At 42.5% G+C, this 126307-nt stretch overlaps 3 protein-coding genes across 5 annotated transcripts; all 3 read left to right on the forward strand.

The window, feature by feature from the left end:
* Positions 1-405: 405 nt before the first annotated feature.
* On the forward strand, positions 406-70869 carry LOC111217118 (protocadherin-16-like). The gene is made up of 28 exons (XM_022738842.1): positions 406-1227; positions 1351-1548; positions 1953-2726; positions 49063-49251; positions 50553-50784; positions 51544-51780; positions 52659-53720; positions 53951-54138; positions 54420-54516; positions 54645-54802; positions 57084-57524; positions 57638-57933; positions 58068-58183; positions 60300-60539; positions 61171-61296; positions 61445-61654; positions 62115-62371; positions 62465-62671; positions 62807-63203; positions 63299-63412; positions 63531-63742; positions 63851-64002; positions 64485-64615; positions 64766-65052; positions 65705-65846; positions 65987-66158; positions 66245-66654; positions 66771-70869. The coding sequence occupies exons 1-28, from the start codon at positions 406-408 to the stop codon at positions 68816-68818; spliced, it is 9915 nt and encodes a 3304-aa protein (XP_022594563.1). The 3' UTR covers positions 68819-70869.
* Positions 70870-103510: 32641 nt separating this feature from the next.
* LOC111217009 (serine/threonine-protein kinase pim-1-like) lies at positions 103511-105906 on the forward strand. Its single transcript, XM_022738694.1, has 8 exons — positions 103511-103763; positions 104184-104369; positions 104531-104625; positions 104723-104770; positions 104907-105125; positions 105231-105411; positions 105524-105697; positions 105815-105906. The coding sequence occupies exons 1-8, from the start codon at positions 103511-103513 to the stop codon at positions 105904-105906; spliced, it is 1248 nt and encodes a 415-aa protein (XP_022594415.1).
* Positions 105907-108416: 2510 nt separating this feature from the next.
* Positions 108417-123901, forward strand: LOC111217226 (arfaptin-2-like). Of its 3 annotated transcripts, XM_022739001.1 has the most exons (10): positions 108417-108682; positions 111222-111332; positions 114380-114436; positions 116358-116466; positions 117663-117719; positions 119302-119417; positions 119620-119841; positions 119957-120114; positions 120891-121065; positions 121192-123901. In XM_022739001.1, the coding sequence occupies exons 2-10, from the start codon at positions 111234-111236 to the stop codon at positions 121345-121347; spliced, it is 1149 nt and encodes a 382-aa protein (XP_022594722.1). In that variant the 5' UTR covers positions 108417-108682; positions 111222-111233; the 3' UTR covers positions 121348-123901. The 3 variants fall into 3 exon arrangements, with proteins under 3 accessions (XP_022594722.1, XP_022594723.1, XP_022594724.1); XM_022739002.1 differs by lacking the exon at positions 117663-117719; XM_022739003.1 differs by lacking the exon at positions 114380-114436.
* The last annotated feature ends 2406 nt before the right edge of the window (positions 123902-126307 follow it).

A 126307-nucleotide genomic window follows, 5' to 3' on the forward strand; every position in this document is an offset into this window, starting at 1 on the left:
TCTGTCTTCAGTGTGGTTCAAGCCAATGTGGATCCTGGACAGACTTAGGCTTCCATTTTTATGTATTTTTTCAGATCTTCCTGATCCAACTGAGGGGTTCTTTCCAAATGTTATGTATAGACATTTTATGGGAAAAAAAAGCTGAAATTCATCAGTCAGTGTCTTTAATACAGGTTCTGGATTGTAAAAGTGTTAGCACATTGTCATGCGAGGATTTAAGATACAGGCTCCACAAAAGAACAGTTTGTTTTCATTTTGTGCTAACAGAGGAACTGAATTTTCAAGATGTTTTCAGGGAGAGAATGAAAAAAAGTGGTTCAATTGCCTGATTCACATCATAAAATAGATCTCTTGTCTTTTCTCTCTCTCCCATTTTCTTTCTCCCAGGTGTAGCACAACCCAGCCATGCCGATAACAAGTAAAGGGTCAAGACGGAGGGCTTGGGTCAGCGGACCCCGTGTGTGTCTCTGGCGGCGGAAGCCACTCTTTCATTTCTGCATCCTCCTTGTCCTTCTTCAGTCTACATCTGTCCTCGGAGCGCTGGAACTGCAGCTGGATGAAGAGCAGCCTGCGGGGACCATCGTTGGGGATATCAGCGCTGGGTTACCGCCCGGTGAAACTGCGAGTCTTTACTTCATCTCAGACCATGAAGGCACGGGCGTTGGCAGTGACCTCAACATCGACGAAACCACGGGCATCATTACCACCGCGCGCCGTCTGGACCGCGAGCAGAGGGACCACTACAGCTTCATCGCTGTGACAATGACGGGAGTCACTATCGAGGTGTCCATCACTGTCAACGACATCAACGACCACGTGCCCGTGTTCCCCAAGAAGAAAGCTGCTCTCAAGATCCCCGAGCACACGGCAGTGGGGACGAGGTTTTCCCTGGAGCCCGCAACCGATGCGGACAAAGACCAGCTGACAATCCAAGGCTACGCTATTAGAGAGGGCAATGTAGGCCAGGCTTTCAGACTGGAGACCAAGAGAGCTGCTAACAAGGTGCTGTATCTGGACCTGGTGGTCAATGGTCTGCTGGACAGGGAGAAACGCTCATCGTACTCCCTCGTCCTGGAGGCCTTTGACGGGGGCTCACCAAGAAGGATGGGATCCATGAGCCTGGAGGTGACGGTGACTGACATCAACGATCACGCGCCGGTCTTCAACCAGAGCAGATACCACGCCATCATCTCTGAAAGTCTTCCACAGGGAAGCAGCATCCTACAGGTTAGCCAAGCGTTGTCAGTATTTGTGCAGTTTCTCATTACTCCACTAATAGTTCTTGCCTCTGTGAATCCAGACTCACCGGGGTCACTTTAATTTCAGCGTTTGACTCTCTTGTCTCTGTAGGTGTTCGCAACAGACGAGGACGAGGGCGATAACGGTCTGGTGCTTTATGAAATCAACCGGCGTCAGAGTGACCCTGACCGCTATTTTGTTATGGATATTAAGTCGGGGGTCATCACTCTGAATAGACCCCTGGACTATGAGCTAAAGAGGGTCCATGAACTGGTGGTGCAGGCCAGGGATAACGCCAGCCACCCGGAGGTAATTCCATTACGGCTCCATTATTACAGTGCATTAAGCACAATGTGCAGTGCGTTTTCAAAGTGTGTTACTTAAGGGTCATTGTTTTCTTCATTTTTTGTTCATTTAATTTTATTCTATTCACAGATTTTGACACAATAAGAGCAGACTGGTTCAAATAGGTTTTCACCTGTATTTTATGTTTCCATAAACCCCAAAATGATGTTTCCTGCTGCAGGAGGACGCTGATCACTGAAGCTCACAGTAAACATGGTCGTCTTGCAGCACTTACAGCTAGAGAGAAATGAAACTAAAACAAAATAGACACATAAATTAAACAGAAAATAACAGTCCTCCACTATGAAGTGACACAATTTGATTTGAGTACAAAATAACACAAATAATGCACCATTATCTTTTCCCAGGTGACCAATGCGTTCGTGACCATCCATGTCCGTGACTACAATGACAACCAGCCCACCATGACCATCATCTTCCTCAGTGAGGACGGCTCTCCAAGAATCTCCGAAGGAGCCCAACCAGGCCAGTATGTAGCCCGGATATCTGTCACAGACCCAGACTACGGAGAGTACGCCAACGTGAATGTGTCCCTCGAGGGGGGTGATGGGAAGTTTGCTCTTACAACCAAGGACAGCATCATTTACCTGATATATGTAGACCAAGTCTTGGATAGAGAGGAGCGGGATTCATATGACCTCAGGGTGATGGCCACAGACTCCGGCACGCCGCCCCTCAGGGCGGAGTCATCTTTCACCATCCAGGTGATGGATGTTAATGACAACCCCCCTCTGTTCGACCAGCAGGCCTACAGACAAACTATTCCTGAGGTTGTGTATCCTGGATCCTTTGTTCTTCAGGTCACTGCCAGGGACAAGGACCAGGGCCCCAATGGGGACGTCCGATATAGCCTCCTCAAAGGCAAAAACTCTCACTCTGATTGGTTTTCCATAGACCCGGTCACGGGGATCATTACCACCGCGGCTGCTCTGGATTTCGAATCAGAGCCAGCTCCTAGTGTGACTGTTGTTGCGACGGATAACGGCCGCCCGCCGCTGTCATCCACGGCAAAGGTGGACATTGTGCTGCAGGATGTTAACGATAACACACCTACGTTCTCCAGCAGCTCCTACAATGCCTCCATCAAGGAGAACACCCCAGCTGGGACCTGCTTTTTAGAGGTAAGAGAAACCCCCAAAAAACTTTACTCTGTCCTCATTTATCTTCATCTTTTTCTCCGCCTCCACTGTACTCGTCTTTATTTTGTAAGGGAACTGCCGTCTTTAATTCTCAGGGTGTTCAATCTTGCTGCGCGTTGGCCACAGCACTACTGTCCTACTTACACAGCCAAAACCAAGTATTCACTGTCTCTCATGTCCTCTCATCTCTTTATTCACTCTCTCTTTTCACTCACACCCTCCCCTTAAGCCCTCTCTGATTACTCCCCTGGCAAAAGCCTGATTTATACGTCGATATAAATGAGTCTGGAAATCAAAGTCATGTCTGAAGTGAAAAGCGGTCTCAAAGTCCTACTTCAGAAAAGGATGGTGCACTTGGAGGCACTGAGGCGTCGTGATGTGATTCATAAAAACTGGGCCAGAAGAAGAGGAAGGGAGGAGAAAAAAGAAACAGATAGAGAGGGGCAGGGAGTGAGACTTCACCTGCATTCCTGAAGCTACTGTGAGGAGATTTACTCTGGTGCTGGTATGTCCTCTCTCTCACCTCATAAGGGTTGCCATGGTAACCCAGCCAGCAGCGTAGGGTGAGCCCTCGGTATCGGTGCACTATCTCACGGCAGCTTGACTGGTCTCGCTTTTATCTTAATACTAGCAACTCTTATATAGTATATATACGGAGGACCTCTCCTGAAAAATGAAAAAAGGATGAGTGGCTGTTTGTCTTCCAGCGAGGTCTTAACTCGACACCACGCACCGTTTAGACGTTCTGTTTTTACAGGTTGGTTTTACACCTCTGCTGTGGAGCAGATGAGCAGAAAGAGCCACGTTTCAGTTTCTCAGCATTTCTACAGGAAAGCTGCTGCCTAAACTTAAAAGCACAGCTTTCCTAATAAAAGGGTTTGGAGCTCAGATCATGCCAACCGAAGTGGAATTAGATAAATAGTTGAATTTCACATTCTTGCAGGTTCATTTAACATGTATTTGGAAAGGATGGCTGGTTGGTATTCAGTGGAAACTGGCATATGGGCCTGCTCCTGAGGGAAGATGAGAGACGAGAGAAGTGAGGGAATATAATGAGGAGTAGTGATATGAGACGAGAATGAAATAAAAAGGAGAGCTTGAGAGCTGTGGAAGGAGTGAGAGAGGAAAAAGTAGGAAGGCCTTAACATGATTTATTGTTTCTTTTCTATAGATACAGCCTGTCCGTTGCTGAATTCTTGAACCCTGTAATTTGCTCCCAATTAAACTGCTCTGTTAAATTATTATATCCCTCCACCAACTAAATGACCCCCTTGGACCTCGATTCCAGTTGTTGCAGCAGTTGTAATCAAATGTTAGCCGTTTTTTTTTTTTTCTCTAATCCTAGCCAGCAGTTATTCTGGCACTAGGTGCAGGCGTAATCCCATGCCAGACATCATGGGTGGTTTTCCAGTTTGCCAGAGCGGAGTGAATAAGCCTTGATTTGCTCACTCCGGCACGTTCCTCAAGGCTCGCTCGGAAACCAGTCAGGATTCTCCGGGCAGGGGCTGTGATTTGCAGGATAATGGTAGTTGGGAGTAAACTTTTTTTTTTTTTTTTTTGTCTGGGGCAATGACATACGTGTGGCTTCTCAGAGAGGACACACACACACACACACACACACACACACGCAGATATTATGTTAGACCATAGCCTAATGGATGTCGTTCAAGATTTGCTCTGTATTTTCTCCACTTGCCTGCCAACCCACTGTCCAGATTGTGGAACAGTTTGGTATTTTACTCTGTCAAGATAGTGACAAAGTGAAGAATTGGGTCAGCTGGTCCAGTGAGCCCAGTTTACATTTTTGTGTGATGTTATTTGGCACCGAGGACAAGGTGGTGAGAATATGTCACGTTCCTAACAGAGTCGAGACGAAGAATGTTCTCAGAATTGTGCTAATATTTACAAAAGATAACAATCGCATTCGCCTTTTGCAGTTATTATACTCGCCTGGTTTGCTGATTGAGATTTTGGACACTTTGTGTAAAAATGGAGGCAAATCAGCGAATGTTTAATATCTAAACAAGGAAACGTGTTATCAGGAGAAGTGTATGAAGGAATGGGACATATACGCACATAAGGTAAGGGGTAGTTAGCCTCTCTTTTCAGTCTTGTTTTTCATCCATTTCTGTTTCTCTTTCTTTGTATCTCTCTCATCATGTCTCTTTTGCTTTCTCTCTCCCTCTCCACTCATGCATACACACACACACACACACACACACACATATATATGTACATGCAGTGATAGTGTGTAGGAAGCCTCTTATCAGTTTGGGCCACTATAGTAATCTGTAATGTGCTGCACTGTTTATGTAGCCGCGACACAAAGGAGTTATTTATTTCTTGGTTTCCCCCGTTTTCCTCTTCCCCTACTTCCTTAAAGTATTTCCCAGGCAGGAGAGGTTGTGGTGCCTCCGTGTGTGTGTGTGTGTGTGTGTGTGTGTGTGTGTGTGAGTGTGAGTGTGCACATTCTTCTAATTCAGGTTCATATCCTGAGAAGGTAGAGGTCATGAGAACAGCGTGAATTATGGCCGGTGATGAAAAGTGACGGGCATATTTAGAGTGGATCATGTTATTTGCTTTAAAAAACGAAACAAAACCTTTTTAGCACATGAAGGTCGCTGAAGTCTTCTCATCTGCGTGGGGCCCATCTGAATGAGCGCTAAAGCCGCTGAGCTTTTATGACGCGCTTTAAGATCCCTTGCTCTTTTTCTTGGGTATAATCTGTATGTTTCAGAGTATTTTCCTGTGTGGGTTGTGCCTCGCAGAGTTTCTGTCAAATCCAATGACATGCTCACTTCCAGCATGACCTGACCGCTGGGAAGCCACTGCTGATCTCACATGCAGCGACATCCTTGCCAACGCTGAAACGGCAGCACCAGCAGACGAGCTGCGAGACAGGAAAAGATGAATTTGGATAAAATATATTACAGATAAAATAAAGGGAAACGAAATAGTTGAGATAGTTGAAGACAAGGCAGCAAAACAGAAGGCAAAAGTTTGCATGTGTGCGTGTACGTGCATGTGCATGCCTGTATGTCATACATCTGTGTATGTGTGTACTTGTGTACACTGTAGAAGCCAAGAGCTTACTTTGAGCAGGTGATGCATCTCCCCTGTGATGTTCAGCATGTGGTTTCCTGGTCAAGCCTGTTAAACAGCACTCAATCATCTCGACAGACACACACAGATGTGCTCAGCTGGGAGATACACAAAGAGGCGGAGAATGGCTCGCTGGCATTGTATAATGGTAATACAATGTCTGTCGTTAGAGTACAGTTTCATGCTGTGCTTTAAAAATGAATAATTTAAGTAAGTTGAAACATGAGTAAAACCTGGATCATAAAGGCTTCAAATTTGATGATACTGATGATTTTGCTCGGAATATATCCTTGCAAACATTGGGGATAAGATTTCCTTATCGTGAGGCTGGTACTAGCCGAAAGGAGCCCTTAAACTTGCAGGTTTTTCCTTGAACATGAATGTGCCACAGACTGTGCTGCAAATAAAGTTAACATTCTGAGCTGAGACTTGTGGAAGAGTTGTCCAGGAGTATCCAAAACAGAAATGGTTCATCCTCCGGGGAGCCCTGTGGTCGAACCATGCAGAGTTTAACATTGTGATGCTGATTGCTACTGAAAATATTCCAGCAGAATGACATGGAGAAACTGAGTAGTAAATGTAATAAGAAATCTGCCCATTAAATTAAAGCTCCCCATTTGGAGACTACGACTCTCCACAGGCAATTTCATGGAAATTTGGGTTTTCTTTCTTTTTTTGAGTTTCTTGGTTATGCAGCAAACTGCTGGTCAAGGGGAAATTTTGACCTGATGATGGTGATTTCAGTCCAGTCTCAACAGGCAAATGTGGTGAAATCTTGATTTTACCTACAGGCAAAAAAAAAAAGATAACAAGACAAGAAAGTCAAACATGAGCATGTGAGTGTGGTGTGAAGGCGACTGAAATAGAGCAAAAACATATAGAGATAGGTTTCTTTAGACAGGTGGAGTTAGTCCTCATGAACTTCCCGCAAAACCACTTGGATAAACATAGAACGTCTGTCTGTCAGAGCAATCAGCCCTTTTGGTGTGAAGTCCAAAGTTGGGGACCCCGTGGCTAAAGTCTATACGGCTCTATAAGGAAAGACTAATCATATTTAAAACATACACACACACGCATGCACACTGAGACTAATCACATTTGATAAACCAATAGAGCCAGAGACATATGGTGGCACACTCAACGCAGGAAGGTGTTCAGTTCAAGCTTCCTGTAACTGCGGACCGGTCTCCTGCTGGTGTTGCGCAGAATACGACCCCTGTGGAAACCAGAGCCAGACCAAACCACAGCTTCCACTTGGAGCTCGCACGCTCCCCTCCAGCCCAGACTCACAACACACACACTCTAGTTTTTATTAAGCTTGAAAATGTGTGGGGAAGATGAAATTTATTGTCCGCTTGATGTCTTCCCTCCTATGGTGGCAGCTGCGCGTTAACACAGCCCTGCTCTGTCGAAACTTCATCTCGTGTGTTTTAATTAATCTGTCGGTGCGTTTTAATTCGCCAGGATCGATGGCAGGGTGAGGAGAGGCTGCAGGTCGGAGCGGTCCCTGTCACCACGTGCCTCAGTTACGTCTTAACAGGTGATCAGCAATGAAGAATGGTTGGGGTTCACACACAAACAGACGACACCAGCGAGATCGAAAATTCGGCGAATCGTTTCATGCTGCTAACAGCTGGCCCCCGTTCTGACACGCTCACTCTCATTTCTTTCTCCCGCTCTCTCACCGACTCACACGTCTCTCAGCTGCCAGCGTTGTTGACAGAATATGTGTGACGAGGGATCGGGATGGTTTGTCTGCTATGCGAACTATTCTCATAGCATCCATCAACGCTCTCTGTGAATTCATCACCTGTTTGCTACTGGAGGCTCCGGTGCCGTCAACGAAATCCATCTTGGATTTTGACGCTCAAGCCTTAAACTTCTTAGAGAATGAGACGGGCTTTCTTTGTTAACATCAAAGAAAACCAAACCTTTTGGGGGTGTTTTTAGAGATGTAAAGGGTACAGTCCTTCAGATTTTTACTATATGAACCCCCATTCTTTGCCATGCTGGCAGCGTTGCTTGTATCTGTCGGTCCAATGCTTTGATCCAAACCGAAATATCTCAACAGGTATCGGATGGATTGCATGAAATCCTCTACAGACGTGCTTTATGTCTAGATGATAAATCCTACTGACTCTGGAGATCCTCTGACTTTTACTTTTTTTTCCCCCCACCATGATGTTAACCATTTTTTGAGTTTTGAGTGCATGTCCCGAGATGAAGGATGCATTATAATAACTCTGGTGATATCACGACCTTTCATATAGCCGCATTTGTCAAGTCTTCTTGATGACCCAATACCTGCAAACAAGTTGTTCTTCTTCTGTTGAATATCTGACAGAGTAGCTTCTCAAGGCGTGCTGGCTGCCCCCAGAGGTAGGGGACATTATTATTATTATTAAAACACACCATACATCTATATACTGTATCACATTAGTGCAAACCTTTTTCATTTTTTCGATGGAGGCAGCAGTTCAGAGCCCAGATTCTCTGCTGATATTGACCGTATCTCTTTCTGCTGGAATATTTTCAGTCGCAATCAAAATGCTTCAAAGCTTCAAAATGTTAACCTCTTATCGGACAGATTTCTCTTTGCATTTTTCAGCTCTTTGGTGGCTGCTGGGTTGTGCCCCCGGGTTGGGTAAATCAATCTTGTTTCTTTCCCTTTTCCCTCAGAAGCAGTAGTTTGGTTCCATATCACTAGCTGTTGGCATATGCTGTGTTTTAAACCTATCAGAGTGTTCACTCATGTGTGATCTGACTGGCCGATGCCTCTGTGGAGAGGATGGCCTCACGCCTCATTAGGCCCAATACTCTGTACCATATGGCAGTGAGGGGTTTTCTTCTCTTACTCGCTTTTTGTCCCTGTCCAGTTTGACCAGTTTCTGTTCCATTTCTTCATATCATCTGTTAGTGAGTATCTTTCTCTCCATTCTTTTTTTTTTTTTTTTTCTTCTTTTTCTGCTCATGTCTCGGGGATTTTACCATTATGGCTGCCCTTGCATGGTCTTGGCAACTTTATCTTTCTCAAGGAATTAATCTCCCATCAGTGACTGAGACTATCAAGTATGGAAAGTATTTCCTTCTTTGCACTTTGCTGTATGTTGTTGTTACTCAGTTCTGAGCACAACAGCTCTCTAAAACACCAAAGCATGCAGAATTTTAATAATAAGAATGATCATAGTACATTTTATTTATAGCGTGATACTAAAAGACACAGTCCAATACAAGATCAAAAGATCCTAAACACTCTAAAAGCAGGAGGTAGCACAGGACATTAAAGGAGCTATTTGTGAGTTTTGCTATTGCTACATAGCTAGCATTAGCATTAGCAGCTGTTTACTTACCAGTCTAGAAGAAATGTTGTAATTTCAACATCAATCTTCATTCCTCTACTTACCAAGAGCTGTCTCCAGCGGTGGAAAGCAACACCAATGTTGATTCTTGTCCTTATAACATCCTCTCTTCTACTGAAGTTAGCACACTAACCAGCTAACCCCAGACTGTCTCGTCACTTTCCGATAGTGACTCATTTTAGCCACAATCTGCCCTGAAGAAGTTGCTTAGAAGGACGTAGCCTATTATAACCTCTTGTATTGTAAATGCAGCAATTGTTGAAGCTCTTGGCAACACTGGTAAGTAAACAGCTGTTAATACTAACGTTGGATATGTAGCAATAGCAAATATTTACAAATAGCTCCTTTTAAATTGAATGTTTTGTGGGACAGGGAGCCAGTGGAGGGCTGATGTAGCCATGGGAACGGGGGTGAGTGAGGTAGCAGGGAGCAGGGTTCTGGATATACTGGAGTTTATTAAGGACTTTGGATGATGTGTTATAGAGAATGCTGCTGTGGTACTCGAGTCTGGATGTGATGAAAGCAGGGATCAATGTTTCAGCAGCAGAGAAGGAGAGTTATGGGTAGAGACCAGTTATGTTTATTAGATGGAAAAAGGCACTTCTGGTAATTTGATTAACATGGTGTCCAAAAGAACTTCATCTGAGCCTGGAGTAGCTGAATATCAGCAGATTTATCTTCTCAACAATGGATTAATGTGTGTAGAAAAAGACACGGGTCGATTCCAAAGCTTGTGTTTAGTTCATATGGTTTCTCTCCACAGCTTTTAGCTGACAAGGTGGACACATTCAACTTTAGCACGAACATAGTTAAGGTATCTCCTTTAGTCTCTGGAAAACACGGATATGAAACACCTGCAGGCAGATCCTCCACAGACAACAGCACAGACAACACACATCTATCTGTCTCTTCCCTCCCGCCTATCTCTCTGTTCCAGCTCTCCTGGGCTGCTTTTCGCATCGTGTCTCTTTTCAAACGTATCTGCCGTCCGCACCAGACATCCGTCGTCTCTATCTCTGTATGGGCTTCCATTTTGTCACTGTCTCGTCTTATTTCTCAAATCCTCCTTCTCATTCACTACAAAGGACCAAACCCACAGGCATATATATATACACACAGACACACACACAAAAAGTGCACATACACACCACTGAACACGAGCGGCAGGTGATCCTGGGGCTCTCAACAGTTCATTAGGTCACACTAATCTAATTTCATGACACACTGAGTTAAGTTGGTGTAAATTAGTATGCTTCCCGTGTTTCTCCGGGTTGTATTTGCTTTGGGAGGGGTTCTCCAGTTTGGAACAGCAGGTGGTCAATAAGTTTGGGGTTGGAGGGTGGTACAAGAGCTTGTTTCCCAGTATATCGGATTCTGCAATTTTGGCTTTACAGAGAGTTGGGTGTCAGGTTTGAAGTCACAGTTGGATGCGACCAAGACAGACAGAGATATGAATGATTTAAGTTGTTTGATTCGTTTTTCTTTGTTGTGTTTTTTTTCACAACTCCAGGCCATGACTTTCAGTTGTTGTTTGTGTGTGTGTGTGTGTGTGTGTGTGTGTGTGTGAGGAACAGCAGCCTCGGAGCTGTTATCTGGCTGACTCCGCTCCTCTGGTGTTGTGTCTGTGTCCCAGCTCGCTACACACTATTTATTTTCCTCTCAGGGGTCAAAGACAGTGCAGCTACAGATATTTGTGTTCTCAAATGAATCATCCATTTAATCATCTCACTTGTCCTCTTCTTTTTCCTTCTCACCTCTGGAGCTCAGACGTGGAGAGAGATGCTGAGAGAGAGGCAGAGACACAGAGGCAGGGAGGGGTGGGGGTGGGGGGACATACATCACTATTCCAGATCTAGTGTTGCATCTATCGTGCCAAAAGACACAATATTAAACAATACTGCTGATCTCGCCTGGTCTATATGAGATCACAGAAATGGCACTGACCAAGTAAAAAGCATTTTATATTCAATATGGTCCACATCACGTCTCTCACTTTCTTTACATCTCCCACATGCATTTCTGTCATGCGTGCACCTCATATTGTCTTTTCTTTGGACTTCAGCTTTTATAAGGATAGTTCTCACCATGAGATGTCTATTAAAGGTTAGAGCAACATCAGAAAGAGGGAAAGAAAGTTTCCATTCCCCTATAGTGGAATCTTTTACGAGAGAATCTCTTACTACTTCCCACCTGCCCACACTAACCTCCGCTTCCTTTCCTCCCTCCTGTTTGATTACCATCCGGTGTCGCTGAGTGGTACTGTGGGGCATCGTGCCGCACATATATATACTGTCTATATATGCACAGTTGCTGTTAGATGACTCTAAATGTTCAGTTGATATTTAAATTCAAATAAATGCAAGCACAGAGGAGAAAAGAAGCACAGGATGAAACCATGGAGCATGGGCTTTTGGGATGGAAACCACAGAGAAGTCGGAGACTTATTTTCACTGTGGGCCTCGGTGCATGTGAGCGTGCGTGTGTGTTTGTGGTTGCTGGCTGTGGTCTGTCAGACAGGGCTTGGAAGGACTACAGGAGTGGAAATAACTTTACTGTTTGCATGGGCAACTGCTGTGATTTGTTTCGATGAACTGTACAAATCTTGAACCGCGAGGGGCGGCAGGACGGGGGGGAAAAGATTGAAAGAGCGATGACAACGAATGCAGAGGTGATCAGACAGTGGATGAAAAAAAAAAAACACAAAACATTTGGATCAGAAAATCAATCGACACAAGAAAAATTGATTCATAGAGCTCGATTATTAACTTTTCTTTTTCCCCCAACACAAGCAGTTCCATCCTCAGACTTGCTGTGGAGATTCCTCTGCGCTGGACTCAGTGACCCTGTACATGCAGAACAAGCAGAATATTAATTTAATAAGCAGCTTTCAGATGCAGAATAAACCTCAGTGTATTTTTTCCTTTAAACTCAAAACCAGCTATCACTGTGTTTATTCCAGTCTCGTATATTCTTTCTCTAAATTTATACCTATTGGGCCAAGGTCTAATTTATCAATCATTTTAGCACAAACAGCTATTATATCCTTTTGAATGAGCACTCGCTGTAATATTTGTAACGCTCCACTGACATTTACACTAATAATAGACCTATACATTTTGCCATTCATCAATAATGGCTTTGATTATTTCTCTAAGCTCTTGAATTTTAACATTCTTGACAAGCCGGACTGGTTTCACAGTCAAAATTTTCTGTCAGCCGCTTCAGGGTGGTCTTTCCTTTTCTGACCAACCACACTGTAACTTGTTATTAGGGAAAAGAGATTCTTCATCTTTCCTGTCACTGTGACTTATAGTATTCCCACACTGCAATTTGAACAAAGCTCTTGTAAGGACTACGACAGAGAAAGATTTTTTTTTTTTTTTTTTAATAGGGGCATGTCTTGCAGTCAGATCACGTATAAGCTGTTTGTGTTGGAGTCATGTAAGGACTCGGAGACGAATATGTCTGACATGAAACAGTAGTCGTTACGTGTTGTTTTAACCTCACACTGAGTACATTCACAGGCATTTGGCCTGGGTGATAGGTGTTTGGCGGACGTTAGGTAAATTAAGACAGATTTGGTCTGTCTCGCTGTTGTAAGTGATTTAACTTTTAGAGTAAGGATGAGTCAGATTTAATGTCAATTTAGGAGAACCAACATTTGTGGTGTGCGTGGCCCAAATTCAGCGCTGTGGTTTTGGACCAAATTTACTGCGGCCTAACACACCCTGGTGTGCAGTTTAGGAAGTTCTTTGTACTGCTTGGAATAAATCTCTTGGTTTTGAAATAACACGTCCATCTCGCAGAATTTAGCAGTAAAAGTGCTACTAGATGATGTTCTCACGCCAAAGTGCACAGACGGGGGAGACAGAAAAGCAGGTGTACATTACTGCAAACAGAGGAGCGCTCTGCTCAGATTTGCGACACAGAGACACATTATTGCCATCAAAAGCTCTACAAGCTGCCATTGCCTTGAAGACGTCGCTCTGTTCCTACCGAAGGGATCAAAGGAACTGACAACAGGAAAAGTAGCGGGGAGTTGCACGAGCAGTCGTTAAATGTCAACATCTGGAGTCCTAGCTGCTGTCACTCACAGCGGCTTAATGTTTTCACATCATGGCTCAGCAGAGCGGGACTGTTGTGGCAAGCCGGAGCAGTCGGTTGGTCGGAAGATGAAAAGAGAGGCGCTTTTTTTTTTTTTTATTGAATCTGATATCCTACTCATTCATTTTCCAAAAGAGAACCATGTAATAAAGGAGGCACAAGGAGGGGATTTGCTTTAGTCATTCCCCTCGTCAGCTAATAAACCTCATGTCTCTAAGGATATAGATATTAGTACTAGTGATACTTATAATTTCTAAAAATAAAGCTGTATATACATACAATGCAATGAATACATATCGTAACGCACATATCGTATCACAGTTGAAGTTCTTGATTTTGGTCCACAGGTGATCTAAATGTTGCATCTCGTGAATGAAGACTGGAAGACCCGGCTGTTCTGTTGGTGATGCACATAGTATCTACATCCGTCTGTATCTTTAGTAGAGGCAGACATTGGTTTCTTGGCTTGCCTCCTACTCCCTGTAGGAGAATAACAAATTAGAAAGTCGGAAGTGTTTTTTCTAAATTTCTTTCTACACACATACTGTATATGTTCAGTGTATTCAAACACACACATTTATGCATACTCATGCATGGACAAACCCACAGACATTGGTATATCCACGGCACTGGCGGGCTGATTGAGAGTATTTCGTGTCCTGCTCCAGGGGATGATTATAGAGGAGCTGCTTGATTGCACGACTCTTGGAGTGCCGGATCTGCTGCTCTAATACCGGATACAAGGGCTAATGTGAATCCATCGAAGGATATTTTCTCCTCTCAAAAGCCTTTGTTTCTTATCTAAATAATGGTTCTTTCAAGCCATGCAGATGGAGAAAGTGAGATCACAGTAAGTGCCGAACAGATGATACTGTTTACTCTGAACGACGTGTAACGCAATGTACACTATATACTGTGTGTGGTATTGAAGCGTGCAGTGATGGTAAATTAATTGCAGAAGTTTGATGCTGACTGATCAAAATCATGGCTGTTTGGTGCCTTATTTGTAATAATTGCATTTAATTTTAAGGGGATCATTGTGCATATGGGAGATTAGAGAAACACATTTAGTTAGTGAATAGTAAACCTATATATGTACATAAGATTTACATATTTTCACCAAATGTATGCAGCTTTTATATTCTCTTGATCCATTTCATGCTTTTCAAAATCCTAACTTCCACTTCACATGTTTTTTTCTTTTATGTTATGCATTCATTTTCCTGTTAGGTGCAGCAATCCAATCAAAACGCTTGTTAACATCACATATACATAGCATGTGAGAATGCTCTATATATAACACCATTGTGGGCGTAATTGCCTCATTGCATTGCATAATTTGCAGTGTGATACCGTTAATTACGGGAGTAAAAGGAGCAACAGTTCATATTTAAATCGCACCTCACTCACTGAGCACTGACACGGCAGACAGAGGATGTGAGGTCAGTGTGCCAACAAGGTGCTATTATGGACCATTAAGTGAAAAACAGCTTGTCTGTAGGTTTCCTGAAGGGTTAGACCGAACGTGCGTAATCGTATTCAGCAGAAACTACAGGAGACTTGCAGAGCTAATGTAGCCTTTATATAGTATATATGCGAGGAATGTAATGCTCTTGCTTGAACGCTTTAATATTTCATACTGAAGAGTTGAAGGTGCTGAATATATGTAGTAAAGAAATGGAAGAGCTCCGGAAAGAACAGGACTCAGCACATTTTCAACAGAGAGCGAGGTTAAAAAAAAAAAATAAAAAAAAAAAGAAGAAAAGGAGAGGGAGTGATGAAAAGGCTGGCTGCTCGTGGTGTGAAAGCATGAAAGCATGAATGCAGGATGCAGCGGAGGCACTGATGGTTGCCATGACGACGGGAGAGACAGTCGAGGGAGGATGGAGGGGGTGTGGCCGGACCAATTCATCACCACTTACTCTTGTGTGTGCGCGAGTGTGTGTGTGTGTGTGTGTGTGTGTGCATGACTTCACCTCTATCTGTCTGAGTACGCCCTTGAAACAGGCTATTTCTCTCCCGCACACCTTTGCTCGCCAGCGCATTTACACACACACATTTATTAAAAGAAGTAGAGCAGTACAGCGGAGACTGGGCTGGGGAGCAGACTGGTAGTGGGCAGACCAGCTGTGCAGCTCGTCTAACACAGAATTTTCCATTGAGAGAGAGAGAGAGAGAGATATTTCTTTTCGGTCTTGCCTTTAAGCAGCCTGTCATTCTCTCTATTGTTTACAAGACATTATCTTCGACAACACGCAGGCTGAGAGTGGTATCACAAAATGCCACAAGGCTGCACTAGAAATTCTTTTGATTAGATGATAATGGCTGCAATGAGGGGATGCTATCTGTCTTTGCAAATTAGAGCAACCAAATGGGTGCAGATTAGACTGTTAGTGTGTGTGTGTGTGTGTGTCTTGTGTGTCTCAGAGGGAGGAATCTTCCTTCCAAAGGTATTTTTCATTGCTGTCAGGGGGAGAGTGGGGTCATGTTATTGTAACTGGGCACGGAGAGGAGCAGGCAGACAGTCTTCATATGAACACTCACCCACGTGAAGGATGGCGGCCATTACTTCATACCGATAGCATGTACATGCGCGTGTGTGTGTGTGGTGGGGCGAAGCGTGATGGGTTTTCGAAAGGGTTGGAGCCATCGTTCAGTGGTAACCATGGTAACAGGACTCTCAGGACCACAGGGAGCGAAAAAGAGAAGAGGAGGGGTGGGGGTGGGGGGGGGGAGGGAATTATGGGGAGTGGTGCTGGCGTCTGTATCTTATGATAAGCGATGATGGAAAAATTTTGTCCCTCACCGATCCAAAATGGAAAGTAGTTTGCTTTTTTTTTCTGACAAATCAAAGCAAAATTTAAAGCATTTAAAATCAAAATGAAAGGAGACTTTACAAAAACATGGTTCAGAATGAGAGAAATTACAGAATGAGTGTGAAATTACAGAGAAAACTGCAGTATAAGCTCTGAGTTGATGCTGGTTGGGTCATATGTAAACACACATAGAGACTTAAAGCTGCAGATAGAATTACATGCAATTTTTTCAGAAATAGCTTAATATCTTTTTAACAGTTCCCATAGTTCCCTTTAAGTGGGCGACAGGAGTTGATTCTTTATGCCAAAAAAAAACAATAAACTTGTTTGTTTACCTCAGAGGAAGCAGGCCTTCATCCTGCCCGGCTCTCCACATGTAGGAAACGTGCTTTGTTTCGTGTGCGACTTGCATACGTAGTATAATTTCATGCACATTTGCGAGACAGATATTGTGCGTGCGTGTGTGTGTGTGTGTCATGTGTATGTGTGTGTGTATGTGCGGGAGCGCTCCGCTTGCTTTCCCAACACCCAAAGTGTGACTTAATGTGAGGTTAACGATCCTCAGCCGGCTAAAAAAGAAACACCATGTGTGCGTTTTATTTGCATCACCTTTAAGTCCCTGTGGTCTGCCGCTGCTTTGAGGTAAACTGAGGTAATGCTTAAGCTGGCTTTTTAACCCCGCTTTCCACAACTGTAAACGCTCGGTGCATGAGCCAGAGCGACTGGCACAGCAGTAGGTTAGGGCCCAGTGGTTTGAATTAGCAGAGAAGTAAATTCCCGTTTAAGGTTTACTCTGCTCTTGCCTGCTTTTACTCACGGCTTCTTTTCTTTTCTCGCTTATCTAAACTGACGCTTCAGGTTTGCTCCGGCTCTTTAGGCTTCTGCATCCACAACACTTCCCCTTCTGTCTCTCCCAATTCGGCAGAGACTCTTGACAAGCACGCACACTTACACAATATACACAGCCTCCAACTGTGGCTCTAAATGGACTTCTTTGTTTTCTTAATTGTCAAATTAAACATGTCACTCTATTTGAATGGGACACACATATGCCAGCTGCCAGCTTCACCCAATGGAGAAATGGGGGGTTTAGCTCGTATTCATTAAAGACACGAGCCCCCCTCCCCCCCTCAAAAAAAAAACTACTTGAGCATGCTTGTAAAATCTCTCTCTCACTCTTACATACACATATGTGCACGCACACATGCACACACACACACACACACACTCACACAATGAGGATGAAGAAAAGTCGGTGCAGTCTTTTGTCTGTCACAGAGTGCGGCTGGATGAACGACCCCCCTCATCTGGTAACAATCACCTCACAGGCTGCCTCAGTGTGTGTGTGTGTGTGTGCGTGTGTGCGTGTGTGTGTGTGTGTGTGTGTGTGCGTGTGTGTGTGTGTGTGTGTGTGTGCGTGTGTGTGTGTGTGTGTGTGTGTGTGTGTAAGCATGTGTAGCACTTGCGAGCGTGTAGATGTTCGGACAAGCGCGCGCGTGTGTGTGTTTACTTGTGTGTTTCTTATTCCCAAGTGCTACTAGAAACCCCATCCATCGCAGACCTGTCTGTGAAATATGAAGGAAGAGGAGGGAGAGACTTGCTTCCAAAATGGAAAACTACAACATGGAATCGGCACTCTCTTTCTTTCTTTCTTTCTTTCTTTCTTTTTTTTTCCCGGATGGTGATTATTCTTTTATATTTATTTGCTCAGCAGACGTCTTGTTCTCGGTCCAATCACACATCCTCCATTTTGCACATTAGTCTGGCCTTTCCTCCAGCTGCCCCTCTCTCTCTCTCTCTCTCTCTCTCTCTTTCACAGTGGAGTGGATGTGAACCCTGTCGCGTTGTCCAGACTGCCCACGGCTCCATACAACTCACACCTATATTTCACGCTGCAGGAGCAATTCTCCCGCTTGTTCCGTGATGAATGCCGCGAGACGTTTTGTAGAGGAAGGATCATTTAGCTTAATTAATGTCCTCCTGCTGCAACGGCCCCGAAGACCCATAATTAAGTCTCCGAATTCAGGGCCGTCTTTATTGGTTTAAGATTCAAAAGAGTGAGGACTTGAACCTCGGCTTGAGGTCCAATCAGTGGCTCATTTTCTGAAGCAGGTGGAGCTTTTGCCGGGACTTAAAAAAAAGTCCTGAATTAAAAAAAAAAAAAAAAAAAAAAAAAAAAAAAAAAAAAAAAAAAAAAAAGGACAAATAAATCATAGAGTCTGGCAAATGTGATTTGTCAATGAGCAACTGAGTTTAAGCCATATCCTTCAGTTAGATTTACATTTATTCTAAAAACAAAACAGGTTTCTATTTTCCCAACCGCACTTTTTCACATCATCTCTTTTGGGTTTCAGTCACGGCTCCAATACCACTCAGCCTGTGCAATGTGTAATAAAGTGATTTGGCTGCTTCTTCCTCCTGCCATTGCATTCCCAGTGATTTAGAGGACTCTAGTCAGGTCCATACATTTTCACAAGGTTAGGTTTGATGAATAAGACTTCTTCTGGCACAGCTCTCCAAAGCGTCTGAGTGCATGTGTGTGTGTGTGTGTGTGAGCTTTGCCTCTTTCTCTCTCTCTCTCTCTCTCTTTTCTTTCGACTTACATCAGCGAGGCATGATATACACCAGAGAATATCTGGCTGAAATCCTTAATGAGGTACACTGAATCACCAGGGTAACAGATAAATGCCTGAGTCTCCTCAGGGCCGAGCGTGAAAAAAAAAAAAAAAAAACGATGCTGGATAAAAAAGCTAAAGTAGAAAAAGTAACTTTTGAGGTTTTAAAATATTCAACCCGGGATGAAAAGCCTGCGCTTTGCACCCAAAAGAAAGAGAAGAGGATTGAAAGGGGAAAATGAGATGGACAGGCGTGCAGGTGGACGGACAAACAGGCTCATATACACACAATTTCACGGTCTTTCTGTCTCAGTATCTTTGTGTACGAGGTTAATGCAACGCTGGTGGTCTGCATGGACTTAGAGTGCTGAGTGTTCCATTAATCCTGCTATGTTGCACGTTGCCCACTTCAGCACAAACACACACATACGTGCACGCACACACACACACACACACACACACACACACACACACACAAACTGAACATCCAACAGAGATCTGCAGCCAAGATAGAGGAGAGCTGTGGCAATTATACACCTAATAAATCAGTCATTCACTCATTTTTGTATGTATGCGCTCACTGTGCACCCCCCTCCCCCCCACCTCAACACTGCTGACCTTTACACACACATTCATACACTCACAGACACACATATGCAGTCTCGCAAATATAGAGGCTTGTATAATCATGTTCATTCAGAGGTCACCTTGGCTAGAGTGCATGCACACATTGACAAAAAAGAAAACACACACACATTATTTCATGGCTGACAGCTGGCTTATGAAGTGACTTAGCTGTGGTACCAAAAACGCCACAGTCCAGACTCCGTCCACTGTCGGGGGGGTTGTCCCCAGGCCGGGGCAGACTCCTTTTGGATTCCAATATTGGGTGGAGCAATGGTGGATTGGGTATCGGAGACCTGGATCAGGGGCATAAACATACGTTCTAGTTTAGCCATCTAGTCTCTCCCACGTTTGGAAGCCTACAGTAGAGGAGGGGTGGGGTTCTCGTGTCCTAAACTAAGCCAGGGGTTGGGCTCAGCTGGGCAAAAACAGGATGACTGTGTCAGATGTACTCCGGTTTCTCAGGTGCAAGAGACAAAGGTACATTTACATCCCGACAGGTTTGAGAGAATTGCAGCTGACAGCTCCATCCCCGAGGCTTAGCCACAGCTTCCACCGAATTCATATTCATGGCGAACAAACATGTGTCGTACTCCAGTGCACGTGAAAAGAATGGAGAGCAAAGTTTTGACTGACAAGCGGGAGACGCCAGGTTTAATGTCAACCAAATTTTAACACAAAATTTCAAGAGTAAATGCTGATATCAGATAGTTCAGAAGTTCAAGTTCTGAAGTGTGGAAAAGTGAAGCAAGCAAGCTAAGTACAAGAGATCCAGTAAACAGAGGGAATCCATTGAGAATCACTTCTATATAGTAATTATCCCACTTAAACATGCATGGGAATGGTTTCACTCTTGGCTGAGTAGTTGATAGTAAATTTTGCATTTGGTTTCCAATTTTTTTTCTTGGTCCTCAGCTTGGTCCTCATACTGTATATGTTTTCATTAATCACAGTGAAAGTGGTTTACTGAGGCCCAGATGCGCCCAGTAAACCACTTTTAAATTTTATAAGACCCGATTGCTCAAATTTTGATGGTACAAAAAGAGTAATTTCTTTTCTTTTTTTTTCATTGTTTTACAGCTGTTTCTTTTGTAATTGCTATGTTTGGGAAAGAGTGTTTTCGGCACAAGTGCATCAAATTGCCTGTAATTCCCACCGCAGCAATTACTTTCACCAAAGGCTGGAAATCAGGTGGAGAGGTTATAGTACAGAGACCACCACAAAAACAACATGTAGTTTTTTCTTATATATTGTGACTGTTCTGACCAGGGACTGTTACATCAGTGACTAACTGTTCTTCATCTTATTATGGGCCCCTTAGCGACCCCTCCAGCTACCCTTGTGGAGTGTGGACCCTGGTTTGGGAGCCCCTGATCTAGGCTTACTGCTACCTTGAAGCGACATAGGAGTGAGGAGTCAGGTTTGGTTAGCCGGCAGACCACAGAGCCAGGACAGAGGTAATGTGAGATGCAGACTATAGCAGACCTATGGAAACAGGGAGACGTTCGTTTATAGTCCAGGTATAGAGATTTAATCTGCACTATTAAGCTGGCCGGCGGCGTCCCTCTGCTGCTCCTCTCTTATGGGAATTTTTTAAAGCAAACTATTACTGTGATTTACTGTGGACAGGTCTCAAATAGTCCACACTCTTCGCCTGCGTCTCTGCGTCTGTTCTTTTTCCTCTTGTTGCTCCTCTCCCTCACTTTGTCTTATCGTACCTGTGCGCTGAGCCAGACACACACACACACATGCCTGAGTGCAACACTGAAGCCATCATATATGGTACAGTATGTGGTGTGTTCATACATGCGGTAATCCTCAGAGTCTCTGTGTTCACACATGGGTCTGTGTAGTATTTCCCTGCAGGGTCTCTGAGGTTAGGGTCAGAATCCTCAAAATTGTAAACCCACCACTCCCTGTTTTTAACTTCAGCCCCCCCCCCCCCCCCCCCCTTGACCTCACTCCTAGTGTCCTGATCAATTACAGCTACTATAATCACATGAGGGGCCCCCCCTCCCCCCAACTCCTTCCTCAGCCCCCCCTCTGACCTTACCTCCTCACTCCATCTCCTCAGACCATTTTGGTCATGGTAAAGTTGGCAGTGTAGCACAGTTGCTCGCCTAATTTCTCTGTGATGAAGGATCTGGGGATCAGGAGTGTAGCTGAATGTTGGCTGCCTATCAGCTGACCGTGCTGCATATCTGCAGTGCCACTGGTTTTGCAATATCGGTATTTAACTGTTCTCCTAATTATTTCCACACATGACGTTCATTTTTCCACTCGTCATGATCTGAATTAGTCATTTTCTGTGCATCGCTGGTTTATTTTTCTATGAGAAGACATTCCTTTTAAGTCAAAAACTAATTTGTGATAAGTAGCTGAATATGCTGGCCATCTTTGCGCCATTCTCTCTTTCACTTTTTGACTCGCACACTTGGAAGCAATCACACACACAGCCGCACTAACACTCCCACATGTTCCATCGCTCGGCGTTACTGTTCGTTTGTTGAACGGTGGGAAAAAGTGAATTATCAACAATGATCTCAGCTCAGTGTAGCACTGTATTCTCCATCTGGCATACAGTTTAATACTGACCGCCTCCGGGGTGAGTCAGCTGTGAGGAAATTAAGTCTAATTATTGGTCTGAATTTGCCGCAACTAACTGCTGCAGCGACCCGGAGGACAGAAGAGGGGACAAGGACTCGAGGAGGAGAGGACTTTGAGCAGGTTTAGGGATGGTAGAAACCTTGAGTGAGACAATCCTTACAAATTTTGTCATTTCTTTTGGTCTTCGTTCATGTCAATCTATTTGTCTGTGTGTCTCATCGTCTCAATCCTCTCTCTTCTAAGGGATAGATTTAGTAGACGTATGTAAATATCCACATATGTGTGTCTGTTTTATCCATCTCTCTGATTGGGTTAAGGCCTGGGCCCGGGGCAGAGTCTGGGGGTGAGATCGGGGTCTGAGGCCTGCTGCTCACGTGAGGTGGTGAGTTGGGACCCTAAGCCATCTGTCAGCCCTGTCTCTCTCACATTATGTACACACACAGATGCAAAAAGGAAAGTGAAGGCGACTCAAACCTTGAGACAAAGCGTTTGTTACATAATGCTACCATTTACTGGGAAAAAAAAAAAAAAAAAGGTCTCAGTCTTGAGTTTGGTCTTTTTCTTGGATTGAAATGTTACGAGCTGATTATGTTTCATGGCCATGATGCCTGTGTAAACTCATTTCGTAGAGGATGTCATGCATTGGCATCAGTGACATTTTTACTCCCTCGGGTCCTAGATGCTGGCTTTCGTCTGTCATCAGCGTTGCGATGAACAGGCAGTACACTGAAGGCTTTCTCTGGTGAGAGGAAGAACAACACTAAATGGTAAAAAAAAAAAAAAAAAAGCTGAAAGGTAAAGGAAATTTACAACTAGAACAGAGCTTTTGACACTTTGGATGAAGTGTCTCTTGTGCTTTGAGGGGATGAACATGTGCTCGTGTTTCTGTGTCCCTGCTGGAGGCCGTCACAGTGTCACGCAGGTTAAGAGGGTTGCAGCAAAGTTCATAGATTGGGAAATAAAGAATGTGAGCTTGGATGTAAGCGGTTGCACATGCTCACTTGTCTGCTCATTCACTCACTTCCTTTAAAAATCTCCTGGTTAAAGGTCCCATGTTGTATATGAAAGGAAATTTCCATGTGTTCTTTGATTATAAAGCCAGTCTAGGTTCTATATTAATACTGTGAAAGTATCAAAGCGCTCAGTCCACAGAGAAATACACGCAGCCTGTATTTAGATATGAGCCTTAAAATGAGCCGTCAGGACTTCTGTAACTTTGTGATGTCACAACAAAGCAGTCACCCAATCAGAGGATTGTTTGACCTCTTGTTAGTAGAGCTCCAGAGAGAAGCCTGAGAGAGGAGATGTAAAACTATGTTGAGATGGTTTTTGGTTCTTAAAACTATATATCTGGTTATGGATCAACACTTCAAATAAAACACCAGAAAAGTGTAAAACTTTGATATTATTTTCATAGTTGTATTGTTTACAGTCATTTTCTTTCAAAAATAAGTTCAGTAAACCCGGTTGATCGAAATAGTCCATTTTTAATCTTCTCATCTCCCTCTGTCCAGCTTCCTGCTAAGCTGATATCAGTTTCCTTTGTCATAAACGCAGCCTATCATGTTGCCCCTGTCGTAAAGGTAGCCTCACATTGAAGCCCAACTTCCACTCACTCACCCCAGTTGTCATTTAACACCCACAGTAACCTGAGGTCAGCTCTGCTTCCTCACACTTGCTTTGCATTTGTGTTTACTTGAAGTACATTATGTGTGTGTGCGCAGTGAATACAGTAAGTGTATGACTGGGCCTGTTTGGGTTTGGCTTCCTTTTGTGTGTGTGTGTGTATATATATATATATATATCAAGTAAATCATGTGGAGCCTGGGCTGAGTGGAGTGTTTGTAAGTGTGTGGAAGGGAGGGGACAGGAGTGGTTGAAGGTGATTGCTCATGTCTGCGGTTGTTGAATGGGAAGCCAGGGTCTGAGCTGTGTAATGGTTTATAAGTAAACAAATTATACATAATCTCGTTGAGTATGTTTCTGTGTGTTTCTGTGTATAGTCATGTGAGGACAGACAGCCTGACCTGATTGCCTGTGAATGAAATACGGTTCATCTTCTTATCAATCACTTGCCAAGTCAAAGATCAATGTAAACTGGTGGAGAAACAGTTTTAGAGCTAAATTGCTCTGACATTTACAATCCCTCCTCCCTGTCTCCTTTTCTCTCTTCATACAAACACTGGTGTAGAGTGACTGATAGGCTGGTTTATAATGCTGACTGGCTCTCTAGTGTTACCCCCTCCCCTCCACACAAACCCGCACAATCCCTCCTTCATCCCCGCGAGGTTGTGTTTCACTCTGTTGCTTCAATATTTTATGCCCCTTGTAGCGCCAGCGCCTAAAACATTTACTGGCCTATTGATCATGTGTATGAAAGGGGCAGTTTAGAAGGACCACCCTCCCAAAACCAGACACAGCGCATCAAAGCTCTGACCCTGGATGTTTATACTATGTCTCTTCTTGCTGTAGCATCTGTCTGTGCTCTTCAGAGTGCACGTACATCACAGTGAACAGCTCAGACCTTGGCAGTCAAGTTCCAGGATTATTCCGCATCCCTCTGAAGTTAACCACTCTGGAAATCATTACCTGGAACTGCCCTTGCTTCAGAGATTTCACTTGCTCCAAAAGTGTGATGATAAGTCGGCCTGTTTAATTTCTCCCCGGCTCTGTGTGTGTTGCCTGAGCTGATAGGACGAGGTAGACGAAAAGATAGTTTTCTGTCAAGAAAGTTGAGCGTCTTCGTTGTGCCCAGAGAGATTTATGGCACAGAAACAAACAGAGTTCAGTCTGTACCTGAGCAGGATTGTTTGTTCCAAGATTCAAAATCATGCGATGAAATCAAAGTTGGGTTACATTTCTGTTTCATGTCTGATTCTGTCGTTTGTAAGCCGCATGCTGGGGGAGGCGCTTTGATTTGTGAGTTTCAAAACTGCGGAGGATCAGTCCTCAAACACCCTTGTAGTTCCTTTAAATAAATGAAGATGTCAGAGAATATCACATGTAGAGAGAAGCTGTTGTATAACAATCAAATCATTTTCCTAAAGGGGATATGGGGCTCATAGAGAGGCAGGGATTCAAACCAATATCCTTGGTTTATATTATCTACTACAGTGCCTCTGCAGTTTCCTTACATAATAAGCCCTAGAGAGCAAAAGGGAAAGAGGAAAAACAGCTTTGATATGGAGAGAGATTCATTCACATACTGTGAAGGGGGTCTTGCATGGAGCCTTTATGTCTGGATAATAATGTTGAAATATGTGTTTGTTTGAGTACAAAATTCACATTTATCACATCAATGCTATTTAGATTGCATCAGATGCATTTTCAATTGCAGAAACATATCTTTAAGTGAATCATACACCCAAATTATCATTTAAAAGGTGCTTTGTAAGTTCTCTCTGTTGCCAAACGTGGCTTCTTGCCGAGAGCGGTTGGTGGTTGTGATTGTCACTTGACAAGAGCTTCAGTCATTGTTCTTTATAATACAAGCACCTCTGAGCAGTGCTATGGCTTCAGGGCAGATTGGAGGCTACAGTGAGTCGGTATCGGAAAGTGACGAGACGGGCTGATACTGCCAAGGGTTAGCTCCTTAGCGTGCTAACTTCAGTAGACGGAAAGAAGTGACAGAAACAAGACCGCTGGAGACAGCTCTTGGCAAGTAAAGGAGTGAAGTTTGATGCTGAACCCACAATGTTTCTCTAAGTAAACAGCTGTCAATGCTAATGTTGGCTATGTGTCAATAGCAGAACTTACAAATAGCCTAGCCCCTTTAAACCCCAGTGGTAAGGGAGGTAAAACAAACAACCAAGGGAAATGAAATTTATTTGCTATTAGTATCTGACCCAGTTCTCTCCCATGGCTAATTTCTCTGTGTGAATATCATGTTGCCATAGTAACACATAGGGAAACGGCCCCATCAGGGGATCTTCTCTACCATCTCTAAGTTGACTATCACTATTGATTTTTACACAATTAGTCATTAGTCACAGTTAGTTACAGTATGAAACTGTAACTGTAACAAGATGCATGAGCAAGCGCACACACACAACCACTCACAGTGACACATATTAACTTGGTAGTCTCTTCTGAAACCAGTCGTACTCGCAGCCAGCTGTTTGATTAAGGCTGTATGAGTAATCCAGATGTGTTCTCCTGTGACTCGGCTCCCATAATGAACCAATGAAAAGCCCATTTCGTCTCAGCCTCTGTCTGCAAAGCTTTTCTTCTTTATTATTTCACAGGGCTTTGGTCACGGCTGGTCGAGATTGGTTTTTGTACCTAATCCCTGACGCCTCTTACAGTCTAGCTGTCACTGCTGGGCACTCATGTGTATGCATGCACATTTATACGTTTGCACACATGTGTGCACACGTTCTCACACACACACGCAGTTTGTCTGTCCCTCTGGGCAGCATGTAAAAATCCCACGTAATTATGATTTGATTGACAAGGAACCTTTTCGTCCTTGTTCGTAATGAGGTTTGCCTGGTGAATTGAAATGGCAGATCTGTTAGAAGTAGAGTAAAAGTGGAGCTAAAGAGAAAGACGCACAAAAAGAGCATCCTCAACGCAGATAAACATTGGCTTGCTCGAAGCCATTTCATGGCTCCATGATGCATATGCCCGTTGTCTCTTTTACGTGTCTGTCTCTCTGTCTGTGTGAAAGAATTTGGGATGTTGATAAGGAGTTTAAGCATAGCTTAGATGTGTAAATCAATGCCGTGCTGCACAGAGACTTGGACGTAGGAGAAAAAAACATTTCTGTCACCAGTCCTTTTATGTGTGTAGCAGGGGGGATGTGCGTGTTGCTCCTGGGGCGATACTGTAAAAAGGTTTAATTGAATCTGTCAAGGAGAGGTGTGAAATGCGTGTCAGCAAACTGTAGTGATTGTTGAGTCAGACCAGAATAACCGCCCAGCTTGTCACCCTGAATCTGTAGCTTTTAAAAAGCAAACAAAGACACAACTGTTTGTCTGCATGTGTACTTCTAAAAATGATTGTATGGTGTATGAAAATCCAATTGAGAAGTTAAATTTATTAGTTGACTTGCTCATCACCGGGTTTCCTAACTTATTAAAAAAGATACAATTATCTCTTAGGTCAACAGAACAGCCACAGCAACAGTTTGCTTCACAATCACCGTTCAATGATGTTTATTCCCCAGACACAGATCATTAAAAAAACTAACTGAACAAATCATTTCTTATAGCTGTGTAATACATAAATGTGTTATTCTTTAGCTAGAATTCATATGCATATATGTTCATATGCATACACATACATATGAATCTATATACTGTATGTATTATTTGTTGTACCTTTTTTGTGATTCAGAGCTTCATAGTCCTTTAACTTGCTTTAAAATTGTTGTCATTTTTTATAGGTATGTTAACTTATGACCTCAGTGTTTCCACTTGGTTACATTACAAAGCCTGAGGAATGCCAATCGCTCTGTCATAGGTGTGGCAGCCATTTTTTTTTCTTTTTTTTTGTTTCTTTTTATTTCTTCATCAGTTAAATTAATCTAAAAGCAACTACAGACTTAGTAGATGTGTATTCAAATGAAAAATATGAAGTTTGTAGAAGTCAATTAGAGGATATAAGGTTGACAAAGACTGTGTGAAGGCATGTGTGTGTTTTTTCTCCCTGTGCTTTTCTTGTGTGATTTCTGCCTGGAGGTCCAGCTCCTGAGCATATCGTCCTGAGCAGAACTTCCGTTTTTTGGTCCTAACAATAGTGGCAACTTCCTGGTTTATCGCATCATTTCCTGTCTTGGTTCTAATACCGTCTCACACCGCTTGTGTCTTGGTCCAAGAGACTGGAAGTCCACCATAACCGTGCAAGTATAATCAAAGACAGGGCACAAATTGAAGGACATGGCAAAGCTAATTTAATCAAATTGGTGATTTTATACTCCGTAAATCACTTGTTCTGTTTCCTCAATAAACTGTAGGAAAACATGAACTCATGTCCTTGTTCCCATTAAACTCTAGGAACATATCTGGTCATCTTCAGGGTGTCAGCTCCCCATAAAATTTAAATGTTATAGTGATTCTGCAACAATTTCCCCTGTATTTTGCATTTAAACAGCACGCACCACTGTCGAATTGGGTTGTAATTCGTTGATTTAGGTCAGCTATATCTGGCAAACGAATAAATAGGGAAAAGATAACGACCTTCTTTTCTTTTTTAAAGCCAAATTTAGGTGTAACAAGGGTTCTATGGTGTTTTATTTGATATGTGACTTCACGGGAGATTAGCATTTCCTACATTAAAATGAAAAACACATTCTAATATGAAAATGTCCAATACTTATCATACAAAACCACCCACTGCAAGCCGTAAAATACATGCCTGAATACCTGAAAGTGCACATTTGGACTCGTCTGCACACACACGACACAAGAGTGACTGATTTAATATTCTCACTCCACTCATGTCCCCTATTCACTGTATCAGTTATCCCTGAGGTGAAATGACCAGATAAGGTTTCTCTGACGCGTGTTCTGCCTGCTTACGTACGTGCATGTGTGTGTGTGTGTGTGTGTGTGTGTGTGTGGAGGAGGGATCTTAAAAAAAACACAGGGATTATCAGCCATCTTCTTGTTCTTGTGGAACAAAGGCCACAGCTCGGGTGGTCTGGTCTCAGTGTGTCCAGGAGAACGCGTCAGTCTTCCAGTCCAACTCTTAACAGCTTTTGCTTCTCTTCCCTCATCTATGGTTTTATTTCAAAGCCCATGTAAGGCAAACGTTCAGAACTACTCAACAATGACAGAACTGCGGTGCTCTACTTAGCTGTGCGTTTCATCATTGTTGAATTAAGTCATGCCAGTAAGGCTGAATCCCTCTGTAGGGTTTCACTGGGAAGTCACCGGATATACCTGGCCCCGAGCCTTGTTTATAGCAGCTGCGGAGTGTGATGAAGCCGGCAAAGACTGCGCTGTGCGCTGCGGGACATAATGCAGGCAGGTCAGAATAGGACAGGGTCTAACCAACACAGTGCTGACAATTTAATGTAGCCTCGCTCTTCATCCAACACTCGCTCCCATGCCAGCGGGGTATGGAGGGAACTGAACCCAGGGGTAATGACGTGGACTTGCACATTAAACTTGAGCTGGAATTGTTGCGCTGCTCGCCTCGAACTTTATTTCTTTGTCGTACTTTTCATCTTGCCTGGGGACCCCGTCTAATGAAAACATTGTTGTAGTGCCATGTAGCAATGTTGCGCTGATTGTGTGTAATCTCCTTCCCATCATATGTAATCATAAAGTTTGGCGTAATGTAAACGTAGAATCACTTCATTGTATTCGGAGTATTTGGCTGGATGGTGTACGGGCTCATCAGAATCAAGTGAAGGGCCTGATACCAAAATGGCTCATATAGGATGACAAAGAAAAATCAATGTGCATTAAATGCAATTCAATTTATCTGTTTCTGTAATACTATAGAAGAGAGCAGTTAAATAAGTAAAAGCCTTAAGGCTCTTTTGACTTTAAGAATTACAATTCTGGGCTTCAGTTTAAAGGTAAAATTCAGCCAAATACATGATTTTCATTCTGCTGTTGCAATGATTGTTGATATCTATGACACCTGTCTGCCAAAGAGAAAACCAGACCATCGAGGCTTGAAGAGAGGATGTCATCAGGTGACTCTCTGTGTGTCCACTAGCACTGAAATAGTGACTCACACTGTGCTCATAGTTTCTGTTTCAGAAAACTGCACTTTGCTTCCAGCTGTGGAAAAATCTTCCTCATATTCCAGTTAAAACCAGTGCAGTCACACTCTTCTGTGGTGCTCTTGCAATTGTTGCGTTATTCAGAATAATATTTGTTATATTTCTGTTAGCCAGGATATAAGTGTTTTCAAATGGTGGATATCTCATATTTTTGTATATTGTATACAAGTTCTGCATGAATGTGCCATCTTATGTTGGCCCAATCAGAAACTATGATGATGATGATGAGTAACTTTAAGCAAAGTAATCAACTGCATCTGGGTGTATGTGACGCCACTCAGCTTTTCTTCATTCTCTGTTGTCTGAACCTGACACTGCACAGTTTGCTGCTCTGGTGAAAACACTGAGCGAGGGAAACACAGTATCTACTGATGGAGCCAGTTCCTTAATGAAAGGTGCACTGCAGCTGGTGTTCTGCTGTGGTAAGCCTCAATATGAGTTCTCAATATGCATTATGCTGCTGGAAAGATCCGATTTTGCTTCATTGGTTTGTACAGAAATTGTTCACTGATGTGATTGTGTTTCGTCTTACTGTACATACTGTAGCCTGATATCCTTTGTTCACAGCAGTTGTGCTGTACTGTGTGTGCACAGGCCTGTGTGCATGTGTGCAGCTCTGTGCCAGTATGTGCCACAGTGAGGCCTGGAGATTAGCGAGAGCACCGAAGCGGTGAATCAGTGAAGCAGCGCTACAGCAGCTGAGTTTACTGCCCCCTAGCCTTCTGTCATCGGCCACACCTAGCGGAGAACAAAGGGAGCGGAGGCTGGCACCGACTGGAGTATGGAGAGAGTGAGAGAGGAGGAGAGTGGGAAGCAAAAGACAAGAGGGAAAAACAGAGATTAAAAACTCTGGGGATGAAAAGGACTTTGAAAGGAATGAAGGCTTAACTGGGGTTTTTTCCTGTTTTAAAAGGGTTCTTTGGCAGTTCTTTTGTCCATTAGGCCAGATGATATCACATGCAAATTTTCATATTAGCTTTGGCACCAGTGTTGAGTTTTGTGCTTTATAAAGGTAAATCTAAGACTTTTCACAACCTTGTTAATGTCTCATAGATTAAATTATAACACCAGTGTCACCATGAGAATGAAATAAGACGCACATATGGACATTTTCTTCATTTTTTTTTGTAAGGAAAAAGTCTGCCAAAACCAGCTTTAAAAGCTGAGCTGTTAACTTTAATAGATGTAAGACTGAAGCTATTGCTTACTAGCATTCCGGGAAGAAGACTTTCAAAATAAAGTGGAAATTTGTGGGAAAATCCTGAGCAAAACAGAAAATTTCCATCTGCTCATCACTAAAATCCATTGTTTACAGAATGTGAGTATGTGTGTGTGTTTTCTCTTTTTTGGAACAGCAGGGGTTAGAGTCAGTTTTAGTTTGCGGTCCATTTGCAAACCACATCACTTTCAGAGCTGGTTGCAGTTCAGAAACATATTTAAATGTTTATTACGATAAAAGTAAACACACACACACACACACACACAAACACACACACACACACACACACACACACACACAAGTGCTCTTGCATGTGTTTCTGAGAGGACAATGACTCTGAAGATGATACAGTTTGGATTACTTTCCAATGATGCAGTTCAGCAACTGCTGAATGAATCTACAGCAGAGGACACACAATACACCCTAAAGTAACTGAAGTAAAATAAAAATCAACCACAAATATTTCTGGGTTCTCTCTTCCTTGGTCAAAACCAAAATGAGAGTGGACTGTAGAGAAAAAAAACACATCCAGAAATGAATGTGACACACCCTGTCCGTGAAGTAACGGACAGTAAACTGTGACCAAAACTGAAGACAGAAAATAAAATGCAAATGAAAAAATGTACATGCCTGAGATGCAGAAGCATGCACGGGAATGGAGTTGGACATGAGGGTTTAAAATTCCAAAGTAGAGATGAATTGCAACCATATTAAATAAAAGAAAAGAGAAAAAAGAAGGAAAAGGAAAATAAATCATTGCAGTTTAGTCACCCAGGACTTCCAGGTTTCACTTTCAGCAAAGGACGCAAAGATGAGATTGAGGTGACGGGGATGGAAAACGTGGGACGCGAAGAGGAGAGGAGGAAGTGGCAAAAGGGAACTGGAAGTGTTAAAAAAAAAAAAGCAGGTTTAAGGGAAATACCCTGTCCTGGCAGAGAAGGGCCAACAAGGGGAACGTTTGGGTTGGCCCCCTACACACAAGGCGCCATTGTGCATCCGTAGCGGGTTTGCTAACCGGGTCTGACAGGGAAGTTTTGACTGGCCCTTCGGGGAGCAATGTGTTTAAGATAGAAATTTACAGGGGCATGTTGTTTCTACATCGTCCAAGAAGCTGCTCCCCTTTCATGCTTCACTCAGAAGAGACACAGGAGGCGTATTTACCCTTTTGTCTCACAGAGGCAAATCTCTGCACGCTGGAGGTTTTGCTACTGAGCAGAACGTCAGGTCCACGTTGACGTTCTGCTGCTGGATCAAGTACTTTTTGTTGTATTTTTCATTATAGATTTTAAAAAAAAAAGTGCAGAAGTCTGCACATACATGATTCGGGATGCATATGAGTTAGTGCTTTGTTATGTGTGTGGGTCAAGGCAAGCAGTGTGCCGAGTCAACACTGTCTCTGTAATGAAAGAGAAAACCAATAAGACTTTAAAGACAACAGGGGACCTCCTTTTCCTCCCCTCCCTCCTCCAACTGTTACATCCCTCCCCTCCTCTGTCGTTCTCATCCCTCCGTCTCCGCCGCTGTGTTTCGCCCCACTTTTCTCTTGCAGTCGTATCAGTTGTCCCTCTTGTCATCCTCCTTTTTGTAAGTGCTGAGCTGAGCTAAACGTGACACCCAGAGATGGGGAGCTTTGCTGGCTAAGGTGTGATGCTGCTATCTGAGCGGTGGGGGGGGGGGGGGGGGGGGTTTAGGGGGTGAGAAAAACATCATCATATGGATGCCTCTTGGAGGTCAAGTAAATACATTAAGGGGTAAGCACACGGAGAGGAAGTGTGGGCAGAAGCTGATTTTGGCAGCAGTGCAGTAAAGTGGGGGCAGGGAATGAGGGGTGGGGGGATGCAAATCTGTCATAGCAGGTGCATCATGGAGGAAAGGGTGAATGCTGTGTGTTTAGGGGTGTAGCTGCAGAGGGAAAGGTTACAGTTTTATTACTTATTATGCTTTATGATTGAAGGTAATTGGCAAACAAGATCTGTGTTACTGTAAAATACTGTTCACTGTATCTTTAGATCTCTGCCCCCCCCCTTCATCTTCCACTCTGCCCCTTTTCTCCTCCCGTTTCTGAAACCCAAATCCACTCAAACGTGGCTTTGATCTGAGTAATAATCTACGCCACCCCCTCTCACCCCCCCAAATCCACCACCCCTGTCTCACCCCTCTCCCAGGCAGCCTTTGGTGTGACCAGCCATGTGATAGCTGGGACCCCATCATTTCCCATTACCGTGTGGCTTAGTGCATCTTAGTCAGCGCCTCCTACCTTGAACCCCTTGGCTTATGCTGTGCTGGAGGTCTGTTTCCCCCGTGACTTCAAGCTAATCTCCCCTCTGACTCCCAGCTAAACCTCTCAACCTTCATCGCATGTCCTCCCCTCAATTACTGGGGGAACAAATGACGCCCCAAATAGGTAACTGACGTGTAAAGAAGATTCACAGAGAGATAATTCCTATTTTTTCTTTCATCCATACTTCATATGAAACCATAAATACTACTGTATTCTGTCACCAAAGTGTTAATTCTCCTCTGTTCTCTTTGTCTTCCTTAACCCTCTTCTTCACATCTCCAAAACACCACATTAGTTCAGCTTTCCCTCCATAGATATATATATAGACATATATATCTATATGTATATATGCACCTTCCCTCACACACGCTCCTTATCCAAACAATTTCCATTCCTCCCAACACATACTGTACCCGACACTTTCCCCCGCGCATCACCACCTCATCCCTCAGTACCATACCCATTAGTGTAATCTCTCTTTTATCCCGTTAACTCCTGACTTCTGTTGACACGTCCTTCCTTCTTCCTTGCTATGCTGTGTGGGATGGAAACGACAGGTGCATCATGATGTACACAGCAGAGCGCACGCAGCTGAGCTGATCACGTCCATTGAGATGTGGAGTCCGGACCGGAAAGGCTGGAAGTAGCATCTCTGTTGCTGCTGGCAATTCTCCCCTGTTTTTCACTCTGCCAAAGACATTGTAAAGTCTCTCCAACTTTTTTTTTTTTTTCCATTCTCCAACTTTTTTTGGAGGGTGACGACATCTTTTTCTATCTCCTGTGAACGTAAATTAGCTCAAACTTTTTCTGCATGAGAGATGAGGTAATCAGTGCTGTGTTGGCTTTTTTTTTTTTTTTTTTTTCCTTTGCTGTGGTTAATCACGTCAGAGATGCTGTGGTAATGATTCAGCACAGTGAATGAAAGCGGCGGAGATACAGATAGCAGGAAAGATGGAATGATGAAGCAAGAAAAGGCCCCTCAATTAATCAGTCGCTGGAGTCTCATTAATTCTTTCTTTGAAGCCAAAGTCTCTCTATGCGGAGACGATTCAGCTTTAAATTAATCTTCATTCCCACTTATCTCGGCTTCTTCGCCTCTGTTTAAGCAATTAGGATTTTGAGTTTCCCAACATTCAGATAAAGTGACTGTCTAAGTATTCAACATTCTTTTCAGTACCTGTGGTATGTTGTTGTACTTCTTTTACTGGAGACAATAGAGTAATCTGTAGCTCAGGGCCCCCGTCTGCCCGGTTCATGTCTGCAGTGTTTGTGTTTGAGGTTACTACCGTGCTGCACGGTGCTCGCAGTGTGTGTCTGTGTTGAGAAGTCATTTCCCAGCGAACTGACTGATGAAGTGCGGACACGCAGCTGATTTAAGACCTCTTTCAGCACGTCTGTAGGTGTGCAACGCTAACCTCCCTGTCCCTCTTCCTCTTCTTTTTTTTTTTTTCACTCATACTCTCCCTCTGTCTCTTGTCCTCCCCTTTCCCCTCATCCCTGCCTGATTCGCTCCCTGCAGGAGTTGGCTGTGTCTCTGACCCCGGGGCTGCATCATGCATAGCCAACCTGTTTTTCTTGGAAATTCCAGTTGGCTGAGCTAACCGTGGAGGATGGGATGATAATGGGGGGAGGAGGGGACGTGCACATGTGTGCTTGTATACCTCTGTGCACATGAATGTGTCTTTAATAGATGCACTAAATCACTGACAACCTGGTTTATCAAGTGTGTTTTGGGTTTTTTTACGAGGCCTCCGGTGCGCGCTTTAATCTGATAGGTTCCCTGCTGGACGGCTGAGCCATCACTGTCTGCAGTGACGGTCTTTTGTTAGCGCTGAAATCAGAGGGACAGAGAGACAAATGAGAGAGAAAGTTGCTGACCCAAAGGAACAATTAACTTTAATCCTCTCTGGAGGAACCGATGAGAGAAGATGAAAAGCGGGGACCGAATAAAGGAAAGAACAGAGAGAGCGGAGAAAGACAAAGATGATTTAAGCAGCCAAGGTAGCTTTAGACAGAACAGTTTATCCCCAGAATAACTTGGCTGCCGCTTCTAAGCACGGTCAAAAATTCTGGGGATCAGGCTTTGGTCCTGCATGAACTGTTATTTAACAGGTGCTTTAGGAATCAGGGATGTGTTTCTCACCACTTCCTCATATTCACCTCACATATGCAGAGTCAGGAAATTAATTTAACAAGGATAAGCTAGTTTTTCACCCCCTTAGGCTGTGTATGAATCTGTAATCGCAGTGTCTAATATCCCCCCCCACAGATACACATGGAGGCTTCTCGCATCTCGGTGGGTCAATTAAATGAGTGTGTGTGTGTGTGTGTGTGTGTTTGTGTTTGTGTGTGTGTGACGAGTAGGCAAGCGTTTGGCTCCTGAACCTTCAGCAGGATAAAGTTAATCAATAGCGTTCATTAAGATGTAATAGCTTCGACTACAAGTGGACCATTCAGCAGTTTGTGCGACAGTACGCCTATACTGTGCGCGAGTGTGTGTCTCTTCTTGTGTGCGGGTTAATGAGAAATATACGTTTTAACCGGACCTATCAGTCTTCACATCGTCAACGCACATCATGCGTAGCTGGCGGAGTTCGTGACCCTTCAGGGTCTTGCATGGGACCCGGATAGTTTAACCCTCTCAACATTGAATTTGCTAACTGTGTTAGGTTTCATTTCGCCGTCGACCTCGATGCTAATGAGCGTTAACGTACAGAGAAGAACCTCTTTATGTTTCTCTCCACAGTCGCTGCCCGGGTGACCCATCTCTGACTCTCTGGCTGTGGTTCAGGCCCGGGTCAGTCAGAGGCTAATTCATTTATCGTAGCTGCCTGTTTCTCCTAACTGCACAATCAGCTTAGCTCCATTGTCAGTGAGAGGTCTAATATTAGCAGCCATTTAGTTTTGGTGCTTGTTGTTCGCCCCCCTTCTCATGCACATGACCACAGACATGCACGAGGTCAAGGTCATGTAAAGCAACGCACTGCAGACACAGAAATGATCAGATATGCACCTGTAACATGCACGAGTTTTGGTTTTTATAATATTACTGTAAGCTGGCGAAGATCTCGTCTAACAATAACAGATGGGACATCTGCAGGGAGACAACAACACTGAGGGAACGTCAGCGGGAACATCTTCAAAAACATTTGGCTTGAAGACTTGATAACGGATGCAGCCGCAGAGCATCCGGTCACATCTCACAGCGTTGCCCAAAAGCTGATTGTGTGCAATTCAACTTCATTAGCTGAATGTTTTCCGAGGAGCGGCGCTCTGAGAGCGGAGAACCACCGTCTTGCTATTTTTCATTTCATCCAGGGAAGTGTCGTTCCAGGTTTTCACGAGTAGTTGTTGAGTGATCGGTTGAAGATTCCTCATATCAAAGATGGTGTTTTAATGTTGACATGAACACCAACAAAATTAGACTTGTTTTTTTTTTGTTTTTTTTTACTTTAAAGTTGTCAAGCTGCCAACCAGTTTAATTGGCTTATTTAAATAGCTTTCATTACACAAAACTCTGTGCTGAAGCTCTTTGAGGTTCATTAAATGACCTGCTTTGGTGTAATTGTGCATTTTTTTCAAGTATGGGGCTCTCAATTTGTACGAGAATGAGTGTATTTAGGTCAAAACATGCCTGCCTGTGGCTGCACGTGCACACCTGCAGTATGTGTGTGTGTGTGTTCCTGTGAATGTGAGGCAGGTACAGAAAGAGGCTGTCATATACAGGCTTGTTGGTGTTAGTTGTTTCTCTCTTGTTTGAGAGGGTGGCTTCCTATACACACTATAGGACAATATAAAACGACAGATGCACATTGTTATGTTTTCTGATTTACAGTTTGAAGTGTGCTGGGTCGCTATAAAACTGTGCACAAACACACACAAAGGATCTTATGGTTTGGGAGCCGCTGTGGCTCTCTGCAGTCAACAACTATCAGAGTAACCCAACACCAGATGTAAGCTCAGAGCTCAGGGGGTGCTCCTGCTATCTTTTACTATTATCACCTCCCCCAGGAGGAGGTCGCTAACTGACCTGACCTCGGGAAGAATCAGGGAAAGAGAGAGCGACATGGAGAAACTACAGACACGGATGAAGGACGAAAGCTGAGGCAGACAAAGAAAACACACACACACACACACACAGCTGGTTGAATGTATTCAGTGTGCATATCTGCCATGCTTCAAAAAAAGAAAAAAAAAAAGGCAAGTGAGATTAACCGTGCTGTCACATCACAGGTTTTTGATCACAAACCTCTTCTTCCGTGTCTTTTTTCTTTGTAACAAAAATATACAAATAGATTCCCTATAATCAAGGCTGCCACACTCCTGCCTCTTGTACAAAGATAACAGGTGTTCCCTCCAATGCTGTCAGTGACAGCATTCATGTTTTGTCACGGGTGACCTGTTACACACACGCACACACACGCACGCCCACACACACACACAAACACACACACCCACTCATCTTTAGGGGTCAAGGAAAGAAAGGCGCAGCTGGAAGTTTGGCTCACCTTTGACCCTTAAGACTCACCCTGATTTAATCAACACGCGCACACACACACACACACATACACACACACACACACACACACACACACACACATGTGCACCCACACACAGTTTGTAATGACCCTCATCTCTGAAGCTAATACTATCAGATGACTCTTTGGCTCTTTGTGCGACCCTTTCCTGGAGGGCAGAAATAAGCGAGGTTTAGTCTGTCCCCAATAAAGCCGAGCTTACTTACATTGATAAACACACTCTGCTTTATTAGTGCGAACCTCCCACAAAGCTGCATTTTTAGTTTACAGATTGAGAAATAAAATGACACCGAAACATAAATGTTTATGTGGAGAAATTCAGGCTTCGACGAGCCTGCGAGCCTGTATGTATTTAAAAAAGCCTGCTGCTCCACAGAGGGGGGACTTGGTTTCAATCAGATTTACTTTATAAACCCGTGATTTAGTTTGAATTGGAAACATGTCAGGGCAGAATCCTTTAACTCAAGTTTGGCTAGATTTATTGTATTCTTAGCCCCTGGGCAGAGATAATAATAGATAAATAATGTAATAAGTCTTTGAGTTAAAGGCTTCCATCTGGCAACGTACGACGATGCCCTAACCACGGCAGTGCCGTAGGCGTAAAGATACATGGAATCATTGTGGCAGAGACAAATGATTTTTGGAGTTTACCTCCGTGTTTGCATGAGGTCAGCCATTTTTATATGCCATGTTTTGAACGTGGCGAGAGGTGGAGAAACGTCTGTGGTTTTTCAGTGAGTCATGTTTGGGTTCTCCGCTCACAGAAACAAGGCTTTTTGTTGTTTTTTTTGTTTTTTTTTCCAGTTGTCCATAGTCAATTGATACATCTAAAAATTCCCAAGTTGCTTTGACAGTTTATCAGCCGCGTACATTTTCAAAATAGCTTAGCGCTAGGGGTGGGCAGTCACAATATTGCATTCCTCTAATAGAGATATACTGCACATCAGATTAAGTGGAATGTATTAAAAACAAATTAAATACTAATGATGTTAATTGCAACAAAATGTTTCACGTTCAGATGTGTAAAACTAAATCTTCAGTAACTGATTTTATTGTTTTTTTTATGGCACTATCATCACAATATGATATCACAAATGATAATATTGAATTATTGGCCATTTCTAATGTCTAAATGCTTTTAGTAACCGTTACCAACAGCCATTTTAACTGGTAGAAAAATATCCTACAACCAAAATTCATCATTATTTGGCTGGAGCCTGGTGTAAATTGATTTACCCCCCACTGTCCTTAGCGCTGGAGCTCAGTGTTGACACGCAACTGACGAGGCCGTGATGATGAAACTGTCCCGTGGCCTCGGGGATCACATCCAGGAAGCACGACCAAATGGGTGGAGGGCTACAGAAGCTTAGAGACGCTATTTTGGTTGAGTGGAGCGAAGCCGTGCAATCAAAAGGGGATAAGCCTGAACCTTTTGTGTGCCGTGTTTAGAGGGTGGTGCATGTATCTCTATTTGAGTATGAACTTGAACCGTATTATTGAGAGGGCAGGAGTTTTCCCGTTGGCCCCAGATTAGAAAAGTTTGTCTAAACACTTCAGACTAATATGGCGATGGTGGTAATTCTGTTTATTTAAAGACTGTAAAACATCAGCTTCTATCAGGAAAAACTCGCCCGCAGAATATAAACGGAGATAACAGATTGTTTTCTTGGCGGCACGTATCTAATTCACTGCCAGTTCAAAGTAACATTTTTGTCGTCCCTTTGATGAGATTTTGAAATTTTGCTGATGACAGAATCTTATTAAGCATATTTTAGCTCTTAGCAGCTGTCTTCATGATGGATTGTTTAAATCACACCTATTGATCTCCTCCTCTCTGCATTTTGCTCTCACAGATGGACTAATCAATACACATAATCAGAACTGCTTCCCTTGTCCGCCCATGTAACACACCCACACACACACACACACACACACACACACACACACACACACACACACACACACACACACTGACACACACACACACACACACACACACACACACACACACACACACACAGACTGAATATCACAACACAACATTTGCCAATTTGCAAAACCCACACACTGAACCATTTTCCAGAGAGTTTATTATTGTGCACGGACCATCTTCTAGCTTCCTGTCTTTCCATGCAGACAATACTTAACAACATAAAATACAAATTGGAAACAATAACCTTCAACAAGATGCTAACCCTCAAATTCTGAGTGCCCGCTCCCAATGATATCCTTTAAGATTTGGTCAAAGAGTCTCACACACTCGTCAAAGAGAAAATAAAAAATCCTGTGGTGTCCCAGCGGAGGGGAAAAAAAACAAAAAAACAAAACAGATTCCACACTCTCCCCATCTCTTTGTCATGTTTTTATTGGATAAACCACGAAAATGCCCAAAATTTATATATACACACACACATGTCTGCTCCCATTCCCGGAGAAGTGCTGCAGCAGAAACACAGATGCATCCTCCTAAACACACACTGCTGTTTTAGCTAGTTAGAGGATTTGAAATTACCCAGAGTGGTGTCCCCGAGGCAACCGTCGGGCCCGCTCACCCCCTCAGTCATTCATCGTCTCGTTCATCCAAAAAACCCAACAGCTCAGACGGTCTCAGACAGCAGTGCCCTCAGTCTGAGCTCCAACTGCAATCCGCCTTTGTGCTCTCTCGCTCCTTAATTACTGTTTTCTCTTCATCTCTGGAGCAAAATTACAACTGCAAGACAATAAGTGATAATCATCACTCGCTTTATATTACAGACCTCGCTGTGTAAATCAAAGATGCTGGCTTGGAGGAAACTTTGCTTTCATGCGTTGCGTTTTTTTTCCCCTCTTGTAGCAGGATTTTAACGTCTTCAGAAAACATAAAACAGGAGAGTTGCACCGCTCATCAACAATGTGACGGCGTTGAGCCTCATTACGCTCACAAATGCCTGAATTTGATTGCTGACCAAGGATCACTGACAGGGGCGCAATGTCGGTTCCCCTAATTATGCTTAATAATAAAAAAAAAAAATAAAAAAAAACTCCCAATGCTTCTGTTGCTTCTATTGTATCCAGACTTAAGAGCATTTAATGACCAACTGTGAATATATAGCTGCAATTTTTATTCGTCTCGGCGGGCGGTAAACGTGCACACTCACCCCTCAGCTTTGACACTTGACCTCAAGCTCCTCATTAGCTTCCCTGTTAGCAGACAGCGACACTAAAATCTCTGGTATTTCACAGATATGCAGATCTGTCGCTAGCAGCTGCTGCACCGGCCCTCAGCGAGAGTCTTTTGCCGAGGCCTCGGCACACAAACAGAGACAGGGGGTTTAAATGGCTATAAATATTTAACAGTAAGTAAAAAAAATAAGGCTGATTTCCGCGCTGATTAGGCCAGCTGTCAGTCAGGGCCCACAGGATTCACTTTGAAAAGGGAGGGGAGGGGTCGCGGGGAGGCACCGACACACACATTACAGTAGACAGGCACATGCACAATTGCGCACCGGGGTTAAGAGTTGCCACATTGCAGGGCTTTGCGCAAGATAGGATCACTACCATCTAAATCCCCTGCGTCCCTTATCACTCCTCAGAGTCCAGTAAGGTGATGTCATCCCTCATTGTGCTCCCCCGGCCCTCTGTCCATCCCTGTAACCAGCTTTTTATCTCCCTCCCTCCCTCCCTCCCACCTCACAGCTCAGCTCCCTCGCCTTCCCTTCTCTTCTTGTTTTTAGAAAAGAGATGACAGGTCGTTATTGATCCACAGGGCGATTGCACCTCTGATGATTTTCCTGTTCCAGTTACTTATTAAAATCTAAAGATGTGTCCGGAGGGTAACACGTAGTACTCGATGTTATAACGCTGAAACGATTAGTCAGTTAATCAATCGGCTGAAAAATTAACTTCGAGCAATTAAGATAATCTCATCTTGGGCTAAATATTCACTGGTTCCAGCTTCACTAATGGCAGAAATTACCGCTTTTAGAGCTCTATAAAATCAACATAGTTCATGCTTGGTCTTCGGAAACTTTTGATGATCTTAGGCTTAATCTCGACTCCCCCATGACTCAGATTTGACTTGTTACGAAACAGAATCCTGGTCCCTTTTTTTTTTTTTTTTTTTTTTTTGGCTGTTTTATTTCAGCAAAGCAACACACACACTCTTGCCACTTGCTGCTGGGGGACTGGCGAAGCAAGTTGCCTGCAATCAGAGTATCAGATTGCTGCTGAGGTCCATCTTTTGTTTTGTTGCTAAGCCTCGAGTATAAGCAGGCGCAGAGAGTGACAGCATGTTGTTCAACCAACGTGGGCGAAACCAAGCCTTGTGTTCTTTAACATGAGATGCAGCCCAAAGATAAACTTCCTAACACACACCACATGTCTGCACGTTAAACCCCATGGGCTAAAGCTGTAACTCTATGGTATAGTTTACTGTTTAGCTTTGAGTGTGGACCATCCTGCTGTATATGTATATATGTGTGTGTGTGTGTGTGTGTGTGTGTGTGTGTGTGTGTGTGTTCGTGCACAACTTTTCACATTTGCGGGAGACAGAAAGAGAAAGAGAGAGTTCCAGTGGCCATCATCCTTTATTATGATCATTAATAATATTAGCATTCTTTCTTCCAAATATAGAAGTCAATCTCTCCCGCTCCGTCTCTTTCACCTCCCTCTCCTTCTCTTCCCTTCAGTGGTTTGATGTTCCTAATCATTTCCAGCCGTGAACTCCACATGAAAGACAACAAGCACTTGCCATAATAGGGTGCTGAAAGAACGAGCGAGGGAGAGGATAGAAAAGAGGGGAGACGCTAAAAAAAAAAAAAAAAAAAGATGGAAAGGGGGAGGTCAAGGAAGGAATGGAGATGGAATAAGACGCGAGATGAAGCCTTGGTCCTCATCGTTCCCATTTCAAGGTCTCATGTTATCATTAGCCCTGCCTTTTGTTCCTTTGCCAAACCCCCACACATCCACCCCTCCTTTTTTCATTCCCTCTTCCACCTTCCCCTCCCTTCTCTCCCTTCCTGCCATATATCTTAATTGTACCCACAGTGCCTCAACTCATTGGCAACAGTGAGGAAGAAATTGATTTGGAGACTTGAGAATGCCTAATACGAGGAATGCATGCTCACTGGAGAGTGAAGGAATGTGTCAGTGGAAAAAGAGCAGCAAAGTTAAATGAGTGTTTTAGCGCTATACAACACCCTGACACCAGTTACTACTTTCAAATCCAGACTCCCAAACAATTTCATTTGTTGTAAATAACTTCAGCTTGTGTGCAATTATCCGGGAACGATGCATTTGCTTCACAGTTCTCATGCTCTTTTATGGTCATTGCCGCTGCTTTAAAGAATAATTCAGGTTTATTACAGTTTGGGTCTAATTTTCATAGTTCCTGCCATTGTTTTTATATCGATAATAATAAGATTGTTCTCATCAAGTTAATTTCTTAGATCTGGGATTGTAGTGACATCCTTAAAAATTAGTCAGATGGGGAAAGAAAACATAAGCAGCCATGATAAACAATCAAACTCCCAGATTTGCGAAACAAACTTAAAACAGAAAATTAAGCAAAAGATTAAAAAAATATTGTAAAATTACCAAAATCATGATTTAAAAGAGGAAATATCTGATCAAAGAATTGGTAAACAAGACTAAGATTCAGTACCATTTCAAAAAGAACTGAGTTTCGATATCTAGCCCTAGTTTCAAAGTCAGCATGTTGGCGAGCGCGGTGTTACTATAACCAACAGAAACTGGCAAAAACTACAAAAATGAGTCATAATCAACTGGTGGTGGACCTGCTTTTGCATTAATATAGGCTTCTTCTTGGCCTGTTTGACCTTGGAGATGATGATTGCTTTATTAACATTCAGGCCTGGCAACAGTCAGAAGGAAGAAGTGGATTAGTTCGGTATACCTCTCTGTGTTTTACAGGTTTCACCGTGAAAGCCTATAGAATATCTCCCTCTCCCTCTCTTTCATGAGAAGCCATAAAAGTCCACAAGTGCAGCTGCCTCTGAGAATCTCTGCGCAATCTCCCTCTGACACTAACTGATGTTTTACAGAGACAAACTGCAGGGAACAGCGGGGCCTATCTGGAGCAGCGCCCACATCTGGAGAAGATGAGAATAGAGGGGAGGAAAGGGGAGCGGAGATACAGTACGGCAAGAGGGATAAAGCCATGAGTATAGTGAAACAGAGAGAGGAAATAGAAAGGGAAAGGAGTAATAAAGTAAACAAGGAGAAAACAGGAAAAGCACAGTCCAGGATAGTAAAAGCAAATAAAAGCTAGTGGTAGCAGTGCAATAAATGCTGGGCAGCTGGTATCATTAGACAATACCTGTTAATCTTCACCATGTCACAGACAGGAGACCACTCCTTCTGTGCAGCATTAAATACCACTGATATATGAGTGTGGGCGAGTGTTGAGTTGCAGAAAGGAAAGGGGTTAGGTGTGTGTCTTGAGATCTAAGTAGACCCTCGGAGACATATCCGCTCTATCTGAAAGCAAAAGTTCGCGACAGTGGGAGCGTACGACAGCGAAAGGCTAAGTGGAAAGGACGAGAGACAAAGAGACTGAAAGAGAGAGAGCGTTTGTGAGGCCAATGAATGATGAGGTCTGGATCCTTGCTAATGCTCCAGTGAGTGATTGCTCCTCTTCTGTCCCAGCCAGGGATGAATGGCTCTCTATGGGCAGAAAACTCCAGGCCTGAGTCCTGGCTGAATCCGATACTCTGCACGCTCTTCCTGACTGTTTTTCACATAGTCCTTACTGCGCTGACGTGTACTGTGTAGGACTTACACTGCGTCTTTTCACAGATATATAGTAGCTGGTCAATGAACTGCACTGTGTGTAAATCATGGTACTGTATGAAAGGCATGCTGGATGAATTTATGTTGCATGTATTACAAGTTCAGATGGTTGGCAGACGCTTAACTGAAGCAGTAGATTTTAAAGGCGGGTTGGATTCTGATGATTTTTCCACTGATAAATGCTCAGAAAGTCCAGAGCACACGATCAAAGTTTAAAAGGAAACTACCCAGCTGGTACCTCAGATACTGCATATTAAAAATGATGATCAGCTTTAAAGGAGTTTTCCGATTGCAACATGGCTAGAGTTAGCATTAGCAGCTGTTTACTCACCAGTCTAGAAGAAATGTAGCGAGTTCAGCATCAAACTTCATTCCTTTACTCGCCAAGAGCTGTCTCCAGCGGTGGAAATCAACGCCAATTTTAACTCTTGTCTCTATCACATCTCTTCTTCTACTGAAGTTAGCACGCTAACCAGCTAGCCCTGGTCCGTCACTTTCCAATAATGACCCTCTGTAGCCTCCAATCGGCTCTGTAGACATAGCGCCGCTCAGAGGGCGTATTATAACCTCTTGTCTTGTCAACGCAACAATGGCCGAAGCTCTTGTCAAGCTACAATCTTCATGACCTGCTTCCGGCAAGAAACCATGTTCATCAGCAGAGAAAACTTACAAATAGCCCCTTTAAATGCACGGTCAATTGTCAGGCAAAGAAGACACTTTTGTGCCATATTCCTGCAAAATGTGTGCAGCTCTGTTCAAACAAAAAGCTGAAAAATAAGTAGAATACGTGCCCACATAGTTTGCATCATGGATCACAGCAAACTGATACAGATATGACCTCACTTTTCAGATGCTACAGCTGATTGCCCTGGAGAAAATTAACTGATCGTTTTAGTAACCTTAATCACTTTGTTACCTTTGGTCTGCTCCACTCCACGCCATGTTTACCCGATGTTTTCTCCACACACTTCTAAATTTAGTGGCGTCAGGTGAGATATCAGTGCACCCTAGCAAAAGAACCACATTGGTGGTTTTGCAAGTTTTAGCCCATTAACTATAAATTGTGTAGCATTGCTACATTTGCCACCTTCCAGACAGCCATTAGTTTCAGTTCATTCCAATAACACATGGAAATCAACTTGCAAAACCGCCATTACGGTACTTTAATATAATATTGACCACAATAGGATAAGAATTTCTTTTTATCTTCCACGGCTCATATCTGTAAAATGCTGCGTCATCCAAGACAACTTTAACTGTGGGTAATGAGGCACTTACGAGGTTTGGTGTCTTGCTCTAGAGCATTACAAAAACCAACCAGACCAAACTTTTGACTTTTCAGCTAAAGAACAGGCCTTGTAACAACTAGACCACCCTGCTACCGACAATACACCCTCATCCAAAAATCTGTGTAAAAGTGGAACAGCCATATGGAGTTATAACCACAAATATCACAAGCACAATGCGAGCAGGCTGCATGCTTAAGAGCAACAGAGACTTAGATGTTGACAGGTATGGGCTGCTGTCTGTGTTTGTGTTGCTATGTAGTATGTTTATCACAGCGGGACACCTCCGGAGGAGTACGATGAGGAATAGGTGTGCAGAGCCGAGGGCTGGCTGGTCCGTCACGGATGAGGGAACAAGATCCAGCGTGGGAGGAACTTCTCCCTGGCAAACACCCTCGTCTGGCCCACCAGATCTCTTGATTTAAGAAGAAACGTCGAGTGTGTGTGTGTGTTTACTAGATTACCTCGCTGGCTTCAGAGCTGTGCTACTTTTTATTTTATTGTTGAGATGCGTGCTCTAAGTGCAGAACAGGGCAACAAATTGGGAGAGGAGTTTTTGGTATCAGAATCGGCATGTCAGTTTGATCCAACCGGCTGGCCTGTGCAGTGGAAACTGAACATTGGTGCTTTACTGTCAGATGGATTGACAGGTGGGAAATGTACTGATGACAGAGTTGATCCTTACAAGCTCCTGTCTTCAGGAGGTTTGATGTGATTTTCTTCTGTTACACATTTCAAACTGTTGTGCTCTGACAAAACTGTCATGTATTTCATCCACTGAGTTTTGTCTCTGTCTCTGTTTTGTCACTCTGCAATTTTTTTTTTTTGCCTGGAACTACATAACCTCTGTACTGTGTGCAATATGTTGCAGCAGGAAAACCCAAATCATTAAAGTTTTTATTTTATAGCTCCAAATGTTTCCAAGTAGACATTTTCTTACTGTGGACCCTCCTTGTGTTTGTATTGCATATTTTTTCCAGCATGAGGAATCCATAATGTTGAGCGTTTTTTGAATTTTTAGAGCGTGTGGAGAATCAATGTCCTGCTCTTCTTGTTTCCCAGCCTGAATGCAAGTCCTTTCCAGTCCAAGCCTCCATTCAAAACTACCTGTATGTCCAACGCCTGTATTTCATATAAACCTAACAAACGCAGTCATGTCTCATTTGCTTCTTTATCCATGGTAGACCAAACTTTCCCTCCACGCCTTTGTGATCTACAGACTTTTGTGTCGATGAAGTCACCCTGTGACCAGGTGGGCGGTCATGGATGTTTAAATCGCTTTAATTAGATTTAGTGAAAAGGATGGGGTCATCATATATGTGAGTGTCTGTGTATGTGTATGGGAGAGAGATCATGTACGTGTTCATCCAGCTCTCATCACCACAGGTGGCTAATCCATCACAGACCAGCCAGAAAGATATGAGGAACACCCAGACATGAGCCCAGATCCCAAAGATAGTGTCAGTTTGAGCACTGTACTCTACAGGAAGTCCCAGCAATGATCTAAAACCCCCAGCTGTAAACACTGACCAAAGCAAGCGGCACAGTTTGACCCCCCTCCGTGACCACAACCGTCGAGCCAGGGTAACACTGCGACTACAAACCCAGAAAGTGCTGCTCTAATAATCCCATGTTTTAATGTCCTATAGGACCAACAGTATGAGTCAAGGTGGTGGTATTTCTCTCTGTCTGTCTATAGCCAGTAGGTAAATGTAATGGTGAAGACATGTGTTGGTGGGACGGAAAGAGGGTTGTTGCCGGATGTCTGCTACGGTGGTCCTGTGCTCTGTGGGGTTCAGGGCCGGGGCGAGTTCAGATGTAAGATTCAGGCGTATGATGAAATCATTAAGCGACAAGCGTAGACACAAGAAATGTGTCTCTTCCCTTTTTCAATTTAAACCCTTTTTTGAGAAGTTGAAGGGTGGAAAACGCGATACGACAACGGATGTGGAAGAGCGTGCACTTTAAACTGTACGATGATATTACATAAGAATATTGGGTGCTACTGTTAAAAACGTAAACCAAGTGAGATTTTGATAATAACAATATTGATCCTACAGTCATTGTAGTTATTTCGTATAGTTATCCTATTAAAATAAGTCTCACATACCTCACGTTGGCCTCAATAGTTTACTATTATAGCGGCATATCATATTTCATTCGGACACAAAGGAATATCCTTCTTTGGTCATTAAAACGTCATAAACAAAATGTCTTTTGTCATTGTGAAATCAAACACTTCAGATATCTTTCTGTTGCCGTATGAGAAGAGACTGTACGACACAGGAGCGGGTCATATCACAAGGTCTCCTGGATCTTGGCTCGCTTTCAAGGTTTTTTCGAGATCTGAGGTAGACTGCTACTTAAAACAAGCACCATAAACGCCACCAAACAATGTTATGGACCAGTGTAAAACTTCAGTCAGAGGCAGGAGCACAGAGCACCAGAGGACATTTCCCTTTTTGTGTTTTACAAGGAAATTTTACAATGCAATTATACATTGTATATTTGTGTGGGTGTGTTTTCGTGCATGTGAAGCAGAAAGAAGGATGTTAGGATGAGACGTAATGGGTCAAAGATTAGGTCAGGAACTCTGTCTTTGTGTGAACAGTTTGAAGTCAGTTGTAAGAGAAAAATGGAGGCACATGGCTCTAACAGTCTGGGTAAGATAAGTCTGTATCTCATTTAAATGTCGGCTGAAAACCAGTTCATGTCACTTGACCTTCCGACATTCATTAAAGTGTCTCTCTTGACCTCTGAACCAAGCTCGCAACCTCTGTCAACACTCTCCACTCTTCCTTTACTAAAGGTTACCTGTCAGCTCCCTCCCTGTGTATCCACGGTTACACCGCACCACCTGTTCCCTTTGCCAACACACCACGGGGGAGATCTATCCTTTTTTTGTTTTTACACACTGTATGTGATCTAAAGAAGTGAATTGCTCTCACAGATGCTCGTCTTTTTTTTTTTTTTATAGTGCTCTGGAAATCATAACAAGTTCTGCTATGGTGTGTGATATTTGGACAAGTGCAGATGTATGGGCTTGTGAGGTGACTGTATTATGGGACATTATTGTGATAACAGAAAGGCCCTTTGCTCGTATATAATAATCATGACACGTGTAGGTTTTCTTTCACGCGGATTTTGGAACCAGCTCTGTGTGTTTATGTGATCCTTATGTCTCACAGGCTGTTTGATACCTTTGGACCGTCCACTTACCTCATGCCTCTTTTCCCTCAGGTGTCAGCCACAGATGAGGATCGGGGCTCCTTTGGTGCCATATCCTACACTCTGGGCTCGGGCTCTGGAAGTGTGGTGCCAACACACTTCACCCTAGACAAGGAGACGGGTCAGCTGTGCACCAGCACTGCTCTAGACCGGGATGAGGGACTGGACAAGTTTGAGTTGACTGTCACTGCAACGGATGGTGTAAGAACACTTCTACCTTAAACTATAGTATGAGAGCATCAATACCCCTTTTATGTGTGCATGATAAATATAAAGCTATAGCCATAAATTTCTGAAGGTGACCGAAACGTCAAACTAGACTGAAGTTACTTCTTTGTGTTGCTCCGTGACCAAACACTTTGCCCACTGTGTGTGTGTAATGCTCCATCTGATCAAAGCCTCGGGCTGAAAGCAAATTAAAGATGTGTACAGCTGCAGGAAAATAAATCTGATCAAAGACACATTCAGGATATGTTTGAAGACGACAGCATCCTGTCCTGTACCCAGTGTCTTCAAAAAATATCAAGGGGAACCGCAACAGCATGGCAAAGCAATCAGAGGAAAACAGAAGGAGTGCATGGAGGAAAAAAGTAAAGAAGTAGGGAAACAGATCCATTTTAACAGTCTGTTTAAATTACCTTTTGCTATAGGATAATACAATTAAAGTTAAATATGATTCCTTACCTGACCACATTTACACTGTCTTTGTTCTAGGATCATCCCAATAGACCCATTCACATTTAAAGCATCAATTAATCACAATAGATGCACTTAAATAAATTCAATAAAGCGTTCTCTCTCTTGTGTATAGTTGGGTTGCATAAAGAAATGGATACATAGCCATTGCTACACATGTACTATTATAAGTCATTGTAGTGGTAGTGTTCTCATTTTCTTTGTTTAGCTCTGTTCAGGTAAAGATTAAATTCAGGTCTATAATTTACCATCCAACCCCCACAATGCTTCTTCCTTTGCAGCCCCAGCACATTCCCCACTTGAGCCAGCTGGTGTCTGTTCTCTTCGTCTCGACTATCCCTGTTTTTAATGGTCTTGTAAAACTAAAGCCCACAGATGCGGCGTAATGAGTGCAAACTCTTCAACTCGCTGACAAATGCATAGAGCGGTTGGTTGGCTCCATATTTCAGGGATCTTCACCAGAGAACTCATCTTTCTGTCTTCCGTTACAGCTGCTTCGTCTTTACAGTGTGACATAAATCTATTGTCATGGTTTCAAAACATGAAAGTCCTGGACTGTCACTGTCACCAAGGGAAAGACAACAAATTCAATGTTGTCTTTGGGGATATACTGTGTGGGAAGGGAGGAAGGATGTGATTTAAATGTCCACTCTTATGATTTAGCCGCCTTTTATTTCAATAGTATAGTCAGTAAAGGTCCATGATATCATTTCAGCATTAGCCAGCTGTTGTGATCCTGCGTACTGACTTATTCTAATAAAAAAATCTTGAATCAAATCTAATTCAAAATTTTTTGTCTTTTTCAGGGTGGTCTGAGCTCAGTAGTCCGTGTGCATGTCTCAGTGGTGGATATTAATGACAACCGGCCCACCTTTTATCCAGTCCTCTACACAGTCAGTCTCAGTACCCATAGCGCCCCAGGAACCTCCGTCGTCAAGGTAACAGCCAATGACCCTGATGCTGGGGAAAACGGCAGGGTGACCTACCGCACGGTACCTGGAGGAGGCTCCACTTTCTTTACCCTCAACAAGGACACAGGTGTGTGTGTGTGTATGTGTGTGTGTGTGTGTGTGTGTGTGTGTGTGTGTGTCATGTTTGTTCAAAAAATAGCAAAACGAACAAACAAATGAAAAAAACAGAACATTTACAAACCAAATTGCAGTAAATGCACTATAGCTAGTTGAGGCTAGCTGCTGAGGCAACCAGCTTTAGCTAAACCAAATTTATCAAATTTTTCATGTTTCGTTGAATTGAAAAATCAGTTTAGTAGCTGACTTTGTTATATGACATAAATAAGTCAGTAGCTAAAGTCTTAGATAATACTGGAGAGAAGAAAGCAACAAAACTAGTCTCTCTAAAAGCTCGCTCATAGCTTAGCACAGCAGCCCCTAACTCTAAAGGAACTCATGTGATTCAAAGTGGTTTAGCGACATTTAAATCACATATTTAAATTCATGTAATTCATCATTAATTAATAAATCTAGCTCCTTAGCATAACTGAAGAACAGAGCTGAAGAAGAGACAAGAACAAATTGTGTTTGTAGATTTTGTGTTTTCATGTGCTTTTCAGATGGTCCAGACATCGAGTGCAGTATCTAAATGTTTTTTTTTTTAATTTTCTAAGGTCTGTTAAGATTTTACAGTCTTTGTGTCTGTTATACAGTTTGGCTAAAGCCTTTAAAAACCTCAAATCTGTTTTCTGTAGTTAGTGCTCTCAAACTTTGTGTCCACTTTGGAGCATTTAAAAATCAGTGGATATAGGGTAAAATTTCTTCTCTTTATCTCTATTCTCTGCAGGTGTAATTTCTCTCTCTCGCTCGCTCCATGGCAAAGCCAACACAGTAATCTCCATGGTGATATCAGCTGAGGACGGTGGTGGTCTGACGGCGCCAGTCAATGCCAGGGTGAACGTTAGTGTGGTGGGAGGCTCGGTGGCGTCTCCCGTGTTTGAGCAGGCGCAATATTTCTTCACCGTGACCGAGGACGTTCTCAGAGGGACGGCGGTGGGAGTGGTCCGCGCTGCCACCAAGACAGGTGAGGAGGACACCTGTACACTCATGTCCTCCCTATTTTTTTTCTTCTTTACACTACTGTATGTCTATGTCTGCTCTTCCTTTACTCATTGCATGTTTGCTTTTATCATTTAACTTCACATTCCTCACCACTGGGAACCTGTTTTATGTGACTTACCTGTTTCCATCTTTCTGACAAGTACCAGGACAGAAATGCACTAATGGGCTGGAGGGTACACGATGATTTACCTCTCAACAGTACAAATACGCAAGCAACAAGAGCATGCACTCCATTAAGAAATCACATCCATCACACAGCATGTGCTTTACTGCAGATTATTTTCACTGTGGCTGGACCTTTATATTCTCCCACTATTAGTGATGGAGAAATGGATTTGGATGGTGCTACAAGTCTGAGTGGGAGTAAGAATGGAGTGTTCTCAGTAGTGTAGTGGACAGAAGCACACTTATCTCTGTCTGTGTGGCGGTACGAGGCTCAGTGAATCCAGACACTCGCCCACTTTGAGTGAACCCAGTCCTTCATTAACACTTACATGAGATATGAGCTGAAATAAATACACCACACCCCTGTCTACTAAAATTGGGTTTGGATCTGTCATGTGAATGTTTTATGTGCTGGGTATATATTCACTTACAAGAAGTGGAGTGGGAAATCAACAGTCTCTCATCACTTTCATTCCTGTTTAGTCGTGAAACTTTTAGTAGATTTTTAAAAATATTTTTTTAGTCATTTATTGACAGAAATGTCAAAGATTTGCTGCTTCCAGCTTCTCAAATGTAACTATTTGCTGTTTTTTTCTGTTTTATATCATTGTAAGTTGAATACCAAGCATTCTGGGAAATTGTAACATGCTTTTTTTACTGTTGTCTTCCTTTTAGGTGTCTCTAAGGATATCTTCTACTCCATCTCTTCTGGAGACCCTGATGGCTACTTCACAGTGGACAGTGCCTCTGGTACCATTCGTACAGCCCTTCCTTTGGACCATGAGACCTGCACCAGTCTTGACCTGGAAATCCAGGCACGCTCTGGCTCTCCTCCAGCGTATGGAACCAGCCGGGTACACATAACCATTTCGGACGTCAATGACAATGCCCCCACCTTCCTCCCCTCCTCGTCAGAGTCCCTTCTTCTACCCGAGATCACCAAAATGGGGACTGTTATCTACCGCATTCAGGCCAGCGACAAGGATTCTGGTCACAACGGTCAGCTCAGCTTCGACCTGGTCTCTGCTGGGGCAGCAGGCAGCAGTGGCCAGAGGACGTTTGGTGTTGACCGGGGAAGCGGGGAGGTGCGTCTGATTGGGAGTCTGTCATACGAAAATGTCCCACGCTATGACCTTCAGGTGGTTGCCAAGGACGGTGGAGCGCCTCAGCTCAGCTCCACCTTCACCCTTGTGGTCCACATCCAAGCACAAGACGCACAAGGCCCCAACTTTGACACCCTGACTTACCGAGTGGAGCTACGGGAAAACACACCTCTCAACACACGTTTCCTCCAGGTTCGAGCACTCAACAGAGAGGCTTCTGGGAACGGCGGAAGCTCTTCCTCATCTTCTTCCTCCTCCTCTATTTCCTACCGCCTTAGGCCTGATGGTGACGCTGCCGGGTTTGGCATCATGCCAGATAGTGGGTGGCTGTTTGTTCGTAGCTCTCTGGACCGTGAGGTCAAAGACATGTATCTGCTGACGGTCTTGGCCACCTCAGGCCCAGGAGGGGCGGGGAGAACCGGCAGTGCGACTGTCAGGGTGACAGTGACGGATGAGAATGACAATTCTCCCAGACTGAGCCAGGAGAGGGTGTTCCTGGCTGTCAGAGAGAACCTGCTGGCCGGAACAGGCTTTGGCAGGGTGTCTGCGACAGACAGAGATGCGGGACTAAATGCTCGACTGACCTACAGGCTGCTGCACACTGACAGACACTTCCAGATCAACTCCCAAACAGGTGAAGATAAACACGTTGACTTATCTTTTTTGATAAGATTTAAGAGCAGCAGGATTACATGTAATTAATGTAGTTAAATGTGCTCAATAAGCAGCACTAATACCAGCAGGATTTCCTTTTAATGAATTAATGACTTGCTGTTTGTCCCTTAAATTAACATGGTAATTAATCCCTAACTATTGCAAGTAATCCAAGCTGAGGCCTTCGCTCAAGTTCGTCTGTCTCTTCAGGTGAGATCAGCACCCGCCTCGCCCTGGACAGAGAGCAGCAGTCCAGTTACCAGCTTGTCGTGGTCGTACAGGATGGGGGCACACCGCCTCGCAGCGCCACCGGCACCGCTCATATCACTGTGCTGGATGAAAATGACCACGCCCCCAGCTTCGCTCATGCCAGGCCGGAAATGGAGCTGCTCCTTCAGGTGAGAATGAAGGGAGATTAGGTAGATCAGGTGAGGGCAGAGATCCAGCTGCTTCGGCAGATGAATATTATAGTTTATAATGATGAGCAATAATACCTTGTGATTTTTGCAATACGTATTTGACAATAAATAACAGTCTCTCAAACTTAGCTTTCATTTTTGAAGACTCTTAAGTCTGATCCTATTATGTATGTGCACCACTGTGTTTCCTTTCGCGTTATAAGAGGAATATATGGAATATATAAGAGGATAATATGAATAACAATGCTTCTCGATTGTAGGTGATGGAGGGGCTTCCATCTGGGACAGTCTTAGGGACAGTGTTGGCCAAAGACCCAGACGAGGGAGAGAATGGGACCATATACTATTCTTTATCAGGTGAGTGTTGCAAATTCCTCCTACACTTTTACACATTTCAACATTCACATTATCCAATTGTTATATAGCGTTTCATCATCATTACTTTTACTTTGAGCTGACATCCTTCTCTGTTGCATCCTCTGAAGGCCCCAGAGCAGAACGTTTCTCCCTCAACCCAACCAGTGGCGAGCTGAGAACCGCCTCCCCTCTGAGGTCGACAGAGCGAGCCGAATACGTCTTCACTGTGACCGCCGCTGACCACGGCACACCAGGCCTCAGCTCCACCTGCCAGCTGCGTATACAGGTAAACATAATCTGTACATTTTCTAACCTACAGCTGCATGCACATTTTCTTGCCTCTCAGAAACATTTCTAAGACACTCGACAATTTTAAACAAAGGCCAATTTTGGTGACCAGGCCAGAAACTGTCACATGTACACATTACCTCAGTCCTTTTGCATTCCTTGCTGCGAGTAATTTCCTCAAACTGTGCACAAAGCGAACAGTATAACTGTCCTAGGAATTGGAAGAGTGGTAAATATGAGAAGGAGAGAAACTGAACCTGGGCCTGTACAAACAAAATCATCTATCCAATCTAGTGTGCGTTTCCTGCTCCAAAGGTTAGTAGGGTAACCAAAACCCAAGGTGAGAAACCCCGAGCTGCAGGAGGAAGCTGGTCTTGACTGAGTTATTGTTCTGAACTTTCTTTTGGAGGGTCAATCCTGCATATCAACATACAATATCAGGAATTTGACATCAGGAAAGAAAATGTTCTGCCACAGAGGCATTTAGCCAGAGAAGGGTGGTGGCTTGCTTTGACTATGGAGCTTTTAGCTCAGTGTTCTTTATGTGATGTGATTTCAGAGAGGAAAAGGATGCTAATTACCGCAGGAGCGCTCGCCTTAGATGTTGCTCGCGCCCTCCTTGTGCGACACTGAGATTAGACAGAGGGGAAACAGGCACCTTGGAATCAAATGCTCCCAGATGAGATTTGATGAGAGCCAGCTGCATCAAATCGCACAAAGAGAAAGGGAATACACCACTATACGGTAGCAGGGAGTGATACGTACGCGCACACAGACACGCTCGCTGCAACGGCACATTTCAAACACTCTCATGAGGTAACATTCCCACATAATGATTTTGAGATAACATTTCAAATAGCTGTGGGTGAAATCAGACACAGGGATATTGTTGTACACCACAAGTACTTCAGTGCTCATGCTAGCTGGCTCGTATGCAAAAGGCATTCGGGGAAAGCCAAGGTAAAGTACAAGTAGTACAGTTTCTGGCACCACCTGGTAAAGCATCACATTCAAGATAGCTGAAACTCTGTGATGTATTTGAGCAAATGACTTTAAAAGAATTCAAGACTTTCTCGAACCTGTAGTCCTGTCAGCTTTTATGAAAACATTTGCAGATTAAACACACCACGAACCGCAAGTGAATGCAGTCAGTTCTGGCTGAATTTCACTTGAATTTCAAAATCACTGCCCCATTTTGTTTTGAGGTGGACTGTGACCGGCTTGCTGCATCACTACAATGAAACACAGAGGGAAAAAAATAGAACATGGTTCAATTGAATAGCTTTTTGTCAGGAAAAAAATGGAGTCACAAACATTGACATATGGTCTGTAGCACGTTTGAGCTGCAAAGGTTTGCACATATAGGGTCAGTCAGCACATAAGGCTAAACTATCCACATCCACACATTTTCCTCTTCTTCTAAGTTTATCCTTGCTATTCACGCTTGCTACAGACATCAGAAAGATGCAATTCATTGCAAGAGATCCTGGTAACGAAAGCAAAGTGTGGTGTGTGCATGGATTTTTTTTTTTTTTTTTTTTTGATGATGAAACCAGACCAAATCTGCTTATGTTTGCTGTCTCTGGAGCTCTTTTGATCTGTCCCAGAGCAACACTGAACCCTGAAACTTGCTCAAAGTGGCGAAAGGCCCTTGGCACGTGTTTGTTTCCTATCTGACCACACTGCTGCAGATGGAGCGCTGCACTTCTTGCTCTGCATTATTTCAACTGGAATATTTACACTTTTCCCTCCCATCACACCCTTCATTATTTTGACACAGATCGCAAATCCTGTCTCTCATCTTGAAGCCAGAATGCCACAGTGTCGAGATATTTACGGGAAGAATTGAACATAATGCCTTCATGCACAATGAAAATGCCTGTGAGGGTTATTATAGTAATAACAACAAAACAGACACAGACTACAGCCCAAGGCTATGTTTAGGGATGGGCTCGGGTGAGAGCCATATAGCTGCATTGTCTGCAGAATACCAAAGGAAATAAGATCCAGTAACATGAACAGCACAGCACTCGCCTTGACACTTTTTTTCCTATGCTTGGTTACAATAATACTATTTATATACAGTATATATAGAGTGAAATGTTTTCACTGGGTTCTTTCAGTCTGTTGTGGGACACAGGGACGATTAAAGACAAGGATGTCAAAGTCACTTCATTGTACAGATTTTGTTATTGATTACTTGCATGACACAATCTGAATCATCATGATTTATTCAAGTGATTTCCCACTGATTCTGATCCTGGTTTCTTTTCCTTCAGGTTCTCAGCTCCTCCAAGTCCAGCCCCAAGCCCAACATCCTCTCAATGACCCTGAACACAGTGGAAGGGGTCGACCCGGGCTCCATCATTGGCAGCGTCCGCCCACATGACAAGCATGACTCTGCTATACTGGAAGGCCAGGTGACCTACCTGGTAGTAGGGGGCACGGACCGGGATGGGACCTTCATGGTGGACCGTTTAAAGGGCGATGTGTACCTGGTGCGCGAGCTGGACTTCGAGAAGGGGTCGAGGTACACTCTGCACATCGAGGTGTCTGACTTCTCCCAGGTGTTTCCCAGCAGCCACCTGGTGCACCTGGATATCAACGTGCAGGATAGCAATGACCACGCCCCCCAGTTCACAGAAGACCCTGTTACAATCGTGGTCCCAGAGAACATGGAGCCAGGGGCTTCCATATACACCTTCCAGGCTGTGGATCAGGTGGGAAACTGAAATTATTTATCTGTTATTTACATTATTTACAACTATTTACTTTTTCCTTTTTTCCTGCTGGATCAAAAATTCTTCTAATTCTCGTGCTTTCTTGTTTGTAGGACGGCAGTGGACCCAACAGCGAGCTGCGTTACTCCATTGAGCACCACTGGCCTGACACGCCTGACCTCCTGACCCTTGACCCCTCCAGTGGAGTCCTGACCCTGGGGCAGAAGTTAGACCGTGAGTCCACACCCTCCCTCTACCTCGTGGTGCGGGCCACGGATCAGGCAGTGGATCCCTCTCAGAGGCGCTGGGGTTCGGTCACTGCCCGGGTGTTTGTGACGGACGAAAATGACAACGCTCCAGTCTTCAGCTCTCCGTCTGCGGTCAGCGTCATGGAGGACCAGCCTGTGGGGTGAGTGGCGTGTCGGACTGTACCTTCGTGCACATTTCAGTCATGACTTTGACAGCTTTCAGTCATCAGACGACACAGAAATCGACTTTCATGGCTCCAAGCTTGAAAATTATGGTTTGTGTCTTTATTGACAGGTTTGTGATTTTGTACGTGATGGCTCGAGATGCCGATGAAGGTGAAAATGGCCGGGTGTCATACAGAATCCAGACGGGAAACAGTGCTGGTCGCTTCAGTCTGAACCCCAACACTGGTAAGCTTATTTTTAGGGTGAGACACAACATCTAAAAATAATGTTAAAATCATGTAACAGGAGACTGGGGGATTTCCCCTTTATATACAGTATATCCAATTTACACTCCATCAAGGGATGATTACAGTAAAATTCACCACATCATTTCTTGCGTCTACAATCCTGTTTTGAATGATTTAACACTGCAGGAAGTAGTAGTAGTATGTGGCTATTTTTTTCTGTGGGATTTCATGATTGATAGATAATCAGTATCCCACCCATGGACGCCCCCTGGATGAACAAAACTTTCCAGAAGATGGTAATTATCCACTGAAGTGCTGCGTCTACAGGGTCTCAACTGCTAAAACACTCATAACCCTCATAACCCTCTTTTACTAGACGATCTTTCAATGCCTTTGAGCAATATTTCACTTGAATCATGCTTTGGTGTTCTTTCCCTGACGGATTTGTTCATGGGAACAGATCTTTATTTGGGCTAGGGACGCGGACGGCCTTTGATATCTTATATATGTGTATGTGTAATCTCTTCATCACTGGAGCTGGGTGGTGTGGGCGTGCTCAGCTCTGGCTGAGGTGGGATTAGGAACCGTAAGACAGACCTTTAATGCAGCTTCCAGATGGAAGAAAGCCTTTACTTCATTACTGTCAAGTGTCTGGTGCATTTGCAAGGGCTGATTTCACTTCTGGTTTGTTTCTCAGACTGTGTGGTGCTTATGGCTTAAGCTTATGGTTAATATTAGCTGTAATAGCAGATTAGCATTGAATTGTGAAGACATTTACCAAACCACCGGGTAATATGGGGGGGGTATCATTAGCCTGATTACTGCCTATAAATTATATGTCTGCTGTGCCAATATTACATTTCTATTATTTCATATTACAGCTGCTTTACTGCTGGTTTTATGAACCACTTGAAAGCTAATGTTTCCTATATTTTCCTTCATTTCTTCTTAACTAGTTTCAAAAGTAGATAAAACATTTTATTCATGAGAACATTTGAGAACATTGCATATATATTTATGGATGCAGCACTGCATTAAATGAGAGATTCTGTGTTTTCCTGACATTCAGTATATAATATTAGTAGTATTCCCTTTATTATTTATAGTAGTATTCCCTGACATATTTAGTATTTTTGGAGACCTTTTGATCATGGATAAAATTTAAATAAAGTTTAATGTGATTACGAACTCTCTTGATACTATATCAGTGACAGTAAATTGGCTGCAGAGGAGGATGATGTAGTACAGGTTTGCATCTGTCTGTGTTTTTGTTTAAAACATGGGAGCTAGCAGGACTTCACAGAAACATCCGAGCCACAGCCTCACAGAACAGTTAGCACACGGTGTATGTGTTTGGCACGCTGTGGCATCAATACACTGCACACATCTCTCATGCACAGCGTGCCAGCTAAACTTGTACACTTGCTGTGAACTGTACACACGCACATGCACACATTTTATATTTCCTCTCATGTTGGCTGACCCTCCTTGTAGTCAGGGTGATGACATGGGTGTGGGATATAGACATAAAAGGTAGAAAAGTAAGTGGAGCCAGAATGTGGAGGTCTGAGACTATCTGAACCAACTTAATTTACATAAGTACACACACCAGCTAATGCTGTGCAGATTTAAAGGCTAACAGATACTGTAATGTTGCACAGAGACATGGAAAAAAGCAATAACTTAATTGTAGGGGAGGTCATAGGTTGATTTTAGTTGGCGACTATGTATTTCCAGGTTGTAGTCTGGATACTGCATGTGCTTGCTTACATTCCTGTGCTTGTGCTTTGCAGTAATCCTACATATTAACTGATAAAGCTCCGCATTTGAATGCATGTTCAAAGTGCCAGAGGTGAAGAGCTGGCATGAAGTAAGTGTGGTATCTTGCTTACTGTGGAAACTCTCATAAAGCAAAGCTGTAAAGGTTTTTTGTTTTTACTGGTGCTCGAGGGCTACAAATACTGCCTCTCTCAGGTACTCAAAATTACATGTTTAACAAATGCTATCTAAACAAGCTTGCACACACATTTCAAGACCAAAAGGATTCAAATGAGAATAGATATTTTCTCTAAAGTTCTTGTTCACTGCTCACTGAGTATTTTTCTCTTTCGTAGGCTCTCTCTCCATCCTTAAGGCCTTAGACCGCGAAGAACAGGAAGTCTTCAATCTGACCATCGTGGCAGAGGATCAAGGGATACCACAGCTGTCCACCTCTCAGGTGCTGTGCGTGCAGGTGATTGATGTGAACGATGAAGCTCCGGTGTTCCAGCGAGCAGAGTTTGAGACCCAGGTGCTGGAAAACCGAGGACCAGGAACAACGGTGCTGACAGTGACTGCCACTGACAGGGATCAAGGTTGGTTTAATTGGTTTATTTCAATATATAGAATAAGTATAGTGAACAGGATAGAGGCATACTGTAGGTACTGCAAGAGAGTGTGGAGATGCAAACATGTTCTTATGTTAGCAGGGGACTTTTCATTACACATACTTTATTTTACCCAGATTTCCTGCTCCATAAGTCCATAATATATTAAGGTCTGTAGATTCAAAGAACAGTTTATTCTTTTTAAGAACTACAGATCAATTCAAGAAGGAAGGATGTAGAACAAAGTCGAGATCTGAAAGCGTTAGGTTTCAAAATTCAGTGCAGGGGGAATGACTTAAAAGGTACAGCTAATACACAGCACTTACGCCTCTAGTAGGAAGGCCGGGGAACTCAACAAGAGACATAAATGTGATTCAGAAACCACATGACTTTAAAACAAACCACAAGCTCATACTAATGAAAATGTGTGGCTACAGTCATTGTCCAGAGCCTTATGTTTCTGGAGCTTTTATTAGGATTTGCTAATGGCTCTATGCAGCTGTGGATTCATCATATCATTTCCTTATTACAATGAATGTAGCCTATTTTCTTTATTGCTTGTTTTGTAGTGTGCGCAGCCTATTACAGTTTTTATTGCCTGTCTTGTGTTTTAATGCAGGTTCTAATGGCCAAGTGACGTACGGGGGTGTGACAGAGGAAGGCTTCATCATCAACCCTGTGACAGGAGCCATCACCACCACGAAGGAACTGGACAGGGAGCTACAGGACCACTACACTCTCACTGGTACTAAAATATCTATTGTCTTACACAGCTCTATCGGACCTGTTCTACACTATTGGAGCTCATTCATTCCCACGAAGCACCTCGAGTGCGTCACTTTAAACTTTTGTATGGGATCCAACATCTCATCATCTGAACTATCTCTTACCAGTGTATGCCAGGGATGGAGGGCTTCCCCCTAACTTTGCTAAGGCCGTTGTCCGGGTGGAGGTGCAGGATGTGAACGATAATGCTCCAGTCTTTGCGAAGCCATGGTACGGACTGGAGGTGCCGGAGAACCAGGCCCCGGTAGAGCTTTGCTTTCTCAAGGCTACAGACCCTGATTCGGGTCCCGGTGGAGAGCTGCAGTACAGGATTACTGGTGAGAAACAGTGTTATGTGTCTATCCCAAGAACTTTATTAGAATGGATTTAATGAGTGATTTAGTTTACCGCAATTACTGCAATTGCTGTTTTGCGGTCTGACTGCTGTGTGAAATAACAATGTCTCGTGAAAAACTGTGAATTTTTCTCATTTTTGGTGTTTTTCGGGCTGGACATGGTCACATTTATATTTATAGATTGTTGACAGATTATAGCAGTTGATACATGCAGCATTTTGACTAATGCACTGCTTTTGACTTGGCTCTATTCCTCCCATTTGAAAGATCAGAACTGGATATATCTAACCTAGGTTCACTCCTGACATTCTTCTGTCTTATTTCAAATATAGTGCATTCCATATCACTGTCTGGAGAACATTCAAACTTTGACTTAAGTGCAGAGTTGGCACATGTTCTCCGTTCTTGCCTTAATGATTTTTCTTTCTTCTGCCACATTCAGCGGGAGACCAACATGGAGATTTCCAACTCGACGCCAGCACGGGAGCCCTGTCTACCTCACGGAGCCTGGACAGGGAGACGAGGGCGGAATATACTCTGGAGGTGGTGGCCACGGACCGAGGCAGCCCCGCTCTCAGCACTACTGTCACAGTGGAAGTCAAAGTGCTGGATGTCAATGACAACAACCCTGTCTTCAGCAGAAGCAGCTACTCTGTGGAAGTGTCAGAGGATGCTGCAGAGGGCACACAAGTGTTGGAGGTGAGCAGGAATGGGAAGTAAGATGATTAGAGAATTGGAAATCTCTACACAATGTTTTAGTTTTATAAATATACTTTATTTGTCTGTTTCCAGGTGTCAGCCACAGATGCTGATGAGGACCTGAACGGGAAGGTCCTGTATTTCCTTAGCCGAGAGACGCACGGGGCGTTTACTGTGCATGAGAACACTGGTCGTATCACCACAGCAGCACCTCTAGACCGGGAAAAATGGGCGTCGTACAGCTTCCAGGTGTTTGCTGTTGACCTTTCACCTGCTGCACCCAGGAACACTTCTGCTCAGGTAAATGAGGTTGTTGAAAAAAGTCTTGAATTTATAATTCTCATGCTGGATTTGGGAGTATTTTTGAGTATTTTTATGCTTGTTACATTACCGATCAATTTCCCACTTCACCCACATGTGACCTCTTCCTCCTAGGTGACAGTCACCATCCTGGATGTCAACGACAACACTCCTTTCTTCATCCAGGATCCGCTGGTCATTGAAGTGTCCAGCAGGCGTTCCCAGCGGGTTCTAGCCACGATGAAGGCGGAGGACAAGGACTTTGGAGCCAACGGTTCTGTGTTTTACCGTTTCGCTATGCCAGTGAAGGGTTTCAGCATCAACTCGCTGACTGGAGAGATCCAGGCCACTGAGCCGCTGGGAGATCTGACCCAGGCTCAGAGGACGCTGATTGTGGAGGCCATGGACCAAGGGAGCCCAGCACAGTCTGCACAGGGTGTGGTGGTGATTTACGTGAAGGAGGTGGAGTACAATGGCATTCGCTTCTCCAGGAATGCCAGAGACGTCAGCCTACAGGAGAACGCTGCAAAAGGTTAGACGTTGATAGATTCTTATTAGGGATCAGTTTGAGATTTCTCTGCTGTCACAGTTAAAGAACATTTTCTCTTTTCTTCTTCCTAAATTCAGGCACCGCCGTGGCTCAGGCTCAGGCTCAACACCCAGATGGTACACGTAAGGGTATCAGCTACAGCCTCTTCAGTGGGAACAGAAAGCAGGCGTTCAGCATCAGCTCCTCAACAGGTAAAACTCACAGTAAACGTTATGTAGACTGTAGATCACAAATAAGATGTGGATTTTTAAAAAGTTGTATACACAAACGTCCACGCTTGATGACCTCCTGATCCCCATTTTCCTCCAGGTGAAATCTGGGTGCAGAGCTCCAAGGGTCTGGACTTTGAAGACACCCCCAGACTCCGTCTAGTCGTGAAGGCTGAAACCATGTCCTCCACATCTTTCATGGCTTTTAACTTGATCCTGCAGGATGTCAATGACAACCTTCCTCGCTTTCAGCTGCAGAATTATGTAGCCTACATGAGAGAAGCACAGGGATATGAAATGCCTATCATACAGGTACTTGTATATACAGTACATACTGCACAATAAAAAACACGGATTGAAGAGCATAAATAAATTCTCATTCTTTCTTCTTCTTCCCCTCCCCTCCACCTTTTTTCCCAGGTGGTTGCTGAGGATGTTGATCAGGGCCAAAACGGTCAGGTGACCTACTCCATCCAGTCATCAGGCATGAGCGGCCTGTTCAAGATCGACCCGATGACAGGAAGCATCACCACGGCAGCCATCATGGACCGGGAGATATTTACCCAGACCAAGTGAGAACAGACCTGTGGTTGAATAAACCATTCTATGTGCACGTTTTGAGGATGGATTTATATTCTACCTGCAATAACTGATACTGCATGGTGGTGTACAGAAAAAAGTCCCATTACGTTTTCACACAGGAAACATATATACATATATATATATATATATATATATACATAGGGGGAAAAAATTAGATGTAGCACATCGTGAATCATATTCACTCAGCTAGTTTGTGTTTAGATAGCTGGTGAGGAGGTTGACGTAGTCTGCTGAAGATATAAGCCCCATTACACACTGATATTTACATGCCAGATGTATCAAAGCTGCAATTTCAAAACTCTTGTTGACTGTAAACTTTTTATACCTTTTTGTGTGTTTCAGTAGATATGCATCCTTTGATATTCCTTTTACACTTTCTCATCATCAACATTACAATTCAACTTTGACATGTAATAGGAGACATAAGACCTATTTTTTCTCCCTCCTACAGGCTGGTAGTTACAGCAACAGATAGAGGAAGTCCAAGACTGGCTGGTTCAGCCACACTGACAGTGATCATAATTGACCAGAATGACAATAGTCCCGTTATCCCCTTGCCCCAGGAAGTCCGCATTCCAGAAAGTAAGTACTTTATTTGCAGGGAATGTGCAGGAATTTCATGCTTTCTGGTTATGTATTTTATACCGTGCACATCCAAGGATGTGTAGTTGAATGTTCAAAGTTGAATGCAACTTAACATGTTTTTGTTCAACTTCTCTCTCTGTCTCTCAGATACACTGATTGGCACAGAGATCACTCTTGTGACGGGTAATGATGTCGACTCCAGTCCCGCCCTCTCCTACACCTTACAGCTGGACCCAACGGCCTCAGGCAAGTTCGGGATCCACCGCTACAGCGGAGGCGTGTCACTCACTGCCCCTCTGGACTTTGAGGAGAAGACGTGGTACACCGTCACAGTCAGAGCCACAGACAGCCAGCACCAAACTGAGGCTAACATTACAATATTGGTGGAGGATATTAACGACAATGCACCCGCGTTCACCCATGATCTCTACCAGGTAGGACTACTTTTAAATTAAACTAATCTGTTAAAACTAAAATTTATATTCAGGGTGTGTTTCTTGCAAAGTCCTACAAGCACTTTAAAAGACAGCTACTTGACATTCTTGTCACTACAAATTGTTTTGACTGTGTTTTTGTTGTAATGTACATCACAAAATACAGCGTAGAAAAAAATCGGATGTTTTTTGTTGCATACTACTTGCTATCTGAGGAAATTCACTGAATATATATTTCTTCGAGTTTGTGGCTTGTGATTTGTCTGACTCCAGCAGACTACTTCATCGAGAAGTGGAAAATTGCATTTGTAGACATGTACATAGTAACACTGTAAAAAAAAAACAAAAAAAACACACGCATGTACATTCCCAAAGTGCGCGCAGTGGGGGTGATAAAAGTTAACTACCTAATATTGACTGGGGAAAGGTTGTAGAGATGAGCCTCTATAATATTTAGTACTTTGTCCCAGGAAATGACCTCAACATGAGCATTAGTTCAGGAAAAACAGAAACTACAATATAAAATGCAAAGTTTAGTGCGTGTTGACCTCGTCACCATGAGAATTTTATTACAGTATTTATGTGTGCTGTTGTTTTTTGGGTTTCTCTGTACAGATGCTCAAGTGTTGTTTTTGGTATCCTTGCACCACAGGTATCTCTGGCGGAGCACACGCCACCAGGAAGTGCAGTTGTCACAGTAACAGCAACTGACAGGGACTCTGGAGACAATGGAAAGATCACCTACAGAGTGATGTCATCAACCCAGGACGGTTTCTACATTGACCCCAAGAACGGTAAGCAACCTTTTGGCTTCCTTGCTGATATTTTTTAGCTCATTAAAAAGTTTAATTGAAAGTAATATGTAATAGATTACATTTTGGAATTAAAGTAAAAGAACAATGTCTGACTTCCTCTTGTTGCTGTCCGTATCCAGGAACCCTGTTCATCAGTCACAGAGCTGAGTTTGACCCTGAGCGTCCATCAGTCAGTATTGTTATCGAAGCTCGTGATGGAGGATCGCCCTCACTGTCGTCCCTGACTACGGTCCAGGTTCAAATCTCTGACGTCAATGACAACGCTCCTGTGTTCCATCAATCTGAGTACAGGTCAGTCTCCATTCATTACACGCTGGGTGTTTGATGGTGTAACCTCATCAGCTGTTCTTACATATGTAATATTCTTCTGTCTGCAGGGCTACCGTCGCTGAGGACACCATTCCAGGGTCAACAGTATTGACGTTTGAGGCCTTTGACAGCGACCTCTCGCGAGAGAACTGCGGCTTCGACTTTGCTATCGCCAGTGGAAATGAAGGAAATGTGTTCCAGATTGAAAGCAGTGTGCGCTTCCTGGAGGGGCGGGGCTTTCAAACTGTCGGGACTCTGCTGTTGGCCGAGGGTCTTGACTTTGAAACCAAGCCACTTTACAACCTCACTGTGGTAGTTTCGGACCGGGGCGTGCCCCAGAGGAGCTCTAGTGTTGCTGCGGTGATAAACATTGGTGATGTGAATGATAATCCTCCAGTGTTCAGCAGAGCAGAATATACCGTGTCACTGAGTGAGGGAGCTGCCGCTGGGACTGAGATCATACGACTGACTGCTACAGGTGAGCAAGTCTTCTCTTTTTGTCTAGGTATCACATTTCCTCTCTCTTTCTCACTGTTCCTTTCTTGCTTTTTCTCTCAGTTAATTAGTTGTACTATGTTGTTGTCTTTTTGTCAGACCCAGACTCAACCCCCAATGCTGAGGTCCAGTATACTATCAGCTCTGGTGATGAGGTGAACTTATTTACCATGGACCAGTGGACCGGAGCTTTGCGCCTTCAGCGAGCACTCGATCGTGAGCACCAGTCCACACATATTGTCATCGTTCAGGCCACAGATGGACAGGGACACTTTGCGCTGGCTCCAGTCGTTGTTGAGGTCAAAGACATTAATGACAATCATCCGTTCTTCCCTGTGGAAGTCCTGACAGCTAGTATTAGAGAAAACCAACCAGCAAACTCAGCTGTGACTGTTCTCCACGCCATAGACCACGACACGGGGGTTTTTGGTCAGCTGAAGTACTACATGGTGGAGCGGTCCAGGGCGGGAAAAGACAGCTTCACTGTGGACCAGAACTCGGGAGAAATCCGAAGCAAAATCGCCTTTGACTTTGAGAAGGTCAACTCCTTTAACTTTGTAGCAATCGCAGTAGATTCAGGCAACCACTCAGCCACTGTGACTGTGCAGGTGTTTGTCACAGGTGAGGATGAGTATGACCCAGTCTTCACATCCCCTGATTTCACCTTTGAAGTCCCAGAGGGATCCAAGAAAGGCCAGAGCATCGGCCAGGTCCAAGCGAATGATGAAGATGGAGGGGTGGATGGTATTGTTCTCTATTCTCTTCCCACCAGCTCTCCATTCTTTGATGTAAACAAAACTACTGGGGTGATTTTCCTCAAGCTGGACAGCTCAGGCAGCGGTAGTAGCAGTGGGTCGGGCCGGGCCAAAAGGGAAACCAGGCTGATGACTCTGGATGTGAAAGCTCACAGTCCTCTGGATACATCTCGCACTTCTACAGCCCAGGTCTCCATCGATGTCACAAACACCAACTTTGGCCTGGCTCCTGATGTCAATATCCTGCTGATTAGCATCATTGCCGTGTCCCTCGGTTTCATTGTATTGCTTGTGGTCATGGCTGTGGTGGTGTTCCTAGTCAAGTCACGCAGGAGAAAGAAAGCGCAGGATGCAAGCAACAGAACTGCTGCCTCAGGAACTGCTCTGCAGAAACTGGACGATTGCAGCTCAGGACCTGGAGGAGAGAGGATCTACCACCAGGCCTTGCCAGGCTATGCTGGAGATCAGGGTACTGCTGGTGGTGGTCCTTACACCAGAGGAGGCTCTCTGGATCCCTCTCACTCCAGTGGAAGAGGATCAGCTGAGGCGGCGGAGGATGATGAGATCAGGATGATAAACGAGTACCCGCGCGTAGCCTCCATCACCTCGTCCATGCAGGAGCACATCTCGGCCAGAGGACCGGACTCTGGAATTCAGCAGGATGCTGACCAGCTCTCAGATATCTCCTGTGAGCCTGCAGCTTTGGAGGGCAGCACCTGGTTCAAAGGAAAGAAACTGGGAGGCAGTCTCAGTGGGACCTTGCTCTCTGGCCAGCTCCCAGTCTATAGGGACGAGGGAGGTGGGTACCTGGGAGTGGGCCGCGGCCTCAACATTTCCCTGCCCAAGGATTATGCCTTCCCTGAGGATGGTAAACCTTCAGTGGATGGTTCCCTCACAGCTATCGTTGCCAGTGACGAGGAGCTCCGTGGAAGCTATAACTGGGATTACCTGCTCAACTGGTGCCCGCAGTTCCAGCCTCTGGCGAATGTCTTCACAGAGATCGCCAGGCTGAAAGACGAAACTGCCCAGCAGAGCCAGAACCCTCGCCAACCCTTCCAGCCCAAGCCCAAAATGGATCCCAAACCTAGAATCGATCCCCCACCACTCATCACATCTGTGGCCCACCCAGGGGCCATGTCAGTTCCACCCAAGGTCCCTGTAATTGGACGGACATTCCCCCACTTGGCCTCACTCCGCAGGTCCCCTATCAGTCACGAGGGATCCATTTCATCAGCAGCAATGTCCCCCAGCTTCTCCCCGTCTCTGTCCCCTCTGGCGGCTCGATCTCCAGCTGTTTCTCCCTTTGGAGTCACCCAAGGGCCCTCAGCATCCATGATCAGCACCAGGGAGCCCTCTCTGGACCAGAGTCCTGATCATGAGATGAGAATATGATGGAAAACTATTTAAGGAAGAACTTTTAAGACAGACAACCTAAACAAAGCATGATAGAGCACTCCTCTGGCAGTTCTTTTTCATGGAACTTTAGAAAGCAAGTGGAGGTGTCAGTTGTACTGTCATTCTCGGAAAATCATTGTTTTCATCATGAGAATGAAGGTTTCACAAACGTCCAGTGTTAAAGAGTCCGACCACAGGAATTTCTGGGACAGTGGACACACCAACAAAAACATACTTAACCTTCTTCTGGTAGAATATTTGCATCCTTTGAAGTACTTCCGTTGGTCGGCAGTGTTACAGGAACACACAAAAGTGGAACATGTGCCTGGGTTGACAGGACCAGCCCACTCTTTCACAGTGACGCAGGTCTCCACGAACTGATCGGGGTTAAGAGGTGAACCGACCTCTTCATGGGAACGTACATTCACCATGCCCTGCAGTCAGAGATCCCTTAGTGTGTAGATAGATAAATGTGTAGTTTTCATGTTACCTCGCTGGCTGGCCAGAGAGTTAAGGATCCCGTTCCTCTCTTTGTGTCTGTGGACATTTTTACACTCCAGTATTAAACTCATGTAGCGGCTGCTTTTAAAAATGGCCACTGGACATGTATGTGAATCCCATGGACAGACAGACGGTGTGTGTGTTCACAAAGACACTGATTCATTGAATTGCCAATGCATCACACAGTGGAAGAGCAATGGAGATTGTTGTTGTTTTCTCACCAATTCAGGTGACACTTCTTTTGATTTTACTTTTATTTTTATATATTTTTATATGAAATTATGATTTCAGATTTCCAGAAATGCCATTATTCCACACGGAGAGGTTATTGTTTTTGTGTATTTGCATATATGTATATTTGTATGTATGCAGACGACATTATGTACTGTATGTGTCTCCTAGGTTTTTAGAAACTCTTGTGACAGTTCTGTTGTGAGTGAGAGGGAGACCTTTGTGTTTTTAGCATTATTTATATGAAAAGAAGACTTGCTGCCCCATTTCAACAGTAGGAAATCGAGCGCAGCTCACACTACGCTGCGTTGTTACCTTTTTTTTTTGTCAAATTGTAGATCGTTCCAAATCCAAAACAGCAACTGGATGAAAACCTGTGAAGCAATCTAAATGCCTGCCTCTCCAGCAGTTCAGCACTCTGTTGTTGTGTGCAATTATGCACAACAGCACATCCCCTTTGTTTTTCAGGGACGGCTCAGTTTGCTGATCACCTCTGTGTCTTTGAAAAAAAAAAAAAGTGCTTCCTAAAGTCAGTTACATCAGTCATTAACTTAAATGCATTTTACTGTGAAGTTGTTCATCTCAGCACAATGGAAATAACATGCAATGCACAGGCTGGGATTCTCGTAGAAGGAAAGTGGCATAACATTGAGAATTATAGCACATGAGCCAGACAAGTGGGAAGCAGAAGCCTGAACGCATGAGCCCTGATGAATGTACAAGGATTTAGCAACCGGTGCAGTATTTATTTCCATGTTAACTCTTTGCTCTGTGCGTTTTATTTCCATGATTCACACATCAAGGTTGTCACTGACATGATGAGGTGTTTTCAGGTTCCATGTGTTTAACTCGTCATCTGCACCTTCTCTCTTTTCTCTCATCATTCAGATCCAGTTTTAGCAATCTGCTGGTGCAGCAAGAGGCAAAAGGCTTTATGAATGTCTTTTTCATTCTTCCATGTGTATTTTCTGGCCTGTTTGTAATCTTTTGGGGTAATTGCAGATTGGATGTCCTCTTGTTTCCGAGAGATGGCTTCTACCTCTGTTCTTTGTTCAACATAACCCTACAAATCGCTTCATGCAAAGCCGGCACTGGTTCAGCGAAGACCTACACATGCCATGAGCCAAATTCCAGCACAACATGTTCTCGCCTCATAATCATGCTGTCTCAGAAACATTTCTGTATTGGAGGACCTCCATTTGGAGTTCAGTCTGAGATGAATGCCAGTGACTGATCAGTGGAGCAATGGCAGAAAAAAAAGAGCTGTACATGTATTTAAAGCAAATAATAAATTCCTACTGATCTCTTTTGACAAACTGGAGTCAGACTTCATCTTTTTCAGAATTCAAACCAAGACTTGGAGTGAGGAAATTAAACTCTGCTCTGGTTATCTAGGCGGTGAGAGGTGGCTTTGAAGATCTCGTATTAAATCAAGTCATTTATGTGGAGACTATTGCCAAACGGTTGGACAGACATGGCTTTGGAAAGACCTCATGAGGACAGCTGTCCTTATGGGGACAGTACCCCTTGTAAGGAAAGCAGGCCAGGAGACAGAGCTGTACGTCCAGTATGGTCACTATCTGGCTTTTAGGAGCAGCAAATGTTCACCTAAATGTAGCAAAAAACTGAAAAGAAAAAAAGAAGGTACAATAAAAATGTTTAAAACTAAAATTAGATGTTTGCAAATTAAAATAAGTCATATATATAAAAAAAATATTACTGTAAAATAAAAATAAAAACCTATTTGATTACTAATGATACGCATTACAGAATAACACCAAACAGACAGATCTGTACACTGAACCCCTGACTTGACAAAATTTGTATAGCTTAGCTTAGCTTAGCTTAGCATCATAGATATGCCAACAAACCAAATGTATGACATTTGAATTGTTATAATGAATTCTGATTATCCCATCCAACGCCCTCACATATTTGTTTCTCACTAACAACTATCTTGGGATCATTTTGTGGGAAAAGTATTGTTGTCTCAAATCATACAGTAAAGGTTAGCCTTTAGTGGTGTGGCAGAAACCTGAGCTCTAGTAGCCAATATCCAGTCAATGGTGGATTCAGTTCTTCCAGCTCATATAAAGGCATATGATGTTGACATAGCTGAATAATTACAAAATGTTTATTTCATATGGAGCACAGACATGTTTGTATAGCTGCTGGGGATTTCTGCCTCATTTGGTCATCACACACAGTCGTGCAGTGTGTTATGTACAGAAGGAGCTGAACATAGATTTTGACAAGGTGTAAAAGAAAGAGCCAGAGACAGAAGCTCCTGTGGTACAAGTGAGACAAGCAAGACATCTTGTGAAATGAGTGGCGATGATGAATTGCACATTTGAAATGCAAACCATTGCATTTGAATGTTGACATGATTGTGTTATATGTATATATTGTGATTGTTCTTACGTCTGTAGTCAGCTGAGGTACAACTGTACAATTCAGGGAATGGTTACACATGTACATTTGTTCTGTATTATACAATTGTAGCTAACCTGGCTAATTTAAAAGCATATTAGCTAAACTATAGTAAAAGAGTTGTTGCCTTCATTTATAAGTTCACCTCAACACAGCTGTGTTTACAGCCTGCTGTCCCAAAACTGCTTTTGGAACCTGCTCTTTCACTAACCCCACACAACTCCAAATAATCACAAGCACACACATTCTCATGCGCACACAACCTTAGAGGCTACTACACAGTGACACACATGGCCCACAACAATCTCCCCAGCTGTTTTTGGCTCAGGTCCAGCTCCTACAGGCACATACTTGGCAGGTTTTTTAGTTGCAAAATCTGGGAGAAATCTGTCTGAAGCAGAAGTCCATCCCCTGAAGACCTCAAGAAGATGTAAGCCAAATATGAAATCCTTGGTACAGTATGATATTTGTGTGTGTGTGTGTGTGTGTTATGTTATGTTATGACGTATTGTAAAGGTAATCTGTGAGACAACTGGAAAGGCACAATGAAGTGCCACATCCCATGCTTCAGATCATCAAGTAATAATCGCCCTGTTATTGGAAACCTCTTGAACCCTTGACATGAATGTGTTATCATGGGAAAGATTACCAAGACAAAACGTGGAAGTATATTCACTTCAAGATCCACTTCAAATCCTGTCAAGGAGCTATTTGTGAGTTTTGTTATTGCTAGCTAGGATTAACACCTATTTACTTCCCAGTCTTGCCAAGAGCTTCAGCCAGCGTTGGATTTACAATACAAGAGTGTTCAAAAAAACACAGCCCTACAAGGTAATAAATCTTAAAGGTAAAAAGAATAACAGACCATTTAGGCCAAAGTACCTTTTCAAACAGATTTTAATCAAGTGTGAAAGAATTCTGAAAAGGTTTAGACTTGTAAGCCTATTCAAGTACAATTCGAGACTTTTGCATTATTCCAAAATGAACATTGGTTTTAAAAGATAAAACAACACTGTAAATAGTTTATTGGAAAAAAGGTTAAATAGAAATGTAAACTAACTCTTGTAATATAATAAAATGTAAATCATATTGCCGACTAATCTTATCATTTTACTTTGTTCTGTGTTTCTACTGTAATTTGTAGTTATTTTATTAATAGGCCTTTATAGTTCATTTTTTTTCACTAGCGCCCATAAACCTATAAGGAAAGCTGGGAAAAATGTGCTTTAAGTCTTTAATATGAAATAATAAAAACATACTGAAGCATTTTGATGCCTAAGAAACCTTTTCGAAGCGCTGAGGTGCCCAGCCCCCCCTAGTTTGCTCTGATTGGTCAGGGGAGATGTCTATCAACAAGCTAGTCATTCAGAAAAGCTGTGAAAAAACAGGCTTTTTCTGATAGAGAGAACATGTCATTATGTCTTATGCTTGGTAACGCTTGCTGTCTTCCCCATGGATGTACATCCACGGTCCGACCCTCCTGAAGTGAAATATGTAGATGTATATATGTATGAAATTTAAAAGCATTTACTCCTCAGAACACATTGAGAACCTTGTGATGGCCCCTTGCACGGGCCAGCGGGCCATGAAAAGAGGGAGAAGAATGTAGACAGACATACTTGTGACTAATCAGAGAGCTAGAACAAGCTGCTACGCTGTTAAGACCTGTAAGTGAGTGAGGAAGGTTGGTTGACAGCACTTCAATGCTCAAGCTACAACATAGTGTTTAATGCACAACTGAATAGCTTTACTCTTACAACACATTTTAGTTCATCACTGTTTTCCCCGACAAGTGGGAAACAAATGAAGATTTTCAGTATAACAGCATCACTTTTAATGGCAGCTTTTGGTATTAGTTTAAGCCTAATTGCCAGAAAAGTCATCTCATGAGTTTGGAACTGAAGTGAAGGCTTAGGAAAAACACGATTATGTACTTTGATAAACCTTATTCTCCTGAAATGTCAGCACACTCTGTTAAGGAGCATGTTTTCTTTCCCGTGGGTCTGGGTAATCTGCAGCTGCACTCTCTGGGAATCAAGCCTGTAAACATCATATTAAAGTTGGCCAGCGCTGCAGTTAGTATCCAGGTGCTCTTTCATTCTGACTTTGATCAGTTCAGCATCATTAAATGATGGATCAGTGCATGCACGTAAATGCACAGCTACTACAGAACAAAATAGCCAATACATGCAGCTGGTAAGTATGAAGAACTGTGCATGGTATATTAGAGAAAAATATTGCTGCACTGCACCCGGTTTATAACAGTATTCATGAATGTAGGTCAGTGCACAGAAAGAGAGAGCAGAAGAAAAAAAAAACAGAACAGAAATAGGAACAGCCCTGAAAGTAACAATCTTTATTGTAACTTTTAACTGAGGTGGAGGTACTGCAGGGATTTCTTGAAGTGCAAGTTTTGTATTGTGTGTTTGATGTTAGTTTGATTAAAAAAATCTGCAAACAGCAGAAAAATATGAATAATTTCCCCTCGAGGATCCCCATCTTAATGCTTGAATTTAATTCACTCTGATGAAATACTAATGAAACGAAGCTTTAAACTAAAGGCTGTTTTCATTCAAAGTCTGTGAGAACTTCCACTGGATGGCTAGTCAATTTTGTATTGCAGTTTACACTAATTTTGTTTCTCTAATAAGTAAATGGAAAAATGAGAGAAGTTAATTATGCTGATGGTAAGCTACACTGATCATAGTGTTGGATTTCATTCCACTACAGGAACTGTTTTCATATGTGTAGCCCAGTGCTTTCACTTTATGTCTTCTTTGTCTCTTGAAGAGCTTGCCAAAGTTTGAAAAGCTATTCTGTAATGTTAAATATTATGTTCTCTCTGCTTGGACCAAAGTTTTAGTGTGCATTTAGGGGCACATTATGGGAAATGTGGGATCCAGCGTCATTGCTGCTTGAACAATACGAGGGACTTAAAGTCATGATATCTCTGCCTCTGCTGCACAGATTCTTTTTTGACTCTTGTGAGTTCCTCATGGAAGTGTAATATTTAAACCCCTTTAAAAATCAGTCCCACTAAAGATGTTTAAAAGGTTAAGACATTTTATGAAATAAAAGGTTAATTTAGTTTGTATTCTCAAAGATGTCATCATTTTGCATTTCATTTTATTTGAGTCAACAATGTGGTACTCCCGTGAAAGGTTAGATAAGAATACCTCAATTCCAAAATCTATTCATGTCCTGTTCATCCAGAAGTCTCTTTGAACAGATTCCCAGAGCTACAAACAAGACCTGTGGAAGTTGGCTAAAGCGACTTCTGCACCAAGGTCAGTCGGGCCACAGTGACTCTGTTCCCCCACCCCAGGAAATTACCATGAACACATACATCCCTACACAACGATATTTAAAGGCTCTCATCAGTACCTCTGGTGCCAAGATCCAGTTTCATGCTGTTTATCATTTGTTATCTCTGCTGGCAAAGGAAAAGCTTCTCGCTGTTTTCCACTGCTGGGCTGTTCGGGACATGTGTGTATGTGCGTTCTGTACGCATGTGTGCAGAGAGAGTGTGATGTTTGTGCACACGTTGTGAGCTACGCCTTCCCATTTGCGGTCTGTTTGCACTTTAATACTGTCATGTGGTCAAGTTCCAAATATCAACTTTGCCAAACAGCCTAAATCGATCACCGTGATCCAACTGGTTTTCAGAGAGTTTCGTTAACGCAAAAAGTTGCAATGTTCTTTCAACCCTCATTGCAAACTCTAAATTTACCAAACTTAATGCAACTTAAACCAATATGGAGTTAATTTCTGTCTCCCTTTTGAGCTGGGCCACTTGCGTGACTCACAGGATTCGTGGAGGAGAAACAGTCACTGGGGCTCTTTGGCTTGCGACCTTGGAATTGCTATTTTTAGTGAGTTTTCACTTTTTTTTTTCTGTGGCATCAAGCAGAGAAAAAATGACAGGAGAAAGGAGCCAGCTGAGTCAGTGTGAGCCTGGTTCTCATTTGTGCTGACCTTGTGTTACAGGACTCCTTTACTTGTGTCACTCACACTTCACACACTGCAGGACGGAGGAGGGAGGAGAGTGAGGTGGAAGGGAGTACGGGAGAGATGGCAAGGGAGACTGACAAGGAAAAACAAAACAGTTTACGACTGAACTTATCTGGACTCATATTCAGCCAAATATACGGGTCAGTATTTGAACTCTGCTACATTGTTAATTAGTAAGAAATTACAAGAATTGAAAGGAATAATCCCCCTGGGAGTTTGGTGCCATTTTAGCCTTTCTAATTGCAATTCTGACTAAGTGTTTAATGCACGTTGTTTGTGCATTGTTTAAAAATAGCACTATTAATCAAGTTCTTAAATGTTAAAGAAACAAATTGTACTGTGGATTGCAGCACGGAGCAATCAGTCAGCAAAACCAAAATATGAACGTATGAAAAATTCAATGTTCCTCTCAAAAAAAATGCTCATTTCCCCACAGCTCCTGAATGTGTCCTCGTGAGAGTGTGCAGGTGTCAAATACTCTGGTGAGACCCCGAACGTTTCAGGTTATGCTCAGTCGATCAATCTGCTGGCTTTTAGGGCTGAAAGTACCTCAGGCAAAATATGAAATATGAGCTATGTCAAATTGAGCCACATGTGCAAATGTTACAGCTACGTTGAGACTCTGTAGCATTTAGGCTGCGTTATTGTCTAGAGCTGCATCATTAGACGATCATGTTGATGTGTAAATATCAAGTAACAAAATACCTGTTAACACTTAGAGCAGTTTAGCTTCAGGTTGGAAAATGATCACACACCAAAACTGCAGTGTCTTAATGTTGTTATGACAACATTAAGATTTTTGGGCTTAGAAATACTTTTTTAGTTTCACACGTTCCTAAATTAAAAAACATACTGGCAACAAATGGATCTCGGTAATCTGGAAAAATAGGTTTACATTTTAAGGCAAGACAATGTAACCATTGCTGAACATTGCCCTCTTGTGGCCACAAGTGGCAATTACAGCAAAATGGTACAGTACATTTCCCTCCATTTCCCACTTTTCTCGTGAATCAGTTGATTTAAATGGGCAATACTTTACTTTAAAACATTCAAAAAAATTGACTAAGATTAATAGCAGAATAAAGAAATGTTAACATTATGTCAAAGACATATTTTGTTGTAGAGATATCTATTTAAGTTAGCATGCTAACCAGCTAGCCCCGGCCCACCCCGTCTCATAAAACCACTTTGTACCTCAAAAGGTGATGGTGAGTCGCTGTAGCATCCAGTCTGCTCTCAGTCGGACTTTCCTCAACTCTTTCCTCAGACTCAGCCCTCAACATCATGTGTGGTAGCTTGCTGCCATCAGTGTGTGAGCGTGTGCGTGAATGGGCGAATGAGTCGCAATTTGTCAGGGTCATTGGACAAAAAAGCGAGTTAACTGTGACATGATTAACTTTGATGTGACAAGTTAGAGCTTCACAAGATACGTTCTGATTTTGTGGTGTTTTTCTCAAATTTTTTCTGACTGTAATGCTGGAAAACAATATCTTATTATCTTGAGATAACAAGTAGTGAACATAATGGCAACATCAAAGTGTCATTACAGTAACATACATGAACATCGTGTCACATATTAGGGATACCTCATTCTCTCTGGCAGTGACTGCATGATGAAAAAGTCTGATGGTCATTGAGTTTATTAAAACAAAATCTGGAACAATCGTTCGACAGGATAATTACATTGTGATCATGAGCTTATGAACCTAAATAAATTATCAGCTATCACAGCCACTCTCAGCTTCCATGGTCTGCTGGTAATCTGACTTTTATTACTTTTTTTTATCGGTAGCATTTTAATCTTGTGCTACTAACCCTTTTGTTTGTTTAGGAGAGTTTACTTATTTTAGTGCTAAAGATCTAGATTGTATAGATTGTAGATTGATGTACCTGTAAATTGAATTGCCAGTGGAGTAAGGTCAGTAACAAAACCAGGTACATCATCAAACAGCAGAGCCCCAAACAGATTAAACCTTTGACATCATAATCCTCCATAGTCGCCATCCACCGCCTTTACTGATTGTGAGGAATGAAGAGCTGTAGGCCATTTATTCATGATCTCATGCTCTGAGCCTGAATGGGCCATTCAGCTCCTGCGCAGGTTGCGGTGCCGCCAGCCAACACATTATAGGGTGGGGTGTCTCTCTAGTTAGTAATTCTTTATTTGCATGAATTACGGACCATGGTTACTGAGACAGAGTTCAAAGGTCATGTGGATGGCACCCAGTTGGAAAGTACGGAGGAAAAGGGAGGGAAGCTGAGTTTGCCAAGATTATTCAATCTTCCCTGCTCTGCAGAAGTCCTAATGGACTCCATACCTTTCTCTCTCTCTCATCTCTCTCATCTGTTTCTCTCTCTCTCCCACTGTGCATCTCTACAGCGGGCAACTGCAGCAGGAGAGCTGGTCCCGGTCCGACTGCCTGTCAGCCTCTTAGTCAGTGAGCATTGTCAGAATGTCAGCACAGCTTAGTCTGAGTTCACAGTGAGGTTCGGCGTCCTCACTTGCCTTTTTTTCTTTATTTGATGTTTTTTTTTTTTGTCCTGTGTTTCTTTTATATCCATGTGTCAATTATGAAACCTCACCATTTCTCCATCTACTTTTCCTCTATCCACCCCACTGTCACAATAACCACCCCCCCCCTCTCTTGTTCTCTCCCAGCCTCTTCTCTGCCCTCTATATTTGTGTCCAAGATGTGAGCCAAAGGTCTGACACAGATACCGAACTTAAGAAAACACTCTTGGCCCTCAATCAGGAAGGTTAAACCAACACCATAGGCAATGAAGGAAAGGAACAGGACAACAAAAACCACTTCTTCTCAGCACTGCAACACCAAGCCTTTAAAAGGGAAAAATTGTAACTGTGGTTGAGGCGAAATATGTTTCACATTACAAGCCATTATGCTGATTTATGATTGATAGATTGATAGACTGCGAGTCAGACTTTTTCTTAAATGGAAAAATTCAATCTATAATGCTGCACTGAGACTTTTCAGCATTTTAAAACACCACAGTTGCCCGTTTATTTCCCCATGGCTCCGCGTATCACGTGTACACGTTTTTTCCACTGTGTGCGCAGAGTATCCCAAAGCTCTGTAAGGAGGTGCAGGTCGCTGACCCCCTCGCTGTCAAGGAAACGTTAAGGCATTATCCTCCGCAGATTTTTCAAATAAAAACAATAACGGCGAGCTTTACTTGCGGGGTTACAACTGACATTCCATCCGGATTATTTGTCTGCTACTCACTCCTGAGCGAAATCTCACGCATGTAAACCTCTGTAATGGATTCAGTAAGAGCAGAACAAATCAACTGAGACATCCGATCTCAGAGCATCCACTTATTGTTTTGCATTTTGGCCGTGCAACGTAAAAACAATCGCAGAAAGTATTCACAGTGTGCAGGTTCTTTTTAAATTAATTTCCCATTTTATTCTCATCTCCCATGTCTGACAAGAGTTTATTCAGAGGAACTCTGGCCATGCATAATTTGTTTCCTGTAGTGAACCATCTTACGGTATTGTTTTGTGGAAACTTCTGTTCTTTCACTTCTATTATGACTCTTCTATAATTACTTGATTTATTCGCTGGCATTTGTAAACAGCTTCTGTCTTCATTTAAATTCTCTGCTTGGCCGATACGTTGCCCATCAGTCTGAGGCAAGAGTCTCTCCGAGAGACTATGAGAAGTGCAGCTGTTTTATGACTTGGGTAATAGTGCAAAGTGCTCAGATACAGAAACAGTCAAAAGTTATATATCCAGAGACATAGCCAGTGGTTCACCCTGTAATCATCATAATTCACAAGTGTTATGAATATTACTTGATAACAGGCCATAGTGGGCAGTTAGGCAGCTCTCTAATGCTTGGTGCAGTTGTTTTACTGCTCTTACTTTTATTAACTTTGACACTCGAATCCTTCGAAAACAGAGCAGTCAGTGTAGCCACGGAGATGCTGCTTCACATCCAACCACATGAATCTTAAATTTGAAACTACCATGTGTTTATGATGATTTGCATTTAAAAGTTAAAGCCATGTTGGTCAGAGTTCTGTTGGAGCTGATTTTGTCTCTCGTTCACTTCATTTTCTACACTTCATGATTCACGATTCTCCTATGAACTAAATTCATACGCAACTATTCTGCAGCACAGCAGCTATTTACATCCAATGGCAGCGTTCACTGTGCACATGCAGTGTGATGTTCATACAATGAAAACCAAGGGAGGTTGTTATATTTTTACAATATGATTTTTGATTTTGACCTTGGAAATGAATTAAAACGCAGTTATTTAGAATACATTTAAAAAGGACACATATACTGTAATTACAGTTTAATTTTCAATGGTGCTAACAAGTGTCCTATCAGAAACATTTATGGTATGTAACATTATAGAAATTCAACATCTGTCTCAAATAACCAAATGGAAAAACTGGTACTTTGACACACTTCACAGATCAGAATGTGTTTCCAAGCTTTCTCTCCCTCACTCTTCAGTATGGACAAGTCTTTGCTTCAGATGAGTCTGCCCAGAGAGGAGAGGTAAAACAGGGAATTAGGGAGTATTTACAGTAAGAGGGAGATCCGTTGTGTGCAGCTTTTTTGGCCATGAAGCGACGTGGATCAGGCTTATCATTGAGACAAGCCAACTGCTTGTCATTTCAGCTTAAAGAGTTGGACTGCTTAAGTACTCTAGGCATAGAAAATTTTGCTCAACACTTTGTTTAGATTAAGTTGGAGGGAAGAAGTAGTGCTACGCAGCATGGCTTATATCCACTATTCGCACTTCAATAAATTAACTGGTGGGTTTTTTTTTTTTTGACAGACACATTTACAAGCTACAGCATCATGCTCCTTTGCAGAATAAGTGAGTAGACAGCTGAGGAGCCTGGGACTGATCTGACAAAGTGGCATAGCTGGCACAACATTATATGAGCATTGCATTTTAATTTTGATCCACTGAGCAAAATTTTACTTTTAAAATTTTCCTCTCTGTGGATCAAATATTGTATTATTATTTATTTGGCTCATACATTGCACTATTTAAACCTACTCGCAGTGATTGCTAATTTCTCTAAAGGTTATTGCAAATGCAGTGAAAAAGGGAAATAATGGAAACAAAAGGAACAACTTTTATTTCCTATGAATCACATTTGGCATTATGTTTTACTAAGGGTGTTGCTTGTCCCAGTGGATTGGTCAGTATTAAATCAATCAGACATTGGAAGTCTCAATAAGCATTTGAAACTGGCTAATTACTAATTTTTAAATGTACTACTGTTTGTACATTTCAACACTTGCGATGTTGGCTGCATCAGTGGAGCTGCTGACAGTTCAATCAACCATTTTGGATTTGCCAATTGGAAAGCTGGTTCACAGTCCGGTAAATAGATATGGTCCAATTCAACTGAACAAAAACCCAGACGAGGTCTGGTGATGTCAGAACTGCACAGTTGGTGAAGAAGTTGTTTATAAGTCATTGTAGCATTGGTGCAGGTAAGACTAAAGACACTGAAACGTGGCACCGCCTTTAATAAAATCAGCAGGGAAATGGTGGAGTGGTCCAGGGTAGTCATTATATAATAAATCATTACCGCAAATGACAGCTACGAGTTTCTTTGAAAAAGACTGAGTCACTGCAGCTGCCAGTAGTAGTAGTAGCTGAGTCAGGATACTGTGGCTCCTGTGTTTGATTATAACCCAGTGTCTCAGGGCTCCACATGTCTCCCAGGGTGTCTCTCACAGGCTGTTTCTGTGAAGAAAATAAGGAGAAAAAAAGGACAATCTGTTTTGGCCCGCATGAGTAATGAAACCACATTTCTCCTCTCTTGCACGGAAAGGAGCGAGAGAGGGCGGGATAGCGGCACTGCAGGGACGTAAAAATCATATAAATTAACAAGATTTAGGTTTTGTTACTTCCAAAAATGTTGTTTTCTGGCTGATAAAAACCTGGATTACTTCCACTGATTTATAGCCTTGTGTTCAACTTCGCCTGATGCTTAATCCACAGCCATTTATGTTCTTGAGAGGTCAAAGGATTTGAGTGGATTGTCCCAGTCGAGGTGGGTGGCGTTGCTGCAGATATAATGAGTCACATTTGAATTAGGTTGTTTTTTGTTTTGCCCTCACAATGAATGGTCGGATTGTGGAAGAATTGGCTTCTTAACCGATGACAGCCGCCGACCACATAATAGAGATATCAGGCATAGTGAGCTGTGAATGATGAAGATTTATGGGGGCGCTGTGGATATCTTCGAAGTGTCCCCCATGGCTCCCACATTTCCTGTCATGTCCTGAAGGTAGACTCCCTCCATTATCTCAGCATGAGAGTTCATGCTCATCACTGCCACCTCCCCCTACTGTGTCCTCTCCTGCTAACTCCCTTCACCTCCCCTCTCCCCAAACTCTTACAGTTAGAGAGATTTAGACAGATGCATCAGGGTGTTGCACCTTTCCAAAGCCCTTTTCTATCATACTTACAGTGCTCTGTCATTATGAATTATATCTGGTGTGGAAAAACACAGGCTTAAACGTTTGCTGATTGAGGAAAAACAAGCGCTGGCTGAGCCTGGCGGCAGGGGAGGAGGGAAAGAATGTCACGATAACTGTGATGGTATTTCTGCAAGTTGCTGTTAGTGTAACTGCTGAAACTGGGGATGTTTGATCCATTATTATCTCCCTCTGATTCACCGCAGTCAATTTGCATCGGTTGGTTTCCTCTCACCCACATTTAATATTGAGGTCTTTACACAATGAAACGTGGCACTGGTCAGTGCTTCAAGGATTGTATTCCAGTAGTGTCAGTATGAAAGATGGCTGCACAGTAACTCTTTCCCTTGGAAAGACAGGGGAGATTTGGATGTGGGCTTTGTTGGCTAAATCGTTAAGCATACTACAACACGACTTAGTGCCAAGGGAGTGGATACACAAAGCACAGAGGTCTATGTATCTATTTTATACTTGATTAAACTATTTTGTAGGTCATGCTGACATGGAGAAAGTTGGAAGAATATCTATATTTACTCAGCTGACAAACTATATTCTCATTTGTGTGAGACAAAACATTCTTTTGAGTCCCTTTTTCTATAAGACCCCATCCAGTATTTTATTTAAAGGAGCTATTTGTAAGTTTTGCTATTGCTACATAGCCAGCGTTAGCATTAACACCTGTTTACTTGCCAGTCTAGAAGAAACATCGTAGGTATTAAACTTAATTCCTTTGCTCACTAAGAGCTGTCTCTATAGTGGAAAGCAACGCCAATGTTAACCCCTGTCTCTATCATGTCTCTTCTTCCACTGAAGTTAACATGCTGACCAGCCAGTCCCGGCACTTCCTGATAGTGACTCACTGTAGCCTCCAATCTGCCCTGAGGATGAAGCGCTGCTCAGAGGGCGTATTATAACAGCTTGTCTTGTAAACACAACGATGGCTGAAGCTCTTGTCAGGCGACAATAATCACCACCTGCTCCCAGCAAGAAACCATGTTCAGCAACAGAGAAAACAAACAAGATTTTTTGCTTTAGTGTCACTTGTTCTTAGTCAAATGAAAACTAAGATTTTTGTAACTTCACAAATACCTTTTGCAGATTAAAATGGTCTGATTTTAGTTGTTAACTATAGGACAACAACTTGGTTCATGTTCAGATTTGTCCACACAAAGTTGTGAAAATCTTAAAGTATTTGACAGAAGTGAAGAATTAGGATCACGAACACCATGATCTTGTTACGCCTATCTCAGGGCACCACTTGTCTTTGGTATCGTGTAGTTTTCCCAGCTTTGGAGGAACATTCAGGTCTGTTAAGCAGCAGTCAGAACTCCAGCGGTCAGCACATGCGGTTGCCATTTGTAGCTATATTACTAAATACTAAATACTATCTCCCCTCACATTTCAGAGGAACTACAGGAGGGATTTTTGACAGCAGGCAGGAGGTTTCAACCCCCTCCTTGGTGTTCAACCTCCTCCTCTCGCTTCTCATGGCCCCACGGTGTGTGAGTCTTCCAGGTTGTAAAGGATACGGGTTGCGGTTGTACATAGCTCAGATGTACTGAATTCCTGGCAGTGTGGCATGTCACTCGGAGGAACAGTAAGATGTCAAGGCCAGCGAGCCATGAGTGAAAGAGGGAGAGGGATGGGGGAAAAAAGTAGCCCAAGAGATTGTGTGTTGGAATAAGATGGATGAGGTGAGAAATCCATTTCATTACAGAAGCCGGTCAGTGTGAACCTTTTTTTTTTTTTTTTTTTTTAAATTTTGCTTCACATAAAAAATTTTCCGCTTACTATGAATCTTTTTGCAAACCTAAAGATACAGTGAATGTCAGTGACTGTGTTTCATCATAATTACTGTTATGGAGATTTTGAGACATCCACCCCACTTTAAGGTGTGGACTGCCTCTATTACAAGAAATGCACTAATTATTTTTGATCTTTGGATCCTAATGAATTTAAACTTTTTTCAAGCATTATTTGCTATTATTATTTACAGACTGCTTTTTAAGATATGGAGACACCGTCTTTTCAAAGTGTCAGTTAAATATGTCATCAAAACGTCATCGGGTGTCCTGCAACGTGGCTCCAGATGAATGCTAATGTTGCTCCATATCAGCTGAATGCGTTTGCTAAGTTTGCCATATCAACTGAAAGGTCGATGTGTCTGCATGGTTTTCCTCAGATGTGACCCATTGAAGTGTACCAGCAGTGGGTGTACCGGTTCTTTGTTGTCACGGCAACATCAATAAACGTCACGGTTACAATAATAAAACACGTGGCTAAGGTTGTGCAAAGGTCACGGATAAAAGAAAAAAAAGTTGATTGTCGTTTTCATGCCGGCAGTGACAGTGCTGTGTTTGCTCGACTCGTCTGTCACTCTATACTACATCACCTAACGTCCTGCTATCCTCCCGTCGTGATTACTACGGCCACTAGAGGGCGCCTATCAGGGAAAAGTGACCATGGTAAAGTTAGTTGCTTGCACAGACCACCTCAGAGATCTTTTCTTCTTTTTTTTTTTACAGTGTCACTTTACAAATCATGAAGGTGTAAGCCACATCTTACAGCAGCTGAGTAGGCAGCCATCAATCTACTTGATCATATGCTAACAGAAACTAAGACATCCCAAGGTTAAGGTTTGGGATGGTTAAAGTGCCTGAATACAAATCATGTACTATGGCAACAAAAATCAAAGTAATAGCTAATATGTAATATTTAAACATAGTGTACATGCAGCTTTAAAGGTTGTAATCCATTTTCATTTGGGTTTAGATGTTTGAGTTATTGGTCCAGATCTTCCAAATGCTAACAGGCCATCTCCTCCAAACTACACTGTTGCATCTTTTAAAAATGGCAGGGGAGAAGAGAGAACAGCCAAAACCAAGGTTGGCATCACACTCTTTAATTCTGGCCCTTGACATGGAAAAAAAATTAAGGGGGTGGAGGACAATGTAATCCTCGAGGCAGCAAACTCTTGGGTCCAGACTGTGAAAAATGCATACCATGAGGTTGATGCTTAAACTCAATCCAAGTCGACTAACCTCGTGAAAGGTATAGTGTGTGAAAAGAGTTGTTGAGTGTGGATTCAGACGCACAGCAGCAGGATTACTTTTGTGCTTTTGTTTTCCACTGAATAATGAACGTATGGGAGACTGTTCACAAAAGACAGGCTTGTGCCATTAATCACCGGCTAAAAATAAATCTTGCACAAGCACAACTCTAAGTGATGGAGAAGGTGACCAAAACAGTGATTCTCTAGAGAGTACAGCAAGAGATGTTGAAAACAGCTTAATCATTTCCTACACTGTGTGTGTGTGTGTGTGTGTGTGTGTGTGTGTGTGTGTGTGTGTGTGTGTGTGTGTGTGTGTGTGTGTGTGCCTGTGCCTGTGCCTGTGCCTGTGTGTGCATATAGCCATACAATGCACATACAGCAAATGTGTTTCAAATAGCCAAACTGTAGCGCTATAAGTCATGGCCCAGCCTGTGTATGTTTGGAGAACCCAACAGGCGCTGATTGCAACTTTATTTACAGTTAGATATAAATACATATAAGGATCTTTTTACAGTCAGCTCAAAGCTGAAGTCAGGCTCTGAGACGCTCTCTTCACTCTCAGGCCTGTTGGATGAATGGGAGTGCGTCTCGCCTGTCAGATGGAGGATGCAGATGGAGGACATATAGATACTTGTTTTCTGTACTCCGTGAGCTGAGATCACGCAATCGGCTCGCACACTTTCTGCAGCTTGATTCCAGAGCACATTGTGCTTTTTTTCAAGAAGATAAATACGATGGTTGGTTATTTGCCTGACTCTGCTTCTCGGGGTCACATTACAGATGTGTATGTTGCAAACATCATTCTTGTCATCTAAAAGGGGGGAAAAGGAGATAAACTGCCTCGCCATTGTGAGCCGTTACTGTAAGTTATTGTGTACCAGTTCGGCAACTGTCAACTGACCTCTCATGAACCTCACTCAGCATTGTTTAGCTGCAGCGCTCAGCCAGACGTCGTATTGTTTTTGCTTTTGGGGTTTCTCTCACGCTCACCCTGTCACTGCGGCCTGTCTTTCCAATACTGCTCCTCTGACCTCACACAGCCAGCTCACGCTCGGTTGTGGGGCTTTATGCTCACTGCACGTCTTTGTACACATTGCAGGGAACGCTTAAATGTCTGTGTACAAGTGCGCATACCTACATTCATAAGCTACAGGCGGGATTTGTGTGTGTGTTCCTATCTGTGGTTAAAAAAAACCTCTTGTTGAAGGACCAGAACACAGGTTGAAGAAAACTGGAATGGGCTCAGAAACAGCGAGCAGAGCAAACTCGCGTCCAAGACTTCAAGTGGAAACTATTCCAGACTGAAGTCCCATCTGCTTTCACTTTAGAGTCTGAGTCCTAAACTAAATAAAGATCCCTCCTGAACACTTTTATTGCCCTTCTCTCTCTATCCATCCTTCTTTCTCGTCCTCGTCTTTTCTTTGTATCACCATCCCTATAGCACAGATTTTCTTTATTGTTACTTTGTTTGAGCTTCGGTGTTGACTTGAATGTGAGCGGGCCGCGTTCACTCCCCTCTTTCTCTCTGGTTGCGAATAAAACTGTCCTGCAGTGTTACGAGTTAAAATGTCCCCAGTAGAGGCCAGATCTGCTCCTGCTCATGTGCAACACTTGGGTTTGTTTTTACTTGTGTACTGGAAAGATTTTGACCTTCCTCTCAAATGCTGTCTCGGTCTTTTTATTATTACAGATTCATATCTGATGCCCGGCGTCTGTGTCTCCTAATGTCTTTTTTCCTTTTTGGATTTAAATATAACTTCAGTGTTGCCCATCTTATTCTGAAAATGAATGTTCCACTGAAGAAAGTAATAATGAGGCACAAATCGCTACTTAAGGAAAAACTGTATTTAAAAGTGGCTGTAATCAAAGTTTTTATAATAACAATTTATCAAATTACAATGTTTAAAACTAGAATTACCGTCTCGTGGTTGTATTCCTCCGCCACTCATTCTAGTTTCAGATTACGTCCCTGTTTATCCAGAATAATACAAAATATTAACCATTTGTGTGAAATTTTGTCATTAAAACCGTAAATTCGTCCGGCCCTAGCTGTCGCTGGCGCAGAGGCATAAAAATTTTTACAATTTAGAGTTTTATAGTGAGTTTCAGCTCATTGTTTTAGCTGTTCGGCCCAACTTTACGGTTTTAGTTCGCTCTCACAGCTCTCATAGTGTTTTGCTTTTTTCCGGCTGCAGTAGGCAGCTGTTTTCAGTGAAAAAGCTTTAAAATCCCACTGTTTGCTACCAGCTCAGCACCAAACAGCAAACAGACACAGTCCACAGTGAATAGCCGGTGAACATAGTGGAGCATTTAGCAGCTAAAGAGCCAGATATTTCCCTCTGGGGTTGGCAGACATCAAAAACAGAGGGTGAATATCTGACTTACATTCGCCAGGTGGCCAGAAACGCGACTCCACGTAACTGCTGGATGTGTAAAATAAAATTAAAGAATTAAAAAAAAGCAAATGTTTTTGCTAAGAAGTGAAGCGTGTGGGCGATGAGAAGTCGATGATGTGTTCACAACTTGTTTCCACTGACCCCAAGCAACCCAAAATCAATCTTTTAAAAAAAACAAAACAAATCATTATATTCTGTCAGGTTTATATTCCTTGTTTCATCCTATCAGCTGGCCACCATTTTTATTTTTGCTGAAAGAAGTACCATCCTACTCATTCAATAATTCAAAAATATAACAGTCAGTGTTCATGCATGCGTGTTTCACATCTGGATTCTTGGCTCTTGCTCTCTCTTCCTACCGAACACTTATTGATGAATGGGATAAGGGTTAGGGTTAGGGTTAGGAAAAAAAAGGAGCAATAAAGGGATACAATAAAGAACGAATAACTGAATGCTTAGTCTTTCTTTGGTTTTGATATCTGAGTCTCAGGGAACAAGGCAAACATATTTTCCCAAGACAAAGGCACGATTTACAGCCCCCTTATTTAATATAAGTGCCTTGAAGCTCATTATCTGATTAAGTAAAGTTTAATTGTCATCACTGTTTCTGAGGTTGCCATAAAAACGCTTTTCTCCGAGGCCAAGACGACATTTATCAAAGACATCTTTGTTTTTAATTTTGTGCTCTCCCCCAAACAACCACAGAGCAGCACAGCAGCATTAAATACTCCAATCAATTTAACAAACAGTATTGTTGAGTGTAGTCTGTACACACAGGGTGCCACCATAATGAATGGTCACCACACTAAACTGAAACTGAGTCAACACCACAACTTCTAGTCCCATTAAATTCTCACTGGGCTAAAAAAGCGCTGCTGGAATTGGACCAAGAGACGTCTGAATCCATGTTTAAGTGTCTGTGTGTTCAACGTTGACCGGGGGAGCTCCTGCACGATGAATTATATCCATCTGCTAATGTCATTCCAGCGTGCTGCCTTATCCCCTGCCTCTCCCTGCATGGTATGGTTTGGATTGTCACACTCTGCAGCCAATGCAATCACCGGGCTAACTCCCAGGCATGCGCTGCAGCCCGTGGCCAACGGAGGCCATGTTTTTGTTTGTCTAAACAAACACTGTTCATTTTTTGATGTCAGGTTTGTTTGAGTTTCAAATAACATACACCAGAGGGAGGGATTGCAGTTGTTGGGCACTGAACAAAGACTTCTCCATCCATACAAATAATTCATAAAATGAATGAAACACTCTCTAAGTCCACACAGATCTACAGAGGCATCTGCTGAACAAAGAGATGATGATGGGTTTGTGGCCGGACCGCATATCCCAAAGAGACATTTACTGTATATTTATGGGGATGTAATTCTGTTTACCGATGTGCAGGCTAACCGGCTGTCTCCTGGCTAGGTAACGCAGGTCAGTGGAGGGCAGACTGCGTTCAGAGAGCTTCTAGGTGGGTCACAGGTGACCTCATAGTCCTGGAGACATGGAAAGACTGAATGCAATGCTTCCCATTTTTCTAATTCTTCCCAAGGGAGTCAAACCAACCGCACAGGGTGCATGAATAAGTCATGAAGTACAGGCATCTTTTTTTTTTTTTTTTCATCTGAGGTGATGCTCCTCTTTCTCATTGCCATCCCCTTCTCTCTCTGTCTCTGCTTCTTGCTTACTTAAATTCAATCAGAGCGTCCTCTCTTCATTAAGGCCAAGCCAGCCTGGGTCCTCTTTGTCTTCTTTTAAGAGATGCACACTTGCCCTTCTCCTTCCCTCTCCTCAATTCCTCCTCTGGGTCCTCTTGTGGTTGAAGAGGGCAATTTATTCATCTATTGATTTACTCGTTTGTATGTTGGTCCCATGTGAGGGAGGATGATTTCTCTGTGGGCTTCTCAGTTGAGTGCTGTGAGCCCAGATTCGGCCAACCGAGTCAGATCAAAAAGATAGGCATCCGCTGAAAAGCACAGAGACATGTAGAATGAAGTGACAAATGATGAATATGAATCAATAATTCCACTTGTTTACCAAGGCGCTGTTCCATTGAACTGTCCTTTTCTGTCTGTGTTTTATATTTTAGTCTGGGTCTTGGCTAACCCCCACCCACCAGAGAACAAGATCTGGATGATGTGGGTACAGAGGTCAAAGGTCAAAATACAAAGTGCTTAAGAGGGGTGAGAAAGGCTTCAAGAATGATTGACTATGAGAGAAAGGAAAACAAACTAAAATGGTAATCTGATGCCTCTTGGAGCTAATTTATGTAAAAATGTGCAGAAAAAGTCAGAAAAGGCATCAAACACCGTGAAGTGCAGAATGCAGCATGACTGAGAAGAAGAAATACTGCCACGCCATGTTCATCTTTTCTTTCTTTTTACATCACGTACCAGGAAAGGCCTCACACACCTGACTTTTCCTATCACATATGCCAGTGGTCCTCAAACTTTTTCACATAAAGAACCCCTAAACTGACACAAATCAGACCGTGGACCCCCATTTGATTTTGTCCCAGGGTCCCTCGTCTGGCAAGATTTGTGCTTTTAGATGTTTTATTACAGAAAGTGTTTGAAATCCATGACCAAAATAGTCATACACTGTGTCATTGTGTTACTTATGGATGGAAATATTTATATGAAATAAATGATTCCCCATTTTGCTGGGGGCCCTTGAGGGGGTTCCTGGGGGTCCTTGAACCGCACTTTGAGAAACACTGACATATGCTGCCTCCAATTTGCAGGATCATCTTTTTTTTTTTTTTTACTTCTCTAAGCAAAACAAAACAAACAAAAAAAACCTGCAAATATCAGGACATGATGAGTGACTATGGAGAGCTTGGCTTTAACATGCCTGTGGCATCTCTGAAGCCATTAGTACATTTTGTCAAATTTATAACAGATGCACCTAACAGATGAAGACAGATCCTGAAACCGAGGAGCGTCCCCACAGACAAGAAAACTGCAATTCACCGTTGGGTTTGTAACCGACTACAGTATGAGAGAATGTGAAATAATTATATTAGCTGAGACAATGTCAAAACCTGATCCAGAATTTATGAAATTGTATTATTTCTCCTGCCTTTTTTTGTCACATTAAGCTTTCTTGCTGTGTGATTTTATCTGTCTTGACATTTGCTGGCCTCCTGTCGTTGAACAGATGAAATTCTGCATATAATGACAAGCAGCAGAAACACAATTTCAGTAAAAGAAAAAAAAAAAGAAAAGAAAAGAAAAAAAAGTTTAATTTTAGAACAAGCAAGAAAATATATATGACCTGGGTCCGGAGGAGATGAGAATGGCATATACAATCACGCAGACAGGAGGCAGTAAATCAGGGCTGTAGTAAAACATGTGGCATATGCTTCTGGTGTGTGGTATGGGTGTGTGTACGTGCACGTGTGTAAGCTGGTCACCAATATGCCCATCCTAAAATACATTCATAGCACAAAAAAAGTAAGACTCTGAGGCAACATGTGCATCTATTTTGGGTGGAAATTCTTTGCCAAGTGTGACTCATGAGTGAAAACACAACCTGTTTTTCAGATTTATGACATTTAGTCAGCTGGGGGAAAAAAAGGGAAATTTGCATTGGCTGTTATTTGTGTGTCGTGAATGTTGTCTCTGTAACCAACAAATACGTCACTTTGTGTCTGCACTTGTTTCCCCTCGTGATGCATTTATCAAACTCCAAAGCAAGGATTCAGAGAAATGAAGAAGGATGACGATCCCGGAGTTTCCAACTGATGGACGATATCGCACAGAAACAAGAGGAAAGCCCCAGATTGTCAACTGATAAAACTTTTCCACAGTTGATGGCCATTGGTAAGACATGGTGCAGATTTTTCTCTTTTGGCCTTTTGACCCATTTTTGGGAAGAAGAAGAAGAAGAGGGAGAGATTTGGGAGAGTGGGCTTGAAAAGAAGCCATTAAAGTTTACTTTGTACATCCTGGTTATAATTCAGGATAAGAAAAAGAAAAAACTCTTTGCCGTGGCTCAACACTGGATGTCTAAACCTACTGTAGTTGAGCTTCAAGCAGTCCGAGGTATTAAACTGATTCTTAAGCTTCCACAGATGGATGTACAATGGTAAGACCCTTTTTCTGGTTTACCCTAGATATACTGTGCGCACTCTCGGAGTAGGTTGATGTGACTGGGGGGGGGGGGGGGGCTATTTCTTAGCTGTGAAGTACAGATGTCTCAGTAACATCAGCAGCAATTGCAGGGCTAAGATGAGCAGCTTTCACAGTAAGCCACAATGAAAGGCTCCGAGACGCCAGGATGAGCCGCGTTATAAGCTGCACTCGCCCAGAATAAAGTTGAGGCTGTTTTCTTGAACTTTCTCTTTTCTTCAGTAGGATCAGGATTTGTGAGAGAATGTAGGGATCACTCTGCTTTTTTTTTTTTTTAGTGGTTTAATCTCTATAGTTGATCCAGTGAACATACTGTCTTCGTGGGGTTTCAGAGGATGCAGAGGAAGGGAGAAATTCACAAAAGTCACAAAATCAGATGTGAGGTTTGCTAATTATGGGTATTTAAGAGAGGAAAAACTCACCATGAGAGCAATAAGAAATCAACTCGGGTTTCATCAGCTGTGCACGTCTATAATCCTGGACTGAAGTCAACTGACACACAACAGTTCAGTGATCACCAGAATGACAACAAAAAATCACTTGGGAGAGTCACTGCGGTGTCTTTTGACTCCTCCCGATCTTCTGCTAACCCGAGTTCACAGGTTTTCACAAACTCTCTAGACACATGGAGATTTAGTCCAGGCAGCAGCACCGAGAGAGAAATTACACCACGACCATATAAGGACATTATTTCTCCTGATCTGCAATCTCAAATGCAGCTCTGTGTGTGTGTGTGTGTGTGTGTGTGTGTGTGTGTGCTCATGTACTTTGTAAGCACCATTTTGAATTGTAGACCTTGAGAGTGAGGATATTTTTGGAAAGTGAGGACATTTTTGTCTGACTGATTTCTTCAAAGGGCAGTTTTGGGTTTAAGATAAGGCTTTAAGGGTTAAGGTCAGAAATAGAAGCAATGATGTTTTCATTCAGGTCAGGGTTGGGGTTGGGGTTGGGGTTGGGGTTAGGTATTGTGATTGTTAATGGGTGAGTATATGAGTATATAGTGAGTGTTTCAGTCATTTGACACATTTCTGACAGGGAGAGTGAGATGCATTCACACTCTGTACGATGCATGTGAATATAACAGTATATAATATAAGGCATTCATGGAGCTGGCTGTTGTGCATTTCTCAAATTTACACTATCTGAGCAATAAATTCCACCATGCATAATAAAATATCAACTTTATTTCCATTTTTCTGACTTTCCTGACTATTTGCAATATCATGTTGCCTTCCCAAATAAAACATTGGGGGGAAGTCCTCAGTGTCTGCCTCAGTCCTCCGAAAAGGAATCAATGAAAACTGACATTGTGCTATAACTTCACCATTTTACAATGTCACATGTGGTGCTCTCAATCCAAACATCATGTCAGAATCGTGCTGTAATGTTCCAAAAATGCAGCCATTTCTCATCCGCTAGAAGCTTTTCTGGATCCTCTCTGAGCGCCGCTTCTTAAAGGAGTCCGGGGATGAAAACATGGAACGGGTTTGGAGGGAACACAAGAACGAGGGGAAAATCGAGAAAGTGTAAAATCTGCAAATGGAAGAGAAAGCAGGTGGGCTGAGCGCTCATTTCTGACCTGTAAAAATCCGCTTCAGGATAGCAGCGGCCTACTGTGCCAAACCTGACTCACTTTCGCTTCATGCTGAGCGAGCAAAAGGTCACCCTGAAATTCATCCAGGGAAGAGGCGGACTTTGATGCAGGCACAGTGACACAGATTCAACATTTGTGGAGGCGGAGGATGACGAGAATGCGGGGTCAATTTTTGTGACCTATTAATCTGTCCTTTATTGGACTCCTATTTTAATAGATTTGACAGGTAAGTTCATTTTGATGAGTGGTCTTATCCACAGGAGAGAGGAAGTGGCTATTTGGGTGGCTGTGGCCTCCTGCACACTTCAATCCTATAAGCTCTCTATAAAGGAACCCCCTTAAGGAATTCACTTCCGGATGAGCTTGTGTGTGTGTGTGTGTATGTGTGTGTCTTCCAGTTAAATATATGTGAGGTCTTGCTCCCTCGTTACAGGTATCTTTGTCAGTTTTCATATGGCGATGCACCAATGCCTCCAAATTCCTGTATATTTGTACTTTTTGGCCAGTGAAGCATTCGTGATTGATTTTCCTCTTTTAAATTCATTGTCAATTCTCCGGACTTGATGATTTGAAAACACACTGCGTGTGCAGATGAATGCCAGCGCAGTCAGTTTCTCTCTTTGCAATCACTTCAGCAGCAGCTAAAAGTCAGAGGTCAACAACTGGCTTTTACTTTATGTATTATCCTCTCCAAGATGTTGTCGCTGAAATTAGGAGGAGGAAGAGTTGAGGACGAAAGATGAGGAAAGCAAGGAAAGAACAGGAGAGATTATTTGCTTTTTGCATTTTTTTTGCAGGAGGGGGAGATGGTCTTGTCATTTTAAAGGGTTTCGAGGGGATGTTTGTTCACCTTCTTAATGGCTTAAAAGGACTGGAAGCATCTATCTTTTCTTTCCGCGCGTTTCAGGGGGGAAAAGCCCAAGAGGAATGGACCAATTCTAGTCTGTGACTGATTGCACAAGCTCCAACAGATATGCCCCGGCACACATGGAAAAATACCATTATTAAAGTAAATATCACAATGGAATTTCCATTACTCTGACATCAAGTGGAGATATCCTCCATATTAATAAAATCTCATGAAACCAGTTTACATTTTAATCACAAGGAGCATGGGATTTTGTGTTTTTTGCAGAACTTATTTCAGTACATGGTCTATAGAAATACATGAGGATAACGGTGTATTCTTCTCATTGCACAGTAGAACAATGTTTGATGCAGCTACTTTATAACCATCTCTTGTGATTTTGTGTAGATGTACTGTATAAGTGAATATAAACTGCAGACCAACGTGTCTCTGGAGCTACTACTCCAAAGGAATGTCAGTGTGCATGTGCTGTCAGAGTGTGTGAAAGAAAGAAAAAAAAAAAAAGATAGAAAAAGATGATAAAACTAGATGTCAGGAGACTGTGCATGCATGCACACATAAATCATCATCTAAATCATTTACGCGAGCCAGCCGCCACCGAGCATGACTAGTGACAGCAGTCCGTCTGCTGCCAGGCCTCTGTCATGAGGAGCCTGGCACGGTGGGTTTGACAGCCCCACAATCTGAAACATGAAGACCAAATGGACCTGGGGATCTCTGGGGGGGGGGGGCTGGATAGGATCTTTCTGCACCTCTGTGTCCCGCACATCTGGCCCATACTGCACTGCTGTTATGGCTGGAGGTACAGAGGGTTGAGGGTGAGGTGAAGGGAGGGAAAAAATTGAGTATTCAGGGGCAAGAGATAAGGTCTCACACATTTCAGAGCCGTGCAGCTGTTCTGTGGTTTCTTTTTTTTTCTTCTTCTTCTTCTTCTTCTTCTCCTTCTTCTTCTTCTCCTTCCTTTTTTGTACAGCTTTCCTAAAGACTCAATACATTTGGGAAGATTTAGTTGCACATAATGTGTGCTTCATTCTGTCTATCTGAGGAAAAGCAGGATTCCTACTCATTATTTATGCGTATAGATATCTATGCAATTGAATCCCTGCTTGTTAATAGCTGTGGTGCCTTTAATCACGTTGTACCTGTCGGTGTCTGTACGACATAAATTTGGATATTACTCTTTAAGACAGACGCTCCGGTGAGGCTCGTATTGTGCTGTTGCCTGATAAACAGACACATTCTTGGCATGTTGGGCACATTACTTAATGCTACTTTGGATTTGACAGTAAATGGCTTCAGTGCATGAAGGCGTATGTCTTTGGACTGCCTGTACAAGGGTAAATGTTGACTTTAAGTTTGGTTGCCATTGCTTGACCTCGCCTAATAATTGTATACGTTTTTAATTAGTCATGGTTGTGATATAGCATCAGAGCTGCTGTTGAGGTCATGTATTTAGCGTGTCTGTGGTGTTTGGATGCCTCCAGGGCTGAAAAACTTTTAGTAAAATCCACACACAATTCTAAGCCCTCATGCTTAAAGCCTGCATCCGCATCTTCACTATTATTTATCTGTCCTAATTCTGTCTTTAACTTCTTTTTTTTTTTTCTTTCCTTTTTTTTTTTTTCCCCCAACGAGCATCTCCCAACAGTTCCAGCTGACCAGCGTAATGGAAAGCTCCACACCAAACCAGACTGGGCTCGGTGCAGCACAGGCAGCCTAATGGGTCTCATAAGGCTGAATAATGGAAGTGTCACCAAGGAGCTCCAGAAAGAGACCACAGACAAAAACCACGAGGGGCAGCGTCTGAGTGCGTGCTTTTAAAGGGATCATGTTAGAAAGGAGATACTGTGTTCAGAAGTGTCATAGAAAAATATGAACAAATGTGAATAGAAAAGCAAGTGTGATGATAAACCTTCTGTCATCAACAGTAAAAGGCTTTTTTTTTTTTTTTTTTTTTAAAGACAAAGCACAGCAGAGGAATGTCTGTGGAAAAAAAAGGTGTTTCCTCTTTCATTGTTAGCGGTCGACTGGATGTGACTGCCTCATAAACCCGTGTGAGTGCTTGGTGTTTCTGTGGCGGCTTGTTTGATTACACTCCATTTCCCCTCTCCCACAGCCCCACCAGGTGGCTGCCCGGCGCTCCTCTGTCAACCAAACCCTCTGTGGTCCCGCGGTGCTCACGTCTCCTGGAGGCGCTGAGGTTAGTTCAGGGGCGTTTGGGCTCACTGCAAAAAATTATGGGTTTGTCAGAACTGTTTCAAAGAAGACTGGCACATACAAAAAAAAAAAAAAAAGAGATCAAAGAGGTGCCTTTAAGCTCCTTGATTTGAAAAAGGATTCCTCAGAATACACAATATGTTGGAGGTCCTCTAGGTTCCTAAACACTGCATTGAAATATTGGTTTGAATGGAACTCCCAAAGTTTTTGAATTATCTTTTTTGACTGCTTTTGTTGATCATATGGGCTTTTTTTTCTTTTAACTGTGTAAATTCAGTGTGTTGCAGAAATGTAGATTGTGCACATTTTTTTCAGAAGCCGCAGTTTGTGATTGTTCCTTGCTCATATAAAAATGAATCACAAGCAGTAATATTGTAGTATTTTTATACACTACAATTTATCATGAGATCCATTCATCTTTTGAATGTAATATACTTTATATGAGTTCAACAGTGATGTCCAGTTCATCTTTTTAGTCTCATGGAGATGCTTCCAGCATGAGCTCACTAATCCCATAGGTATGACCGCTGAGGACAAATCGTCTCTTAAGATGTCACCTCAGGAAAAATAAAGAATCTTTACTCTCATTACCCACTGATTAACTACAGCTGGTGTAAATATTTAGGAGATAGCTCTTGTTTATTTTATTTCATATGCATTTCTCTCTCCTTTCATGATTAGGCCCATGGATCCCCCGCTTCCTGGCTGGATTAGTGTGTTTGCTTTGATGTGGCTTGTGCCCGTCTTGGTGTGTGTGGGCAGGCCTCTCACTGCTGTGAGTGTGTGTGTGGCATGGTTGAGGTGACGGGGTACATGCAAGACCCCCCCCCTTTTTCTTTTTTTTTTTACTTTGGCAGTGTTTAGATGTAGTGCGTGACCCAGAGTGCACCATAAACCAGCAGATTGAGGAACAAATACAGCTGTAAAACACCAATCTTGGCAACTAAGGCAAACACTTCTGATCACAGCTTGCTCATTTGGCCACAACTGTGTGCGTGTGTGTGTGTGTGTGCGTGTGCCCCATTATGCGAATGTACGTTGTGTAGTTTTTAACAAGCTACAGTGTGTTCTGCCAAGTACAGGTAGCTGATTTCAAAAACAAAATAAACTCAGGAAGCATTAATAACATCTCTGGCACATATGGGAACAGTGAATGCGTCCAACATCGCAAAGGCCTCCATATGAATTACAAACTACAGCAATATCATGTTCAACATGCATCAATATTAATACTTATCATATGTGTAATGTATCGGTTTTGATAAGAAACATTAATATCAGACTGTCAGTCCAGGTTTATAAGCAAAACGTGACTTTGGGTTGGGGCCTATGGGTTCAGGCTAATGCTGCTGCGCTAACGGTTGCTAAGTGCCGCATGAAATACTTAGCTGCTAATCAGTCAATACTATGATGAGTATTAGAATTTTCATCATTAATAGCTGAAGGCTCATGAACAGCATTTATTAAGTGTTATCCAAACATTAGACAGTGAAAGTTCATTCTTAACTCTGGAAACAGTGGTTTGACAAAAGAAATGATAGACTCAAGGTCCACTTACTGGCTTTCAACTGCATCTTGGCCTTTCTCAGAGGATGGGGATTGCACAGGTTGTCATGGAGATAGCTCATTTCTCATTCTTAGGTCATGATATGACAGCTGAGCAACTGTATCTCCATGACAACAGAGGAAGCTCTGTCTGCTGAGGAAGATGTGACTGAAAGGTCCGGACAAGGCTGCGACGTGGATCTTGATTTAAGATTTGCTTTTGCAAATATATGTCAATTATGGTTAAAGCACATTTATCAAAGATTATCCACATATGGAAATTAGCAAAATATGGAAAGTAGTTCTTCTGGAAATGTTGACTTTGTTACTGTTAGTGTTGGAATAAAAACGCTGTCACTTATTAAAGGAAACGGAGGGAAAGGATTTACACCACTGGACTCAGAGAGCTCCTGTGCTAATATTATAACACACCAACGCACACGCTTTGCAAAAACAGCAGCACGACACCCTTCAAGGAGAAAGAAAAACCCTGAATGGCAATGACCTGTAATATTTACCTATGGTGACTCCTGAATGGCTCGCTCACAGCTACAGAGGGCCCCGCACACCTCAGGGCAGGGGCCGATGTTTTTGCTGCTCCTGATGCAGAACAGATGAGAATGACTTTTTTGGAAATTTTTTGGTTCGCTGTCGAGGACTGGAACCCCCTCGCTGCACTCAGTGGCTTCATGGTCAGTCAAAAAATATTTAAACACTGATATGACTTTAAAATACATATGAGGAAAGTGTGTTTGCGTGCGTGCTGTGGAATTCGTCCGCATGAATCGAGTATCTCGGTGGAGTACACACAGCGTCAGTGTTAAACAAGCACTGTGAGGTCGGCCGCTCTTTGTTTGAAAAGAGGGTGGGGTGTCTCTCTACAATGTAAACACTTCAAAGAGAAGATCAGTCTATTAGTGGCGTTTCTGATTAGCTGATGAACAAAAGCAAATGAAGGCTGGTGTGGTCTCCTGGAGAATATACACCAGTGTCATGTACTCAGGGCCTGCTGGCGATTGGCATGTTCATTAATTGTCATGTTTACAATGAGCTGAGTGCGAAGCCCACATGTGAAGTCAGCAGATGATTTCAAGTGGCTCTGAAGGGGTTGTTAGTCATCCAGTAGATCATGGAAATGATCATAAAAGCTGCTGTAGTCATCATGATGTTGCTTCATCTTTTTCCCTTACACGGATGATATGTGAAAAGCATCATCAGCTTTTGAAGCGAGTTGTCTCTCGGGTGATGAGATGTTAGTCTGCAGAAACTTAATATGATGTCTGCTCTTTGTAGACATGATTTGTAGTCATCTGTGTTTTAAGTTTGGGATTTGGTGCCATCATGAGGGCGTATCAGGTATAGAACGGACCAAAAATGCTTTGTATTAAAGCATTTAGTGATTGTGATGGGAGAACTAAATGTGTGCTGCACGTCTGATAGGTTGCAAAAGTTAAAAATCTGAAATGCATTGATTTATAATTTATGTTCAGGATGAGTGGAGACAGTGTCGGCGCCGGTGATGAATGTATTTGCATGAGACTTTTCCCTACATGTGTGTGGGTCTCTACATGAGTCAACAGGTGAGTCTGCTCACTAATGACTGAGTAAGGAATAACATCCTCTAGTTCCAGTAACTGGTCCTTCCGCGGCCAAACTCACGCCTCATGCGGTTGCTGACTAACTTAGAAGATCAAAAACTTTCTCCGTCACTTTCTACAACCATGACATTTAACAGAAAAATATGTAGTTCTTGCCTCCTCTGTGCTGCACACTGCTAACTCTGCACTTTCCACAGGAGCAACGAGTGGTCACACACAGACTTGGTTATGTGAGGGAGTGTGATTCGTTACAAATACTATGTGTTCATGCTAATCCCTGATGTTTTCCCTCAAGTGTTAATTTGTATAATGTTTGTGAGAAATGGACACAACTGCCAGTGATTTTCAAAACAAGTTAGAATTTAATTGATGTGTTTGTTCCGCATGAATATGCAATAAAATTCCTGCACATGTCCATAAAAACAAAAGGCTGAGCACAGAGAATAAAACGGAGAGTATGAATTATGTTCCTTGATTTGTGTGGTGGTAGTTTCTGGTAAAAGGAATCATTTTAAACTTAAGTTTCTGTGGAAGCAACTCATCTCTACAGGACATGTTTTGATAACTTGATAAAAAAATGCAGCTGTTTTCATAGTATCTCTTTTTTTACTCTTAGCATCCTGTTGGAGAGAAGAATCCCAGCTGTTACAGAAAAAATAGGTTTCTTCATTCTGCATTCTCTGTATTTTGAGATAAATATTAACTTTTTCATCATATATATGTAATATGGTAATTTATATTTAATTTCATTGGGTCTCCCTCATAGCATGAGTGTAGAGGGAGGATATTGTTTGGCTGTTACTTTTAAAAATTATTGTTTGAATATTAAAGGTCCCATATTTTACACTTTTCCTTTGTTTTATTTGAAGTGTTGATCCATAAGAAGATATATTTGTGGTTTTAAGAACCAAAAATCATCTCAATGTAGTTTTACATCTCCTCTCTGGAGCTCTGGATTATTTTCTGAGTGATCAAATAAAAATATGGGCGCGGCTTGGGGCATGGCTGAGGGCAGTGACTGCTCTGGTGTGACATCACAAAGTTAGGGAAGTCCTGACGGCTCGTTTAAGGTTCAGTTTCTGAATACAAGCTGTGTGCATTTCTCTGTGGACTGAGCGCTTTGATACTACTCACAGTAATAATACAGAACCCAGACCTGCTTTATAATCAAAGAAAACATGGACATCTACGTTTATACAATAAGGGACCTTTAAAATCCATTTTTTTCATACTTGCTCACCTCTCTTCTCTCCTCTCATGTGTAACACACATGGATGGAACTGTAACTGTAACATAACCAGGAGAAGAGTCAATGAATACACTCAATCCAGTAAGTCAAGATTCATTTTCACACAATAAAAGTAAATCATTATCATAATTTGAAGAAATTGATGGTAACTGGCCGATCTGGAGCAGGAGTGTTACGGCTGTAGGTTATAATTTGGAATGACAGCACTGTACACACACATCTGCAGTAGCAGCAGCTGTGGCGAATTATGTTACATGCGATTATACTGTTCGCATGTCCGCAAGCTGTAAAACATTTTTTTGTTTTGTGTTTCAGTTATTTAGGACAGAGGAGAAGAAGAAGAAGAAGAAGAAAAAGAAGAAATTGCACAAAACACTGTGCCATGTTCACTGCAGCAGGTTAGTGACTCAGACTGGCATCAAACAACACGCCGACAGCTGGGAAACTCGTTCTGTGTTCATGCACACTTCCATTGGTAAAATGTTCCCATATGGAATTTCACACCCATTCCCAAAAAATAGACCATGAGTTTCTCTTGGCTGCACAGTTCTTTCAGTTTCCCATCCATTCATTAATAAAACGTTCACTCTTTCCCTGGCTTTCACTTTCCACCTCCGTCCTCGGACTCTGATTGACTGCAGAAGCTGTTAGAAAAACTCCCCAGCCTGTCAAGTGTTTGCAGGATAGCATCCAGCACTGTTAACATTGTTCATAGGCAGTGGTTCATTCACAGCTTCCATATTTGATTGTGACAGGCACATGCTGTATGTGCCCAGTGTTATGTTCAAACATTTACTGTCACATGGAGGCTGAATCCTAAGTGATGATGCCCAGCTGGATGCGAGGGAGTTGATTCGCTTTGGTTTGAACTGTATCATCCAAAATGTTCACAACATCAGCTAAATATCTGTGATTATTGGTTTAAACCCTCAACTCATGTGAAACCATTTATAATGAACTATTTGGCATGAGATCCATATTGTGATTGGCTCAGAGGTAGGTGTGTGTGTGTGTGTGTGGCTTTCCTTTTATTCAAACAATCTTTTCATTTTAAAATTTGCTTGTGACAGCCGGATCTTGTGGTTGAAATGAAAATAAAATAACCTGAATTTACTTTGCATATGAACTAAAATGTAAAAGACATCAATTTTTTTTTTTTCATTAAAAAATAATATTAAATTCTCAGTGAGTCCGTCTGTTTCAGTGTGTGGCGGGGCAGCAGTGAAAACAGTAATTAAGATCACACAGGATCGTTATGAAGATGCTGGATTCACTGAGGGAAAAAAACATTAGTCACCCGAGGATCACCCCAGACTAAAACACTTACCCACAGAGGGCAGCACTGTAACTATGTTGTTCAAAAACAGGAATAGGAAGATTACAGCGCAAGTGATGGAGATGACCAGTACGCAACAGAGAGGAGATGTGCAGTTAAGGAGCAGGGAGAAGAAACAACAGAAAACAGATTTTATGAGTGAATACAATACATATGGGAGTCTCGAGTTCGCCCTTGTTTCATCAAAGCCTCACTAAAGTGACGTCTAGATAAAGTTAGATAATAATATCTAAAATACAAAAAGAAACATGGCCTCTGAACATAATCCAGCCAGGGATAATACATGGGATATATACATTATATATATGAGACAACATACATGAATAGAAACCTTAATGCATGTGGTCACAGGTATTTTTCCTTCAAAAAATATTTCTCATTGCAAATTAGTTGTAAATAAACATAACCTGTGGGAGACAGAGTTGTATAAGCTTTTTAATAGGTGGGAAGGTCGGCCATGTGACTGAGAAACAGCCGATATCAACAACTGCACAGTATTCTTATATCGTTTGACTCATTTGAGATGTGACTTAATGATTTTCACTGAAACAAACACTTTTACACGTCTCACATGCACAATTTATTTTCAAACGTTCATTTGCATATTCCAGAACACCTCTGTGTGACGTCACTGACAGGAGCACATTCCGTGTTCTATACGTCACACCTAAAGAACACGCGGAGACACATTTCAGCATACAACTGTTGGATCTACGTTCAATCGTCGTGTTAGTGAAGTTAGTGAAGTTAGTTATATTGTTAGTGAAGTTATCGCATTCGAAACTTCTGGAGAATCTTCATGGATAAAGCACCTGGAAGGAAGATCAAGAATCGCCGTTTTCAGGCTCTCAGGAGAGATAAAGGTAAGTGAGAAATGACTGTTGTTGAGCCCTTTTTCTCATGCTGAAAGGTTATTTTAAAAAAAGACAATTTCAAACAGTTAGCCTCTACAATTCACAACAAATTGATTTTTCACTGTTTCACTGTATTTTTCCTCATTTACAGAGAGCAGCAGCAGCAGCAGCAGCACTCAACAAAATGCATCACCTGCAATGGATAGCAGGACTCAGAGACCTAAGAGGAAGGCCAGTCCTGAAAAGAAGACCCAAAGAAAAAGGAGAAGGGCCTCTGAGATGGCTGAACCCTGTGGCAGCAATAAAGAGGATGGCATTGTGAGGAGAGGGAAGAGGAAAGTAATGGACGATGGAGAGGGGCCATCAAAGCAGCAGCAGAAGAAGAAGAAGATGCCAGTATTCTACCTTCTCAAAAACAACGAGGACTCGGCCTCCACCTCAGTGGACACTGGTAAACCTAACCTGATCATGTGTATTGTCAGTTTACAGTTTACATGAGGTTTATATTTAGTGGATACATTAATACAGAAAGCACAAAAAAGTCCATCAACTAGTGTTAATTATTTGTGAGGATCATTTTTGATTTTTTTCTGTCCAGATTTTGGGATATTTGTCTTTGAGATTTTTGTAAGAAAAACTTTTTCTTTGGTAGAAAGTAGCTCCAATATAGAAACTGAAATGAGCAGCCATTCTTTGAACTTAGATTAATCCATAGAGGTGGCAGATCAGAAAAGACTAGTGTCATTTTGAAAGGCACTGAGTCACAGTTTCTTATGTCATTTAGGTTGTGAGGTGCTTATGAGGATTTTATTGTCCACATTACTGTCACGAAACAAGCTGATGTTCCTCTGGGTGTTTTTCTCTTCTGCAGAGAACAGCGACCCTTTAGAAGGCTGCAGTACATTTGTGGGATATGTGAGCAAGAGAAGTGTTAAGAGAAAGGCCCCCACTGAAGGAGAAGGACCGAGGAGGAAGAGGAAGAGGAGAACGGACCCAAAGGAGACCCAGAAGAAGGCGGAGGAGGAGGAGGAGGAGTTGTCAGCAGACGCCCAGAGAGGTAAGTAGGAAGTCATTAATGTAGAGTTTGACTTTGTGTTAAGGTGGGGTTTAAAACGAGGATTTACATCAGTTGTAACATAGGAGGGATTAATATTTGAGCTTGAATAATTAATGTTCCTCACAATTGTATTAAAACAAAATATGTGTGTTTGTGTTTAGCTCAATTTAAGGCCAAATACAAACAGCAGAAACAGCTCGGTGAAGGAGGGTGTGGGTCTGTGTTTGCTGGCTACCGCAAAGCAGATCATTTACCAGTAAGTGATACACACACATTCTCATGTACACACAAACACACAAACACACACCATATGGTCATAATGTGCTAATCAAAGTGTTGTTTGTGTCTTGTAGGTGGCTATCAAACACATACCAAAGAACAAGGTGTTTTGTAAGGAAACGGTGAGTAAACAACACCGACTGTTGTTGAAATGTGCCGCATTCATCAACACCCTCACTAACTGAATGTAGTGGGAATGAATTATAGTCATCTATGGAGCACCTCTCCCTCATCCTCTATCCTGTCGTTATGTTTCAGGACCAGAATGGGAACGAGCTGTCTGTGGAGGTGGCTGTCATGTTGAAGCTCTCTGCTGAAACGCCTGGATCAGTGGGGACGTCAGCGTCTGTGTCTCTACTGGACTGGTATGACCTGGGCCAGAAGCTCATCCTGGTGCTGGAAAGACCAGTCCCCTGCGAGGACCTCTTCACGTACCTGGAGGTCAAACGAGGCACTATTCAGGAGGAGGAGGCCAAGGTAAGCTACTGGAGGATCTTATGTGTAGGACGGCAGTTGTGGTCAGCTTTGAATCACAACAGCTAACACAGAGTCACCATGTCTCTTCGTCTGTCTCTCTCTCAGATCATACTGAAACAGCTACTTCAAGCAGCAACCGAACTCGAGAATCAGCGCATCTTTCACCGGGACATCAAACTTGAAAACATCCTTATTGAGACGGGCTCAGACGTCCCGCGTGTTCGCCTCATCGACTTTGGACTCAGCTGTTTCTTCAAGAAAAGATCAGTTTTTCAAGATTTCTATGGTAAGATGTCTGGCTTCTACTACTGCTCCTCAATAATTCACTGGTCTGTAACATTTAATCAAAGCTTCTCCTCCTACTCATCCTCTTATTATTGTATGTGTGTGTCTTCTAGGTACCTGTGATCACATCCCTCCAGAGTATTACAGTCATTTTACCTACAGCGCCAGCCCCACCACGGTGTGGCAAGTAGGAGTGGTCCTGTTCGAAATGTTCCACAGACGAGAACGTTTCGAGACCAGAAAGTTCCTGACAAAGAAGCTGAAAATCAACAAACGACTGTCCGAGAGTAAGAAAAACACACTCAGACACAAACCTGTCAGCAGACACACATCCGTTCACTCTGATGGATGACTGGAGCCGTCACCTTCATCATCTAACCCTAACCCTGCATCTTTCTCTCCAGATTGCCAGGATTTCTTGAAAATGTGTTTGACCAAAGTCCCAGCACGTCGCCCGACCCTGGAGCAGCTCCAGCTTCACCCCTGGCTCAGATAAACCACACACACACACACACACACACACACACACTTCAAATTATTCAGACCATACACACCATACAACAGGTAAGGGCCAATCTTATGGATCATTAATGGATACTTACTAATGCCTTTCTCTCTTTCACAGCAAGGATGATGCAAAGATTTCCTTGGACTTTAATTGGACTTTAATTGGACATTAATTGGACTGTATCAGACTTCTTACATAACATTTCTCCCACTTGCAGTTCCTGTAGCACCCCCAGCTGTCCGTGGAGAGGGGATCTCTCTTTGAATTGCCTCTCCCGAGGTTTCTTCCCATCTTCCCTCTAGCCTCAGGATTTTGGGGAGTTTTTCCTCGTCTTCTTAGAGAGCTTGGGCTGGGTCAGGACCTGCTGCTGATATAGACCCGTGGAACCCAATCAGCCATTATGTTCGGACACTATCTCACTTTTTCCCCCGGTCGCTTGCCTACAAAATGCTGTATACTGTATAAGCAAGCTAAAGATACCAGTCAGATACAACTGGTTTTGACCTCGCTTTCCATATTGCAACGAAAATCTATCATTTGCATGGTTCTCGCTAAGAAAATATTTACTCTTTTTTCCCACTATTGTAAGATTTTTTCCCATTACTGCTGGTATAACAACCAACAGTAATGGGAAAAAATCCTTTGCAGCTTGATCTTGTCTTAAACTAAAACGCTTGGAACTAGAGTTCCAAACGTTTTAGTTTAGGCTCAGCTGTTGTTGTCTTTACCAACAGTTTAATACTGCAATTAATTTAAGTGGCCATTGTACAAGTAATATTAAGTAGCAATACATAAGTAATAATCCATGTAACCAAACTGTAATTGAATTGAAACCCAATAAAAAAAAATCTGTTGTTTAGACCGCAGTCGTAATTCTTTTGTTCTTGTTGCATTTTGAATTATATAAATGCTGTAATCTACCTACAGTCTCTTGGTGACAGACACATGTAAAGAAAGTATTGACAGTGATGATCTTAAAAAAATAAAGTTTTATTTTTCATCAAACATTTTTTTCCTCTTTCATTAAGAAAAGATATCTCCCCTTAAGACACACATAAAATGAAGCCTGACATGATGAGAAGCGAAGTTCTCCTGAAGCAGTTTCTTCAATAAACGAGCACTAATTTCTAGCTGTGCTGTGCCTGTGGTAATCTGACTTTGAACAGAAATAAAAGCAGCCTTAAATTGCAGCCCAAGTGTTACCAAAGTTACTAACTTTTGCCTTCCATCTGAACTTATATTTTTTGTAAACTTGGTTCTCCTTGGAATTGTGCCTGTGTCTTTATGCAAAGTCTATGAATCTGCCCCTTGGATTCACAGAGGTCAGAAGTACTAACATGTCTTGGGGCACAATGAAAGGAACAGTTACAACTCATACATACCTGAGTTAATGTACAACCATCAGCAGAAACCTGCACATATCACCTGCAAGATGCCCCCGATACTTCCAAAGACGGGTTGTAGCCGGATAAAGGAAAAATGAAGACCTCTCACTCCGCTCCAATTTCAAGGTACAATTCTAAAGTGTGATGAGGAAATGTGCTCAAAGTCTGCAGTTTATATATTTTGTTAAAAGTGTCAAACGATGATTAGTTTGAAATTACGGAAGGTAGAATTTACATATTTAATTCATCACAAAGATGTAAGGAAATTGAATGCTTCAGTGGATTCTTTGAAACCATTAGGATGTATTAGTAGCTAGTTAATTATATGTTGCACTGTGAGTTTTTATGGATGGTGCCTCTTCAATTATCCCTCATCACATAAATCACAAAAAGGCAAACATCCAGAATGTACTGTAATTATATCATATCCTCTGCATCCTGCTTTACACAATGGCCCTAATGAGCTATAAAGTAATTGGCTTTCATTTTGCACCATCCTCTGAGGCCTTGGTGACACACACACACACACACACACACACACACACACACACACACACACAAATGCATACGTAAAGTACACACTGACCTCTCATTAGTGTTTGTGGGAGTGAATACATTATTCCAGTCCAAGCCAAAAAAATGGAGCCTAATTAGCTTACTACTTGCACAGCTTTTAATTGTTTGTTTGTTTGTTTGTTTGTTTTTGCAAATGTTAGTATGCATATGTGGTTGTACAACTTGAGTAGCAGGCCCAATCAGTTTGACCTGTTACAATGACTACACAACGTTAATGTAAACATTTTGGTGTCTCCTTTTCAATATTAGTTTTGTGAAGAGTTAGTTAAATAAGCCTTTAAAAAATATTGTTGGAAGAGTTGTGCCAGATCGTTTATTACTTATATAGTAATAAAAATACATTTATAAATATATAAAATAACTTCAAATCTGCTTGACAATGGTGAAAGTTAGCACAGGTATCGGCATGGCTGTTTTTACATTTGTAAAGTGAGTGATCCATCTTCTCGTCAATAGACGGTCTTTGCGTCGGAGTGCGTCTGAGAAAAGAATCCCACGGTGTCGTCAGTTCCGTAAAGCGTTCCTCTTGGCTTCATAGAAAAGAAGGCAGAGGATTATTTACGAGGAGTCCAAAGACAAAAGCAGTGCGAACAAGACTTTACCTTGTTATGTCATTTAAGTACTTTTAAACAAGAGCGCTGCATTGTTTCCCACGGGCAGTTTTTTTTTTTTCCCTCGGGCTGACAAAACACACATCAGTCTCCTCTAAGCCGCGCATGAACTGGGATGCACTGACGTTAGCTTCTTAGCTTGCTCGTTAGCTTCCCGAACATCTCCGTGTTAACGACGGGACCAAGCACACCGTAAGTCCAAACCGTTTGTAAACGACGATATTGCTTTTTGTCTGGGTGTGAGATTGTTTCAGATTTCTGTCACCGTTAAATAACCGGCTTTGCACTGTGAACTCACTTGTTTACCATTTTTAAGCAGCTTCATCTGAACAGCTGTATGTTTGAATCTGGAATCAGGCCTTTTATTTTTTCTTGGGAGCAAATTAATTTCCAGCCTGAAAAGATGCTTCAATGCAATGCACATTCTTACGAAAAAGCCATTATGATGGGTTCTTTTTTTTAATGGCCTCTACAAACCATCACCGTGTTGGACAGATTGGACCCACCGGAGGCCAAAGCTAACGTTACCTGCTGTTAGGGGAATAACCGTACACCTGTGCTGCTGCACCTGTTCGGGCTCCCAGACGTATTCTGCACGGTATCAGGAGATGTGTAAACCTTTAGCCTTTTCCCCTCTCTTTACGTCTGAAGCTAACTATTAGTCATTTATTAGTATTTTTTAAATTGTGCACTTGATTTGAATTGAAACGATTGGTTTAAACGACTCACATTATATTAATAACAATACTACTACTAAATAATAACGCGCATTGCCCTTGATGTGGCACATTTTATGCGGCTAAATGGCTATTTCGAGTTATTTCGGATGCTGCCTATTACTAATGATAGACTGCCAATAACTACTATTAAAGTTAATGTCCGATCTTAGCCTTATGCCATTTCCCATTGATTAAGAGACTTGACCGAGAGACACAACATGCTGTAGTGAATCGAAGCACTTGCATAAATACTGCAGCCAGATCGAGGCCCATTTCAGATGTAGATGTTATGCAAAATAGCAGATTTGTTTGCTCAGTCAATGAAGACCTTTAGTATCTCATGTTGGAAATGTAGAATGTCAGATCAATAAGAGGACTTCTCTTTCCAGTGTGTGGCACTATGTGTTAAGTCAGTTTGGGTTAACATGGACAAGTGTCGAGCATTCTTGGGCAAGAGAAGCTCCTCTCTCCTCTGATGTGTTACAGTCAACAGGGATGTGTCATTCCTCTGGAAGTGGACTGGGCATGGCAAAGTGTGCATTTCTAATGGATAAAGCCACTCAGGCGAGGACAGAGCAAATGTAAACAAGTCTTACTCATGCCTCCCTTCATGCAACAGATATTCGTGCCAGCGAGTGAACTAACTGCCATAAACCTGCCATATTGTTGTGTTCAAGATGCTGTGAGTCCTGTGGTTGCAAATTTACAAGGACTCCAAGGTGTTTTGAAAAAAAAAAAAAAAAAAAAAAATCATATTTTTGTCCCACTTTAGACTCATTATTCAGGTATGCGGCATATATGGTATATCCCTTATATCCTGCTTTGCACAACGGCCTTAATGAGCTATAAAGTATTTCAAGGACATTTGAGATTGCACATCAAACAAGATTAGAAGGATAATATACAGTAGTTATGTTTCATGGAGATCTGTTATCAGCATTTAATTATCAATCAAAAACGGAATATTTGTAATTACAATGTGATACTTCTGTTTATAAATGAATAGTAATTAGTGAATTATTTTGTGTCACTAATTCATGAATTTGTGTTATCTACCAGACGTCCCCATTTTGTTTCCCACAATTAATCATATTAAGCTCACACGGTCTACAACAGATCAGGGAACAAACTGGTTAAGAAACACCAGTTGTGGAGACACCACTGTTCATGCTGGAGTTTCTCCAGATGTGACGTTTACCTGTTATACCACTACCGTGCTCTGCCATGATAACCATCTCCCACATTTGTAGACCTTAATTCTGCACCATCATCTGTGGCCTTGTCACGCATGCAGTAGTCAAGTCAAGTCTATCTTTTTTTATAAAGTGCCAAATCTCAACAGCACGAACTTATTGAATAGAGCAGGTCTACACCGTACTCTTTATAATATTGATTACTGAGACCCAACGATTCCCAACAATACAGTACACACTGACCCTTTATTGGTTTTTGTTGGAGTGAATTCATCAAGCTGTGAATTCATTATTACAGTCCAAGTCAAAAAACAGGAGCTATAGTACTACTTGACCTGCATTTTGGCAACTGTTATTAACTGTGACCCTGTATAGCACGCCAGATCAGTTTGACCTATTAGAGCGACTGGACAATGTTGCTGTGAACATTTCGCTGTCTCCTCTCTAGTTAGGGGTTTTTTAGGGAATGGGTGCTGCTAGCATACGGCCCTTTAATTGAGTGGGGTAGAGTGGCCACTTCAGCAAGATGGCTCATTGTAGCGGCGGCTCCCGGTGCATGGGGCTTTCATAGGTGTGTTTGTTTTTTATGCCGAGCGGTAGCCTTGCTCTTTGAAAACCACCTCCTCGCTTGTTTGTTGCAATTATATTCCCATCTGCCTAATGATTTGGGTGTTTTGACTACGCTCTTTGGTCTCTCCTCTTCAAAGCAGCATTCAGGCCTCACTGTTTTTCCATGTCTGCCTTTTTCACTTCATTTACATACAGTAGCTCGTTGTATCCACACTTTACCTGTCTCTCTTTCTCCCCCTTTTCTCTCAGAAATAGTGCATTATGACAGACAGCATTATGAGCAAAGCTGCCACAATGGAGATTCCTATCAACAGTAATGGCGACACAGGGACACTACCAGAGGACGACAGCCTTGAACAGGTGGGTCCTGGCTAATGTATCAGTTGACAGTGTGCTGTGTGTGTAGCATTTTGAGACCACCCTGGTTAGTTGTTATTTACCTATTTAAAGCACTTACACAAGGGAACAAATATGCACACTGTTTGTCTTTACACATGTGATCCCAGGGCAACAAGAGATCATTTACATACTCGCCAGCAAACAGATGAGAGTACAGAGAATACAGTTGTTTACTTCTCAATAATCTTGATGATTTTTCAGTCTGAATTACTTTTTATATATTAATTTATAGTTATATTTAGTTGTTTTTTTTTTAAACTGTTAAGTATATTTTATTTTTAAGGGTCTGTCTCATGTCAGTTTTAGTGTAAGATTCATTGTGAAGTCTTTGATCAGACACCCAGATATTTTTTTTATTTGCCTCTACTTTAAAATATTCTCCTCAGAAAAGTCTAACAATAGCCTTCTCTTGATGATGTAACCAGTGATACAGTACTATCCCCGAAGGTCATACTGTATCATTCACATGAGAGCACATGAGGAGAGTCAAACCAACATAAGTCAGCCAGCTGATGTCATTACGTGGCATTAGTGCTGGTTGATCACAGTGTGTGACGGATAAAGGCGTGCCTCTCGTTTGTTTGACGTTGACACAGTGGTGATGGGTATTGTTCCTCAGCTATCACAAGATTAGCTAAGTGAGCTGACTCTTTTCATACCATCACACCACATTACAATTCTGTCAGTAAAAATATACAGTACAATTTAGGACTCATTGTTCCTAGTAAATACAGTTCTACAGCTGCATGAATGTGGCCACTCACTTACTATTATTCTCTCACATTGCCTTAATGCACCTGTGTTCAGCTGCGGAGAATGATCACGCTGAAGCTGTATTCCAGTCTCCTGCTGTGAAATTAAATCTTGCTCTTTGCCTGGTTTTAGCCGTTATCGTATTAAGTCCTGCCTGTCATTCACTGCTAGATGTCCTTGTGTTCCTTAGCTTGCTTAGCTACAACCGTGGAAAGGGATCCTACTGGGAAATCAGGTGTTGGAGTCCAGATGTCTCCTTGGGAACCAGCTTCCCCCATTAACGGCTCACGTGGCCTCCTGTTCGGGGCTGCAGATACATCTCTGGTGTATTTGGTTAATCTGAACACAAGGTGTGAAACTGAAATGCTAGACTCTGTAGATGTAGTCGTAGCTCTCCAGGCGGGAACTGTTTATTTACAGAAGGAATAAGCACTTGTCGGGCCTCAATTGAAGGCGAATGCTCCTGTGGAGGGGGTTAAGCACAAACATTTTGTCTCCACCCTTTTCAGGAGGTTCTTAGTCAGAGTCGGTTAGAAAGGAATAACTGGAGTTGCAGAGTAAGTGACGTTCATTTTCCTGCATCCCAGGGCACACCTTGTTAGACAAACAGACTGAAGATCCTGGTGGAAGCACTGGTGGTTATTTGAGTTATTTGCTCACCAAACTAAGTGTGGCTCCAGTCGTGTAGTAAAAGGAAGCCCTACCCTCTCACCAAGTGTGCACAGCGGAGCGAGTATTCACCCGTTTGTTGGGGCTACTTCAGTTTAATGTGTTCATCTATGTGTTTAGCTTGGCCGTTTAGTGCTGGATATTAACCAGTTGTCATAGCAACCCTGCAATTAATCTGGCTGTGAAACTGGCTGTGCTTTGTCCTTGGGTGAAAGCCCTCTGAAATCAGATTGATATCTACTGGGTTTGAAGCGGCAGCAGTTTGTGTTGCTCGTACACGTGGAGATGAAGATTGGCAGGTTAGGAAAGAGCAGATGTCCGGTTTCAGATGATGGAGCACCGAGCTCGTGTCGGAACATGGTTGGTGACTGGCAGCTTGACAGTGACAGATAGGACTGACTGCCAGCAGTGTCCTGGCAAAAGCATGAGAGGCATCACAGTGGATCACTGGTGGGAAGTCAGAAATTCAACAGCATCTTACACTGTTTATACTGTTGTACACAATTTCTCGTAGGTGAAAGAATAGTGGTTTGTGGCCTTTTTAAAGCAGACTCTGTGTGTCTATCATGTTATAGCATTCTGTCTTTGGTATGACATCTGTACAGAAACAGGCGAGACAATTTACAAGCCTACAAACTGCGCTGTTGTATGACAGTCGGAGTTATTGTGTGATGACATAAAGGTTCTGTAGTTTCCTACATCTTAGGGAACAGGCACTGTGTCAACAAAGTGTCCAGGGAGGGATCAGTGTCTGCGTCACTGTTCTCCCACACTGAACAGATGCCACAGCATGAGGCAGATCTCTAATGAATGAAGGTTTTGTCCTTTTCTTAACATGCTTTTTGGTTGTTGGTTCAGTGTCCGTGTAGTTAAAATGTTGAAAACTATCATTTTAGGCTCCAGAAATTGGCACCGTTGTCATGATGAGAGCCAGTTGGCTGCTCCAGACATGACCCAGTTTAAATTGGTAAAATGGTACCTGGAGTTTGGCCACTCAAACTTGGTGTTGGTGTGGATGTTTTCATGTGTCCACAGTTTCTTCTTTCTTGATTTTTATTTTTATTTTTTTCCCTCCTTAACATTGATGTGACTTTTAATGTCTTGTAAATGTCTTGTAAATGAATATATTCATTTTCACAGTGCTGAATTAGAATCAGTATTTTCTGTGTCCAGACAGTGATGGAATCATATCATGGCTGTAACAGATTATACATGGAAACACCAAGTGAAACATGTTCACCCAGTGGATGAACAATCCACTTTGAAACTTTGACATATACCAGCTAAGTGACGAACCCTGACCTGACCTGCTGTGATATCAGTCATCACTGCTCTCCATCTCACATCCCCGCTGTCTGTGGACATTACAATGATTTTTCTGGGATTTCTTTTTTTACATCGTTCTATCTTGTTTCATGATTTCAGTCATGGATTTTTCTTTTTGTCTCCTTTCCTTTTTTTTTTCCTTTTTTTTAATTTTCTTTTTTTACTTTTTTTTGTTGTCGTTCTTGTTGTGTTTGTCGACCCCACCCCCCACCCCCTCCTCCTCCTCCTCCCTACCCCCTTCCTCCTCCATCTCTGTGCAGGCTGCAAAGCTGCAGTGGAGCTTAGATGAGCAGGTAGGGAGCTCCAGAGGCACCAGGGTGAGCAGGCCATTTGTGCATTTGTGTGTGTGTGTATGTGTGTGTCTCTATGTTGGTGTGTAGCACTGCTCAGGGGTTTGACTTCATGTGGCGTTACATTGCCTCGCATCACTGCGTTGGTTTATTTCACAAAATGTCACAGATTGCATTTATATGGCAAACCACTGTGCAGCTTGAATCGTGCTGCCTGTTAATTTGGCTCCTACTAACTCCAGCTGGAGGGAGTCTCTCAAACTGGACATGTTTCGAGAGACAAACATAGCTGACAGCTAACACTTCAAACTCAACACAAAAATCTGTTTCCATTTGATTATTAGATTCAAAAACATCTAGATCGTGTTGTCTTGAGTGAGCTAACATAGCCTAGATTCTCTGTGTGTGTGTGTGTGTGTGTGTGTGTGTGTGTGTGTGTGTGTGTGTGTGTGTGTGTGTGTGTGTGTGTGTGTGTTGTGTGTGTGTGTGTGTGATGTGTGTGTGTGTGTGTGTGTGTGAACTCTGTGTCTGTGTGTCTGTGTGTCTGTGTGTGTGTGTGTGTGTCTGTGTGTGTGTTCGTTCCCCAGGGTGATGTGTGTGTGTGTGTGTGTGAGAGATCCCTTAATTTTTTTTTTTAGTGGGTGTTGGTTGACAAAACAAAACACAGTGACATACTAATTATCATCATGTCGTACTAATGCTGTGATGTTGATGTGTTTCAGCTTCACTAGTTCTGTTTTCATGTGTCAGCTGATGTTAAACAAATGTAGGTGTGTTACAGCAAGAAAGTCAGGTGACTGTTAGGTCTATCTCAACAAGCAGACAAGGCCCTGAAGCAGAGAGAATCTTCATCAGTGAATGCTGTTTGACCTTTAACAAATCACAGCAGCTGTATTTTTACTTCGTTTTTGCAGAATCAAACATACTCGTTCTGTTTGTTTACAACAAGGAAATAGCGTCCTCCCTTCTGGAGCATTCTTCTGTAGTCACAATCTTACTGTAGAGTCTAAGCCCAAGGTTTCAGGAAGTGCCCTATATATTATCCTCCCATTTCATTTTCCCGATGGGCGATATGGGCCTTTGCCCGCAGTTGAGTTACTGTGAATTGTTTTTGTAGCAAATAAAATAAGTCTCTTGCTCACGGCACGGGCATGAGTAAAATTTAGACCTGATTTCTTGTAGGAACTACGGCTCACATAGGCTTCTGCCAAAGTGACAAAATCTGTTCGGGCCAGATATTCCCCCTTTTTCCATAAATCCCTCACCGATGTGTTTTTTCTTTACTAGCTGATACACAAGCAGGAAGGCAGACAAAAGAAAACAGTGAGTTTTAATTAAAGAAAACACACAAGATGGATCATGTGGCTCATAACACACAGCCTCCCCCCACCCTCCCAACCCTAGACCCCCACCCCCTTGTGATACGCTGAAGCCTGTGATGGTGATTATTTTGGAAGGAGAAAACAGTTTGCTTGAGCATTTCCTGCTGCATAGATCACTGGAGTCGCTGCTCGGGTTAGACTCTACGTCTGGTGATTAAACCTCCTTTGCTTGCTCTCTCAACAGCATCATGGCAGGAGATTCAGCTTAAATCCTTAGTTAGGTTAATCATTGACCGTGCACTTTAGCGGCGTGTTTTCTGCTGTTCACACACCTTAAAGTTTTTCCCTCTTGGCTCCTAGATAAGTAGTTGAAGTGAGACAATGCCTGAAGATATGTGTGTACTGACCAACCTTCCTAACATAGTCGTGTTTGTCCCCCTCTAGTGAATAAGCCTTTAACTTACATTGTCTACACTGTGTGAATGTAACACTCAAAGTCATAAATGCTTGTTTACATATCCCCACCCCCAAAACCACCCAAAAACCCTTCCCTTTGTTCCTCTGTTTCTTTTTTCTTTTTTTTTTTTTTTTCTTTGTTTGTTTTTTTCACCGTTTAAACTTTGCAGGACCTACAGCAGGTGATGGTATCGGGTCCCAATCTAAATGAGACTAGCATTGTATCAGGGGGGTATGGAGGAACAGCAGAGGGTATCATCCCCACCAGCTCAATCAAAGGTAGAGTCCTACTTCACTCTTTGTCTCTCTCACTCATCTATGACATCTTTCCAGTGTCTTTTTCTCAGCCGAACTGTCGCTCTCTCCCATTTTTGACTCCCTCTGTTGTCACTACGGATGTCTGTCTGTGAGTGTAATTCGGAGGACCATGTAGCGTTTGATTTCTCAGACCTCCGATCAGTCTTCCCATTAGATGATGCCGCAATTAATTTGCAGTAATTGGTGGTCAATTTGTGCTGATTTATGGCCAGCGTGGGCCTCCGCTCTCTCTGCTCCTTATTACTCAGATTACATGGTTCAATGCCCAGGCGTGGGATAGAGACAGTAGAGTGAATGATGAACTACTGAACACTGATTTTAAAACAAACTGAGTGTTCTTATAATGATGTGTTGACTAGATTTAAACCCAAACTTCCTGTCAAAAAGATGATTTTTTTTTTTTTTTTTTTTTTATAAATGCAACTATAACTGCTTGAAAACTGACAGTAATCACCAAACATGATCTGAATCTGCACTGCATAAGAATGTGCTTAGACATACAAACCCCCCCTCCCCATCCCTTTCAGTGTAGCTAGGTGATGACACAGAGAGCTCCTGCAAGAAAACACAGGCTTGTCCAGCAAAAAAAAAAAGAAAACGCAGTCATTGTGATATGGGCGAGGAGCCGTGTTGACCAATCAAATATGTGCAAAGTACACATTCTTTCGTGAATGCAGTGTTTACAGTTCACTCAGCATTTGTCACAATCAAAGATAAAAAATGATTGCGGCCTTGATAACTTCTCACAGCACTGAAAGACAAGTTCATTATCAAACACGTCATTGTTCCTAAATGTCAGGCAACCGTTTCGAAAGCACAGCGTGCCAAGAATTCCATAGATGCCCGACGTCAAACACCGTTTCATCTTACTAATCCTCACAACGTTTCTTCTTGCTCGCAAGCGGTTAATATTTTGCTTTTTAGATGAAAACTTACAAAAATAATTACACACCGAATCATAAATAGATCCAATACATGGTGTGATGCTGCGGGTCTGCGGCTGAGGGATTCATGTAAGTTTCTAGTTCAAGGCGCTGACCTCAGCAGTGTCGCTGTATTCACAGTTTCAGAGGGAATTAAACAGCATCTTGCTTCTTATTTGATCCTAATATTTCTGCATCTTTGTCCCATCCTCTCTCTCTCTCTCTCTCTCTCAGGCCCTGCTGTGCACTACAATGCAGAGTTTAACAAAAGGATCCCAGTTACAGGATTAGGTGGCTCCACAGACCAAATTCTTATTAATTATAGAGAGCTTATTTCCAAAATGTGATGGAATCATTTTTAGCGATGCTGGATGTTTCTAGAATCTAGGATATCCAGTTTGTAAGTACTGTTGTTAAGATTCTGTAAGCAAGAACTTCATCTGTTACCTACAACACACAAAATGTGACTAATGGATATTTCTCACATGATGAATCTCTCATTTTGGAAAGACGTTCTTTATACAGAGTGTGACTTTCAAATGGCTGAGAATTAGCTTCTCTGTCCCTTTTCATGAAATTTTCTCTGTTTCAGTGGAGTGAAGGGAAGTAAACTTATTTCTGGCTGCTGCTACTTTTCTTTGATACAGAGAGCCTTTTTTTTTCTGTCACAGCATTTCGTTAACATACTTCTCCTCTATTTCCTGGTTGGTTTCTTCTAGGGTTGTAAACTCATCCTTTAACGGGTCTACACTTTTTTGTTCTTGTGTAGCAAAACAGAAACTGCCTTCATGTGTATTTGTATAAAGACCTTGAATATCAAAGTCAAAAGTCAGATATTACCGTGACAACTTAAGTAAACATTTAGTTTCTTAAAAGCCTGGCTGATCCAGTTAATTTAACATCTCACTATTCAGTTCTGCTGCAGTTCAAACTGCCCCCGTCTTCACCATCACTCATTTGTCTGCATTGTTCACTGACTGTCATGCACTAAATGTTGTCTTTTCATCTTTGTACTTGTCTATCTTTATCCTCCACTTCCTTTTCACAACTCCCTCCTACATGTTCCTCGTCCTCCTCGTCTCCCTTTTGTTGCCTCACTTTTCTGTCTTTCCTGCGTCTCCCCGCTCCTCCCGACAAACTTCCTCCTACGTTGTCATTCCGTTTTTGGCACGCTTGTCCAACCTCAATAATTACTTCACTCCTAAACCCCGAAATATCCAACTATCATTCTGAATCCTGATCCCAACTATATAAATCCCACTCCCACATCCTTCCCTAATTCATACTCACCCTGAACCATTCCTTCATCCCCCCCCCCCCCATCCACTGTCACAGACCTGCGTATGAAGGCCAGGCGAAGTAGCGTTCCCCCGAGCAGTTCTGTCATCTGCCATATAGCAGGCCAATCACATGAATACCAAGGTACTGGAGAGGAGAACATTCAAAAGGCTCCACAATGATTAATAGTGTAGCAGTGACCCAAAATATCCCTGCAGTCCAGTGTGTTTTCATCTTATCACAGCTCAATAGAAAAGAATTTAGCGTCTTCAATATTAAGTTTTTTTTCCCCAGTATTTCTTGCCACCTTCATTTCTGCTGCTCGCTCATTAACTCTATTTCACTCCTATGCATGCTCTACAGTGGTTTACGGGTCAGTGGTGACCGACATGGGTTGCAAGATAGCAGACAGATTTCCCTCAGTTTAGAGCAGCACAAACTCTGCTGAAAAGAAACTGTGCTGTAAAGTGAATGCACTTTCAGTAGCTGGTTCTCTACTTGGTCTGTTCTTTGCTGGGGGGTAAATCGTGATGTCCGCCTCAACGTGTTTGTCGTTTACCATGTTTCTTGTGCTCGTTTGGGTCTTCTCTCTCAGGGTCCAACATGCACCACAGCAGCAGCAGCTCGTCAATGACGGCAGAAGAGCTGACCCGAGGTGTGGCTGTGGAAAAACTAGAAACAATGAAGAAGTGGGGTCTCAACACTTACAAGGTATCTGTAATGTTGACTAACAAGTAAAGCTGTGAACAGATGATAGTTTCAAGATAAAGAGCTACTTGGTGATTTTTATGTTTCTGTGCCTGAGGATCCTTTGAATCCCCTTCTCCCCATGTCTTTGTGAAGGAGGCTAAAGTCACAGGAAGGAATTGCTTTGTGTTACTGATGTGTCTGTGCGTCTTCTTCATTGCGTCAGTGTACAAAGCAAATGATCTCGGAGCGTTTCGGTCGGGGTTCCCGGACTGTGGACCTGGAGCTGGAGGCCCAGATCGAGGTGCTGAGAGACACTAAGAGGAAATACGAGAACGTCCTGCGACTGGCCAGAGCACTGACCAACCACTTCTACAACATGGTGCAGACGCAGCATGCGCTCGGTGACACCTTTGCTGACCTCAGTCAGAAATCTCCAGAGCTTAGGGTGAGGCCTCAAAGTGTATTTATGTAGATTTTATGTCACCTGTCTTAACGCTTAGAGGCTTTAATACCATTTGTGTTCTGTATAGTGTGTGTTAATGCCTTGTTTTTCTATACAGGATGAGTTTGGCTACAATGCAGAGACTCAGAAGTTGCTGTGTAAGAACGGGGAGACTCTACTTGGTGCCATTAACTTCTTTGTGTCCAGCATCAACACACTAGTCAACAAGACCATGGAGGACACCTTGATGACGATCAAGATGTATGAAAATGCCAGGTAAGGACATTATTCATATCACCCAAGAGACTGGATGGAAACTGTTTTCAGAGGAGGATCAGCAAAGAGATTTAGACAAAACGTGAGCACAGAAATACGGATGTTGTCCTGTATCAAATGACAACGTGAAAACAGTGTGACAGTGGGGAAGGAGTTGTTCAAAGTGATGAGGCCACAGAGAATTATCACGTGAATCTGCAGTTTTATAGTGAGATTCAGCTCGATGTGTAGCGGTCTGATCCACTTTACTATTTTTGCTTCACTCGCTGTGAAAAAGCTGTAAAAACACACTGTGCACTTCCTGTTCAGCACCAAACATCAGACAGACACAGGTAGAGACGAGCTGATGAACAGAGTAGAACATGTAGCAGCTAAAGAGCCAGATGTTTTTAAAGTTAGTTAAAAGAGTGAATATTGGACACTATGTGGCCAGAAACAAACTCCAAATTAAGTGCTCCTTAACTGCTGGATCTGTAAATAAGTCATTGTTAACAAGTTCCCCATATCAACCTCAAAAGGTGATAATGTTGTGTTCACAACCTGTTTCTGCCTCCCTCAAGTGGTCAGATTTAAAAATGATTTTAAAGTTGTTTTTTCCAACAGGATTAATGAGAATAAATCATCCAAACTGGACCAAGAATTACATTTATAAATACAAGGAGCAGACAGATAGGGTTCAAGGTTTCTTTATGATGACACTGAAAATTGGTCTGGATCTTTGAAGTGTTCCTCTTTTTCTTAAAACTCTGTGTTTTCTTCTCTGCTTTTCTGAACAGACTGGAGTTTGATGCCTACCGGTCAGACCTGGAGGAACTGAGTCTGGGTCCAAGGGACGCTGTTGCCATGGCCCGTATAGATGCTGCTCAGCAGCAATACCAAGTGCATAAGGAGAAGTATGAACGTCTCCGCTCAGACGTCATCATTAAACTCAAGTTCCTGGAGGAGAATAAGGTTGGTTTGCAGGACAGATCTGCATCATCAAAAAAGTGTTTACCTCCACGCTGACTCAAAGTGTTTTTCTTTGTGATAAATTGCACACTAACCAAATTCCTAAACTCCCTTGTCTCTGTCTCTCAGGTGAAGGTGATGCATAAGCAGCTCCTGCTCTTTCATAATGCCATCTCAGCATACTTTGCTGGCAACCAGCAGCAGCTGGAGCAAACGCTGAAGCAGTTCAACATAAAGTTGAGGCCTCCAGGGGCCGACAAGCCCTCCTGGTTAGAGGAGCAATGAGAGGGCCTGCTGGATCTCCTGCAGCCTCCTTCTTGACCACCTCCACCTGTTACCTGTTGAAACCCCCAACTTACAGAGGACCACTACAGAGGGAAAACACATACAGATAATTGGGTGGATGAAGAAATGAGATGAGCGTGTGGCTGGATGATTGGACAGATGAAGGAAGATCGGACAGATGGATTGCAGGGTATTATTGATGAATGCAGCAAGAAACGATGTGGCCAGTTTCATGAACAGCCAGGGGGCTATTAGTGCCTCTTTCTCCAACTTCCTCTTTTTTCCACTCGAACCCTCTCCTTGTGCTTTGTTCCCAGAGAAACTGTTCATCTGCCCCTTCCCTCTCCCCAGTTCACCTTAAACCCCCTTCTATCTCAACACTACTTTGCTGTGTGCGCTTGTGTTAGTCATTCTTATGGCCATTATCGTACTCCTCAAGTGCTCCCAGTGATCTGAGTTAAACTTCAGTCCCACACCATCTTAGCAACAGAGACAGATGAGTAAAGGAAAAATAGTAAAAACCCATTAAAATACATTCAGATGTAACCAAACACTACATCAAAACTCCTCCAAACCTTATCACTCTCCTCGTGTGCCTCCTTATGTATGATCTAATGTAAGTACAGAAAAAAGAAGTCAAACTACACATGAAGGGGATTTGTTTGCTACACTGGAAAGGAATGTGCAGACATTTCCAATCAATGTACATTTCAAATTAAGTACTGTTTCACTTTTGAAATGAAATATTATACAATTGTTTGTAGCTTAAATATAAAAAAAAAGACAATGCTGTGTTTAGTTTAGTGTTTGGTTAATTTGACCTTCATGTCTTTGTTTTTGTTTTTTTCTAACTATATCAGTTCTACTCAGCTGTATGTCTCATGCCTCGGAGTGAAAGACAGTATAGTGTTAGGGCAACGTGTGCTGGTGTTTAGTCTGAGGTTATGAGAAATGCTACAGATTTGAATTGTTACCTGATTTACTTGTTTTATTTACCCAAAGAGAATTGAAAGAGATGGATGATGATTGGATGATGATTGGATGATGAAACCCTGCTACGTTTTCATGGGTTATTTAAGCAACGCCGATTGGCTCAGTCTGGACTGAGGAAGCTTTGAGGGACAGCTGACCTATTACAGTCTGTTAAGATCCAACAAACTTGAATGGATTCACTCCATTATTACATTGTCTAACGGGCTGTATTTACAAGGAATTCACATTGATACATGATACATTGAAATGTGTTTTTTTTTTTTTTTTATAAACTTTGTTTGTCTCTGCAATGTCTAGGGTCATATCTTCCAGTCCTCCTGAAGCAGAATATATTTGTCTATGGTTACTTTTCTTCACCGTGAAGATTAGTGTAGCCGTCTAATATTACTAATTGTAATATTTCAACATGATTTTGTCGTTGGTGATTTGGAAAACAAATTTTTTTTTTTTTTTATCTCCTGTAACTGAAACATTGTCTTAGTGTAATGTTAGTAAACAATCATGAATGGTTGACAATTAAGAGAGGGTATTGCCACATGGTACTACAAATGTAATGTTGAATTTTTATGCATCACTGTATTTATTATGTACATTGTATGTGTTAATCTGTTGGAATCAACATGTTGTACACTGGAATTTCTGGTTTGTGCAAATCACTCATTTTTATGAGTATGACATTTAAGGCATTTTACAGGTGACACACTAACATGACAATATGCCTCAGGCCAACTAAATCTGTAATTGATATACTCCAGAAGAAGAAAAGATATTCTACACTAACTGATAGGAAGAACCGGCTGTGAAGTCAAATGAAGATAATCCAGTATAATGAATGTTTTACCATGCTGCATTTAATCCTAGAAACAGAACGGAGTGCTCTGTGAAACCTCCATCAGTTAATGTGTCAGGCCTCCAGCTTCTCGTCTCCTCTCTATTTGCATGGCAGACAGCGATCCAAAGTATAGGAGCAGATATCTGTGAGTGTACCGATGCTCTACTCTTGGCCATCTGCGTGCCAGCTCGCATGGACTGGCCTAACGCCGTGCTTCAGGGTTCACTTTTTAATGCTGCACTCGTGAGGACAGTCGTGAAAGGAAGTGGATTTGATTTTTGATGAGAAGCAAATATCAAAAACGGATTCTTAAGATTTTTTTTTTTTTTCTGAATTCTTATGTGTCAGTGTGTCAACTGGGTGTATTTTATTCCAGCTGTAGGAAGACCTTGGCCTCACTTACAGCAAAAACTGCAGTTTCGCTGGCCAGCTCCTGGTCTGTTTGACCGCCACACAGCAATATTAACAAAAAATGTGACTCCTCTTTTCCAAACCTGCCCCTTTGAAATTCCTCCCCCCTTACACCAAAATGAAGATTTATAAAATGAGATATTTTATTTGTGTACAATCGATATTTTCTAGGTTGAGCTGGTGTATTGTACTGTATGAATGATTGCACATAATGGTATTTAAGATGATCAATGAAGTCGTGTCATGGATTGATGTGATACTCTGCCTTCATTCCTCGCTCAGACCTGAAAAGTCCCACCCTGCCCCACCCCAATGGAACAAAAATTAAAAATACACATTTTCAAATGGTCTGGCTGTATTTCCTGTTTGTGTCTTTCAACTCATTTGTTTTCCACTGGTGAACTTTCTGTTGCACGTGGAGTAGAGCAGCGGCAGCCACCTGGATTCAGTCAAATAAAACTTTATAATGTTGTGATTAGTCATCCACTGCCATTTAAGACCTATTCTTGATCAACCTCATTTATCTAACTTCTCCCATAAATTAAAACTTCCTGTTTGATTATTGTGACAGGCTGGACAGAAGTCCCCCCCCCCCTCCAACGCTATTAACATTTCTTAATATGCTGTCTGATGAAACCACACAAAAAAAAAATCCACACATTTGCACCACATTTTTATCGGGGGGGGGGGGGGGGGGGGGTTTCTTCAGGGTGCTGTTGTGTTCATTATTATTATTATTATTATTCATTACTATTATTGTACTATTGGTAACACTAGTACCTATTGGTATTGGTATGATTGTTCCCACTATAACCATTAACGATAAACAGCACATACAGATAACACTATTACCTATGGGTATAACTGTTTTCACATTTACAATTACCAATCAACAGTGTTTACTGCTGTCCATATGTTCCTGTTGCTGTTAAAATTGAATTGAACATTGAATTGAATTTTTAAATGTATACATCTGTGAATATATGATAGCTCCTTCTGCCTTTATCTTTATCTATAGCAATAAAGGACATGGTAGTTTTTGTATTCGCACATACTCATATAATACTATACTCCGTTAAACCTGCCTGTTTGTAATTTTTTACATTAACAGAAATACCAATGTTTTTTTTTTCTTACCTCACGATAAAAAGGCGTTTCCATCCAGGTACCACAGACTTGAATTTGATTGGCGGAGACGCGCCCTGCACCTGTGATGCTGTTTGTGAGACACTGACTGAGGCAGTCTGCAGAAGCACGAGGCGAGAGATCGGAGTGAGGATTTATTTGACAGCTGTATTTTAAAAGCACGGTGAGTAAAATAAGTCCGTTACGTTGCTGTTGTGACAGTCCAGACTCTATTACGACCCTTTATTTTGTTTGCTGGATGATTTGTTAAGGAGGAACACGAACGAGGATGTGAATGTAACTGACAGCAAAACTTCAACAGAAAAACGTCAAATCAATGATGCTTTGTTTGTCGGAAAAAGGACAGACATGTTTGAACAACTTTGAGTATATTTTCGGATTTTTTTGTGTCAACTTTAATATTCCGCATATGAATATCCCACCGAATAGAATGTGTTTCAATGTAATCACATTTAATTGCAGTTGGTTTGCCTGTTTATTCTCCAGCTTCCCCCTCCACGAAAATAAACGGCAGCAAACTGTGTAGAAGCAAATTAGAGAGTAACGTTTAATGTGTGATTATGTTTCTTGGTGGATGCCATCCATGCCGAATTTACCACTAGGCTCTAATGAGTAATATAAGGTATAAATTGAGTTATGTGAAGCATTTTCATTTGCTGTTTAGACGGGAGCATTAATTTGTGACATTTCCTCAATGGCGTTTCGTATGATGAACTGAAGATCAATACTTCAAGAAGGGTGTTGTATTTATGGAGTAAATGTTAGGCTACTGTGTTTTTCAAAGAGGAAAAGTAGAAGGTTAAACAACAACGATATGTCTTTCTTTGAGTAAAGAAGTAGTGGCACAAACTATAGTGTCTACCTTACAAGTTAATTCTTCTTTAAATGTTTAACTTGCTGTATTTAATATCACTTTTATGGTATTTTTGTTACGTGTGATGTTGATATTTAGAAAACTGTGGCATCTGCTTACCTAGAAAATATTCATATGTACCTATGAAACAATGAAAAAACATTACATTTGGAGCAGATTGTTCCTGATGACTTTATAAGATGCTACCAGTGCGTGTACACATAGTTTACACATTTACACTGCTATATACTTCTGTGTCTCCTCAGATCTGAGCGGCCAGCAGTGGGATACTTTCATCCAATCATCTTTGGGATTTGACAGATACAGATGGAGGGAGTGCTGATTTTAAAATCTGCATCTCTTCCCAACTGTTCCTCTCAAGACTCGTCTCCCCCTTCGCCACCGGATGCTCAGGAAGATTCAGATCTCCAAGCATCTTCTGCTGTGACTCCCTCCATATGTGTTGTTGCTGCACCACCTCCGCCACCACCTCCTCCTCCTCCTCCTCCTCCTCCTCCTCCTCACAGATGGAGGGAGTGCTGATTTTAAAATCTGCATCTCTTCCCAACTGTTCCTCTCAAGACTCGTCTCCCCCTTCGCCACCGGATGCTCAGGAAGATTCAGATCTCCAAGCATCTTCTGCTGTGACTCCCTCCATATGTGTTGTTGCTGCACCACCTCCGCCACCACCTCCTCCTCCTCCTCCTCCTCCTCCTCCTCCTCCT

This window comes from Seriola dumerili, unplaced genomic scaffold, assembly GCF_002260705.1.
Source record: "Seriola dumerili isolate Sdu_G_001 unplaced genomic scaffold, Sdu_1.0 BDQW01000040.1, whole genome shotgun sequence".
Classification (NCBI taxonomy): domain Eukaryota; kingdom Metazoa; phylum Chordata; class Actinopteri; order Carangiformes; family Carangidae; genus Seriola; species Seriola dumerili.

What these genes read in the sequence shown, in the direction of transcription:
- LOC111217118 (XM_022738842.1), top strand. Translation starts at nt 406, where the DNA reads ATGCCGATAACAAGTAAAGGGTCAAGACGGAGGGCTTGGGTCAGCGGA. An exon ending in TGCCACTGACAGGGATCAAG is followed by an intron (nt 60,540 to 61,170) that starts GTTGGTTTAATT and finishes GTTTTAATGCAG; the next exon opens with GTTCTAATGGCCAAGTGACG. An exon ending in GCTGCAGTACAGGATTACTG is followed by an intron (nt 61,655 to 62,114) that starts GTGAGAAACAGT and finishes TGCCACATTCAG; the next exon opens with CGGGAGACCAACATGGAGAT.
- LOC111217009 (XM_022738694.1), top strand. Translation starts at nt 103,511, where the DNA reads ATGGATAGCAGGACTCAGAGACCTAAGAGGAAGGCCAGTCCTGAAAAG. An exon ending in CTCCACCTCAGTGGACACTG is followed by an intron (nt 103,764 to 104,183) that starts GTAAACCTAACC and finishes TCTCTTCTGCAG; the next exon opens with AGAACAGCGACCCTTTAGAA. An exon ending in GCAAAGCAGATCATTTACCA is followed by an intron (nt 104,626 to 104,722) that starts GTAAGTGATACA and finishes TGTGTCTTGTAG; the next exon opens with GTGGCTATCAAACACATACC.
- LOC111217226 (XM_022739001.1), top strand. Translation starts at nt 111,234, where the DNA reads ATGACAGACAGCATTATGAGCAAAGCTGCCACAATGGAGATTCCTATC. An exon ending in GGGGTCTCAACACTTACAAG is followed by an intron (nt 119,418 to 119,619) that starts GTATCTGTAATG and finishes TCATTGCGTCAG; the next exon opens with TGTACAAAGCAAATGATCTC. An exon ending in AGTTCCTGGAGGAGAATAAG is followed by an intron (nt 121,066 to 121,191) that starts GTTGGTTTGCAG and finishes TCTGTCTCTCAG; the next exon opens with GTGAAGGTGATGCATAAGCA.